Raw genomic sequence first — 144179 nt, forward strand, 5'->3', positions numbered from 1 at the left:
AAAAAAAAATGTGAGAAGGAAAAAGGAGGGTAGAAATAAGGGAATAAAATGTGTTTTCAGACAACGTGTAACATCAGTTAGATAACAACCATAAATAGTGTAACATAATAATAGATAACAACCATAAAGTAAAAACTTCCACAATAGGGGAAAAGAAATGTTAAACTAGTTTCCTAAGGATAAGAAAAGTGTACATGCATACCCCTTAACATGCAAAAAAACAATGCAATAGAGAGAAAAAAACCAAAGATCCGTACCTCTCGGCAGGGAACAACACAATATATCTGGCCGGGTCAAAACAGATCTGTGTTAGGTAAGTGGTATTTAAATATGACAAGAAAATTGACTAAACCAGTTTGGCCAAGTAATGCCTCTAATTGCAAACTTTGTGAAATACCATGAATCATTTGCAAAGTAGCAGCCACGTGGCACTGATTCTGTAATTGTAAACTTTGTAAAATACCATGAATCATACATCCACTATCCAAAGTATCAGCCATGTGGCACTGATTCTCCAAGAAAAATATGTACTCACTTGTTCAATATTCAGAACACGGCAAATATTATATATGCAATGCATATCAGAATACCATGTAATATGTTTATGTTATGGGAAATAATTGCAACATCAATTTTGACTCCCATGTTTGTTAGGTTCTCATAACCTTGGATCAATTCTTTTTTTAAGGGTTTTAATAGACGCAGGCAAGGTCTGTTGGACATATTAGTTAAAAATGGCTATTATCATTGAGTTGTTCATCATAGTGCTCACTCTCACTTTTTGAGCCCAGAAAAATAAATTATTTACCATCTACAACGATGCATATCAAGTAGTTGTGAACGCAATAATCACTCAAGAAGGCATTACAAAATGACAAGTTAGGAAAATATCTATGGAGGATGTTATACAAGATACCTTGCAAAGATCCCCAAGTACCCTTCAGTACGGAAACAAAATAGGCATACAGGCGAGATCCTTGATAACTTGAGATGTCTCTAATCCAAGGTAAAACACCTTATATGAATGACATGATAGTCTTTTTGGTGTTATACTAGAAGGGGAAAAACATATGATTACCAAAATAAAATGACTTATGGAAGAACATGCAAAAATCTACTGGTAATATTGAAGTTGCAAGTCAAAAAGGCAAAGGGAAATGAACCATTAGAATCACCAATGTCATTGTTAATTTCAATTGAGAAATGAGAGAATTCTATGGATCTTGACTTCTCTCCCAAGGACTCAATGACAATGCGATTTTTTTTTTGGGGTATCAATAATGCTAAAAAAAATCATAATATGCATTCTTTCACCTGTGATGCATAAAGATAAATATATTGCAGATATTATGACTATTAAATAATTGCCTATAGTAGTTATGGTGACTCCAAGCTCTCTCAGAATCATGCTTTCCAAAAAAATTAAACAAAACTGCATGATGGGAGAGGGATTGTTTAACATAGAAAGTTAAAATCCATTGGTTTTCCTTTGCGTCACTATCTGAATTATGATATCCAAAAGGATCAAACAAAACTGAATGAGGAGAGAGGGAGGGTAAAACACAAAACACAGTTGGTTTTCCTATGTGGGCTTTGAAGAGAGAGCAGGGCCTCCTCATATGTGCATTAACTCATGAGTCGGTGTGCCATCTTTTCTATTTGAAGAATCCATAATACCAAGAGTACAAAGAAACTTACTCTAGAATAAATTACGAATTGTGTGCGCTGACAAACTATGTAGTTGCAGTTCATACTACATTGTAACTTGTAAGTCATATTATTCGAGTCATTGGCTCTTTGTATGATTTGAAGCTACTTCTTTTAGTCAGATGGTATCCCCAATATACTGAATAAACTAATAAGTTCCCCATGCAAAGAACTTTTTTAAAATTTTAATGGATCCTCGAGGGAATTATCTTAGGTATGGACGCAACACAACTTTGATGATGTCGCCTTCACAAAGTTGAACCTACAGAGGAATGGAAAGTTATTCAACGCCTTATCCAATTCTCAACTACAAAGAGAAATTCTAGTAGGTGGGTAAAGAATAATTCTATTTGACTTCTAATTTCCTTTGGCCCAGGAGGACGAAGGCAATAATTAACTTTTACTGCTAGCATTCTACCAAGTGCCCTGCTAAACAACAAACTTGAACTGCTATCCTATGGAAGAGGTAGAAAAGATAGAAACTGCTCAAACTTACAGGTTATACCTTGTAACTTTTTACGTTGGGTCAAGCAGAAAAAAACACACATAACAACTGGCCCAACAATATCAAGTTTTTTTATTTTTTTAGTTGGAATTTGTCTTTTATTATCTTGCATATGCTATTTATATATACATTGTCTGCTAGCACATCGGCAATCAGTATTTGTGTTCATACTACAATTTCAGTTATGTCCCTCTCTCGACCAGAGGGGGGAATGGGTGAAGTCTCATGTAAGGGGCACTAATCAACCACCCCCAACGCTTCCAATTCTAAAGTCTAAATCTGAAGAGAAGAAACTAATAATTGATGACCAAACCCATCAATCATCCCATATCCAACAAACTAAATCGAAAAAGTGCATCATAACTCCAATTAACCTAAAAGAATTTATTTTTTTATAGATGTGAAAGCATTTCCTAGGAACCCATGGAATGATCATCCGACTTCACAAGAAACCCATATCCAACAAGGCAAATAAAAAAAAATCATAACTCCAACTGAGCTTTAGCACTTTTTTTATAGATGTTAAAGCATTTTCAAGGAACTCATTAAACCATTCATCCGACTTCACAACATATTACTCGAAAGGCAGTCTTCAAACTAAAATTTGGCATCAAGTCTTGGAATATAGGATTCACAATTGGCACTTTGGATTTTAAAATATAGGACTCGTAAATTTGGCTTTTGGTACTGGAAATGAAGATGTAATAGCTTCTCCAATGGTAGAGTGCATATCACTAGGGAAAAGAAAAGAAAAAAAAAAAAAGAGGATGATTAGGTTTGTTTTCACTGCACTCTAAAACTTACACTAGTCATCTGACCTCGTGCATCATCTTACCATAAACCACATCTAAGGAGATTATCTCTTACAAAAACACATCCCAGAACATAAACCACACTAGAAACTCATTCATGTCACCTATTTCCATTTTGGGACAACAACCTATAATGCAAGAAACAATTAATGTTTCTGTTGATCGTTTCTTGTAGGTTTCTGGCCTCTGAGAACAACCAATAGTAAACGCCCTAATTCAAACTTCTATTATTAAATTTTAAATCCCAACATCTCCATTTCTCTACACACGTAACCAAATCATGAGTGAAAATGGAGCAAACATTCCTTCATCCATTATATGAAGAGGACTACCGTACCCTTGGGAAAGGCTCAGGATTTGGTGTTGTGTGTTCATTCAAATCACTGACTTATATTGTGATAACAAGAAAACTACTTTGTTTCACCCACTAGGATGTGGAATTAATGCAATTCTGAAGATGATAGTGATGATGAATTGCCTTTGGAGGTGTTGCCTCCAAATGAAGAATATATTTCTCCTAGGTCTTGGTTAAAGAATTGAAGTTCGACAAAAAATTGCCTCACATAGATGAGCAACTTGGGAGGGCCAAGCAGACCATTGAGGACACGCTGAGATCTTAGGTTTTCAAAGCAAAACCGCAAGTTGTTGGGAAATGCTATATCAAATATAAGAATTGAAATTATCAAATAAAAGAAGTGAAATTATAAAAGAACAATATAAAGAGGCCTCAACTTTATGCAAAGTTGTATGCTAGCCAACATAGATCATCACAATCCTTTAAGATGGGGATAAAATGTATATTGTAGGGAAACAAAAGGATTCCTTGTCCAATAAAATGTGTTAACTGTCAAGTTAACAACAAGATTTGAGGACCTTTTTAAATAGTAGAGTGATCGATGAGCTAGCTTATAAGTTGCATTTACCAACCTATGTTAGGATGCATCAGAACTTTCCTGTTAGTTACATATACGAACACATAATCCAAATTCCAAAATATGATGCCAACTTTGATGGAAATTGAGGATGTATATTATGTCGCCTAACTTTAACTTGCAATGCATGACCATATCAGGAAACATCAATTTTTTGAGGTATTTTCAATGTTAGGCCAACTGTTGCAGATGTCAGAGAGGCTGAGCAAAGGATGCATGACCCGGTATGGACTACAAAAGGCACAAGAAGATTTAGAACCAAGAGATTGAGGATTACTTGTTTTAAATGGTGAAGCAAAACTGTGGAGGAAGCACCATGGGAATCTACTCTTTGTGTTCGAGAAGTTAGTTTCATGGAGCATGATGATATCTACAAGTTGGTAAGAGAAGTTAGAGAGCAGGAAATAAAAGGTAGAATGGTGATTTTGAGGAAAATGTTTAGGTAAAGCAGCAAAAAACAAGCAAAGCAACTGCCCCAACAATATCAATCTCTTCTTCTTTTTTTGTGTGAAGAGTACTACCCTGACCTTGGGAAAGGCTCAGGATTTTGTGTGGTGCGTGTTCATTCAAATAACAGATTGTTATTGTTATAACAAGCAAACTACTTTGTTTCACCCACTAGGATGTCGAATTATTGCAGTTCTCAAGATGACAGTGATCATGAATTTCCTTTGGAGGTGTTGCCTATGAATGTAGAAGAGCTTTATCCTAGGTCTTGGGTAAACAATTGAAGTTCAACAAAAAATTGCCTCACACAGATGAGCAAATTGAGAAGGGCAAGCAGACCATTGAGGACATGCTGAGATCTTAAGTTTTCAAAGAAAAATGCAAGTTGTTGGGAAATGTTATATCAAATATAAGAATTGAAGTTATCAAATAAAAGAATCGAAATTAGAAGCAAAACATTTTCATTGGTGAAACTCGCGTTTCATGTTTACAAGAATATATGCCATGGTAACACAAGGTACCTTGTGTTTTCAGAAAGCAAGGAGTCGAGTTGATGCTGTGAAATTTGAACTCCGATACTGTAAACTTGACATGTTCAAACAACACCAGGTAAGAAGACACCCCTGACAATATATTGACAGCTGAATGAAGTGATGGGTTGTGGGTAGAGGATGACCTGTCACCCATAACTCAGTCTAATTCAATCTTGTGCAGGCAGGTATGGTAGATAGTGCAATTCAATGCCGAAGGTATGGCGGATGGGCTATATTGACCTGTCGACCATGGCAATGGTCTTCTTCTTATCAACTAGTTGGGTCATAAATTTTTTGCAAGTTGCAGACGATTACACTTTAAGTGCTTCTTTCCCTCCTTTATTTAGTTTCATTTTTAGAACGATGCATGTTGGGATGACGTGTGATAGAGTTTCTGCAGGTGGCCAAGACTTTTCTTAGAAGGACGTATGTTGGGATGGTGTGCCATAAAATTTCTGTAGGAGGCCGAGACGTGCATGAAAAGTAAATGTGGAAGGGAAAGGAGTATGATGGGATGACAAAGGTGGCCCGTGGGCAAAAAATGTATTTTGGCAAATGGCAAGATGGAAGGGCAAACACATGTCACGATGGTATTGGTCAGAGGGGCGAAATCCAAGCATTTTCATTGGCTAAGGTGAACAATGTTTGCCCACCCCAAGGCAATAAAGAAAACACCTATCATCGTAACTATCGACATAAAAATTAATACTCCAAATAAAAAAATCAATAGAAATATATAAGCAAACTCCATTTTTCCTAAGAATCATTATTATTTAATATATTACCTTTATTTTTTTATTAACTATATATTTTAAAAAAATTACAATGTAATTTAAAAATAATAAAATTTTAATAAAGTCTTTATCAAAATAGTATAAATCGCAAAAGTCTAAAAACTAATAAAATTATTAAAAATCAAATTTTTAATATAAAATAAACATGAAAATTAATGCTTAAAACAGAAAAGTCAATACAAATATATAAGTAAAAGAACGCAACCAAATTCTTTTAGGAAAATCAAATATATTATAAAAAAGCATAAATCAATTTTTTTATAATATAATTATAATTAATAATTATAAAAACCTCATTCACAATTTTGACACTGAAACCGAAGGAAAATTAAGTAAAATAATGGACACAAAATTATCTCAAGTGTTGAGTGAGAACATGATCTAACCTTTATAAATTTGGTCAAATGAGATGTGACTTTATTTAATTATAAATCGACTAAGGTATGGTTAATAAGGTATGGTTATGATATTTTTCAACATCACTTGGAAAAAAATGATGTATAAAAAAAATCCCAAATGTGAGGGACCATCTAAATGGCCCCCTTGGATAATTATATCTTTTATTTTACCTTGGAGTGAGTGACTCTCTGATTGGGATTGCTTTTACAGTGTGAGGTGTAAGATGTGTCACACATGAACGTGAGTGTGAGCTGTAAAGATATGTCACATCAAGTATATTTATTGGCTTATTGTTAATGTTAAAATATGGTAACCTCAGTGGTAGGTTAATTGGTTAGAGTGGGTTTAGTTTGTTTTTATGGTTGATTTTTTAATGCGAGTGACTGGAGACTTTTATATTGATATAGATTTTCGGAAGGGTATTATCTATTTCAATGTTTTTGTTGAGAACTTCATCCATTATTAAGATTAAATATAAATATTTTTTTATATAAATAAGCTTTACTAAAATTTGTTTTATTGTTAAAATATAAATTTATTTTTTTATAAATAAAAGTTTAATTTAAGTTGTGGGGGAGGAATGTGATTTTTAATTAGGATTTAATTTTTAGGATTAGCATGTTAATGTTAAATTTTTAATGGGTATATTGTTGTAATGACTTCGAGCCTAGTTGTTATTAGCTTTGTGCCTTGAAGTTTATACAATTTATGTTGGTACTATTTTAGAAATGAGGGAAGTATTCGAGGTTTTTCCCACAAATATTTTTGACAACCTAATTAATTTTATGAAATCTTAATTAAATAAATATTTCTATAATAATAATAATAATAATATTTTACGGCTTGAGTCAAGTTGAAGATTAAATTAAGCTAATTAATTTTATGAAATCTTAATTAAAAAATATTTTTATAATAATAATAATAATTTAATTTTAAGGCTTGAATCAAGTTGAAGATTAAATTGGTGTATGAGAATCCTTTGGTGTATGAGAACCCTTTGATTGTGTGACAAAGGACCCCTCCACGCAACAATTTAATTACTAAAATTTATGAAGGTGTGCAGACCCTAACCCCTCTAGCTATGAACATGTAAGATTTTAAGAAAAAAACTTATATGGACTAAAATAAGATAGAAATTTGAAAAAAAAAATATTATTGAGTGTATATTTTTATTGATTTATTAAATTATAATAATATAAAACAATAAACTAGTATAAGAAGAGGTTAAGCAACATGGAAGATGAGAGGTTTCTGAAATTTGCTTCTAACTCTATCCAAGGCACCACCTTTGGCTTAAGTGGGGATAGCATAAGGATGCCTAACCTTAAATAGACCATTAGGGGATAAAGGAGGATATCACTTTGTAGAATAACGATACTATTAAAATTATTATCACATCAAAATTCAAGGAGAATTTGTGGGGTGATAAAGAGTTAGAGGAGAAAAGGAAAATAAGGTATTATAAGAAGGTGATCACCCCAAATCTTGAAAGTCCAAAATATCTTAGTGTCTTAGCTACAATAAAGAAGAAAACAAACATTGTTAAAATAAAAACAAATTCTCATGAACTCCATAGGGAAACTAAGCATTGATTAGTTCCCAAAATGCCATGAGATGAAAGAATTTGTTACCTTTGTGACATTAGGAGGGTTGAAGATGAAAAACACTCTCTTACATTGTCCAACTTATACTCACATGTATCTAAATTTCAAAATATTCCTCAAACCACTAACCTTCTTGACCTTTTAACTTAACAAAACTATGGTAACCTTGAAGTGCTTCTTTTTAGTGCTTTTCGAGCATAAAAATAAAATGTTAATTTTTTTTTTTTGTAATATCCTACCTTTTAGGTCCAATAGACCATCACATCTTAGTAGACGTTAATCATCATCTTCATCATCATATATTTAATTTAATTTTAGTTTTTGAAGCACAAAAAAAAAATAAAAAAAATCATTTATTTATTTTTTATGTTCAATAAATTCATAATTTTGTTGAATGTGTGTGCGTGTGAGAGAGAGAGATAGAGTATTTATAGGATAACACCCACAAGAGATTTGAATTGATGACCAAACACAAGGAGTGCCTTAACAATGCACCCAGTCACGTCAATCTAAAGCCATGTGGGCTTGATGCCAACCAAAAGGGGTGCCTTAACAATGCACCCATTCACCGTCAATCCAAAGCCTCGTGGTCTTGATGAATCTATATTATTATTATTAATATTATTAATCTAACTTTTAAATTCTATATTTAATTATTAATAAAATTGATGCATAAGATCCTCTTGTTTGTGGGATAAGAAACCTTCTTTGAAATAATTTTATTGTTAAATTTCATGAAGGTGTACATACCCTATCCTACTCTATCTTTGAACTTGTGACCTTGCAAAGAAACACATTTTATTAACCATTAGACTTACTAATACAAGAGTATATTCCCTTTACCATTTAGGTATCTATACTATACAATATATCACATAGGAATACAACACAATTGATAAGAAATAATTTTATTTTAACTTTCCAAAATTAACAACTTTTTAGTTAAAAGATAATTTAAAAAGGATTAAAAGGATTGTGATCCTCTCCATCTACATTTAAATCCCACTTGTAGTATGTATGCTCTTTCTCGCTTGATTGGTCTTGGTAGTGTACCAATAATCTCATCCTCACTTGATTGCTTGAGGGTGGGATGAGATGTTTTTTTGTAAAAAAATGTTTTTTTTTTTTTTGGTGAGATAAGCAACATCGACACCACCACTATTTTCAGTGAAAATTCATTAAAAAGTACAGTTCCATGATAATCAAGTTACTTTGTCCTTAAGGCTTTTGGCCTTTCTAAATCGGCCACGAACATTCTTTTTATTTTTAAGTGAATGAATCAAATAAAACTTTACATGTAAAATTTGGTTGGATTCTAACATGAATTGTAAAAAATGGAGTATTTTCAATGGTACTTATCAAGCTCGATGCTAGATTAAGCTCAATTTCTTATTTTGTGTCCTTTTTTATTTATTATTATTTTTTTTCATTTTTAAGTTGAAGTCCTTGATAATATAAAAAACATTACATGATGTTTGTATCTATATTTTTCTTTGGTCTACTACTAGGAAAACCAAACCATTGACAAAAAATTAGATCCTTTGTCCAATAAAGAGCTAAATACCATAAATAACAAAAACAAAGCAAGCCCAAGACCTACCAACCAAAGTTTTGATGGTGATATCTAAATATAAATTAACAACCTTTACAAGCCCATACAAACTAAAATACTAAACAAACATTCAAAGAATTAAGAAGAGGTGGAGGTGTCCACCTCGATGGGCACCAAGTTAGTTGGACAGTCTGAAGCAGGTCCCTTTCCATGTGTAATAACAATCTCAATCCATGCCATGTGACTTTCCATGTCCTTGAATTATAATTTGAGCTCGTCTAACATCAACAATATTTCGTTCCTTGCATCCTTTCTTTCTAATAGGACATTTCCCAGTAGTGATTTTAGTTACCAGTAGAGATCCACTGTAAGCAAATATTGGTTCTAGCACCCTCTTGTATGGTCTGTACCAAGCACTTCGTCAACCACAGTTGTTGTAACATCCATGTCAGAACGACAATCCCTCTTAATAATTATTTCCTTCTCCACTTCCCTCAATTCTCGTTTCACCTTTAGTGGAGTTTGCATGTGGAAGAGTCGAGCCAAAGACTGGGCTCGAGCTAAGGCTCGCAAGCCACTAGGTGAACCTCTCTCACTACCACCACAATGACATTAGGCTCTCTGCCTCATTATCTTCAATGCTTCATGAGGAAGAACCATAATCAATGGAGCTTGAACCCATACACAGAAGATCCAAGGTGGGGGAGAATATGTCAAGGAGGAGGGACTAGCTCCCCGCCAAGGCAATAATCGAGTAATAATTAGTGCTACCCACAAACCCCCTTACTTACATAGAGGGCTTTTCCTTAGCATAACACAGACCCCTGACTATTAATGTGAAACCATAGTGTAAAGTTTGAAGTGTCAGTTGAGTGGGAGGACTTAGGCTATGAGGGCCTAGCCCACATCCAAAAAAACCAACAAGCAAAGCACAACAAATCTAGCAAAACCACTCACATATAGAAAGGTAAGCTCTCTAGTCAAATTTAGAGAATTTCAGGGGCCAAAATTAAGCAGGCATGAAAAGATAGGTATTAACCTAGAAGAGAAAGGATAGGATGAACGCCATCATGGACTAAAGCCCAAGTACATCAGGAAGCATCCCATAACAGGTTTTCAACCCACCAAATCTATATTTGCATGCAGGAAGATGAATGTGGATTAAGTCCCATTAATATCCTAACAAGAGGTATCGCCCACATAGCCCACGTGGTATTCACATCATGGAGGGTGGGAAACATGTCTCCCTCGACCATATCTTGAGGTGATGACAAGCTCGTTCCCATTGCACCATCGTGCATTCCTGGTCATCCCATTTGGGGTTATCTTTTTTAAGCTTCTTCTCAAGGATATTTTTTATTTTATCTTTATTAACTTCTTTCTTAGACCAAATTTTGATAGATATGCTTCCTTTTATTTGATGTTATTTATGCACCCCCTTCCTGTCTTCTACATGTATTATTTTGTGAATTCTTTTCACCAAATTTATTTACTTGTGAATATTAATAATTTTAAATTAAATTAACCAATTAATACGTATACAAATATTAAGGAGTGACATGGGTAGTGATCATTCAACATTTTAAGGAAAAAATAGAAATAGACTTTGCTTGGTGATTGGGATTCATTACCAACAAAAAGTAGGGGTGAAAACATTTTATTAGGGTCTATGTGTGTCAAAATAAATAAGCATTGCAATTGTAACATACCCTCTTACCACTCCTAAACCACACAAAAGTTATAAGGATGTGGTCGCTATGATGGCATGACTTCCAAGATTCAGTTATGGAAATGGGTTCTAATTTTTTTTTTTTACTTTTTTTTTTTCAAACTCCTAAAAATCCAAAATTGACTTCGCCATTGTGTTCGTCTCGTCAAGACCTTTCCGGTGATATAAATTTTACCTCGATCTTACAATTGGTTTAAAAGTTATGGACATTCAAAGATCTGGATAATAATCTCTTGCATGCCACGTGAGCACCACGAGGGGTCCACGTGGTAGGACAAAAGATTACCAACCAGATATTTGAATGGCCATAACTTGTAATCCGGTGTTCGGTTTGAGGTAAAATTCATATCGTTGGAAAGGTCTCAACGAGGCGAATGCAATAGCGAAGCCAATTTTAGATTTTGAGGAATTTGAAAAAAGTTGAAAATTTTAGATCCCATTTCCATAATTGAACCTTGGAAGTTGGGTCATCATGGTTATTGCCTCCTTATACCTTTGGTGTGGTCTAGGGGTAAACCCAACTTCCAAGGTCTTATTATGGAGATGGGGTCTAAGGATGATAAGGAGGTATGTTACAACAATGATGATCGATATGGGGGATTCATCCATCATCATTAGAGTCCTATCAACTCAGTTATGCCAAGAAATATAGGCATGGGCAAACTCGTCTAGAAACCATTGAACATGATTAAATATTTCCAAAGCATCAAGTTCTTCCAAGTGCTCCAGTTATAAAAAAATATATGTGGCCCACCAAGCTACCATTGATGTACACATGGAAGAAGGAATTTGAAATATTGTGGAGATTTAACTATATACAAATTAATTCCATGACTTTAATCAAACGCAAATTGAGGCACCTAATTTTGTCCATGAGTGAACACATGTACAAGGGACAAGCATGGAGATTAAATCATAAGAAGCTAGAGGTCAACATATTTGCATGTATGTGAGTTATTCTCATTGTTAAAAGTTTGGCTTATTCACTCCAAAATACCTTTTAGTACTAGTTCAACATATATTCTACCTAGCTATGAGGATTGACCCATTTGATTTGGCGTAGTTCTTAGTGGCAGCTCTGCATATATTTACAATCTAATTAGGGTTTAGGTTATGGTTACAACTCTTTTTCTTGACACTATGTTAAGTTTTGTTTTGTGATTTTTAGGTGTTGAAATATAGTAGTTTGTTGCCATTACGTGATCTATGATTTGGTGGTGGTAAAAAAGAGGGGTTAAGAGGTGTGAACGAGAATTGGAAGAGGTTTGAAACATATCTATAGCCATGACACTAAAATGCAAACACTGGGAATACCGTTGATATGATAGGTCAATAATCAAGCAGAAGGAAAAAGAACAAGGTACAGTGGAAGTGAAGGTCTTCATGCATCCATAGTAGAAGTAATATAAGCCAAAGGAAATAATGCAATATTTGGGAATCAAGGCTGACATGATACTTGAATATCTAAGCATGCCTTTGAAAAGTGCTACTTCTTGCAGCAACCCCCCCCCCAGCCCTCCCAATGTTGTATGGCTAATGGCCTATCACCTTTATCTCCATTGAGGCCAAGAATTAAGTACACCCAATGGGATATCTTGATCTGAACTGGATGTACCCAGGGAAACAAAAAGATTCAAGCAAAATATGGTAGAATTTTCCCCTACGTGCACGTTTTTTTAGTTCATTTTTGCAAATTAAGTTATATATTGTTAAGTTATTTTACTTCTACAACAAGATGTAAGGCAATATACTTGTTGTATAAGAAACAATAGCTATAGAATAAGTCAAACCACAATTCTTAGAAGGAAATACACTCTAGTTTTGTGTGAAGGTTTCGACCAAATTTTGATAATTTTTTTATTACAAGGATATATTCTCTAACGACAATTTTTTTTCTAATATAGGTATAATTGTTTTTGTTATAAATATATACATATAATAGAGAGAGAGAGGTGATATTTTGATGTACAATAAGAAGAGTTGACTATCAAATTTATGTATACAATTAACTTGTAAATGTTGGATAACTTCATATCAATTGGTAAAGTTGTTGCTTTTACATGGGGATGTATATGTATGGAAGCTTAGTCCTATCCTCTTCATGGTAGCTAGTCTTTCCCCTATTGAGAGTACGACTATGACTAGGTACCTATTGTACAAGCACAAGACAACTAACCTCAAAAGACAATATGATTCCCAAGATAGCTTCAAACTCCACTCAAAGTCACTTACAACACAAGAGAGGATGGTAAAATGGTGTTTTCTTTACTAAATAATTGGAGAATAGAGAAAGAGGTTTACTTTGGTAAATATTGATACCATTAAAAATACTATCACATCTAAATATAACAAAAAATTGTGGTGTGACAAAGAAATAGAGGAAAGGAGAAAATTAATAAAGAGGTCATTAACTTGAATGTAGAAGATGAAATTTTTTGTTTTTTTTTTTTGTTTTTTTGTTTTTTTTTGTTTGTGTTTTGTTTGTTTGTTTTGTTTTTGTTTTTTTTGTTTTAACTAGTTTAACAAAGAAAATCAATATTGTTAAAATAAGAAAAAATTCTCACAAGCTCCATAGTGAAACATGATACTGAAGAATTCCTAAAATGCCACCGGATGAAAGAATTTGTCATTTTTGTGAAACTAAGAAGTTGGACGACACTAAACATTTTTTTTACTGTTTTATGTATGCTCATACTAAATGTGAATATCAAAATATTTATAACAATACAAACCTTCTTGCATTGTTAACTTATCAAATCTAGGGAGATTTAAGCAACCTTCTCTCTCATTATTTCAAGCATAAAAATGAAATTATAAAGTGAACACATTAATTCCTTAATGTTTTTCTTATCAATATATCAAAGTTGGTCTTTGTGAAAGGTGAAAATCATCATCATCATCATACTATTAAAATAAAGCTCAATAAGTTAGCTCAATTGATTATTGCATGCATATACTATATAAATACACAAACGTATTATTTATTATTTATGTTTGTGAAATACACATCCCTAAGTGATCCATTAGGCACTCACACTCGTTCCCAGGTCGATATGCAATATCAACTAAATTCTTTAAAAGATTGAGGTTTTGTTAAAATAAGGTTCAAGGTTGTTTACAACAATATATTCATGAAGAGTTCAATGTGTCACTTGCGGGAATTGAACCAAGGTGGAGAGGATAACACTCCTCACAACCATATAGAGTGGAACCAATTGACTCTTTCTCTAAATACAAAACCTTCAAATTTTATAATCAATAAACCCAATTAACTATATATATGTATGTATGTGTGGAGAGAGAGAGAGAGAGAGTGATTCTTAAATTAAAATAAATAGAATAGAACGTTACAAAATAAAATAAAATGGGTTACACATGCAACTACAACTGACTCTAGCTTAATTAACAAAGTAAAATGCATTGCAACCATAAGCTACATATATCCTAAAATTTATAAACATAAAATAAAGCTAGGAAAATCAAGAAAAGGGAGATCATGCTTTATCCTACTTGCCATTTTTCCATTTCTCTCTAAGAGAGAGAGAGAGAGAGAGAGAGGAATCCTTAATTTTATGATAAATAAAATAAAGCTTTATAAAAAAATTTGGGCTACATATGCAACTACAACTACAACTGATGATCCAAAACTCTTCAGCTACCAGAATTAACCAAGATATTTTACTTATGTGATGTTAGCAGAATTGCATATGAAAGAGTATGAAAAGCCACATGTGCATGCTTTAAAGAAGATGAAACATAATGACAACCATCAAATCAAAGAACATAAACACATTGATAACGGAGTTCAGCCAATGTGGGTTACGACTCTAGGACTAGTGTCAAGAGTGGGGAGGCCACTTCATTAAATGTTGCAAGATGATGATGAGTACATGGTACATTCTTTGTCATTACAAGGATAAATTCCCTCAACTAGAGTGGCATGTCTCTCCACGAGATGTTATCCTATAGAAACTCTCACTCATATGGGCCCTCCTTTAGCATGACAAGCTAATAAATTCTCACATGACATGGCAGATAAGTATCCTTAAACATGGTGGAATCAAGGATCTCAACAATAAAATCATCATCTCAGCAAATCAAAAGAAAAGCATGACATCACTACATCATATACCTCCACTTTCGGGGATGGCCAAAAAATGCAAAGCTCAACTGATGAAATGGACTGCACCATTGAATTCGTGGCACGAAATCATGTCAAACGACTATAAACTTGGCCCCTTTCTGACACTGTCAAAATCTGGACCCTCGGAAATCTTGAAGATTCTCCCAAAGATTCCTTCCTGGAGATGGCCTCAAAATCCACTGCTTGGATGAAAATTTTGAGCACACCACTGCGCTCCTTACAAAATTCTATGAAAAATGACTATAAAGTCAACAACGTTCTATCTCTGTCAAAATTAGCTTCAAAGGGAATCTTTTAGATTCCTTGAGATTCTACAAGGATTCCTCACTGCTGACTGCATGAAATTTTGCTATTGTAATAAGGAAATAGACCACACCATCGTGTTCCATGAAAAATTTTGGTTCTTTTGAGTATAAAGTTGATATGACTCTATCATTGTGAAAAATCATCCTCAAGGGAATCTTTCAGATTTCTCCAAGATTTTGCATGAGAATATTATGTGGAATATTCCCATGGAATATTCTCTCCTAAAAAAGAGTGCCCTTCCTTGGTGCAGTTATGCCTTGGCTCGTGGTTTCGCTCAGCACTCTGGTTCTCGGCCTTGATCTCTTGCCCGAATGACAAATTTTTGGGGTTCTTTATACAAATGTTCGACGGACTTACCAATGGTGCTTGCCTGGCACACTGGTTGGTGGGTTGGTTAGGAGGGCAGAGTTCCTGGGGTTAAACCCATGGGCCTCCCCCATTACAGTTCGTTGGTTGGCACGTTTTCAATTTTAAATACGGAGTGGTTTGTTATAACTGTTGCAGTGTGTGGTCATATGGTTTGTTGTTTGTATAACTGTTGCAGTTTGTTGGGTCGCCGCAATGAGCGAGCCGACCTCCCGACCGGCGTGACTTCAAACCCTGTCGGCCCATATATGGTGCCATTTTCGTATGGTCATTGGCCAATAAACATTTACTGTATATAATGCGTTGGTTTCGGTTGGTCGGCTTTAACCGTTTCTCAACCGACCCATATATATATATATATAAACACAAATTGATCAAATCTTTTCCTTCAGATTTTTTGGGTCACGACAAAACTAAAGAGGCGACAAATTCTCCCTTTCTAACTGTTGGATTCCATGCGCTGCCCCTTTGCCAACTGTTCCCTCGTTAGTCACTGCGACTTGGCCTAGTTTGACCAGAACTTTGACCAGCTATATCTTGAGCATACAAACTCAAATTTGAGTGTCGTTCAAGCCGTTGCAATCAGGACGACAAACACTATGATCTGGTCCTAGTTTCACTTCAATTCGATGAAATTTATTTTTGAGCTTTTCCAAAGCCACTTCTGAATTCTGATCGTTTTTGGAGCTACCTAGATCATTCCTCCCCACTAAGGAGCTTTTGGTCCTCCAAAAGCATGAACATAATCTGCAATTGTCTTGTTACATTGTTTGCACTACAAGTGTCCTGACAAGTCACCCTTCCTTCTCCTTCACCCTTATTATTCGAAGCCATAAGTGATGAGCCGACACCTGCATCCTTTGCAAACCTGTAGTATAATCTTTGAAAACTAACCTGTGGCACGAAATCATGTCAAACGACTATAAACCTGGCCGCTTTCTGACACTGTCAAAATCTGGACCCTCGGAAATCTTGAAGATTCTCCCAAAGATTCCTTCCTGGAGATGGCCTCAAAATCCACTGCTTGGATGAAAATTTTGAGCACACCACTGCGCTCCTTACAAAATTCTATGAAAAATGACTATAAAGTCAACAACGTTCTATCTCTGTCAAAATTAGCTTCAAAGGGAATCTTTTAGATTCCTTGAGATTCTACAAGGATTCCTCACTGCTGACTGCATAAAATTTTGCTATTGTAATAAGGAAATAGACCACACCATCGTGTTCCATGAAAAATTTTGGTTCTTTTGAGTATAAAGTTGATATGACTCTATCATTGTGAAAAATCATCCTCAAGGGAATCTTTCAGATTTCTCCAAGATTTTGCATGAGAATATTATGTGGAATATTCCCATGGAATATTCTCTCCTAAAAAAGAGTGCCCTTCCTTGGTGTAGTTCTGCCTTGGCTCGTGGTTTCGCTCAGCACTCTGGTTCTCGGCCTTGATCTCTTGCCCGAATGACAAATTTTTGGGGTTCTTTATACAAATGTTCGACGGACTTACCAATGGTGCTTGCCTGGCACACTGGTTGGTGGGTTGGTTAGGAGGGCAGAGTTCCTGGGGTAAAACCCATGGGCCTCCCCCATTACAGTTCGTTGGTTGGCACGTTTTCAATTTTAAATACGGAGTGGTTTGTTATAACTGTTGCAGTTTGTTGGGTCGCCGCAATGGGCGAGCCGACCTCCCGACCGGCGTGACTTCAAACCCTGTCGGCCCATCTATGGTGCCATTTTCGTATGGTCGTTGGCCAATAAACATTTACTGTATATAATGCGTTGGTTTCGGTTGGTCGGCTTTAACCGTTTCTCAACCGACCCATATATATATATATATATATATATATATATATATATATATATATATATATATATATATATATATATATATATATATATATATATACACAAATTGATCAAATCTTTTCCTTCAGATTTTTTGGGTCACGACAAAACTAAAGAGGCGACAAATTCTCCCTTTCTAACTGTTGGATTCCATGCGCTGCCCCTTTGCCAACTGTTCCCTCGTTAGTCACTGCGACTTGGCCTAGTTTGACCAGAACTTTGACCAGCTATATCTTGAGGATACGAACTCAAATTTGAGTGTCGTTCAAGCCGTTGCAATCAGGACGACAAACACTATGATCTGGTCCTAGTTTCACTTCAATTCGATGAAATTTATTTTTGAGCTTTTCCAAAGCCACTTCTGAATTCTGATCGTTTTTGGAGCTACCTAGATCATTCCTCCCCACTAAGGAGCTTTTGGTCCTCCAAAAGCATGAACATAATCTGCAATTGTCTTGTTACATTGTTTGCACTACAAGTGTCCTGACAAGTCACCCTTCCTTCTCCTTCACCCTTATTATTCGAAGCCATAAGTGATGAGCCGACACCTGCATCCTTTGCAAACTTGTAGTATAATCTTTGAAAACTAACCTGTGGCACGAAATCATGTCAAACGACTATAAACCTGGCCGCTTTCTGACACTGTCAAAATCTGGACCCTCGGAAATCTTGAAGATTCTCCCAAAGATTCCTTCCTGGAGATGGCCTCAAAATCCACTGCTTGGATGAAAATTTTGAGCACACCACTGCGCTCCTTACAAAATTCTATGAAAAATGACTATAAAGTCAACAACGTTCTATCTCTGTCAAAATTAGCTTCAAAGGGAATCTTTTAGATTCCTTGAGATTCTACAAGGATTCCTCACTGCTGACTGCATGAAATTTTGCTATTGTAATAAGGAAATAGACCACACCATCGTGTTCCATGAAAAATTTTGGTTCTTTTGAGTATAAAGTTGATATGACTCTATCATTGTGAAAAATCATCCTCAAGGGAATCTTTCAGATTTCTCCAAGATTTTGCATGAGAATATTATGTGGAATATTCCCATGGAATATTCTCTCCTAAAAAAGAGTGCCCTTCCTTGGTGCAGTTCTGCCTTGGCTCGTGGTTTCGCTCAACACTCTGGTTCTCGGCCTTGATCTCTTGCCCGAATGACAAATTTTTGGGGTTCTTTATACAAATGTTCGACGGACTTACCAATGGTGCTTGCCTGGCACACTGGTTGGTGGGTTGGTTAGGAGGGCAGAGTTCCTGGGGTAAAACCCATGGGCCTCCCCCATTACAGTTCGTTGGTTGGCACGTTTTCAATTTTAAATACGGAGTGGTTTGTTATAACTGTTGCAGTGTGTGGTCATATGGTTTGTTGTTTGTATAATTGTTGCAGTTTGTTGGGTCGCCGCAATGAGCGAGCCGACCTCCCGACCGGCGTGACTTCAAACCCTGTCGGCCCATATATGGTGCCATTTTCGTATGGTCATTGGCCAATAAACATTTACTGTATATAATGCGTTGGTTTCGGTTGGTCGGCTTTAACCGTTTCTCAACCGACCCATATATATATATATATAAACACAAATTGATCAAATCTTTTCCTTCAGATTTTTTGGGTCACGACAAAACTAAAGAGGCGACAAATTCTCCCTTTCTAACTGTTGGATTCCATGCGCTGCCCCTTTGCCAACTGTTCCCTCGTTAGTCACTGCGACTTGGCCTAGTTTGACCAGAACTTTGACCAGCTATATCTTGAGCATACGAACTCAAATTTGAGTGTCGTTCAAGCCGTTGCAATCAGGACGACAAACACTATGATCTGGTCCTAGTTTCACTTCAATTCGATGAAATTTATTTTTGAGCTTTTCCAAAGCCACTTCTGAATTCTGATCGTTTTTGGAGCTACCTAGATCATTCCTCCCCACTAAGGAGCTTTTGGTCCTCCAAAAGCATGAACATAATCTGCAATTTCTTGTTACATTGTTTGCACTACAAGTGTCTTGACAAGTCACCCTTCCTTCTCCTTCACCCTTATTATTCGAAGCCATAAGTGATGAGCCGACACCTGCATCCTTTGCAAACCTGTAGTATAATCTTTGAAAACTACATGCTCAATTACATGACCAATCTAACACAAGCATCCCCATACTTGCCAAGATTTTTTAACACACACTCTTTGTTCAAGTTTACATCATAATAGAAATCAATACCCCAATTATCAATAAAAGGCTAAAACATCATCGTTGTTTTCCTAAGCGATGGAAAACACATCATCACTTTTACAATTATATCGCAACACATGATTTGCAAAATGCGGTCATGAAAAGCTACTATATATAGTAAAACCATATCTCACTCATCAAAGTGAATGGGTCATCATCTTGGAGCTGATTCGCTTGTTGAACAACCTTCCCAAATGGTTCTCGTACGGGTGCTTTGTCCTTGAGACACTGCTATGGATGGAGCCTCCAACATGTGGCTCTTTAATTTCCACCTCTAATCCGTAAAATGCAGTGGATATTCCACTAGGCAGTTCGTCACAACAAATATGATAATATTATATAAAAAATCTAAGATTCTACACTATTATAGTTTTATTTAATTTCTAGATCTGTAAATTTCATTGTAATTACTGTATGCGTGTAAAAGTAAATCAAGAAGAAAAGTAAACAACGATAAAATAAGCTCACACACACGCAATACACAAGATATGCTCTCTGGGAAACCCTTTCGGGAGAAAACCCAACAGGAAGGTGAGGCTGCTTTGCTCTCTTTCTCTGTATGGAAATATGACTGCAGATACAAAGAAGTAATGTTTGTGGCCCATAGGCTGCTACAATGCACAAATACTCTTTGTGTTCTCTACCTCCTGCCTCTCCTGGCTATCTTTTCTCGACTATGAAACAAAATACTCTCGAAAGAATGGAATGTCTCTTCCTCCTAGTGGCCCGATTATAACACAACTCGATAGCATACTAGTGGTTAAGTTTGACTACATCAAATCTTAACTATAGTTACAAAATAGACTCTTCTAGAGTCTTTACATCACAAACATGTGGCTAGAACCTTTTCCATGAATAATGGGGGCTAACGCGACATCCTCCCAAACTAAAGGTGTGAAAACAGGAAGGTCAACTTCTGAGTGGCATAACTTTTGCATACGGACTTCGATTGACGTGATTCTTGCATCGTTGGAAATATCTTTGTGTGTATAATAGCATGAAGAGGTGATGCACTTAATAGGCAAATTTTTACCCCCAAAAGGCGTCATTTGATGCCTCAAAACGCTCCCGAAAGGTTTCATACCTCGTTTCGCCAAACTGGGTCTCGCCGGTAAAAAAAGTCTCGTGAGTTGATTCCACCACTTTTTCCACTCCAAATGCATTGAGATGGATGAAAAGCAGTGTAATGATCCAATTTGGATTAACCTTGGTTGAAATGATTGCAAAAAGTCTTCTTCCTCTAGACCTGCTTAACCTTATTCCTTCCCAAATGTGGAGAAGGAAGGCCTTTCACCCCTCATCCTCTTTATTGTTGTCATTCTCTTCCAACGCTCAACAACCACATGGTTATGCAAACCAAAAAAACTACATGGTTTTCTGTGCCACGATTCTTGCTCATCATTAACAATACGCTTGTAATTAAAATGAACTTTAGAACACTGAGACTATTTATACCTCTCAGGACTGTCTCTAGTGCAACCCTGGCGACGAGAGCTTGCCTTACTCTTCCTCTACAATGTGCACTATCATGGGAGGATTATGATTTTTTCCCATCATCCTCTTTCTCTGATGGCTTCGAAAATTCCTTGGAAGCTTCTGATACCTTTGAGTACTCTCCTTTAGTGTATCCCCAACTGAGAAATCAAGGTCTTTATATAACCTCCAATGGATGAGTCATTCCTTTGCCATTAACACCAAGTACTCGTCCTTTGTACCCCAACTTTCTAAGGAGTCTCATGTCGGTTCTTGAAATGGGTACCTCCAAATTTCTAACAAAAATAAAATTCATGTGAAAATGAAACTAAAGAATGATCAACATTGTTTACCTCAACTATCGATTCTGCAGCAGGCGATGATGGCTTCGCTAAGCCTTCATTGCACTTCAATTTTTTCAAGGCCTCTTCAATGGTTCATAGCTGAAGTTGCACTCTATGCTTCTCCTTTTTTTCTACTTGTATAAGTCTCCTCAATTCAACATTCTTTGCTTGAAGGCTCTGATTGATCTCCTCATTTCAATGATGAGAAGATGAAGATTGTTCACTCAAGGGGGTGGATGGAACATTGTTCTCTGCTCTTTCTTTCTCCTGTTATTTCTACCATGCGTGCCATCTTGAGGAGGTCCTTGTAGAGATATTTTTTGTTCTCCATTTCCCTTCTTGTTGCATGTTCAATCATTCACACTTGTAATTTGCATTAGCAAGAAGACCGCTCTGATACCAAACTTGATACGGATATCTTCAGCTACCAAAATTAACCAAGATCTTTTACTTTTGTGATGTTAGTAGAATTGCATATGAAAGAGTATGAAAAGCCACATGTGCATGCTTTAAAGAAGATGAAACATAATGACAACCATCCGATCAAAGAACACAAACACATTGATAACGAAGTTCACCCAATGTGGGTTACATCTACGGGCTCAGTGTCAAGAGTGGGGAGGTCGCTTCATTAAATGCTACAAGATAATGATGAGTACATGGTACATTATTTGTCATTACAAGGATAAATTCCCTCAACTAGAGTGACATGTCTCTCCATGAGACGTTCTCCTATAGGAACTCTCACTCATATGGGCCCTCCTTCAACATGACAAGCTAATAAATTCTTACATGATGTGGCAGACAAGTATCCTTACACATGATGGAATCAAGGATCTCAACAACAAAATCATCATCTCAGCAAATCAAAAGAAAAGCATGGCATCACTACATCATATACCTCCACTTTTGGGGATGGCCAGAAAATGAAAAGCTCAGCTGATGAAATGGACTGCACCATTGAATTCGTGGCGCGAAATCATGTCAAATGACTATAAACTTGGCCCCTTTCTGACACTGTCGAAATTTGGACCCTCGGAAATCTCGAAGATTCCCCCAAAAATTACTTCTTGGAGATGGCCGAAAAATCCATTACTCGGATGAAAATTATGAACGCACTACTGCGCTCATTGTGAAATTATGTGAAAAATGACTATAAAGTTGGCATCATTATGCCTTTGTCAAAAATCAACTTCCAAGGGAATCTTTTAGATTCCTTGAGATTTTGCAAAGATTCCTCACTGCTGACCACCTAAAATTCTATTACTCAGATGAGGGAAAAAACCATACCATCGCATTCCCTGCGAAATTCTAGTTCTTTTGAGTATAAAGTTGACATGATTGTGCATGAGAAAATTATGTGGAATATTCCCTGGAATATTCTCACCTCAAAAAGTGTGCCTTCCCTGGGCACAATTCTACCTCAACTCTTGGTTCCGCTCGGCGCTCTAATTGTCGGCCTCCGGTCTCTTGCTTGAATGACAAATTTTTTGGGTTTTTTATACAAATTTTCTGCAAACTTACCAATGGTGCTCGCCTGGCACACTGGTTGGCAGTTTGTTAGGAGGGCGGAGGTCCCAGGGTCAAACCCGTGGGCCTCCCATTATAGTTCGTTGGTTGGCAATTTTTCAATTTTAAATGCAAAGTGGTTTGTTATAATCGTTGCGGTGTGCAATCATATGGTTCATTGTTTATATAACTGTTATGGTTTGTTGGGCCGCTGTAATGGGCGGGTCGACTGGCCTCCCGTTTGACGCAGGTTCAAATCTCGCCGACCCATATATGGTGCCATTTTGGTATGGTCATTGGCCAATAAACATTTATTGTATATAATGTGTTGGGTTTGGTTGGCTGGGTTTGAGAACCGATCAACCGACCCTAATATATATATATATATATATATTATTTTTTAACACAAATTGGTAGAATTTTTTCCAACAGATTTTTCGGGTCACTGGCAAAATTAAAGAGGTGATAGATTCGACCTTTCTGACCATCAGATTTCGTGCGCCACCCCTTTGCCAAATTGTTTCCTCATTAGTGACTGCCACTTCGCCTAGTTTGACTAAAAAATTAATCGACTAAATCTTGAGCATACGAACTCGGATTTGAGTGGCATTCACATCGTTGGAATCAGGATGACGAACACTACGATATGTTCCTAGTTTCACTTCAAACCAATGACTTTGATTTTTGAGCTTCTCCAAAGCCACTTCTAAATTCTGAGCGTTTCTGAAGATACTTGGATCATTCCTCCCCACTAAGGAGCTTTTGGTCCTCCAAAAACATGAACATAATATGCAACTACTGTGTTATATTGTCTGCATTATAAGTGTCATGACATGTCACCCTTCCTTCTCCTTCACCCTTGTTTTTTAGAGCCATAAGTGATGAGCTGACACTTGCATCTTCTGCAAACATGTAGTACAATTTTTGCAAACTATATGCTTAATTACATGACCAATCTAACATAAGCATCCCCATACTTGCCAAGAGTTTATATCACACACTCTTTGGTCAAGTTTACATCATAATAGAAATCAAGACCCAAGTTATCAATAAAAGGCCAAAACATCATCGTTGATTTAATAAGCGATGAAAAACACATCATCACTTTTACAATTATGTCGCAACACATGATTTACAAAATGCGGCCATGACCAGCTACTGTATATAGTAAAACCATCTCTGACTCATCAAAGTGAATGGGTCATCATCCTGGAACTGATTCGCTTGTTGAAAAACCTTCCCAACTGGTTCTCGTACAATTGCTTTGTCCTTGAGACACTGCTCTGTATGGAGCCTCCAACACGTGGCTCTTTGATGTCCACCTCGGTTGCAATGATTGCAAAAAGCCTTCTTCCTCCATACCTACTCAATCTCCTTCCTTCCCTAATGTGGAGAAGGCCTTTCATGCCTCATCCTCTTTATTGCAGACATTCTCTTCCAACACTTAGCGGCCACATGGTTATGCAAACCACAAAAACTACATGGTTTTCTACGCCATGATTTATGCTCATCATTAACAATATGCTTGTAATTAAAATGAAATTTATAATATTGAGAATGTTTATACCTCTCTCGACTATCTTTGGTGCAACCCTCGCAATGAGAGCTTGCCTTAGCTCTTCCTCTGCAATGTGCACTGTCATGGGAAAATTATGATGTGTTCCCATCATCCTCTTTCTCTAATGGCTTCGAAAATTCCTTGGAAGCTTATGACACCTTTGAGCACTCTCCTTCAGTGTATCCCCAACCTGCAAATTGAGGTCTTTGTACAACCTCCAATGGCTGAGTCATTCCTTGGCCATTAACACCAAGTCCTCCTCCTTATACCCCAACTTGGTAAGGAGTCTCATTTCGATTCCTGAAATGGGTACCTCCATATTTTCAACAAAAATAATATCATGCAAAAATGAAACTAAAGAATGATCAACATTGTTTACCTCAGCTATTGATTATGCAACAGGTGATGATGGCTTCGCTAAGCCTTCGTTGCACTTCAATTTTTTCAAGGCCTCTTTTGTGGCTCGTAACTGAAGTTGCACTCTATGCTTCTCCTCTTTTTATTCTGATAGAAGTCTCCTCAATTCAACATTCTTTGCTTGAAGGCTCTAATTGATCTCCTCATTTGAATGATGAGAAGATGAGGAATAAGAAGATTGTTCACTCGAGGGGGTAGATGGAGCATCGTTCTTTGCTCTTTCTTTCTCCTATTCCTCTCTTGCCAACTTCTCCTCATAATTTGCATACATTATGTCTACCATGTGTTCCATCCTTAGGAGGTCCTCGTAGAGATCTATGTTGTTTTCCATTTCCCTTCTTATTGCACGTTCGATCATTCACACTCGCAATTCTCATCAGCAAGAAGATCGCTCTGATACCAAACTTGATCTGAATCTCTTCAGCTACTTGAATTAACCAAGATCTTTTACGTCTGTGATGTTAGCAGAATTGCATATGAAAGAGTATGAAAAGCCACATGTGCATGCTTTAAAGAAGATGAACCATAATGACAACCATCAAATCAAAGAACACAAACACATTGATAAGGGAGTTCACCCAATGTGGGTTACGTCTCCGGGCCCGATGTCAAGAGTGGGGAGGCCGCTTCATCAAAAGTTGTAAGATGATGATGAGTGCATGGTACATTATTTGTCATTACAAGGATAAATTCCCTCAACCAGAGTGGCATGTATCTCTACGAGATGTTCTCCTATAGGAACTCTTACTCATATGGTCCTTCCTTCAACATGACAAGCTAATAAATTCTCACATGACGTGGCAGATAAGTATCCTTAAACATGATAGAATCAAGGATCTCAACAACAAAATCATCATCTCAGCAAATCAAAAGAAAAACATGGCATCACTGCATCATATACCTCCACTTTTGGGGATGGCCGGAATATGCAAAGCTCAACTGACGAAATGGATTGCACCCTTGAATTTGTGACGTGAAATTGTGTCAAACGACTATAAACATGGCCCCTTTCTCACATTGTCAATATCTGGACCCTTGGGAATCTCGAAGATTCCTTCTTGGAGATGGCAAAAAAATTCGTTGCTTGGATGAAAATTATGAGCACACCACTGCGCTCCTTGCGAAATTTTGTGAAAAATGATTATAAAGTCGGCATCATTATGCCTCTGTCAAAAATCAATGTCCGAGGGAATATTTTAGATTTCTGGAGATTCTACAAAGATTCCTCACTATTGACCGCCTGAAATTATAATACTCAGATGAGGAAACGAACCACACCATTGCGTTCCCTGTGAAATTCTGGTTCTTTTTAATATAAAGTTGACATGATTATGTCATTTTGAAAAATCACCCTTCAGAGAATCTTTCAGATTCCACCAAGATTTTGCATGAGAATACTCTGTGGAATATTCCCCTGGAATATTCTCTCCTTAAAAAACATGTTCGACTTGGGCGCAGTTTTTCCTCGACTCTTGGTTCCACTTGGCCTTCGATCTCTTGCCCGAATGACAAAATTTTGGAGTTCTTTATACAAATTTTCGGTGGACTTACCAATAGTGCTCGCCTGACACATTGGTTGGCGAGTTGGTTACAAGGGCAGAGGTCCCGGGGTCAAACCCGCAGGCCTCCCTCGTTATGGTTCATTGGTTGACAAGTTTTCAATTTTAAATGTGGAGTGATTTGTTATAACTGTTACGGTGTGTGGTCATATGGTTTGTTGTTTGTATAATTGTTACACTTTGTTGGGCCGCAATAGTGGGTGGGCCGGACTCTCGGCCGGGTGCGGGTTCAAACCCCGCCGGCCCATATATGGTGTCATTTTGGTATGTTCGTTTCCCAATAAACATTTATTGTATATAATGCATTGGGTTCAGTTAGCCAGGTTTGACCGCTAGTCAACCGACCCTCATATATATATATATATATATAAACACAAATTGGTCGAATTTTTTCTGTTGGATTTTTAGGGTCACTGGCAAAATTAAAGGGGCGAAAAATTCGCCCTTTCTGACCACCAGATTCCGTGCGCTACCCCTTTGCCAAATTGTTGCCTCGTTAGTGATTGCCACTTGACCTAGTTCGACCAAAACTTTGACCGACTATATCTTGAGCATATGAACTCAGATTTGAGTGTCATTCACACCGTTGGAGTCAGGACAATGAACATAATGCTCACTACGATCTCATCCTTGTTTCACTTCAATCATTTTTGAGCTTTTCCAAAGCCACTTCTGAATTTTGAGTGCTTTTGGAGCCACTTGGATCAACTAACTCTAGCATAATTATCAAAGTAAGATGTATTGCAACCGTAGGCCACATATATCCTGAAATTTATAAACATAAACTAAATTTAAGGAAAATAATGAAGAGGTAGCTCATGCTTTATCCTACTTACCATTTCTTCATTTCACCTTTTGACATATGTTTAGCCTTCACCCTCAAAGTGGGCATGTGAAACATCAATGTTCATAAGTTTCGATTACCCTCTTCATGATCTTGAATATATGCAACAACTTTAGTACAATAAGAGTTAGAATCATGTCTACTTTTTTTTATTCCAAGGGACAAGCTCATCACCACTAAACAAGGAGAGTAAGTAAATGCCCTCATCCTGGTAGCATAATCATTTTTTTTTGTAATAACTAAAGGAGGGATAACAATAAAGCTTGAAGTGATAGCACTAGGGATTTTTCTAGGAGGTTTACTAGCTTCCATCCTATTAGATGCCTTATCCAAGTTATTTCATAAAGGAGGAGTCCAATGACCTCTCCATCATATGATGGACAACATCCAACAAAAAATGAATTAAAATACAACGTCTTAAAGCAACTTTTCAAAAAACTATATCTTCAATATATTATTATAACAAAAAAAAATGTAATCTCTCCTCGTATTAAAATAATGTTTATATACATTAAAATACAATCAAGATTCATACTCTCCACACAACATACAAAATTGTTTACACCTATGCAAACACCTCATAAAAGTTAAAAGTATTTGCTACATTTTTTTTTACTCAACCAAACCCCATAAGGCCACGTCTACACCAAAGAAGAATTGTGCATAGAATCTTCTGGAACTTATATTGTCTATGGAGTTGGCCAATCATCAAAAAAGTTGTGCATAAAAATCTCAAGAATCTCTATTATTAATTAACTAGGAATAATTTAAAAAGGAAGAACATTAAATTATCATTAGCTCCTTTAACTTTTACAAGTCTAGCCATTTCTTGGGCATAGGCTAACTAAAGTAATGTCCGTGTGGTTAAAATAAAATATCAACACAGGTTCTCTTCTATGCTTTAGAAAACTAACCAAACTATAGTTAATCTTGTGACTTTCATGAGCAAGATGCATGATGCTCATCAAAGTTGAATATCTTACAATTTTTTTATGATCTCAAGAGTGTAGAGGGTATTGGTTTAACCAAGTTTGACAATGTTGATTATTTTTAATTAAAATGGTTTAACATTAAATTTTCCTTTATAAATTATGATGCAAATAGTAAGAGTTTATTATAACTAATTTATATGGTTTATTATAACTAATTTATATTAGTTTTTTGTTTTTTTTTTGTTTTTTTTAGAATTTTCTATTTTTGTATTTACATGTTTATTATTTATCTCGGAGAAGAGTAGCATAAGATTTGGATCTAAGACTTCTCATTTCCACGACCAATACCACTTGAACTATCCCAAATAAATTAATTTTTAAAAATAGTATATTTTTAGATTTAATTTATTAATAAATAAATAAACATAAAAAAACTCATTTATTAATAAAAATAATATATATATATATATATATATATATATATATATATATATATATATATTTGATTTGATTTTTTTAATTAATAAATAAATAAACATGAAAAGATCTCATTTTAGAGAGATTTTTTTCGGCGAAAATCACAAGGAATATCATTTGTCGACGCGTTTCGAACCAACTAGTGTGGTTCATCGTCAGGACAAGTTGAAGAAACAGATCTAGCAAAGCAAGTTAAATAATCTGAGCAGAGCACCCAACAGCTAACTTGACCAACGACTAGTTTGACTCTAGGACCAGGGTCAAAATTATTTTATTAGTTATTTTATTATTTTATTCGCCAAAAAAAATCTCTCTAACTTGATATGGATCACAAAAGCCTGAACTCTATTAGATCTCATTTTATTAATAAAATTAATTATATATCAAAAATAAAATTCAAACATTATTTATTTGATGTTTTTAGTGTTAAGTTTATTTCAATTTTTAAAAGGAGTGAAAGTAAAATATGGTTAATTTTTTTATTAAAAGTTAAATCTTTTAAAGGAGTAAAAGTAAAATGTTGTCACTGTTCTCATTAAAAAGTTAAAAGTAAAATGTTGTTACTTTTTTCATTAAAAAGTTAAAGTCTTTTAAATGATATGTTTATTTTCCATGGACCACTTAGATTTATGTGTGTTAATGCTTGTACTTGTATATTTATTTGATGTTTTTAGTGTTAAGTTTATTTCAATTTTTAAAGAAGCTTTTTAAATGAGTAAAAGTAAAATATTGTTAATGTTTTTATTAAAAGTTAAATCTTTTAAACGAGTCAAAGTAAAATGTTGTTAATGTTTTTATTAAAAGTTAAATCTCTTAAATGAGTAAAAGTAAAATGTTGTCAATTTTATCATTAAAAAGTTAAAGTCTCCTAAATGATATTTTTATTTTCTATGGACCACTTAGATTTATGTTAGTGTTAATGCTTGTACTTGTATTTATAGATAAGGTTAAAGACAAATCCTAAATATAACTAGAACAAATAATTATCAATAAGCTTTATTGAAAAGATATTTTTGAAAGTTATAACTTTTATCAATTAGTAATATTTTATAATAAAAGTAAACATTTACAAATTAGTCTCTTTAATATCTTTTATTTGTAAAATGTGGATCTTATTTTTTAGATTCACAATAAGGTACATTTTTTTGGAGAGAGAATTTAAAAAATGCAAATTCATTTGAATTCACAATATGTCATTAGAGTTTTAAATTCATTTAGTAAGTTGACTATTATTTTTTAATGTACTTAATTTTCTTGTAATGAGCTATAGAGATACAATATACATTTTTTTGTGAGTTTGATAAGACTTTTTTATTCATTTGTTTTTAGAAAGCAGGTTACATCCATAAAAGACGTTTAGTGGCTTCAACTTGCCCATTGGGAAAATAGATTATATGCCATCTAAAACTGCAATAATTTAAGTCTGTCAAAGAAAGCCTTATATGACTAAATGTTTGGAAACCATCTATCACCTAAATAACTATAGTACTACTAGCTTGCATATACATAAAAAATCTAAACAAAATTAGGAGCTACCATGTCCAAACTAACAACTACTCATTAGAGGACTCCACAAGAGCTGGGTCCGTAGCACTAGAGCCTGCTAATTCAGACTGAGGAAGACACATAATGTGTTGCTCAATGTGACAAAGATGAACATTTTGCTGTTGGATTTGAAATTGGATAAGATGAAATTCTTCCTGAATTTCCTGAAAACCTGTATCAGATTTGACAAAGTTTGCAAGAGAGGTCATGACAACTTTGGCCACAATACTTTTCATCAGAGAGTAGAGATGGACAATTTGTTTATATTGGGTGGTGAGACCTCGAGTATGTCCCGGGTCAGGAACAAGGACGCAACAGTCTTCTATCTGCACTTTAACTTCTGTCCGTTGATTTAATTCTACTTCCCATGTCGAGATCATTTATTTAACCCGGGTTGGGGTGCTTGTGTTGTAAGCTTGGGCCGCTTCACTGAGAATTTGAGCATCAGTCTTATGACCACTTCTTCTTTGTTGCCAAGTAGAGGATGAACCCCTGCCGCCTCAGTTCCCCGACTAATGACTACAACCTCAACCCCCATTTCCGGACAAGTTAGCACCAAGGGATGGGTGAGCCATTTGAATTATCAACCAAAAAACCAAACCACAAACTGACAATCGAACAAAACGAGCCACAATCCAGAACCAGACCAACTGCTCGCGCGTAGGGTGATTACTAAAATTATGACAACCTGACACAATAACATGAAATACAAGCAAGAGGCAAACAACGTCAGGCTCAAGCCTTTCATACAAACTAAGGGTCAAATAGGACGACCATCTTCGACGCTCAAGATTGTATACCAGCACCCCGTGCTCAAGTAAGTCAATAGAAAGAGAAATTCTGAAATTAGTCTGTCGCCTCAAGAGAAAGGTTCCACAGACCGAATCCCCAAGCCCAATGACATTGAGGTCCACACCATTGATGTAATAGATAAAATGCAAGGAATTAAAGCTCATTCCCATGCTCAGGACCAAGAATCCCATGATATAAACAACATCAACGAACATACATTCCTCCAACATAAGACTACAAACCAGAAGTAGTCCATACCTTCACATTCGAGACAATAGAATGCCAAAGAAAACAAATACCAACATACAAACAACAAACATTATAGATGGCGAAACCACATAAACTTTCCCATTCTCTAGACAACGAGTTCCATTTGTCACAAGAGTCGAATGGCAGAGATTATCATTAAAATTCTGAGATACATTATAATAATGAGCAGGTCGCAGTCGAGGAGGGGAGAAAAGGAGAAGAACATACCCGATTGCAAACACCATGAACCATAGAGGACCAATCATGTCTCGAGAGGAGAACCACTTGACCTTCCTTGCAAACTAGAAATTGATAGCCAAGAACCTACGCTTACCTCCTGGAGCCAAACCCCAACACAAGACAAATGTATGCATGGGACGCTAATCCCTACCCGCCTAGATATTAAGAGCCCTGCGGCTCGTCTCATCACCATTAACACGACCCATGCGCGCAGCCATGCCACTTACCTAATCATGCATGCGAGGACAAAGGTCTAGTTGCCATCCAACCCTTTCAACGATCCTTTAACACATGACGACAATCCTAAGAAGGACAATTTATTGTCTCACACCCCGATCAAGGAAAGATAGAACACATTGAAATAAATGATTTATACTTTTTTTTTTAAATTACACTTAAAATTTGTCATATTATATATTTTTTTAACATATAGTACTTGAGATTAAACCCATTCCCCTTAATATATTATTATGTAAATGTGAATCTTATTTTTTAAATTAATAATAAATTATATTCTTTCTGCAAAATGCAAATTTACTTCCATTATTCTCAATATGCCATTCAAATTTTAAACTCATCCCATAAGTAGATTTTTATTCCTTAATATACTTAATTTCCTTATAATAAAATATAGAAATACAACATCTATGGAAATAAATCATCTATACCCTCCAAACTATATTTAGAATTTATTATATTATAAGTTTTTTTAACATATATTGGTTGATGTTATACTCATTCGAGTGAGTATATTAATTTTTTTAAATATACTTAATTACCCTGTAATAAGATATATATATATATATATATATATACAACATACAATAAAATAAACAGTTTGCATTCTTTCGTTTATATTTTCAGTTTGTCATATTATAAATACTTTAAACTTTGATTTGTAATTATTTTATATGCAATGTTTATAATAATAATAATAACAAGTGTTATTATTATATTGATATATAATTTGTTGCATATTATTTTTTTCGTTTTTCTTTACCTCTTAAGTTATAATTAATTAGAATATGAAAATTTTGATTATTTTAATTATAATTTAAATTAAAATATTAATTATTTGTTAAATTATATAATTATGTATTAAAAATTATTTTATAATATTAATTTAAAATCAAAATATTATTATTTAAAAAATATGGAAAATTTATTAATTTTAATGAATTCATTCCAAATTCTTATTTAAAAGACAACATTAACACAATCATTTATATCTTAAATATATTTACATTAAATTAGCTTTAATATATAGTAAAAATAGTGAATTAATCACATTAATATATAGTAGGAATAATAAATTGATCATTCATTATTATAAATCTAATATTTTTAATTATACATTGAAAATCAATAAATTAATCATTTATATCACTATGGAATTAATATAAATATATATTGGAAATCAATTAATTTAATTTATTATATGGGGATGGTGTTTATCAATATTTTTAATTCAATTTATTATGTGTTTATCAACATTTGAATTTAAATTATGATTATAACAAATATGTTTTACTATTTTTAATCCAATTCATTATGTCTTCACTGAGATAGTGTTTATCAACATTGAATTTAAATTATGATTATAATAAATATGTTTTACTATATTGTTAAACAATAACTTAATAAACATAAACACATTAATCATTCTAATAAATAAATTTATAATAAAATGTTATCACACTTTTTTACAATATTTATAAAATTTAACATACATATATATATTAAATAAATAAATAAATAAATTGCACAATATATATTTTTATACATCTTCTTCTTATTATTTAGTAAGTTGTTTTGAAAAATATTTTACAAATATTACATAAATATTACCATGTTATTAAACAATAACTTAATAAACATAAACACATCAATCTTTTTGGTAAATAAATTTATATTTACACTAAAATATTACAATGATTTTTAATAATATTTATAAAATTTAACATATTACAAGTTCTTTAACATATATTTTATATATCTTATTCTTCTTAACTTGAATCATATATTTACAACATCTCAATAATATCAAATTATTTTTGAATTACATATTTTTTTATATGTGATTTAAATGACACAAATACTGCAGTGGTATGATCCGGATTATCCACAGTTTTGTGTTCATTCTGTCGACGTTTCAAACCCCAAAGAGGGTCCATCATCAGGACTAAAATCTAACATGACACAAATACTAACAAAAATAAAATTTTGATACATAATTTAACCATCTATCAATCTCACTAATTTATAACATCTCTATAATATCAATATTTAAAATTATATTTTATATATAATTTTTTTTGTTTTAAATTAAATTATATATAGTAAATTTTTAATCTCGTAAACATTAAAATAATTTCTTTCTTTCTTCTTTTTTATATTTATTTTTATTTACGCAAACACCAACAAAAATAAAAAATAAAATTTTGATAACCAACTTAACCATCCATCAACCTCACCAATAAGCCATGACCCCATTGGCACCTTCCCCCTTACTCAAGTTTGCCAGATGCCCTTCACCACATTGCAGAAACCCCACCTCCCCCACTTACGAACAGCATTCATTAAAAAATAAATAAATTTGCACCCCTTCCACGGACGTCAAAGTCTCATTCCAACTCACTTTAATTTATTAATCATCACACAGCCCGCAGAAAAATATAGAAAATATTAAAATAACCAAGAAACCACGTTTTGTAGCGTCTTCTTTATCGGCGGCCACGCAGGAGGTTGTCAGCGGTGGGCCCACAGCCACGCGGCAGACATAGCACGTGGTCAAGTCAACATCAGCTGTCATAACCGACACGTGTCCCCTGCATCTTTTGCAAACCCTAACCTCCACCCAATACTCCACGCTCATACGTACGTACGCGGGGAGGGACCACGTATGTATGTGACGAGTACGAGACGGGGCGTATATACGGACACGTAGGTGGGTGTATAGGAGAACAGCACTGCAGTCTTGCCTCTCTGGATTTCTTCTGTGGCGATCAAGAAAACCAAGAAGGCGGGTCGGTAGCAGGCCGCGAATGGGCATCGGGAAATATAATTTTAAGAGGTGATTGGGTATTGTGACCTGGAGATTCCGCGTATTTGTCATTTGATGTAAAGTGCTCTCTCTCTTTCGTTCTGCAAACGTGGGCATTGCTTGCATTTGAGTGCCCAACTCCCCCAAATTTTAAGAAGATTTTTGATCTTAAAATTCTCTCGTATCCTACTGTCCCGCCCCCCCCTTTCTAAGCTACCCCTATAGGTTCCCTTATTTGGGCTTCTGTGCTGAGTGGTCTTGGGTTTTCATTTTCAGCGATTTCTGCATCTCTGCTGCTTAGTCATCTGCCTGGCTTACTCAGCGACCCACCTGAGCATTCTCAGACCCAGTCGTTCATTCATCCAAATCCATCAATTCCATCAGACACAGAGACGCCTTTGTTGCTTCATTTATTCGTTCACTGTATAGTTGATTCCCCTCACTCCAACTGCCTTGTGTGTGTCAAGCACTACCGGTTGGCTCCTAGGATTGTGGGTTCTGTCAAATTGTGAGTTCAAGGCGTAACCCATCAGGAGTTCTCTTCTGTCCAACCCCCCTAACTCTCCACTTCACAGATCTCATGAGACTTACCTTGTTCTAACGTTGCAGGGCAATAACCCTCTTTGTCTCTTGTTCTGTATATTTTGCTTTTTGACCACAGACCAGGTTCAACAAGCTTGTACAAAGGACGCACTGAAAATGAAGGATTTTTACTGCAGCTTATGTTAAGGTAAGTGCTGGATAAACTTCGGGTTTTGTTTTGTCAGTGTTGCGTTTCTTCAGTTAGGAGCTCCTAAAATTGTTTCTTGTTGCATTTTGGTAAATGGGTTGTTTGATTTTCCATAGTTATGGGTTTCAGATTTTTAGTTTCTTTTCGCATATCTGAAAACTGTGTAACAGAGAATTTTGTTAAGTTGTTCATGACGTCCAAAATTTTGATGTTATCAGTTCTCAGTCTCCCTTTCCAAACAGTATCTTGTATTTGTCACTATAACAAGTTCCCTGTACTTTTCGCTTAAACTGCAGCCTATAATCCGTGTCATTTCAAAGGGTTTCCCTTTTTGTTTATTCTTTCCCCTGGCAGCTAGTCTATAGTGGGCTTATATTTGTGATGTGCTTGAGATCAGTGCAAGAATGACTAGTGTTCCATGATATGGAAAGTTCTGAGATGCTCATTTACTTTCTCCTTGTGTTCGTTCCTTAAATTTCTCCTCCATGGGCTTTTGGTCAGTTGACAAACGTTTACTGCGTCGTCATTAAAGTCATAAAGGCGAACGCCATTGTACACTGATCTCGTGCTGGGAGTGAATCTTGCGTTACATCGGGTCCAAGGCTTTGGGGTTTATATCGTGTATGCAAACAGCATCTCTGCTAGGTTATATAATAGAAATCAAACCATGGTGAGAGCATGGGTGCATAATAAACATGGGGTTCTGTTTTGATACCTCAGATAGCCCGCTCAAAATCGGACAAAACAAAAAAAGAAAGAGAAAAGAAATAAAGATATCATCTTGGAATGCTGCTTTTCAAATATTTGACCAAACTTGTTAAATCTGCTGAATTGTTCATCCTAGAGACTGACTCAACAGGAAGTTTGTATGGTTACTCGAGCATGTTTGATATTTAGTTGCATCTTTTGAAAATCTTTAGGAAGAATTTTTGCTTGCTTCTTGCCCTACTTGTTTCTTGTCATGTTCTTGTTTATGCCTAATTTTATTGGTCCTTTCTTGGACTGGTTGCCCCTTTTAAAATTTATACGTATATGTTTCTGTGTAAGTACTGATATTGACTGTCTGGAAACTGTTTCAAAATACTATAAGAGAAACCTAGAATAGATCTTCATGTCTACCAAACAATTAAGTATTGGCATTACTATACTAGTAGCAACCACTTTGGTATCTGCTCACCGGGTTGTTGCAGTTCTAATTCTTTTTGTTTGTAGCTGAACTATCTACATATAGAGGGTAGAAATTGTTTTCTGAAGCATCAGAGTGTTTGATTAGAGAACGGCACAGTAAAGTGATGCCTGTAAGCATCTTTCCAAAGCTATCTATACCTGAGACCATATCATGTTTTTTTTGCAGCTGACCTTGTAATTTTGAAAGTTTGATGATTGACTTCTTATTATTTGTACATTCTTGGGATATATTCACAGGCTAGTGGTTGCCAATAGTTTTTGTTAGCAACCGCTGCTGCTCTTTGTATCCTTGTTGGTTTATGCTTTTGAATAGATGCTCACTGTAACATATTTTTCTACAATTTCGTGACATTGTCTGCTGTAGTTGTTATCTATTATCTGTTTGGAAATGGTTAGTGACTTTTTCCATAATATGATAAAGATTCTTGAGGTGAACTATGATTTGAATGCTATAATTTTTTTCCTATGGAATTACAGACGTATTGCTGTACATTAGTTTAATTTCTTTTGTAAATCTTTCTGTTTTTTTTGTTTTGTAGATCCGTGCATAAGAAAGTGAGTCATATTAGTATATAATAAACGTCATGCATTTGTGTGAAATTGCTAAATACATTGCATATAAAATTTGGACTTTGCATGATGCTGCAGTTGTTATGGTAAAATTTATTCTTGTAAAGATCATCTTTTTTTTTTTTGCTGGAGAAGCCAACGTGTCTCTATTAATCTTTTCAACTCTTTCAACAATTAGCTTACTTGAAAATGGCTTCTCAAGTATTCTTTTGTTCACCTATTATAGTTGGTAATATTTTGAATATAATGGCAAAAGTACTTAGTGATTACCAATTGATGTATAATGTAAGTGGTGTAAGAATTCGTAGAATCTAGAATTAAAACTACTTGGCTCTTTGTGATTGGTAGAAAAAGGGTATTCCAAAATTCTTCAAGACATCTATAATGGAAAAGTTTGATCTTTCTTGGCTATGTTTGTTCTTTAGCCACATGGCCATTCTCACGTTAGTGATTATTTGCTTGCCTCGAGTTAATTCATTTATATCTTAATGTTTTTTTCGTGAAAAGTATGTTTATAACATCAATGGTAGTTAGTTCATTTGGTTGTGATAAGTCTCTCCTTTTTTTCTAGTAAGAAGAGAAAATGTATGAAGACTATAGAAAATATTGGTTGTGATAAGTCTCTCCTTTTTTCCTAGTAAGAAGAGAAAATGTATGAAGGCTATACAAAATATTAACTTTGAAGAAAACATGATTTAATCCACTAATCCATAGTCTAGAACTTGAAAAGATGAGGCAAAGTTGTGTTTTTGACCTTGCTACCTTTTTTATGGCAAATTCTCTAGAGAGTCCTGGTCTTCCTTTGTCTCAGCTAGCTTTGGAAGTTGGGATTTTTAAATTGCATTGTCTGATAGAGGAAGTTCCCCCACCTCTCTTAACTTGATCTTTTTTGTTGGAGCTTCTTCACACAAACTTACAGTTAATTGGGGCTTTGTTGAATTTCTCCTTGATCACTTAGGCCTTGAGATTTATTGGGACAACATCAGAGGCATTGGAAACATCTTAATTAAATAATACTTAACATTGTAATGAATTTTGTTTGGTAATCATTCTTCCCACTCATCCTTTTCTATAACATGAGGGAAAGGTGTTATGACTATCCACTTAGACAAGGTCCATGTATAATGGAACATATGAGTGAAAATTGTTGTGACTATCTCCCTTTAAAAATATAGGAGTCAACACTTGTAGCAACTTTATGATACTAGTTGAATTAAAAAAATACTTGGAGCACAATCCATTCCTAAGTTAATGCTCTTCTAGTTAATTATTCTAGTACTATTATAACATTCTATACTATATAGTTCCAAATAATGTCACTATCATGTTAGTGTACTAGAATCCCAGTGATCAAAAATAAAATTCTATAGATTCTTGGACAACAAAAAGGCTCATGAAACCTTCTTAAATGAAGACGAGGAGAAATATATAACAATTAAGCAAAGAAATGAATAATGCATGCATGAATCAACCAAAAAATGTCATCCATTTGATGAAATATTGCGTGAGATGCCACAAATATTAGCGTTGCCACTGAATTCACTTGTATGCATACATTACATAGATGTGTGACATTCTATGACATTAGTCCAACAACATTTCATTCATTATTGCAACATAATTCTCTGAATGGAAATCAATTACAATGGTCTTTGTAAGCATGAAAATGTGTCAAGCTTCAATTAATAATCAAATTGTTGCAAAACATATTGATAGCTGCAACATTTTGGTTGCTTTGTCTTTGAGTCACAAAGTGCATTTATTCCCTATTTTGTATGCCTAACCAAAATATGCTACCCACAAATGTCATCTTAAGGTTTGTGTTTTTGCACTAAGATTAAAGTTGACATTAATGAATTCTCATTGAAGGAAATGCTTGACTTGAATTGATTATCATTCTATTTTAGGGATGGTTTATAGAGCTCCTAGGCTATCCAAATGGTCTCAAATACAAGATCAACAAAAAATTCACTATTGTTGGTAGAATCAAGAGGTTTTGCAACTTAGGAGGCTTTCACTATGGCTAGCCATGTGGTAATCCTTCAACGTTGTTGCACTTGATAAGCATTTTCCAAGGTTGATTACCTTAACCTCTTTCATTCCTTCTCATGTAGCTATGATGTTTAGGGAATATCTTTTATAGACAAATCATTCAACTATGCCTAATTCTGATATCCAATTTTCAGGATACCATTTTGTAGTATTCATTGATGAGAGTAATTGATACCTATCTTGGAATGACCTTATGATTGTTTATTGTTTATGTATGGAATAATGCTAATATTATCTTGAAGAATAGATTTCCCTAATGATTGGTGTGTTCAAGCCCTTCAACGAACTTTAATTGAATCGAGGTTTGTTTAGCACAAAGTAACCTTGTAGAATTTGTAGAATACCCTTCATGACATAGACTTGTCATTTGTCTTAATGGTTTTTATTTGTTCATCCAAGTTGAGACTTATGTCCCATTGGATAGTTTGCATTGAATATAAGCTTTGTTGGAACAACATTTTGAGACATTGCCTCCCTTGTGATGTTTTATCATCTCCTAAGCTTGAAAGACCATCTTGTATTGATTTGCAAAAAATAAGTGATTTTTTCTTGAATTGTGGTGCAACCATAATATGTTTTGATGGCAATAATTTGGGTTGTCAAGCAGTGGTCGCCAAAACCTTGCAAATTGCTTAGCAAGCTTGTCACTGAATTTTAGCTAATGAAATTAGGCTTGAATATGGGCTTTGTTAGATTTTTGACTTATACAAATTTGGCCACTTGTTTAAGATTTTCTTAAATTCTTCCTAAGCTTGAAGCTTTTCATTAAAAGGCATGACTTTGAGGTTTTTGTTAATTGCAACCACTACAATGGCCATTGCCTTTTGGTCATGCCTTCTAATAACCACCATTTGTTATAATCATTGAGAGAAGAAGTGGTTTTGACTACAACATCCTTTCAATAGACTTTTCAACTTGAGCTACCTCTTGGCAAAGAATTGTTGACAATTCAGTAGGGCAATGTATATATTAATTCTCTTAACTTGATCACTGTTTGTGTTAGCTTTTTACTTATGAGGTTTGATCTTCGTTAGTTCAATATGCAATACATCAAACAACTACCAAAACATTAAGAACAATGACACAGTATGTAGGCTCCACGCCAGGGCCCAAACCCCTCCTCTTGCAGGGAAAACCCGTAAAATCTCTTCTTATCTTTTAGATCTTTCAATTGACAAATACCATGGCCTAGACTCAGAGAAGTACCCTCCAAGATCAAGTCTTCCTCGATCTCTTGCTGCAATATCTTCAACCTCCCCAGTAAATCCGAAATCATGCCCCAACAACTTCTACAATTGCTGCTGCTTCACTAGAGGACTTCAATCTCACTCTTGCTTCTCTTCCCTTGACCTTGCTTGCCTTGATTTAAGTCTTAGGGCTAGTAAGAAACCCTAAGAAACCTTCACTTGCCTTCTTGCTCTTCCTGCTTCCAAAATCGAACTTCTAGACTTGTGCAGTGCATAAACCCTAACTTCGCATTCCTAGAAGAAAGTAGAGAGACCCAAACACTTCGACTTCTTCTTCGTACTTCCTTCTTCGTCCTTCTGTTGCTTCCTTCTTCGTATGAGAGATGATTGAGTGAATGATCCAAATGGAGGACAAGTTCCTCTTATATATAGGCTTCCTTCAAGGGTGGACATGTCTCTTCACTTAGGCCGACTTGACAGCGCATGTAGGCTGACTTGATCTTGGAGGTATTTTGACATTTTCAAGACAAAATAAATTTCCTTCTTCATATGAGAGATGATTGAGTGAATGATCCAAATGGAGGACACGTTCCTCTTATATATAGGCTTCCTTCAAGGGTGGACATGTCTCTTCACTTAGGCCGACTTGACAACTCATGTAGGCTGACTTGATCTTGGAGGTATTTTGACATTTTCAGGACAAAATAAATTTTCTTTTACAATAACAATGTGCCCATAGGCTCTTCCATATATGGCAATGCCTCTTATACCTAGGACAAACCTTAGAGCACTCAATGGGTGCTTGACCTATAAAATAAAAGAACTTGAGCATGAAATCCATGCTCTAATAATAATAATAACTTCTTTTTCATTTTATATATACAAGAATACATTTCTTCTAGCTTTATGGGTGATGATCCAATGCCTTTCACAGGATAGCTCTTGTTGTCTCCAAGTTCCACAGAGTAAGCGAATTTTCCTTTTGATAAGGTCTTCAATTGGTGAGAGTGACTAGTCACGTGCCTTGATGCACCACTATCAATTACCCAGATGTCTTTGTCTTGAAATGTTCCAGAGAGGGCAGAGTAGAGTCCTTTATCTTTTTCTATGATTGATTCCTTCTTTGAAGAGAATATAAGACTCCATACCTCTTTGATGCTTTTCTTGAGATGGCTTGCAATCCTTTTGATGACCTTCTTCATTGTAGAGGAGATCTTCATAATGCCCTTAGATAATAAAAGCTCTGATACCATGTTGAGAATTCAGTAGGGCAATGTATATATTAATTCTCTTAACTTGATAACTGCTTGTGTTAGCTTTTTACTTATCAGCTTTGACCTTTGTTAGTTCAATATGCAATACATCAAACAACTAGCAAAACAACAAGAACAATGACACAATATGTAGGCTCCAAGCTAGGCCCAAAACCCCTCCTCTTGAGGGGAAAACCCGTAAAATCTCTTCTTATCTTTTATATCTTTCAATTGACGAATACCATGACTTAGACTCAGACAAGTACCCTCCAAGATCAAGTCTTCCTCGACCTCTTGCTGCAATATCTTCAACATCCCCAGTAAATTCGAAATTTTGTCCCAGTAATTGCTGTTGCTTCACTAGGAGACTTCGATCTCCCTCTTGCTGCTCTTCCCTTGACCTTTCTTACCTTGATTTGAGTCTTATGGCTAGTAGGAAACCCTAAGAGACCTTTGCTTGCCTTCTTGCTCTTCCTGCTTCCAAAATCGAACTTCTAGACTGGTCCAGTGCATAAACCCTAACTTCGCATTCCCAGAAGAAAGTAGAGAGTCCCAAACACTTCGACTTCTTCTTCGTCCTTCTACTACTTCGTTCTTCGTAAGAGAGATGATTGAGTGAATGATCCAAATGGAGGACGAGTTCCTCTTATATATAGGCTTCCTTCAAGAGTGGACATGTCTCTTCACTTAGGCCGACTTGACAGCTCATGTAGGCCGACTTGATCAGGACAAAATAATTTTTCCTTTACAATTACAATGTGCCCATAGGATCTTCCATATATGACAATGACTCTTATAACTAGGACAAACCCTAGAAGCACTCAATGGGTGCTTGACCTATAAAATAAAAGAACTTGAGCATGAAAACCATGCTCTAATAATAATAATAATAATTTCTTTTTCATTTTATATATACAAGAATACATTTCATACTATTGAAGACCGAACCTAGTTCCTCTTATATAGAGGTTTCCTTCAAGAGTGGACATGTCTCTTCACTTAGGAGTTAGGACGACTTGACAGCTCATGTAGGCCGACTTGTTCAAGACAAAATAACTATTCTTTTACAATTACAATGTGCCCATAGGATCTTCCATATATGACAATGACTCTTATAACTAGGACAAACCCTAGAAGCACTCAATGGGTGCTTGACCTATAAAATAAAAGAACTTGAGCATGAAAACCATGCTCTAATAATAATAATAATAATAATAATTTCTTTTTCATTTTATATATACAAGAATACATTTCATACTATTGAAGACCGAACCTAGTTACACATTTTTCAACAAGAATCAGTTCCAAATGTGCTAAATCATACATGTTGGATTCTTCAAGTATCTTTTTTTTCATAGAAATGAGAAATTTATATTAAAAATCGACACTTGGTTGCGACAAATACCCAAGTAGTAAGTTACATGTCTGCTTACATAAAAAAAAATTACTAAAGAAGAAGAAAATGATAGTAGGACGACAGGTGTACATCTTGTAGAAGCAACCCAACAAAAGGAAAAATTTACATTGAGAAACCATTAAACAACAAGTTGAGTGTCCTCAGCTGGATCCTGATTAAGGTCAGGGAGGGGGATTACAACATATCTGCTATTAACACTGGATTCAGAGGTCTGATAGTTTTTGGCTGTGAGCTAATCCTGTAGGCCTTCAATATGTTGATGGAGAGCGTCCAACACCTCATCTTAGCTAGCCAATTTGCTCTTTAAATCTTGAAGATCCTTCAACAATCGAGTAATAGTTTTCCATAGGTCCTGGAGTTTCATGTTGGTCACGAGAATGTTCTATTGTAGAGACTTTTGAATATGACTGTTATTGTGACAATGGGGCCGAGTACAAGCAAAGGCTTTGCCGTTGTTGGAGTTCATTTCGGGTTGGCAAAGAGCGTATTTTGGTAGACTGGAGGACCCATAGAGTGTTAAATAACAATGGAAAATGACACACAGGGAGTAACACAAAGGGGGTAGGCAATTCCGGGGCAGGCCCAGCCAAGATCGCTCACTCAGGAGTGACCAATTCCAGCAGAGTGGGGGGGGGAGATTCAATGAGATAGAACGAAAAGTGAATTTTTCAGGAAACAAGGCGGTGCCTTCAAGTCCATGGGCAAAATGGTGTTGGCGATAGGGCAAGGAAATTTATAGAAGAGAAGAGTCTTCAGGTATCAAACATTAAGCTTGAGCATATAAAAATGACCTTAATGAAGTAGTTTTGTTGAGTGTTTCCTTAAGCACTCTTCCTTTTCTAGAAACATTGACTAGGGATGACACAGTTTGTGGGATTCCTTTATATTATGTATATTTGGTCCATAGATGCCAAAATTACTCTTCACATAGGATCAAGCTTCCCTTTCTTCCATAGTAGCACCACCTTATAGTTAGCAAGTCTTCTTTTTGTTCCCAAGAGCCCAACATGTTGAAGTTTCCATGGATGAATTGATGAGCTTTTGAGTGGTCATTTTTTGTCCAAAAATGATTTTTTACTCTCTTGGCAACATTGGTGGGTGCATAAATGCAACTCATTAGCCATCTAAGATGAATGTCTACATGAGGAATAATTTAAGGAGCCTCTACATGTGGTTTATGGCTAAGTCGACAACATTGTATTTATTGTGGGGTTAATAACATTGCCACCCCTTTTCTATCAATTGTGTTAGGAGAAAAAATCTATCTCAATAGAGAGACAACTTAGATCGAGCTCTGTAGTTTAAAAACACAAGTCTCTGGTTTCTTGCCAATGTAGGCTTTTGTTTATCATATTTTTATGATATTTGTTCCTCCAGAGAACTTATTTTCCCTTTTATAATCCTTTTTCCCTCCAACCAACTTGAGAACATTAGACTTCGTTATGTTTGCACAAGCAACGCTTGTAGAAGTTGTAGCCGATGGATCTTTATGTATAATTGTAAGCACAAGAGTCTATTGTAACTATTAACTTCGGGTCTTGAACCATCTTCAACTTTAATTACAGGTTGATCATGATGGGTCACACATATTCTAAGCTCATTGCTACATCCCTTATCTTGAGAGACAACTTAGATCGAGCTCTGTAGTTTAAAAACACAAGTCTTTGGTTTCTTGCCAATGTAGGCTTTTGCTTATCATATTTTTATAATATTTGTTCCTCTAGAGAACTTATTTTCCCTTTTATAATCCTTTTTCCCTCCAACCAACTTGAGAACATTAGACTTGGTTATGTTTGCACAAACAACGCTTGTAGAAGTTGTAGCCGATGGATCTTTATGTATAATTATAAGCACAAGAGTCTCTATTGTAACTATTAACTTCGGGTCTTGAACCACCTTCAACTTTAATTACAGGTTGATCATGATGGGCCACACATATTCTAAGCTTATTGCTACATCCCTTAGCTTGCAACTCTCTAGGGAGCTCAAGTGGAGGCAACTTAAACCTACAGGACAGGTTGGATTCGAACTTGAGCACTAGAGTATTGATCACATCTTCACATTGAGGGCCATTTTTGAGGAAGTCTGACATTGCTCTTTGAAAGTTTATAGTTTTTTTGTAGACTTTCGGAAAACTTTTGACTTTGCCCATAGACACAAAGACATTGGCATCTTAGAGACTCTTTTGTCAACCATCATGCATTTATATGAGTTAGTATTGGGTTGCCTATGCATAGCATAGGGGCTATCAAATTTTATCCCAAATACTATTGGGGTAAAATAGGGTTACCACTAGTACTCCACACTATTGAGGATCTACATTGATGACTTGGAGTCCTTGCATGAGCATATCCAGGACGATGATGGTTGCCTTCTTCACTAGGTCTTGATTTCTATCATGATGTTTGCGGGTGATGTGGTCTTGCTAGTTTCATCTGTGAATGGATTGTAAAGACAATTAGGTAACTTGGCCCTTTTTTGGGATCTTCATCAGTTGATGATCAACTTAGGTAAAACCAAGATCATGATCTTAAATGCATCCAAGAATATCCTGTCTGATCACCATTTCTTCCTCAAAGGAGAGTAGGTTGAGATCACCACCTCATATACTTATATGGGGGTACCATTCATAGAGCCTCGCTTCATTTTGTGGCATGTGCTTCAGTCCCGAATCAACAACCGCTATGGGTCCTTAGCCCTTCTTGAGAGCCAATATTTCCGACATCATTTCCATGACTTATTGGCTAAGATGTTACTCATGGACACTCTATTTCGACCCATGGTGCTATATGGCCCCTTCACCACATCATTTGATGAAAGTAGATAGTCACTCAACCCATCATTCTTGTAGAGTTTGGGGCTTGCCCCTTTTGATTTGAGACAATGTTTGGTCTCATCTCTCTTCTACCTTGTGTTTGGAGCTTTGTTGATACAATGAAGGGTTGTGAATCTGTGATCAATATCCATACTTGGCTTGTTGTTCATCAGAATCCATTGCAATAGTTAATCCTTTGGCTTGATGTTGGTGTTGGTACATCGTAGACGTAGATCTCCTTTCTTCAGTGGTTATTATGATGGACGAACATCCTCCATTTAGATATTCATTGTGTGCACCTGACCACCTCTTATAAATTAAACTAGAGATGAATAAAATCATTTGAGAGAATATCTACAGGTCACTTGTATAAATCCTTAGGGTGGGTTATGTTTGAAGATGGCTTTCTATGTTGAACACTTCATGGTGATGATGGATGGACTCATTGTTTAGCTTCATTACATGGTTCACCATTGTATACATGCCTTATAGATCCCCTTGGGACAATTTAGAGTTGGCTCTCATAGACTGCAGATCAAGATTTACCACTCGATTAACTGATCAAACATGATTTGCCAGTTGTGCTATCTTTTGAAAGATTGAGACCGAGCATCATTTCATCTTTTGTTGCCCCATTTATTATGAGATCCGTGAGAGATTCAAGGGGATCCATACCCTCTCCAGTTTCTTTTGGTAACGAGACCAAAGATGTCTAACCATTTACATTCTTCTTTCTAGTGCTCTTGTTAGTTAGGGACACCAAGAGATAGATTTAGAGCAACATTGCCCCAAACCCTAGATTGGCATGGACCCAAGGGACTGTTCTTGTTCCTAGAGACCTTAGAGATATCGCTGGACCATATCTCTCATTCAAGTTTATTTGGACACTAGTAACAGGGTGTTCCTCTTAGTAATAGTGCAACAAAGAGCCCAGATCTACCCCCCATTTCTCCCTCAGGGCGCCCTTTTATTTTGGGTTTTCTTCATTCAACCTAGAGTGTTAGGAGAGAGAGATTTAGTAGATGATGACCTAGTCCTTGGCCCCTTTTTATGGTCGCCCTCACATGGAGTCAAGGGTTTTCCATGTTTTTGCATATGGACATTATGTTTCCACTTTATTTTTTTTGTTCTTTATATAAGAGACCTTTTGTTACTTGTGCTTGTATCGACATCATTGTACTCAACAGTCCCATTGATCTACTTTTGTGGTCATTTGTTGGACATTAATATATTTTTGTTATCTTATCCATGTTTGTCTTATTTTTTCCTTCTTCCTGTTACATATGAATCGAATGTTGTGATTGATTTTGACTTCGACAAGGTAAAATGACTTAAGTTCATTTTAGGGAGTGGGAAGTGACCTCTAGTGATGGATTGCCTTGTGGGCTTGATTGGTGTCTTTGAATTAGATGATCCTTCTCCCATAGACCTTGTTGTTTGTTTCTCCTTTCTTATTCTTGTTTGCTCTACCTTCGCTTTTGCTTCTTGCTCACCTCTTACCCTTTTTTCTTCAGCCTCTCTTAGTTTCTTTTATGGTTCTTTTGCTTTGAAAGCTTCTTCTTTCTTTTGTGTTTCTTGTGGTTTCAAAGCCTCTTCTTTCCTTTTACGTTTGCTTTTGCTTTGGCCTTTTTTTGCTTTCTCTTATTCTTGTTTTTCTTTCGTCTTGCTCAACCTTAACTTTGTCTTCTTACATGTTCCTCTTGTCTTTGGCTCATTTATCTTTGCCACCCATTCTTATTGCTAGATTTTTGAGTAATGAGGCTCTCTCGTAAAGCTCTTCCTCCTACAACACTTCATTTGTGTAAGGCCATTTGTATTTGTGCTCTAAGTAGCGGCAAGATGCTACATCACGAGGGTCATGCCTTTAGAATTTTTCTAAGTTAAAATTGAAGATGACTGTTACTTCATCTGTTTCCCCAACAACTTGGAATTCTCTAAATTGTATGCACTTGTGCATAGTGGAAAGGGTGGTCATGGAGCTTTCTTATTTTGAGCAAGGATAACTCCCACTTTGTGCAAGTAGGTTTGATATGCCATCTCTTAAAGGACCAACTTATTTGGTGAGAACTTTCTATGAACTTGGCTAGTAGGTGAGGATGTTGGGTTCCAAATATTCTCATATAAGTTCCCTTTTTTGTTATGTATCGATCATTAATAGTACCAATCATTTGAATGGCCTTTTCATCATACACTGTGCAGGCTCACAAAAAATCAACCTATACAGAGTAACCATGAAATGCTTACATGTTGTCATATAGTAAATGCTATATTTATGCTCCCATAAACTTTGGTGATACACATGGATTGGTTTTTTTGCTGAGCTACCATTGCTATCTCATCCTTGGAAAGTTGTTAGTGAGATACACACTACATGTAGCTGGTAGGACGTGTAGAAAATCAAGGGAATTGGCTAGATTTAATGGAGAAAGTCGGGGGTATTGGCTTGACTTGGTTTTGGAAATGGCCTAACTTAAATGTAGTCCATAGAATAGAGACCCAATTGAAAATTATTCTAGCCTTGGTTGCACCCTCTTTCCTTGAAAGTCTATTGATTGATGTCATTGCTAGCTTGTGAGGTGTTCTTAGGTTTGCACATAAAGTCTATTGATCAAGGCCACTGTTAGCTTGTGAGGTGTTATAAGGTTTCCCCATGAAGTCTATTGATCAAGGTCACTACTAGCTTGTGAGGTGTTCTAAGGTTTTTTGTTGGGTATACACTTGTTCGTCATGATTGTAATCTCTTTTAGGAAACCATCGACTTTTCAGGAGGTGATGATGATTGAGGGTGACATGGAGAACCCATTCATTTGTAAGATCAACCTTTGGACCAAGAAACTTATAGCCTACATCTAGGCTCGTTGATTGGAATGATGCAATAGCTTTTCCCTTTGTGTTTTTGATCAATCTATTTTCAATGTCTATGTTGGTTATTAGCCATGATATGAACTTGCTGCAAGGCATCATAGCTAGTTTGGCTATGACTTTGTTTTGACCATATCTATTAATAGTTTGATATACCCCAACATCTAGATTCTCCTCTCCTTGTGGTAATTTAGGGTTTGTCTCGTCTCCGAACATTTGATATATCTCAACCCATAAATTGTCCCTATGATCTTCTCCTTCTTTGGTTCTAATGCTTCCTTTTTAGATTGATCTCATGAATTACCTCCTCCTATTTATGTGTTCTTCTATAAGCCATCTTTGAGTCATGTAACTCATCCATGTCAAAAATAATGCACTATAGCATGGTCAAGAAAAAACATCATTACATAATCCATGTCTATTTCCTTGTTGGCTTCTTCATCAAAACCTTGAGCATTTCTTTATATGAGGAATTACACAACTAAGCAAAGATTTGAAAATTTCCAAAGGTGCCACAATGGTTTCACCAATTAATTTAATGTGTTTTGTTGGGTGAGCTTGGTTTTTGGTCATGTGAAAGCAGCTTGGCGAAAACATGAGAGCAAAGGTGATACTATCTTCCCATATTGGGTATCAATCACAAGTGATAGAACTTACTACTGATTAGAGGTTTGTCACATCAATGTTGGTGTACATGTATCATTTTCCCTCTCATCCATCATTGTCACTTTCTTCGAGTGCACTTGTGCTTCATATGTAATACCATAGGCTCATAAACCTCCATTGGTAAATTCCACCTTTATCCTATGTAAATTCCTATTTTCTAGGAGCAAGAGTACTTCATTCCTTGATTCTAAGGGATCATACTTATTTTCTAGGGATACGTGCGACTTTGTGGAGGGGTTAGACCCTACTTTCTAGGAGTGAGAGCTTATGGCTTATGAGCTAATTGAGTAAACTTGGCTAGTACAAGCTAAGATAACTTCCTCATGAAAGTGTAGTTCACTTGCTAATTAGGGCATGCATTGTCTCTCAAGATTTGCATGTAGTTAAACTTAGCATAATTTCATGAGTAATTCTTATACATTGCATTCAATTGCATTTTATTGTAACCATATTCATTCATCCATATTTGTATGATTTCTTTCCACATGTTAATGGGAATCACTTTTCTCCATTAATTCTTCTTCTTTTCTGTTCTCTAAAATTTTAGTTGTATTGCTTCATAATTAGATTCTAGATCCCCTAGCAGTTTGATTAATTGAATCTCACATGGTATCATAGCTTGATTGAATCTAGGAGAGTAGTATAAGGTTTGCAAGTGGAACACAAATTTGGGTGCACCAGCTAGGATGGATCAACCTCAATAATATTCTCACATCATTCATCTACTATGAATGAAATTACAAGTGGTAATTCTCTTACAGAGTAAAGGCCTATGGAGGATCACAATGGGAATTGGGATTGAACCAAATTTATTGTTGAAAAGGCAAAATGGTTTAATTGAATGGATGAAGCATATGGATTTCTATGTGTCTCTATTTCTTTTGACCTCTTATTCCACATTGAATCTGCAAAAACACTCGATGAAGTTTGGACCACGTTGAAAGGACACTTCGGGAAGTAGGATCACGGGTAATGACATTCGTTGGAGAATGAGTTCATCAGTGTGAGCATAGGCAAGTTCAATGCTATTTAGGATTTTATTCACCAATGTTAAACCACTATTGCTTTAGCTCAAATTATGTGGCATAGACAAGAAGGAAGAGCAATACATACTCTCAATTCTATCTAAACTATGTTTTGAATACTCAATTCTTGTTTCTACCTTCCATGCAACAAAATCTGCACTATGAGCTACTTGGAAGATGTCTTCATTGGATGATTTTGGTGCCTCTCAACCATGAGAAAGATAAAATTGTTCAAATGGGTTCCTTGAAGATAACAAAGGTGGATGCCCTTGCTGCAAATGAGGGAAGCAAGATTAACAACAAACTTAAACAACAATTCAAGGGCAAGAAATATGAAGATCAGGAGGAGTGCAATACAAAATCTACACAAGAGTCCTCGAACTTTGAGAAGAAGAAGGTGGTATGTGCTTGTTGCAAGAAACCCAATCATGAAAAACATGCATGCATGAAGAAGTTGATTGATCGACTAACCCATCTTCTTGAGAGGCATAATAACAATATACTTGATAATGTCAAGAAGAAAGTTGAGAAATTTGAAAAGCCACACAATGTTAAATGCAAAGGCAAGGAAACAGGTCATGTACTTGTTCTTGTCTCTTCCTCATCATCTATATGGGTTCTTGATTTAGGAGCATCCAACCATATGGCTTCATGAGGGGCAATATTTACTTCTGTGGAGCTGTGCACCAGTCCTATCATTTTAATGGGATATATTACACTGATTTAGGTATGTGGGAAAGCAACCATTGATTTAGCTCATGTGCATTTTTAGAATGTACAACATGTACCTTACTTGTCTATCAACCATTTTGCCATATATCAGATCACTCATTCATGTATTGGAACGTGAGTGGTGTTTACACCTCATTCAATAGTCATTATAGATATGTCTAATGGAACAAAGGTTGTGGTTGGGAAAGTAGATCGCTAGTTTAGGTTGTATGTCTTTTCTAATTTTATGCCAAAATCTCCTTCTATTGTACTTCAAACACATTGTGTTGAAGTAAGCAAGTTGTGGCATGAAAGATTTAGTAACCTCAACTATCGCTATTTGCAACAGCATAGCAAGCAAGGCATGGGACAAGATTGCCAAGCAATGCATGTTTTGATGGTGTATGTCATGGATGCATTTGCAACGACTCAACAAGGAACGTACGACAATTAGTATTCAAATGGTGTATTTCAGGGATGCATGCTTGGCAACCATCCAAAAGAAAAATTTGAAAACGGAAAGCATGGAGATCCTCATCAGTTCTTAAGCTTGTTCATAGTGATATCACAAGTAAATTTCCTGACCCATCCATAAGCAAGGTTAATTATGTTTTGACCTTTGTTGATGACTAGTCAAGGTACACTTGGCTATACTTCCTTAGGCAAAAATTAAAGGTTTTTGAGTGTTTTAGAGACCTCAGAGCTCTCACGGAGTAGTCAAGAAAGGAAATCAAGCTTGCGTATAGATAGTGGGGGGGAGTATGTGAACGCAGATGTCTAACATCTATGTGTAGAGATAAGTAGTGTTGCTACATTCACTTCATCAAATCATTGCAAATATCTATGTATTTTTCAAATCCTTCATCTTGCATAAGTTCACAGAGTTATGAGCTCATTTGGGAGCAAAAAAGGTATTTGCTTCAGAGCACGTTGCTTAGTCTACTTTGCACTATCCTCTTTTGTTTTTTTGGCCAGGGAGGGGGGTCTTCCCACTAGGTTTTCCCTCTTTCCTCACTTTTTAGAGTTTTTTTGTGTCTTTTTGTACTAGGGTGCCTAACATGGCTTCATATTGTTAGGACCTAATTTTTTTCGTTGTAGTCTAACTCTTCTATGTTTTGAAGTTTTTTTGGGCATATTTTCCAGTCAATTTTGCCTTAAAACCAACAAATATTTGTTAGAATAACAAGTTTGAGTTGTGTAATTTGCACAATCTAGAAGCTCGAAGGGATTTTGAGGGTGTTTAATTCATTTATGTAGTCAAAAACACATTGTAAAGAACCAAAGATCATGATCTTGCCCACAATTATATAGTTGGATTTGGGCCAAAAAAGCCAAATTGTAGAATAGTTAGACAATGCCCAGTAAGTTAGGGTTTTTTTGGGGGGGGTTGTTGGCGTACATGCTTCATGTTCTCTCACATGCGTAATTATCTCTCGTAGAGTGCTCTTGAGCTTCATCATATGTAATACTATGGCTTGCGAAAACCATAGGCCCATAAACCACCATTAGTTAATTCCACTTTTCATCTTAAGTAAATTCCTCTTTTTTAGGAGCAAGAGTGCTTTATTCCTTGATTTTAGGAGATAATTTCCATCTTTTAGGAATAAGCACTTTCGAGGAGGGGTTAGACCCTCTCGGAGTAAAAATGCATGAGCCAGTCGGGTAAACTTGACTAGTAAAGGAAGTTAACTCCCTCATGAAAGTGCACTTCACTTTGCTAATTAGGGCATGCATGCTCTCTCATGCTTTTCATGTGGTTAAACTTGGCATAGGTGCATGAGTTATATTGCATTCAATTATTGTAATCATATTTGTTCATTCATCTTTGTATGATTTCTTTTCTACATGTTAATGAGAATTACTTTGCTCCATTGATTCTTCTTCTCATCTCTTCTTTAAATTTTTTAAATGTAATGCTTCTTAATTAGATTCTAGATCCTCTTGTGGGTTAATCAACCAAATCTCACTATTGGTTGGGTGGCTAATTGCATAGTTTCATGAGTGCAACATATTGGTGATGGGAAAAAAATGTTGGATTGATAAATCTTGGTGTTGGCGCAAAAAGAAAAAAAATGTAGACTAGATTTTAAGCTTTTGTGGAAGTTTTTTGTAGATTCATGATCCGGATTATCCACAGTTTTCAGTTCATTCATGATCCGGATTATCCGGATCATGAATCTACAAAATGTAGACTCCTAATCATGTAATGAAAATGACATGGATCTTTGGGTTTGAGGGTTGGAGTCCTAACTAAAGCATGGGTCTAGTAATACGTGTCTAGGGCATTCTTATTTGTTTAATTTGAGAGAACACCTCAAAATAGGTGAGGGCATGCTAGGCTGGTTGAATAAAAGGAGAAATCACCTAAGGATGGCAAAACCAATGCTAAAAATTAGGTTGGGCAAGTAACAAAAATTTCTCCGTGGTTAAACTGCAAGTTGGTGATGAGTGAGTGTTGTGCTTGGTGACGTGGAGCTTAGAGCCTTTCCTTCTCCTTTTCCTTGATACATGGCTAATCCTCTAATCGTGTGACAATGGAGATGAAAGTTAAAAATATTTGAGAAAAAATTATTTTTCCCTTTGCTTCCACCTTTGGTTATTTGCAATGAGTGAAATGTAGCCTTTTATAATCAATTTTATCTTTAGGTTAATTTGTACGTGCAACAATGATGTTTGACTATTTTTTTGTCTATTTTTTTTTTGAAACTTAATTGCTCGTTGCAAACGTTTCAATGCTACAATTTGTTGTAAGGGTTGAAAGCTTCCAAAACTTGTGTCTCTTTCACTATGGTGTACTCTTAATCCGTTTGTGCACTTTTGTTTGATTGAATTGTGGTGCACTTTCTAATATTTTATGTTGCTCCATGTCACAAAGGTTAAGATTTTCAAACCCCTAAGACTTCTATGATGTGTGATGCTTGTAAATTTGTCATGGTGCGCCATGTCATGGAGTTGGATATTTTCAAAAGTTGCAGCGTTGTGATGTGGCGCATTGCTATTGATTCGTCTTATGTGTGTTGTTGTGTGAGTTGAATCTTTTAGTCTTTCTTATGTGTCTTGTTGCGTGAGTTGAATCTTTCAGTTGTTATGATGTTTGCGACATGTCGCTTTCATTTACAACTTATCATGATAAGCCCTTTTCCTTGTTGCAACTTACTTGATATTGAAGTTTTACTTTCTTGTGAGGTTGAGATTTTTTGAAAGTTTAAGTAACATGCAAAATGCAACATTTGCAAATTCAATCCTTTTGCTCCCTATCATAAGGATTGGAGTTTTCAATCTTTCATTTACATGTGATCTGATGCACATTATCGAAAGTTCCAAACTTGTTTCTTTTGCTTTGTGGCTCTTATGGTCTTATTGCACCTTTATTGATACCCAAAGGTACATCATTGTGCAACATGTTGTGGTAACTTTGAATTTCAGAACTTGCAAACGTTGTGCCATAGGTTGATACAAAAAATCAAAAGATAGAGGCAGTTGATCAAATGACACAGGCTTAAAAGGTTCAAAGTCTAGGAGATTTTCACCTTGTCATAAGTATTAAAAAGTTAAAAGCTTCGATGATGCATGCCATATTACAAAGATGGAAGGTTGCCAAAAATTAGTGAATGTTGCTGGGACTAGCAAGTTCTAAGTTTAAGTGACATGAAAAGTGTCACAATGAGAGTAACTTTCGAGGAGGTGTGTCAAAGCTTGAAAACTTCAACAAAAGACTTGAGGTGAAGATAAAAGAGGGACTAGTAGATGGAAAATTAAGGCTTAGCAACACTCCACAAATTTCACAAGTCATAAGCTCAATGCCAAAAAGGCTTTAAACAACACAAGCTAAAGATCTAATGTGAAACAAGGAGCTTGTAGGTAAAATGTAGTTGTTTCAAGATGTAAGTGGACTTTAAGTGGCGATGGACGCTGATTCCAACTCAAGCTTGTTTCATTTTAGTCACAACCTCTACTAGCTACACATCTTGAAGCTTAAAAAAATTTAGGAAGGGTATACAAGTTTTTCTTATCTTTTTGTACCAAAGGCACAACTTGGGGGAGTTGTTTCTAGCTCAACACGTGCTCGATGTTATATTTGGGAGAGGCACTTAGATTTAGATCTCATATCCTTTGTCTCGACACTTCTTTTGGACACTACTTAGAGGATTACATCTTTCTTCTCGATGCTCCCAATGCATAGAGGCACAAAGAGGTGGATAGAGTGCAATACCATTTCGATGCTCAAATTTGTCAAACATTAGGGGTAAGGACAACCCTTGGCAATGAGGCCTAGAAGGGGTGGTTGTATGTGGTCTAGAGACAACTTACACATAACCAATAGGTGGCCACCTTTCACTAGCTTTTGGTAGAGGGTCAACTCTTCTAGATAGAGAGATATCCTCTAGGTTGAATCTAGTTCCTTTAGTTAGATTTCCATAGTGAGATTCTTTCCTTTGACCATGGATGGTAAGAGAGCTTCACATTTGACCTTGACCCTCTCTCCCTTTATCTAACAATAGACTCTCAGAGCATTGAGTCTCTTCTCCTTTTCCTTATACTCTAGAGTGTTATTTTTCTCTTTGGCATTGTGATAGTTGTGCCTATATCATATAGAGTAGCTTTAATTTTTTCTTGGATAGCAGTGGCCATTGTAATCCCACTTTATATCAGCGTGTATGTATTGAGCAATCCCATTGACTTATTTTTGGTCATTTGTTGGACATTAAAAAACTTATCTTATTGATTGATATAGGAATATAGGATCATAAACAATATCGAACTCAAAATATCGAAGACTTTGTTTGATGTTAGCTGAACCAACCTAGCTCATTCACATAAACATTATATAGTGTTTACCTTTTAAAAAATGCAAAGGCTCCTAAGTACTGATCACTCTTTGGGAGTAGTGATCAAGCTAGAGTTGGAACAAGGAATTAAAAAAGATATGAACATCTTGTTCTATGAAATTATTGGTGATTTGTATATCTACAAGTATGCAATTTTCTTTAACAAACTTGTATAGTGGGATGAGGTTGCTGGTCACTTTTACAAAACATACCATGGCACTTGATATATATATATATATATTATATATTATCATGCATAGGTCATATATAAGGTCATGCATAGGTCATGAACCCGATCTATGTATATTTAAAGATGGATGTAAGTGTATGGGCAAATTTGGAAGGGTTGAACACACAACCACTACCAGAGGCTCAAAATGACAAAATAGGCTAAGTTACGAAATTAATCAATTATGTTTTGTTTCAATTTTTGAAAATTTCCTCACTTTTCTTTTTCGAATTATATTTTTTAATATAAGTTATTGTCATTTCCTTTAAATTTTGCTGAATCTTCTAGTTGTATAAGATACCTATACTCACATGCTCATTACACCCACTTTCTTAAAACTTGTGCAACATAAAAGTTCTCTTCCATTAAAAGAAGATGACTAGGGTTTTGTGATATAGCCATGGGCCACATTTAAGGTCCTCTTAGTAGCAAGTTCCTTCAAGAAATTGGGATTGAATACTTATTGTACGTACCTTCTTGAAACATATGCCACATAGGAAACCCTTCAATTAACAAAAGGCAGTTGGGGTTTTGTGACCACAATTTTAAAAACTAGTCGGTTTGAATAGGCAACAACCAAATTGGGTAGTTAGCTCCCTGTCTACTTCAAATTGGAAGAAAAACTCACTTCATGGTTCAGTTGGGATGGATTAGGTACCAATTGAGCCAGTAAGCTCCCTGCTCACTTCAAACTGGTAGAAGAACCTGGTTCTTGGTTTGATTGGTACTAGTTAGGTGCTAAATTAATCAATTTGGTACCTAACCAATACTAGTTAACATGGACTAGTTGATTTCATAAAAAATTGGATCAATTAGATGAAGATCCACGATGGTACCTGTGGTTAGTGGTTTTGAGTGGTTTCTAAGGAAACTAGGGGATGTTTCAGTCTAAAAGAAACCCCTCTTAACCTATAAAAGCAACCCTCCCTTACCATTTGCCTCACACCTCTCATTTGGAGATTTTGTGAGCACCATTGTGAGCTTGGAGAGTTTTGAGCTTGATCTTGATTTTGATATTAATGCCATGAAGTTGAGGGGGTTGATCCCAATGCAGGTTTGGTAGTGGAACCAAAAGTTGAAGGAAGTGAAGCACCAAGCATGGCACATGGAAGCACTAATCATGCAACTCGACCAACTTGTTCTTCTGCTAGGCTAGTTTTGTTTCTACTACTACTATTGAGGTTGTAGAGGAGTTTGAGGAATCCTTTGGCGTTGAGCCAAATGATGTTTATGTAGCTCTTGGTGATGAATCAATGATCCCATGTTTAGTAGTGGCGATGGGTGATCATGTTGATTGGTGATTTGTAGTAGGCTAGTGGGCCAATAGCTTATAGCATTGTTTTTGGACTCTAGAGGCGACTTGGAGCATCATTGGTTATGTATTTGGTTGATGATATGCATTACACTCGGTGCCATTCTGATATATTCACCCTTACATGGTGTATAAATGAACAAACTTTGCATATTTTGTCTCCAATGGTTTGGAATGATGGTATCAAATCTTAAAAAAATATTTTTTCATTACAATTAACTATTTTATGCATTTTTTAAAAAACCGGTTCATTGAAATATGTGCGGTCATGTTTGATATGGTTCTAGTTCGAAAGCCTGTTTGATATGTGGATTGGTTTAAAACCTAGTTTCGATTTTTAAAACCATGTTTGACATATCCATAGGCCACATCTAAGGCCCTCCTAGCAACAAGTTCCCATAGGAAATTGGCAAAGGAACTATCCTTCTATGAGATCTCTAATTCCTTTCACCCTTCAATAATGTGTTTCCTAATTTTTCCTATTCAAGCACTATTGATAACTTTTAGGGGGATTCTCTGTAGGAAATATTTGTAAAGAGGTTAATGTCTATGCTATACTATTATTAGCAATTTCCCCAAGTGGTGCAAAGCAATGTTATCAATGTTATCCTTATGAACCCTAAAGAGAAATAGAATTTTGTTGTCACAATGTATACAAAATGTATATACATCGATTTGGATATTGAAATCACATAACATCATAACAATTCCAATGAATGGGTATATGCACATATGTAGATTTTGTTATTGAAATAATATACATGTGAGCATTATTTCTTTATAGTTTGGAATTCTTTAAAACTTTGAATTCCAATAAAAAATTAGAGGAAATGAAAATCGACACATTGTTAATCAAGTGAGCATTGGTTTATTGTTGAAGCTTTGTACAAATATTATTTGAGCTTGGCATTTTTGCTATAACTTTTCATTTTTTAATATTTTTTTCTAAGATGTTTCAAATTGTGAAATCTTGAGGAGACACAAATGAGATCTCTAGGTGCTTGAATTAGAAGTTTCAGACTGCGGTTCACTATAATTTCAGAGATATCCCCCTAAAAATTAGGGTTATTGAATAGTTATGAAATTAACTTCAAATAGGTTAGTTTGGAATTTTTGCTATAACTTATTTTTTGGGACTTCTCATAGTGTGAAATTTTAGAGTTCCAAGGAGACATACAAAAGTGCCTCGGGTAAAAATTTCATAATCATATTTGCCAAAATGGATACGTGGCATGTTGTACAAGTTTGTTATTGGGAAGAGGCCAAAAACAACAAATTTTGGGAGAAACAGGATCGATGAAGGCAAAAGTAACAAGCAGACTTGGTGAAGGCAAAAGCAGCTAAAAGACATGGTTAAGGCAAAAGTAGCGAGTAAACTTAGTGAAGTAGGTTGGTGCTTACGAATATTTGTAGCAAAGGGGATTGGTGTCTCGTGTAGGTTGGTGCCTATAAATTTTGCAACAAAGAGGATTGTTGTCTCATGTAGGTTGGTGCTTACAAATCTTGCAACAAGGGGATTTATGCCTTTTGTAGGTTGGTGCCTATAAAGTTTGTGACAATAGATTTGTGCCTACAAAGATCTTAGTTTTCATTTATATCTTGTGTTCTATATGTGAGATTGTTTAGTTATTATTCATGAATGCTTAAATAAGAAATTGTCTTATACTGATTCACCACTCCCCCGTCTCAGTGTAAGTGTGAATGCAACAATATGCATTAACTATTGTCAAACAAGAAATCAAACAATAGCGGGTGCTTTCATTGTCAAGATATGGACTTTGCACATGGAATGTTTTGTGGTATAACTAGAGGTTTCTTCTTTTTCAAGGAACAAAATCAAAATACCATTCACTACTTGTGGTGGATTTTGGATCCAAATATTTGGTCTTTTTTATTGTGCCATATTGCCCTTCCTATAATATCGTAACTATTTCCTTTCATTTTAGGATCCATCTAAGTTTAGTTTGAAGTAGGATTTGTCATAGATCCATAATTAGTCAGGGTATGATATAATATCTATCATTTCTACTTCAGATGTGTTTGAAACAAAATTTCGATCATCTCTTCTTAAATAGAAAATAACATTAAAATACATTGTCTACAACACAAGGTCCTTCATCATAGTTAGTCTTGTTGAAAAATGTAACTATGTTCGGTCTTCATAATGACATGTGGAAATATGATTTTATGTAATTGATGGAAAGAAGAAAAATAAAATTATTATTAATGCTTTTCTCATGGGTTTCATGAGCAAGGAAATTTATTTTTAGTGATGGCTCCCATTGTGAGCCTTTAGGATTTGTCATCTAGTCATACAAGTCAATTTGAGTCTATGTCATGTATGAAGGACCCTTCTTGGGCATATTATATTTGTATACGAGTCAATGAAAATGTCAAGTAAGCTCTCCTAGACCAAGCACAAGCATTAACCTCAAGTCAACTTCAAAGTGGAATTAATTATCTCCTCCAATAGACATGTCAGCTCACCCTCTTCAAGTCGACCTATTTAAGGAGGGAACAACTATAAATAGGGTTGCTCAACATCACTTTTGAGAGAGATTTTCAGTGGAATAGTGATATGAAATCGAAGTCCGAAAAAGTTAAAAGGATAAGCCTCCCAACTTGTGAAGTAAAGAAGAAAGAAGAGCGAGGTTCTTAGGGTATTTCTTTGGATTGTTTTAAGGGCAGAAAATCTCTATACGTGCTAGAAGTCTGTTGCAGCAATAAGGGAAGAGGAGAAGTCTGTTGCAGCAGTGAAGGACGAGGAGAAGTCTGTTACAACAGTGAAGGCCGAGGAGAAGTCTATTGCGGCAGTGGAAGCCGAGGAGAAGTGTAGTCCTCCTAGGGAACCAAAGTGGAAGAAGGCCGAAGGTCTAACGCAGAAGAAAGCCAAGGTCGAAGAAGAAGCTGCGAAGGAGGAAGGAGCAGAAGGTCGACTATTGTTGACTAATGATCTTGTGTCTTGGTCTTGGAGTGGCAGATAGGTCAAGGGTCTTGGTCGTGGTATTCGTTAATTGGAATCTCTATAAGAAGAATAATTTTTTTGGGTTTTCCTCTTACGTGGGAGAGGTTTTGGCCCTTGATGATAGCCTATATTCTGTGTCTCTTGTCTCTTTATGGTTTATGCATTACTAGCTGTTTGATGAAGAAGAACACTAATAACCTAAATAATAGAAGATCTTAATCTAAAGAAGTAAAAAGCACTCACAAGCAGTTACAAATAGAAGAGAAATCACTTAATTGCTATGCTCCAGATCTCTCAACAAGTCTAGGGTGTCGCAAGGATTGGAGGGTGTTTTTCACAACAATTATCATTATTGGAGCACACAACAACAAGGAACCTTCTAGTGACTAGGATGACCATTTTAAGTAGGTTTTAAAGTTTTTAGATGTATTTTTTGGCTTCTTAGGTCATTATAGTTTAGGGTCATCAAAATTGGTTGTTTTTTCAATCAATATAGGATGTGCATTTTCATTTTTTAACTAGATCAAGTTTGTGCATAGCATTTGTTTTTCCAAGTAGAGATTTTAAATTTTAGCTTTTGCGATCATTATGGCTTTGTCTTCTAACATTGGGGAAGCCCTTTGGAGAAACCAATTTATATAAGCAATTTAGACCCAAGTTCTCTATCATGGAAGAGGCTTGTTGTGGAAGAGAAAATGGTTATGCAAAGCAATGGAGGAATTATAAATGTTTATATAAAGATTGTAACAAAAAGTATTATGGTTCATCCTACCAAAATGGAAGTGCATTTTTGTGGTATTATTCAATATTGACATAGAGTTATCTCGTGGCTTAGATGTGAAAGGTTTGAGTATCCCGATAAATTGCTGTTTTTTAACTAAAAGAACAAGATGTTACAATATACTTACCTTGAACTGCTCTCCCCTTATCAATTTACCATTGTTGCATTATGATGCTCGTAGAAATTGGTTGGGTGGTTGCCTTGTTTCCTTGTAAAAACACAAATAAAAACAATAAAAAACGATTTTCTTTTACTTCCAAACAAGGAAAGGTCTCACCACCCTCACATTGCTTTCACTTCTGTGTATAACCCCGCTAAACTCCAAATTTTGTTGGTTTCACTTATAATATACTAGTTTTAGTACATTAGGGATGTTGGTTTTTTTGTTAACAACAATCCATCAAACATAGAAAAATGTAGACAAGAGAAAATTTCCACAATATTCCAAGTCCATGGTAGGTTGAAAAAAAATTCTTTCAGTTAAAACTTGGGAGTCAATCCTTTTCCATTTCTTCCATTGGAAAAGTTAGAATAGTAGTTAGATTTGAATTAGGGTACGTTGATTGCACATTCCCATGGTTAATGTTGATAGTTTTCTGTAGCACATAGAGGCAGAGGATCAAGTAGAGTTTTTGTTTTTTGGTTAGCTAGACCCATGGGGTTTTGAACCAATGACCTTCACATAAGGAGTGCCTTAACAATACACTATATCGTGTTGATTGTTATACACCCTGTAGATAGTACCAATTAGAGGTTAATTTAGCTTGTTCCATTTAATTATTTTTTGTCATGATAGTTTTGATTCTTTATTATTTCAATAATCATAACACCTCTTAGAGAAAACAACCATTTCTAGTGTATATATGCACAACTCTCATTTGAAGTTTATCATGTAATTCTCAAGGACACCCTTAAGTGTTTTGCTCTCTTTTTGATCATGGTTTCTTTCTCTTTCTACTACACTTGTACATGGTTATTCCTCTCTCTAGGGTTGTTGTGTCCATCTTGGTCGATTTCTCTTCAATCATGGGGCTTCCTTGGTGCTAGTTCACTGTATCTTTATTGTAGAATTAGGGTTTTGAATCTCTTGTGAATTTCAACATGTTGTTAGAGCAAGTTGGAACCTTACTCAATTCAATTGTTGATCTAAAGTTTTTGGGCTAGTGGCATAACCAAAGGGAAATAGAATTAGGGTTTTTGGATAGCCTCTCGTTAGTGTTTCCTAGTGTTCAAACCCTCCATTGAGGGCTCACTTTCATTTGATTTGAATATTTTTGGTTAGTGGCACCTGCAAGGATTCTTTGCAATTAGAAAATTAGGGCTTTGGAGCATTTTTTTCCCTAGGGTTTCAACACTCATTCAAGGCTTCCATATTTCTCCCATGGTTTAAACCCTCCTCAAAGTCTAGTGCATTTTTCTAGGGTTTAATCCTTTGTTCAAGGCTAGTGTAGTTTTTCTAGGGGTTTCTGTGATATTCTCCTTGAAGGCCAACACTATCTTATTTCATTTATATTGCAACAAGAGGTGGTGCATTGCAGTTTTTTTGTTGTTGTTGCTAATTCTCTCTTAGGCCTCTCAGGTTGAAATTTTAAAGATTTTGTAGAGATCTTATTTTTGCTGTTGTAGAACTTGGGCTCATCTTACAATGCACATATGGTTCCACACTTTGCATATGGACATACCTTTCATCACTAATTATCGACAACAACACAATGGAAATAAAATGAGCATTAGTAATATTGGTAAAGTTCTTTGTCACAATTTGCCAAGCTATTTACACTACTTATAAATGATTTGTTTATAGATTATTCTCATCTTGTTTTAATGGATCTCTCTCTTTCACATTATGATGTTCCATTTTAGATACACTACATTTTGAGGATCTAATTTGAATGAGAGCTTGTGCCAATCTTTGTACCTTTACTCTATCAACATATTTCAGTGGATCCTTCTCTTTCACATTATGTTGTTGGTCCATTATGGATGCACTATGCTTAGTAGATCCCTACTCTCGAACAATTCAAGCTAATTGTTGTACCTTTAATTGACCATCATGTTTCAATGGACCACTCTTTCACATTATGATGGTGGTGCATTTTCAAAACTACATTTGAGAACTCCATTTTCATGTATAACATCTGCGAATCTTTGTACCTTTAATAGATCACATGTTGTAGTGGATATCTCTTTCACATTATTATGTTGATCCATTGAAGATGCACTACATTTGGTAGTGCCATTTTTAGAGACAACTTGTGCTAATCTTTGTACTTACAATAAATGTTCTTGTCAACATCTTCACGAAACCTCTGCCAGAGGCCATCTTTCTTCACATGTGGAATTGTATTTATGTAGACGATATGGTGTTCAATAGGGCATTATATATAATTTATTTTTCATGTGGGCCTTGTTCAAAGTTAAGGAATCTTGTGATGTAATGTCTCGTCTCTAAGCCTCCTTGTTCAAATTGAGTAGTGATGTTGAACTTAGGGTTGTAATTTTCATTTTAGCCATGATTAACCTTTATATTGAGTTGGGAATCTTTTCACCTACTCTCATTTGTATTTTGGCCATGACCGACCTTGTATTGAGTTGGGGATCTATACACCCCCTTTCATTTATATTTTGGCCATGCTTGACTATTTTTTCCTTGCAACAAAGCTCCCCACCCTCTAGCTTGGAGGCAAGGGTAATATATTCTATAGGTTTCAAGGCCGCACAACAAACAAGGCTCAAAGTCATGAGTTCAACATGTCACTTGTGAGAATTGAACGTGGACACCTATACACTCATATTTTCAAGGTCATGTTTGACCTTATGTTGAGTTTGGTATCTATACATCCATTCTCATTTGTGCTTTAGCCTTGATTGAACCTATAATGAGATGCATATTTACTATTTATATACCTACTTGTTTATATTTCAATAATGATAGACCCTATATTGAGTTGCTTATCTATGCGCCCAATCATTTGTATTTCAACTAGGAACGACCTTATATTGAGGAGGGTATTTATGCATCCACACCTATTTGTCTTCATCACTTTCCTTCATGCCCCCAACTTAGCTTAAGGGGGATGCTGAAAATGGCATAAGCTTCACTTTTTGCCACAACTGACCGTATATTGAATTGGGTACCTATACACTCATTTTTATTTAGGTCACGATTGACCTTATATTGAGTTGGGTATCTATGCACCCACTCCTTTGTGTTTTAGCCACGATCAACCCTATAGTGAGGTGGGTATTTATGCACTCACTCTCATTTGTATTTCAATAATGATTGACCCTATATTGAGTTGCCTATCTATACAATTGCTCATATATATTTCAACTAGGATCAAGCTTATATTGAGGTGGGTATTTACTATTTATACATCACTCTTATTTGTCTTCGTCAGCTTTCTTCATGCACCCAACTTAGCTTAAGGGGGATGTAGAAAATGACATAAACTTCACTTTTGGCAACAAATGACCTTATATTGTAATCATTATTATGTTTCTAGGTTAGGCCAAGGTTGACCTGATACACATGGGCTCATAACCTCTCTTGGGGAAAACATCCTATATCTTGAGTAGTGTATATATAGCACAAGTCTCATTGTAATTTATTGTCATGTGATTCTTGTTCATCTTTTATTTGAGTGATTTTCCAGAGGATACACTCGAAGTGTTCGCTCTCTTTTGTTAATGAGTTTCTTCTCTTTCTGACACACCCGTACTTGGTTTGTTTTCTCTAGGGTTGCATCCCTCTTGGCTGATTTCTATTAAGAGTAGGGCCAACCTAATGTTTTATAAACTCTATTGTAGAGTTAGGGGTTGTGTTTGTTTCGTTCTATTCTGTCTTGTGAATCTCAACAAAAGTTGCTTTAACTCTATAAAGGTGATTAATTATATAGAAAAAATTCTCTATTATTTTTTATATTTAAATTTAATTGTAAATTTCTATATTTAATAGTTGGGATAGGGTTCCCTATGTTGAATTTCCATGATCTTGGGTCTAGGTTAGAGTCTTAAAATCACTGACGTTACCAAACCAAGAATCTCAACCAGAACTACTTTGCATAGTGGAAAATATAAAGCAGTAAATCACATATGCACAAGTATACACAATTTTTAACAAATATTGTACAATAATGTTTAACCCAATCTACGTTATATAAAATCAAATCTGAATAATGCAACAGTCTATTGTAAACAAGATACAATGACAAACTTCGCTGCAGCTTTTGTGTCGTATCTTGTCCTGCCGGTCCTTCGCTTCTCTACTGCTCACTAGCTGCCCCTTAGTCCTTCAAAGGACAACACATAGAGACTCCCAGAGGGCTGCCACCTAACACTGCTGCAAGTCACTTCTGCTGCATGTACACAGGCTCATCAATTCTGCTCTCTAGGTTGGCCAATTACCAAGCTCCAAACTACCAGGCTAGTAGTCACCTTTGTCCATCAAGGTGCTGCACTTCAGCACCAATTTTCACCCATCCTTCAGCTCCTCTTCGTCACTTCAAGATAGCTTGTCTAGGGTTACTTTGGGCTATCAACACGCTGCCCTCTACCAGACCAATGATGCCCAATACTACACTGCAAGATCTGCACCGATGAAGAATTTCGATAACTCAATCAAACCTCCAAATTGGCTCCCACAGGCTGCCCAACAATCTGATCCAAAACCAGTCACAAATTATTACCCAACACACATCACTAATGCTGCTCCAAATCTGTTTGTAATTTGCTGCCCTTGACTGTTCTGGTTAGGGCACTTTGGCACACTGTAACAGCCCTAAAATATCCACTCAACAGTCCTCAAAGACTGGCACACCTTCATGAGACACCTCCCCTAGCACACTGCTGTTCTGGGCATATTTGAGCCATCAATTCACCCTATGCAAGCCCTAACTGTAGTGCTATGGCCTGCAGCCTAGCACACAGTACTCCTGTAGCTTACGGCCAGCACCATACAAGTATCCTGTCCACAAAACAGTGCCCAAACAGATTTGTAATAGAGGTCTCCAACTTGGCCTACCCAGCAAGTAACCTCAGTCTCCTTCCAGCATCTCGGTGCCTTGTTTTAGCCCTTAAAACAGTCCTGAACTCCTCGCTGCCCTAGTCTCTTCTTGCTGCAGCTACCACAGAAGATTATCCTCCTTCAATGAGCTCTCCTCCTTGTGTGTGATGCACAAATGGATGCCTTTATTACCCTCATATCACCTTCTATCAATACCATAAAGAAGGGCTCCAAAACGTCACATTTTAGGGGCTGTCCAACTGTCATAAGCCTAACATAACTTTGGCCGACCTTGACACTTATGGTGTCAACCCCAAAATTAACTTTAAAAATTCATATCTCCATTTCTACAACTCAGAATTCAACGATTCTTAAAGTGTTGGATTCTCCTTTCTGCCCTCTATCATCTTATGCCATCACATGTAGAAATGTGTGCTCATGGAAATGCCCAAAACACGATTTGGTGCAAAACCCCAACCTTGGGTTCCAAGCCCACAAGTGACTCTTGTGCCACTTTGCCTTCCAATCCCCTAACCCTAGGGCTTGGAGTACCTCCCAAGCTACTGGAAAATCAACACCCTATGTTGGGGACCTCAATGTTTGTTGTGATGTTGTCCTTCCATCCTTTCAGGGAACATTGCAATTTGCAAAGTAACCAAAGGGACACTCCGCTTCAAGGCCTTTTAAGGTGGATAATACAATTGACAATGGCGATGTCAAAAAGACTATAGAAATATGTAGACAATAAATGCAAGGCAGGCTATCACTATCAGAGGGAAATTTTTAATTCTCATTCAATTTGACTTGAATGTTAATACATACAAGGGAAATAATTTTTTGCAGCAGAAACCTGTACAACCAGCTTATCAACTAAACATCACATAATCTATTAATGGCTTAGCATTAATTATGACACGATTCAAGTACCTCAAGTTACTGTTAGATTTTGGGCACTAGGCTCAGTGCACACACACACACACATACACATGTCTGGTAACAGCTTCCTATTAACTTTATACAGCTAATGAACCGAAACACACTGATGCCCCAAACCAGAAACAAAATTTGCACAGAGGGACTTATAAAACCAGCAATCAGATCATGCCCGGTAAACACAAAATTTCAGCCTCAAAAAGCAGAATTCTCATAAGTTCTTCAACAAGAATCTAGGGCTCCCATATAAGGGAAAATGACCCTTTTACAATGCTCAGTAAAATGCCAAATACAAGGGAAAACTTACACACAAAACGCTTGTCTTTACTGCCGAAACCTCTCTTAGTCTCCATGCCACAGTTTGCACACTGTTGGCTGCTCCTGTAGCTGTCCAATCACTGTAAGTCAAGGGAAAACTCAGCCCTCCAGGATGTCCAAACATTTCTGTAAATCAGCCCTTCTCTGTTGTTTGATCAAGGGAAAATTCAACCATTCTCTGCTGTCCAAACAGTGGCACTAGGCTGCAGCTATCCACAACTCTTCATGTGAACGATCTGCTCCATGTCTCAGTAGGCCTGCTAATCTTGGCCTTCATGACCCATACAAGCAGTCTGCCATACTTGGCCGACTCTCTTGGCATGGTCCTTCAAAACACTGCTGCTACCTGCAACAGTTTCTACAGCTTCCTTTCAGAGCTGTTACCTGCGCAAATCTCAGATCCCACTACCGTTTCCACAGACCAAGCTTTGATACCATGTTAGAATTTGGGCATTGGGCTTAGCGCACACCAGATAAGGTAACATCCTATTAACTCTACACAGTTAATGAACTGAAACACACTAATGTGCCTAACCAAAAACACATTTTGCACAATGGAACTTATAAAACCAACAATCACATCATGCACAGTAAACACAAAATTTCAGCCCCCAAAAGCAGAATTTTCATTAGTTCTTCAACAAGAATCTTGGGATCTTGTACAAGGGAAAACGACCCTTTTACAATGCTCAGTAAATGCCAAATACAAGGAAAAACTTACACAGGAAAACCCTTCTCTTTACTGCTGAAACCTTCGTGGTTTCCATGCCATATTCTGCGCACTGTACTTGCCACAGTCTGCTCATTGTTGGCTGCTCTTGTAGCTGTCCAACATTGGAAGTCAAGGGAAAACTCAACCCTCCAGGCTGTCCAAACATTGCTGTAACTCAATCCTTCTTTGCTGTCCAAACAATGACAAACTCAGCTCTTTTCTGCTGTCCAAACAGGGGCAAACTCAGCTCTTCTCTGCTGTCCAAACAGGGGCAAACTCTGCCCTTCTCTGCCGTCCAAACAAGTGAAAATTCAGCCGTTCGCTGCCTTTCAAAGCCTACTCAGCTTCTCCTTTTTGCTGTCACAGCTTCAACATACTCAACAACCTTACTTGGCCCGCCTAAGACAGATATCTACTCGGCTTTCTCCTCTGTGAGATGCTATCTTTCCAACTATAAGAATGAATCACTCACCCTTGTACTTTTCCAAAGAGTGCAATGCTATGGGATAGAACCATGGATTATCAGAATACCGTCGGTCTATGGGTGCAAAGCCCCATCACTTAGCCCACTTGGCCCATATGTGCAAATGCTCCTCTTGCTACCCAAAACATCAATAGTTACTTTATTACGTAAATTACAATGTAACTTCATTATATGACCATTGTGACATCCTAATTCTAACAACCTCCCTTAATGGTCATATTGGAAATGAAATTTTATCCAAGATTACAAATATATCTGGACTACACGTGGAAAATGTCTCCATTGTGCCTATCAAATGCATTCCAAAGTTTATATCTTGAAGTTGTTAGGAAATGCGAAATTCAAGATGATTACATGACATGTATCTGACATCGCTGATACATTTAAACACCTTATCCTCCTCCTTATCCACCACTGAGACTTTTATTGAATGAGTGCCATTTTTGGTTGAAAATTTAAGTCTATTATACCATAGAGGTAGAAGTCGATTTCAACTTCAAGAAGCTATCCTCTTCCATACCTAGGTACAAAAGTGACACAAAATCATGAACGAAGGCTTTGAAGCTTGCTGTAATCTATAAAGAGCCTTGCCCACACCTACAATATGTGTTTTCCATGGCTGATCCTCAAACTATTGTGACAGATTCAGCATTCATCTTCTACTTTTGTCTTACACTTTGTAAAAGCGTTTCTCTTGCTTAAAGATGGCATTATTGACAAACCACAAACTTCAACAGGTAGAAGCTTCAATGCTTTGCGTCCACATCAATAACTTCTATATGTCGTTTTGTAAGTGAGCATGCACTACATCTTACTTCTATTTTCTCTATGTCACATAGGCCATTATCCATCTCAAACCTACTTAGAATGAAATGACACAAAAAACACAAATGGCCATTTCTTTGTGCCAAATTTCATGAACATAAGAGTGCTTTCAAACATTTTTCATAACTTACAATGCTACTGCTATGATCACACTATCAAACTCTATTATTGTGGCATATGTTGAGATTGGTAGCTTGGGAGGTACTCCAAAACCTCGGGTTCAGGGTTTTGGAGGAATGGGCAACACAAAAATGCTTTGTGGGCTTAGAACCCAAGGTGGGGGTTTTGTACCCAAAGGTGTGGGGGCCAAAACCATGAGGAGATATGATGACTTGGCACATGGAGATGGAAGAACACTTGAAAGGAGCAAGGGGCAACTTAAAGCACCATGAGATCCCTTGTCAAAGTGAAGATATTAATTTTTATATGTTTTATGTGGGTTTTGCAAAGTTATTTCATGTAGGCTCAACATGAAGTAAGCCCCTAAGGGCTAGTTGTGCACACCCTAGCAAAACATATAAATAGAGGTTGAATGGAGGATCATTTCATTCGTTTGTGTGCAACAATTTATAAGATACACATCTGAAATAGGTCGTAGATCAGGAGCAGCTCAAGTGAAGGAGAGGAGGACGTGATTTAGTGCTTCTTGTCACTGTCTTGAAGGCTGAGTGGATCAGGAGCAGGGCCAAGTTGATTTGGACTAGTTCTGGGTTGTGTTTTGTGTGAAAAATTTTGTGGACATACCTCTGTTTGGGCCATAAACTTTCTTGAGGTGGACGACTTGTTTTGTAAGGGCTGAAAGGCCTAACCTTGGGCTAGAAATAGCCCTAGCAGCGAACGAAGGGAATACGAGCCAAGGAGGAAGGAAGCTGCAGTTGAAGTAAGGGTTTTCAGTGCAGGGAAAGGAGCTGCCGTGGACTAATATCAACCATAACCAGGCCATAATCTATAACAAAAGGTACAAACCTAGAACAGTGAGAAAGAGGTATGTTGTTGATGTGTATAAGTTTGATTTGTTGCTAGAGGATAAAGTTCTGGTTGGACAAATATTTGAAGGTCATCTTAAGGATGTAAGGAGGGCAACAAGTAGATGATCTTGGGAGCCCTAAGTTTAGACATTGAAGGACTAATGAGTTGCTAGGAGAGGCAGATTTAGAAGCCCTAAGTTAAGCACATTTGGTGAAGGACTACAAGGGCTACTAGAAGGACATATGTGTTGAGCCAAAGAAGCTGATCCTTGAAGTGAAGAAGGGCAACTAGAAGTGCTAGTTAACAAGTTCTAGATTGCGTGCAAGAGAAGAACATCTTCAATAGAAGTGGGCAACCCTCCATGCCCCAAGTTTGTCTTCATCGAGCAACACAAGAAGGCAATAGTGGGAAGAAAGTTCCTAAGAGTTGTGCCTTAAAGGACTAAGGAGCAGCTAGTGGGGAAGAAGTCCCAAAATGTGTTGACTTCGTGAAGGATTAAGGAGCAACTAGTGGGCAAGAAGTCCCAAAGTGTGTTGACTTCTTGAAGTACTAAAGGGCAACAAGTGGGTAGATGTGAAGACCCGATGTGTTGAGTCATTGATGGACGAATGATCAGCTAGAGGGAAGATTAGAGCCGTGTTTAGTGGCCTAAAGGACCTAGATAATTGATAGAGGCGGAGAGGTGTTGCTGCATATCAAGAGCCAAAAGACCGGGCAAATGTGTTTAGGGTACAGCCAAGGTAGCTGTGATGGTGCACTACATCAGCTAGACAATCAATGTATCTTGTTCAGGGCAGTTTGATTGTCATATTTGTTGACAACAAGTCCTAATTTGTATTCTTGTATCAATGGATGTATGAGGGCCATTATCCCTGGTACAGGAGCCCTAGATAATTGTATTACAATTTGTTAATATAACGAAATTGGGTTTGTCATAGCTGCTGACAACAAGCCCTAGTTTGTATTCTTGTATCAATGGATGTATGAGGGCCATTATCCCTAGTACAGGAGGCCTAGATAATTGTATTACAATTTGTTAATATAACGAAATTGGGTTGTTGAAAATTGTAAATAAAAAGTTGTCTATTTTGTGCACTAGTTGATTTATTGTTGTTTATTAAGTAGTTTGTTATGGCATTTGGACTGGTAATGTCATAGATTCTAAGATCCCAACCTAGATTCCAGTGTCATGGAAAATTAACATGGTATCAAAGCTACTTTGAAGGGCCTGTGAATTAGAGTGTGCACAGTGAAGCAACTCATAGGGAGCTGAGATTGTCTAGATCATGGAGTAGACGGTTCAATTGAAGACATGGAAATGTGGTCTTGATTGGCTTGGCAGTGAGATAGATTGGGAGTTTTGGTGGATTGGTAGGGAACCTAGTGAACAACAATTTATTGTAGGGTGGATCGCTGATCATGGACTTCCTTTGACTTGTCATGGATCATTGGGACAACTCGAGGATTGCTTTGGCATAGATGAGATTGCTTCATGTGATGGACATGATGTTGGCAGGCTAGCTTCTTCATTGGATCATGATGTTGCATATCCGAGATCGGAGGGATGTGCACGAGTTGTGTTTGACCCAGGAGGATGAGTGGTTACAAGACTGGGTTGCAGTGATGATGGATGGTGTTAGACCACAACTCAGACTGATCTTGTAGGACACGAGGTGAGTAACAGGTTGATTTAGTGGAGATCGTGTAGACTCAAAGGGAGTCTAGCTTTAGAGGGAGCAACCTATGGAAGTGTTGAGGTATTTAGGTTCAAATGAGATGAGGCAGAGACACTACCAAGATAACGTGGTTCATTCTACAGAGTATGCTGCAGTGATGAACTAGTGTCTTTGGTGATGATGATGGAGACTTCCTAGTGTTGGAAGTACCTCCCTCACTAAGAGGGAGTGTTGAGATTGGTAGTTTGGGAGGTACCCCAAACCCTAGGGTTCAAAGTTTTGGAGGAATGGGGACCACAAAAATGCTTTGTGGGCTTAAAATCCAAGGTGGGGGTTTTGTATCAAAAGGTGTGGAGCCAAAACCATGAGGAGATTTGATGACTTGGCACATGGAGATGGAAGAGCACCCTTAAAGGAGTAAGAGGCAACTTCAAGCACCATGAGATCCTTTGTCAAAGTGGAGATATTAATTTTTATATGTTTTATGTGGGTTTTGCAAAGGTATTTCATGTAGGCTCAACATGAAGTAAGCCCCCAAGGGCTAGTTGTGCACACCCTAACAAAACATATAAATAGAGGTTGAATGGAGGATCATTTCACTCATTCGTGTGCAACAATTCATAAGGTACACATTTGAAATGGGCTGTAGATCAGGAGCAGCTCAAGCGAAGGAGAGGAGGATGTGATTTAGTGCTTCTTGTGACGGTCTTGAGGGTTGAGTGGATCAGGAGCAGGGTTGATCTGATTTGGACTAGTTTTAGGCTATTTTTTGTGTGAAAGATTGTGTGGACAAACCTTTGGTTGGACCATAGTCTTTCTTGAGGTGAACAACTTGTTTTGTGAGAGATAAAAGGCCTAACTGTGGGCTGGAAATAGCCCTAGCAGCGAGCGAAGGGAAGAGGAGCCAAGGAGGAAGGGAGCTGCAGCTGGAGAAAGAGTTTTGGGAGCAGGAAAAGGAGCTAATGTGGACTAGTATCAACCCTAACCAGGCCGAAATCTATAGCATAAGGTACAAACTTAGAACATTGAGAAAGAGGTATATTGTTGATGTGTATAAGTTTGATTTGTTGCTAGAGGATAGAATCTAGGTTGGACAAAGATTTGAAGGTCATCTTAATGCTGTAAGGAGGGCAATAAGTAGATGATCTTGGGATCCCTTAGAAGAAGAAGAAGTTATTTTAACGTCCACGAGGCTAAAGATAGCTTATGGGACAGATTGCTTCTTTATATGGCTCTTGTATTCAACCCTTTTCCTGTGAAGTTTCACAATAAACACTCTGAGCTTCTTGACAAACCCCTCACTGAATAGATTATTCCAAGAGCCAGCTGCCAAAATATCTGCATAACTTTCCCTGCTGTCTTTGAAGGCCTCACATTCTAAAATGAAATGGTATTCTGTCTCCACTTTTTCGGAAGAGCAAAAAATACATACTCTTTCCTCCCACACTTCGTTTGGCCTTTTCTAGCGTCTTGTTTCACAATGGAGTCGATGAGAATTAGTCCTTAATTGAGCAATAAGAATTTTGGCTCTCTAAGAAATAGTGGCCCCTATGTAAGCTTTTTGTTGATGATTATGAGTGGGATTAAACTCTTGAATATAATATTTTTTCTTTCTCCCTAGCTCTTTCTCCCAAGTACGTTTGTGAAACTTATCCATAACAAAATCTTTTATCTCTTTACTGGTTGTGGGACACATGCTCAATCAAATACGCCATTTACTAAACCATTTGATATTTTGCCGCATCTAAGTCTTCTTTCTTTTGCTCAATATGTCATTAAACACAACCTTAGGCCATTTGCCCTCTTCCAAAATCTTTTATCTCTTTACTGGTTGTGGGACACATGCTCAATCAAATACGCCATTTACTAAACCATTTGATATTTTGCCGCATCTAAGTCTTCTTTCTTTTGCTCAATATGTCATTAAACACAACCTTAGGCCATTTTCCCTCTTCCATTTGCTCAATTTTTTAAAATACCTTATGACCCGCACCATAGCAATTGCTTCAATAGGAGCAACCGTTGTTTCACTTAACAAGATAGCACAAGGAACTGCACTTTTAATTTTGAATTTGTTTGTAATCAAACACTTCTAAATTTTCTCAATTTGTTTCCACTGCATGTCGGATGTACAGCTGGCCCACAGTTCACAATTGTAGAGAATCACTAGAATCACTAAAATCCCAAAAAGAGTTAGACTGGTTTTTCAGTTCCATAACTCTGCCTTTCCAGTTCGATAACTCTGCCTCACATAAAATGCTTTCCAACTCCCCCAAAGTTCTTTTCTTTCTACATCCATCCCAGCGTAGATTTCTGTTGAAGCCAATTCCGAGGTATTTGTAATCCGCAACTTCTTCCAGAATGCTGCGTTCAAAGTAGAACCTATGCTGGTTATGTTTCCTTTTGTTAGAGAAAACCACTACTTTCGCTCTGCTAATATTGACTTGCATCTCCACTCTTATACAAAAATGCTCAAGGAAGTGGTCTTGCAAACCAAGAGCAAATTTAGCAATCAGAATAAGGTCATTTGTGTACAAAAGAAGCCTTATAACAAACTTGCCCAAATGGATACTGTCACCCCCTTGCGAATTTAGCCACTCTTCAAGCTTGTCAATATATAAACCAAAGAGGGTAGGAGACAATGGGCAACCTTGTTTGACCCCGATATTGCTTCTAAAACTTTCAAAAATGCCTGCTGAAGTTCTAATTTTAACTTTCACCTCTTCATAAAACCTATGCACAGCTGCTCTCAAATGCCTGGGAACCCCAAGTTCCTCCATTCTGTGCCAAAGCTTATCCCTAGGAACCATGTCAAAGGCTTTTTTGAAATCAACAAAGCAACAAAAGACTTCTTCCTTTTTCTCCCAAACTTTTTCAATGATGTGCCTTAAAGTTATACCATGATCAATTGTGGAATGTTTAGGTCTAAAACTTGCTTGCCCTTTAGCACATTTATCTCTTTCTTCTGCCCATTTGTTGATTTTATTTTCTAACATGCTTCCAAATAACTTTGCAAACAAGGGGTTTATCATTATGGTCTTATAATTGGAGGGATTATTGACGTCACCACTCTTGAAAAGAGGTATTGCCAGACTAGTTGTCCAATCTGTGGGGAACCCTTGTTGTATGATGCTGTTGAAAATTTTTGTAATGTGAGGTGCAAGAATTTTTAAGCCCCACTTTAGATACTCTGCTTGGAGTTCAACTAAGTCTTTTGTTTTTCCAACACCCAACTTCTTGATACCCATCTCTACCTCTTGCACCGTGAAGAGTTTTGTATCAGTGTTGACCAAGGGAGGAGGGTCAACCTTGAGATCCTGCTCATAAAGTTGTCTTGCATAGTCAAACCATTTAGAAGCTATAATATTGTTTTCAGTTTGCATCTTTCTCGGTTGGAGCTCCTTCCAAAATAATTTGGGGTTATTTTTCCCAAGGAAGATTAGTTCTTCTCTCCTCGAAACCATGAAATCAACCTTTTTCTTTCTTAATATCTGCTTGTAAGCTTTGAGCTTTATGTTATCCTTGTTTGACTCTTTCCACATTCTCCTTGCCTTTTTGCATTCCTTGTCAAACCAAAGCATTAATCGAAAAGCAATTTGTTTTAGACTTCTTATTTTTTGCTCTTTTGCACTCTGCAAGTGCACTTTGAATTAAATGTGTTAATTCGTGACTATGAAGGTCATGAAATGGGATTTTCTCCTTCTCGAAGAGCCTCTCTAACGCTATTTTGAAGGTATTACAATTTTTTGGAGTCAAGAATTCTGCCCTTTGGGAGATTTTGTTGAACACTCTAGGTTTTTGACCCTAAATGCTTCTTTTTGGTCCAAGAGAAACTTAAATAAATTGGTTTGTGATCTGATTTTAAGTCCCAAAGCTGATCTCCAATCAAAACTTCCTCCATTTTCTCACACAAACTATGTGAGCAAATTACATAGTCTACTACACTTGCTCCATTGTAAGTATTGCAAGGGAAATCATAGGAGTTTTCCCATCTAGTCAAACCATTGCAAATGACTAAATCGAAAGCCCCACATAGAGTGAGCAATTGTTCAACAAAGAGATTGCAACCCTTGTCCTCTGAAATTCTTTCCCATTGATGATTACTCTCTTCTATAAGCTAGATAGGGTCGCAATCTTCTTTACAACAAAGAAAGCTAGCTTGCTCACTTGCAGTCCTAGCATTGAAATCACCCACTATAATGACTTACCTAGTTGTGAATATGTTGCAATATCGTCCTTGAAGGCTGCAAAGGGATCTTTGTGGTCAAGCCCTCTACTTTTGTAGATTTTGGAACTTGTGACGGAAAATATAGCATGTTGCAACTCTGATGTGATTTCCATTTTTTGATCTTTTTCTAGCTGAATGAAACAACCTTTTTTTTCTTTCGCTAATACCATGATACCCCTGTGTCCTTTGCCATTTCGTGCTGCCATGTTCCACACTGCCATCTTACAATACCCTTCAAACAAAGGTGTCTTGCACCCTTCATGCTAATTATGTCTCTATCTTCTGCAATAGGCCCTAATGCATTTTCAACAAACTAATCTTACGAAAACATGGGTATGACTTGATTGCTATTTGTTTTGACATGCAAGACTCACAGTTGAGTCTTTGTTTTTGCTTGCCCATATTGACCTTGCTTCCTGATTTCCTGCTAAAGAGTTTGTTGCCTCTTCTTTATTATCATCTTGTTGCGCTGTTTTGGAAGGAGGCCCAAATCGCGCTAACTCGCGCTAACACAACTTTACCCTTATAAATCCATGCTCTCTTGCCCTCATCTCTTGCTGCCCTAACCTTTGACATTTCCTCCCCCCCTTCCTCTTGTTGTCTTACAGTTAAATCATCTTCTAGAAAAAAGAGAGAACCCCTCAAGATGCTTCTTGCTTAGAATGATATATTTATCACACAAGCTAGGCATGATGACTTTTATGGGCTTGGCTCTCTCACTGTTAAACTTTCCTACCCTCCATGCTTGGCATATTTGTCCTTGCCATAACAGCTTGTCTTTCAAGAAGTCCCTTGCAAGGTCAAGAGTAGATTCATTTTTCCCATAGTCTTTCACCCCTTTAATAATTATGTTTGCTGCTCTATCTTGCCTTTCCTTGCTTTCTCTATCTTGCATGTTGCCAACTTGAATTTTTGCTTCTCCTTCCATATTAGTAGAACTGCTAATAACTTGAGCCAAGGTTTTTGAACTTTTGTGGAACCTCCTTTCCTTTCTTCTCTTGCTATCTCTTCATGGTTGTCTATTTGGGCAACCTCTTTCCCTTTATCTTGGGATGGTTTCGCATTCATCACCTTTGTACTCTCCACTACAAATTTCTTCATGTTTTGCACATTCGCCTTCATGTGTTGCCATTTTGTCTTCCCTATCAGGAGAGTTTTCTGTAGCGATGCCACTTTCTCCTTCAAAATTTTATTGCTTCCTTCTAAAGACTGGTTCTAAACTGTTATTACATGAATTGTATGATCTCTTTCTTGCTCTTTAGCTTCTAAACTTCCCACCTCTTTTTTTACACTTAACAATTCTTTCACGTAGAGATTAGATGATTAGGTGAGAGGTGTGGATGTGGGACTAGAAGGCAGAATCATCATTGACTTTTCTTTTGGGCTTGCAAAGGGGACTTGTTTGAATATTGCTTATTGCGAAGGGCCCGAGTACTTTCCTTTTGAGATTGTTTTTTCCTTGTCTGCTCCCATTTTAGACGGACTAGTCTTTGTTTTAAAATGCCTCGATACTATTTGGCATTGACCCATATCCACTTCCCAACTTTGGTTGATGAGGCAATTTTCACTTGTCCTAGATCATTTGTTTCCACAGGTTCTGCAATTTCTTGTCTCGTTGTCATGTTTGAATGCATGTATATGTTAAGTTCCAACCCCTTCACTGCTGTAGTGCCGAACTCCTAATTCCTCCACCCAGCTTCGGACCGTGCCTCCCTCAAACCCAAACCCAAACCCTCATCTGGGAAAACCCTTATTGTTAGAATGTTGTTCTTCTTTTCAAACATTTTCAAACATCGTGCCTCATGTAGCTGCTTTGGATTCGAAGGCTTTTGGGTTCTGTTTACAGCGACATACGCGATCGAGATTATCGACGATTAAGCCTTCTACCACCCTTCCTCTTTTGTCCGCCTTGGTCGTCGTGTTAATGGTTGCCTAGATCAATTGTAAATCACATTGAGAAGAAACAGAGTTCAACCTGTTCTGGAAAGCTCGAGCGTGAAAATTGTTAGATCATGAAGTAATCAAGTTATAAGAGGTTACGATTGCATTGCATTGCGATCTTGGTAAAGGACAACAAGACTCCTCCCCTCGAATGCTTGGAGCTCAGTTGTCTGCCCCTACTGTTGCTTGGGAATGGGTGGATCAATGGAGCAGTTTGCTGGCGGAGGCGTTATCGTTGGTGGCCTGGAAAGGTTTTCTATGGATGGGGTGTTTAAACCATAGTCCATCATTCAACGATTGTTATAACCATAGCCATCCTGGTATTTTGATCCACGGATGTTTCCTCGCTTTGAACATTGCGAGGAAAAATAGCAAAAGCCATTTGTAAGGAATTTCATGCTTTTAGTGCGTACATTGAAGGACTAATGAGTTGCTCGGAGAGGCAAAATTAGAACCCCTAAGTGAAGCATCTTGTGAAGGACTACAAAGGCTACTAGAAGGGTAATGTGTTGAGCCAAAGAAGTTGATCCTTGAAATGAAGAAGGGAAACTAGAAGTGCTAGTTGACAAGCCCTGGATTGTTTGTAAGAGGACATCTTCAGTAGAAGCGGGCAACCCTCCATGCCCTAAGTTTGTTTTCATTGGGCAGCACATGAAGGCAATACTGGGAAGAAAGTCCCTAAGAGTTGTCCTTGAAGGACTAAGGAGCAGGCTAGTGGGTAGGAAGTCCCAAAGTGTGTTGACTTGAAGGACTAAGGAGCAACAAGTGGGCAGATGTGAAGACCCGAGGTGTTGATTCATTGATGTATGAATGATCAACTAGAGGGCTGATTGGAGCCGTGTTTAGTGACCTAAAAGACCTGGATCATTGATAGAGGCAAAGAGGTGATGCTACAGATCAGGAGCCAAACGACCGAGCAGTTGTGTTCAAGGTATGACGAAGGCAGCTGTGATGGTGCACTACATCAACTAGATAGTCAATGTATCTTGTTCAGGGTGGTTTGGTTGTCATAGTTGTTGACAACGAGCCCTAGTTTGTAATCTTGTATAAGTGGATGTATGAGGGCCATTATCCCTAGTACGGGAGTCCTAGACAATTGTATTACAATTTGTTAATATAATGAAGTTGGGTTGTTGAAAATTGTAAAAAGTTGTCTATTTTGTGCACTAGTTGATTTACTGCTGTTTATATTTCCCTGTGCAAAGTAGTTTGTTGTGGCATTTGGATTGGTAGTGTCAGAGATTCCAAGATTCTAACCTAGACTCTAGTGCTGTGGAAAATCAACAACATACAATTACGTAACTATCTAATACACCAAATTTAATAATTTTTTTTTGCTTTGAAAAAATCTTTAGATGTCGAGATAAGAAAATAAACCTTGTATGGGAAGACAAATAATTTCAATTCTAGAGTACACAAAATTAGAGTTACAATTATTCAGGGATATGATTGCTCTTTCTACCTCCTTGAAATTCATGAAACTAATTTACTCTTGTATGTATTTTTGTTGGCTCTCTATGCAGCTTAACAAGTTGTAACAGTTTTGCCTTATGTCACTCACTTTTTGTATGTGTATTTTCTAGTGGCACCTCTTTTGTACTATTCATGTGTGCAACCTTAGTCAACTTACCTTTATGTGCTTCGTGCATGCAGCATGATTCATTATCATGATGTCACCTCTATGTCTTTGTTGCTACACAACATACTAGTGCACTTGTGAGCCTTACCCTCAGTGCTTTTGCAATTTTGGTCCTCCATGATTTGTGATTTGCGCATGGTTGAAGTCTATGTGGATTTTGTGGACTAGGATGTTAACTTGTAGACACTAATTTCGTGCCTCTCATTTTTCACCTTATGGTATGGTATGTGACTTAACTTTTAAGTACCTTAAGTCTCTTTCTTTTGTATAGTACAACATATCTATATTATATGATGGTTATAATATGCTAATTTTATCATGAAAAAGGTTTGTTTGGGTCTCTTGAAACAATATTTTGACGTATAGATTGTGAGGAGGTCAATCAATTTGTGGCTTGTTGTATCTCTGCAAATATGCCACTTTTAGTTTGGTGCAATTTCCTTATTATAGGAGATGGCCAGGGACATTAATGAAGTGCCAAAAGGAAATGAGCATTGGATATAAAAATATTTTCAACATTTTGGCTCCATAACAAAATAAAATAATTTTATTTGTGTCCAATGAATGGCCATGAATGTCGGTCAATGGGACTAAAAAGAGTATCATCCGTGTAATACAAAGTGGGAGTTGTGGTGGCAGCTCCTAAATTTAAGTAATCGAAGCTACATAGAGCTAAGAAACTAGTCCAAGAGAGGACACGAATGGAGATATGAAAAATAAATATGATGAATGTGGGTCATTGGGCACCACGAGTTATATTGGAGAATAGGTAAAGTCACTTAATTATGAATTAGTATGATTTATTTATTATGTCACACTGGTTGATTTAGCAACTTTATATATACAAGTAGTTGGTTTTTCACTAAGACTATAAGTTGCTCGTATTACTCTGCATGAATGCCACACATGTGGTTCAGACATTGAACAGTTAGATTCACTAATTGTCTCCAGCAACGAATATGTTGAGAAATCTAGGGGCAACTAGAATAGATGATTTCTCTTACTTTGGTAACTGCTTGTGATGTATTTTTTACTTAACTTGATTAACTTCTTTTTTCACTTATTATTATTATGTATTTATTATCAAATAACTACCAAACCATAAAGAACAATGAGACAAGAGGCCACAAGATATAGGCTATCAGCCAAGGCCAAAACCTCTCTTTTTGAGAGGAAAACCCGCAAGAACTCTTCTCTTCTTATAGAACTTCAAATGACAAATTCCAAAACCTATGACCCTTGACCAAGACCCCTCCAAGACCAAGTCAAAACTCCTCTTTGAAGAACTTACTTCTCATGGAGTCAATCCAAGTCAAACTTGCCTTATGACAACAACAACTTCTCCCTTGACCAAGATTTCAGACCTGCAACTGACTGCAATTTTCGGCCCTTGCTGCAGAAACCCTAGGTGGCACGTGTGAGGGAATTATGGTGACTTTAGCTTCTTTTCTTCTTCGCTAGGGCAGCCTTCTCTTCCTTGATTACTCGGCTTGCAAAATTGACTTCTTGTCACACAAAATTTGGCTTCTTCTACAATTCGTCCTTACTTCCATAAAGTGATGCCCTAGATCTCGCATGTGTGAGGAGATGTAGCCCAAAACAGAACATAAATTTCGTTTTTCTTTTGCTTGTTTCTCTTCCTTTTCCTTGCTCTTCTCTAGGTCTTCCTATCTTGTTGATTGAAATTCTTGTGTGCTTCATGGATGTCTTTTGAATGAGGCCGAGTGCTTCTATTTATAGTCTTCTATGGTGGTCGAATAGCCCTCTGTCTAGAAGCCAACTTGTTCTTCTTGGTAGGCCAACTTGTCATCTATTGAAGGCTGACTTGTTGTAGCACCATGACAAGGTCTTGGAGGGTCTTTGAATCAAGTTTTTGACTTAATAAATTTTCTTTACAATATACATGAAAATGACTCAATTGACTTGTAGACTTAATGACAAGCCCTAGAAGCACTCATTGGGTGCTTGACCTAAAGATAAATTTTCCTTGAGCATGAAATCCATGCTCCAAGAATAACAATAATAAATTTATATTTCTCTTTACATCAAATACATAAAAGCATGATTACATGTCATTATGAAGATCGAACCTAGTTACATATTTCAACAGAATAAACATTACATTTCTAATACGGATGGATGGAAGCATGCAAGGAACATGTCATTGACAATTTTGGATAGATGGAAGGATGCAAGGAATGAGCCAATGACTAATGTCATTGTGGTGTGCCCACAAGGAGTTATTGTTTTGATTGCTATAGATTTCACTAGGGAGATGAAAGATGTTGAATTTATTGCCACTATCATCACTGCTACAATCAAATAAGTGGGGCCAGCTAACATTTTTCAGTTCATCATGGATAACCAAAGGGTTTGCAAAGAATTACATTTAATTATGGAGGCTAAATATAATCACATATTCTGGGCTGCATCTGTTGTGTGCTGTCTTAACGTAATGTTCAAAAGGACGGGGAAAATTTGTTGGGTAAGAAGAGTCTATAATGAGTGAGAGAAACAGCGAAGTTCATTTGAAACCATCACATATTCCAAGTCATGAACTGATAATTCAAGAAATTGCAGTCCTTGAAGTTGCATACAAATTCCTAGTAAAATTATTATTATGGATTTGGAAGAGGCTTATTGTCTAGCAGGCCCATGGAAGTGAAATCAGCCTTCGCTTGCACAGTGATCGGTGATATTTAGGCTTGTGTGGAGGCAATCCCAAAAGTGACAGAGCCCAACAACTAAGAGGTTGATTCTTGTAGATGATTGGTAGGCTAGGGTGGAATATTTTCTGTTTTTTTTGAGCTAATGTGATCCATCATTCTGGATGTTGAGACACGTGAGGGATATTTCAAATGAAAAAAAAGCAGGACCTGGAGTAAAGATTCTATAATCAAATTTACGAAAGAGTCACCAAATAGAGGAATGAGATGATGATTCCATCATATTTATTGATGTTTGCTCAAATCCTTTGTACTTTTTTGGCATTTACTGGAAGAAAAGCACCAATCAAGATAAGGAAGTTGTAGTTGGATATATGACCTCCTGAAAGTGTACAAATCCTAAGAGCATTGGAGGTCGGCTAGGAATCTTCTCCATTTGTATTTTCTACCTGATGCGGTGGGGGTGCGGTTGGGTGGTGTTATAATGTGGAGGTGAAGTTGAGCACAAGAAGACAGGGCCAATTAAATTGTGGTACTATTATACTGGCACTGTGGATTGTCTTCAAAATTTAACAATCACGTAGGATTCTAGTTCTGATCAGTTCAAAGGAATTGGGTAATAATGATTTCTGGCAGTTGTTGAAATGTCAAAGGAATTATGCTGCTGTCACGCAGGTTGCTAGTTTATGATCAGTTCGAAGGCATTGGAGTACTGATGATCGTGCATTTGTTGAAGTGTCATAGATTGGTAGCAAATTTGAAACAAGGCCTCAGGTGATTGTATCTGTCCATTACAATCTTTCTTCTTTGTCATCTAGAAAACTGGGTTACAGGATGTAGAATGTGGACTCAGAGTTACCAGGCTTGGACATGTCCTTGAAGGCAATATCTCACATTCCATTTGGTAGAAGGGGTAAAATGACACATTCCTGCAACAATGCAGATTTTGGATCACGGTTTAAGTTTGCTTCACTGTCCAATTTTCCTGCCCCTGTAATAACAATATAATCATGAAGATGAAAACATGAATCTATTTTATGATATGTACAGTGATTGATGACTTTTCAAATGAGCAGACACTCATTTTGTATTGTGCTCTAGTGTTTACCTAGATGGCTCAATATGAACAAAAATGCAAGCTCTTGAGTTGCATTATGTATAACTTGTATGTATTTCTATTTATTCTGTATCTAGCCATGCTGATACATTTAAAAAAAACAAATGTGATGTATCCATCAATATCCTGGTAAATTTGTCTCCTTTGCTACCTGGACTGCTGGTATATGGATCAAAGGAGCTGCTTGAGCCATTATATTATGTCCTTTAATGGCAGACTTTGCTCATCTAAAGTATCAAAATTCCAAGTGGTAGACTAATTGCTGAAGCAGGGGACAATCCCTATATCATGCAGACCAAAGTTGTCACATACATACCCGAACTCCAACGAGCACCCACGTCATACTCTAGAACCTATTCTAACTTAATGACAAACTTGGAGAAAAGTTGTAGGATGTCCTTGTGATAATAGAAACTATCTTTCGGAAGTCACCAAATAACCAGAAGAAATGGATGTATTGAATGTGAACACTGAAACATGATAGCACAAGTGTCAAACATAAAAAACTTGGTATTTTAAATACTTCTTGTGAACTCAAAATGTGAACACTGAAACATGATAGCACAAGTGTCAAACATAAAAAACTTGGTATTTTAAATACTTCTTGTGAACTCAAAATGTTCAATGGAAATCATATTTTCCCATTGATTCTGCCTTTTATTGTTGCTTCAGCAATAAGCTATTCTGCTAGTTGATTACCTTTTGCTAAAATATCTAATGGAAATACAACTTTGGACTTTTTCCAGCTGGTATGATATGGCGGGCTTCCAGTGAAAACACAAGCATATTTTGTTCTTCTTGGTTATCCTGACTCAAAGTTGGATTCAGGTTTATTTTATATAAACAATGGGAACTGGGGAAGAAGCAACGCCAACTAAGCCTGCTGCCAAACCATCTTCCTCCTCCCAGGTGTGCCTCCCAGGTGCCATTATCTGGAGGGATCATTTATCCATCCTCTACGCTGCTAGAAAGTTGGGGTCTCATGCTGTTCTTTTTGTATTTGCAGGAGACACCGACAACACCTGTTTATCCAGATTGGGCAGCTGCTTTCCAGGTTTGCAATTGTTTATCCTTACGAACTGTATCTGGCTGATAGAAAATAGAAGCATTACACAAGTCATCTAAGCTGTGCCTGTTTTTCAGGCATATTATGGTCCAGGTGCTACCCCACCTCCTCCTGCCTTTTTTGCTTCAACAGTGGGATCTGCACCAACTCCACATCCATACATGTGGGGTGGACAGGTAGTTAAATTTGGTAGTTAGATATATATTTTCCCAGTAAGCATTGAATGTAATGTGTTGAAAATTAATTTGATTGTATCTTGTTTTTCAGCCGTTGATGCCACCTTATGGGACTCCACTACCATATCCTGCAATGTATCCACATGGAGGAATCTATGCACATCCTTCCATGCCTCCGGTAATTTCCCCTTCTGAATTTACTTTTCCCCACTTGTCCTTCAGTTTTTTTCTTTTATATATGCTACCTACATTGAAATGCAGGAACTGAAGTTACATCTTTCTGTCATATTTTGGGTTGTGCAAAAATTCAGAGTCTGAGTTTGTGTACACAGCCACTCTTTCCCAATCCAATTATCCTCTGATACCCATCATTGGTTATCTGTATATACAGTGGTCATATTCTTAGTTTTATAGGCACAGTTGTGTGGAATTTATGGCATCATTTCAAAAATTGCTGTCACTACAGGGTGCACTTCCGTATGGCCACTATGGAATGCCATCACCTGGCAATGCTGAAGTTACAACGGTAACTACATTACCTGTTCTAGACAGTGAGTATTTTATGAGTTGTCTAGACTATGCCGCTAATGACTTATCCACCTGTTGAAGAGTTTGAACTAAAATCCTTTTTCTGAATGAATACAGACTTTAGCACTTCCAAATGCTGAAGCAGAAGCCAAGTCCTCGGAAGGCAAAGAGCGGAATACAATGAAGAGATCAAAAGGAAGTTTAGGAAGCCTTGGAATGATTACTGGCAAAGGAGGAGAAGGTGGCAAGGCAACATCGGGATCTGCAAATGAGGCCATGTCACAAAGGTATGGATTTTTGCCATCTGTGTTTATAAGGCTGTGATCTACTATACAATATTTTGGAGAATCTGGACAAACAGAGTGTAGAGACTTTTGTAGGAACAAAGGCATGATTCATTATTTGCTATTTTTGTTTTAATATTTATCTAATTTGACTATTGGTCACAGTGGGGACAGTGGCAGTGACGGTTCAAGCGAAGGAAGCGAGGAAGATAACACTCAAACTGTTAGGCCAAGCCCTTTTCTTTCCCTTTTTAATATTTGCCAAGATTTCTCTGATTTTGGGATGGGTATCTGTCCCTGGTTAAGCATACCAACACAGTTTTCCCTGTGAGATTTATTTTAACTGATTTTATTATGCTTTCTGAACGTTTTCCAGGAGTCACAAGTGGCGAGAAAGAGAAGTTTTGATCAAATGATAGTAGATGGTATACCTATTTTTTAAATTATAAATATTTTTTACTTTCCATTTTTGGGCCCTTATTTGAATGGATTATTGGATCTCAAAAGGAACAAAGTATTATTTATTTTATTGGCAATTGCAGGAGCCAATGCTCAGAGTACCAATATTCAATCATATAATACTCAGGCTGGAGAACCCTATGTGACTTCTGGTGGGCATGCAATGGGTAATCCCATTAGTCAAGCTGTTGCTGCAGTTCCACTGGGCTCAGTGACAGGAAAACCAGCAACCAGTGGGCCTATCACTAATTTGAATATTGGTATGGACTACTGGAATGCCACTCCACCTGGAGCTATAACAACTGTAAAAGGAAGGGGTAGTACAGCTGGTATTTCAACAGCAATAGTTCCAGCAACTGCTCAACTTATGCCGTCTGGTCGTGATGGTGTTCCTCCCGAGCTATGGATCCAGGTTTATATCTAACGATGTGGTCCACCTATTTGAAAAATGTCGTGACATAAGTTAATTTCTGTAGCAATATTTGTATGCCTAAGTAAGACGATTTACAGGATGAGAGGGAGCTGAAACGACAGAGGCGAAAGCAATCTAATAGGGAGTCAGCTAGACGTTCAAGGTTGCGGAAACAGGTACGATGAGCAATGATTGCCCATTTATGATGTATCTTCAGTCAAAGGGATTTTCTGCTTTGATGCGTGTAAAGCCTTTTTGTTATTTGAAGATTGGAGCACTTATTAGAAGGGCCCTATTTTGCTTTCAGACTTTCAGACACAATAAACTTGATTGACCATGTTAACATATGTGGAGCAGGCTGAGTGTGAAGAATTGGCAACAAAAGTTGAGACCTTGACTGTAGAAAACATGGCACTTAGAAATGAACTAAACCGAATGGCAGAGGAATGCAAAAAACTAACCGCAGAGAATGCTTCCATAATGGTATTATATATATACTTCGCTGTTTCATTCAGCTTTAATTAATTTTCTACACGATGATCCCAAGAATGATGTTGTATCCATTGCAGCAACAACGTTTGTGTTGACATAACTATTCTGTGTTACAGGAGCAACTGAAGTCGCATGGGGAAGATATGACGACGATTACTGAAGAAAATGGTTCAACTAAGATATCATTGCAGTCGGTAAAACCTGAAGGCAATGGCCATTTTCATGATATATCTAGGGGAATCAATTCGAATTCTACTGAAAGAAATGAACAAAGGCAGAGTGAGACCTGTGATTCAAACGGGAAGGTTCATACGTTACTAGATGCGAATGCTCGTTCTGATACAGGTTAAAATATGCCTCTAATGTGTTTTGATTTAAGTTAGTTGGCAGATGGAAGTTCGGGAGTCCATACCGTTTTGCTTGTTTTGGGCTATCTCCAAACTTTTCATGCACTAATATAGTGACCGATGCTTGTTAATCTAGAAATTTAATTAGCCTGGATTATGACCAAGACCATTTCTGTAAAAAAAAAATAACCCACGATAAACATTAGAAGAGGTGGGTTCAGCCATAACTACGATCATATCATTATTTGGTACAGCTAACCTGCTATGAGTAGTTTCTTACTCGGGTCATGTAATTCTTCTCAATGGCCCAATTCAGTTCTAGTTTCTCCGTTACGAGACAACAGGGTGTCAAAATCATGAACAAAGATGGCGTTTTTCATTATTTTGTCCTCGGAACAATCTGTGTGCAAAGATATAACTTTTGTTATTTGATACTCCGCAAAGGATAACTTTGTTATTATTAAATAATCCTCGATGTATTGTCATATGCAAAACATATTCGCCTCAGTTGTTTGGAATGGTGAGTTTTGCAGCTGTAGATTAAAGTAGCAATGTTGGACATTGGGTTGGAGCATCATATGCATTTGATTTTGCATTTGGGATAAACTTTATTGGCAGGATCTAAGAAACTTGTCACATGCTATAATAGCTGCATGGTGCATGAAAGGTTTCTCTGTAGTTTGGATTATTGTCCATGTAGCATTCTTGAACTCGTTTGTGCTACTATAATGGGCTGGATAATATCCGTGTGAAATGTGCAAATAAAATCAATTAGCTATCTTTGATGTTTGTGTCAATTATATGAACAAGATTATTATTGCCAGAGGCATTCTGTCCAATATGGTAAGGTTGTTTAGTGTTGGAATTATTCTCATTCTTGTTTGATTGTTGATACTGGGCCTGATCTTACCCGAGCTAGCTTTGCTCAGATAAGGTTTCCAACTAGTAAGGCTTTTGAGGTCCTTACCTGAGAAGGGTTGACTGTTAGGGTCCAACTCTTAGCCGACCCTCGAAGGATCTGGTCCCTAGAGGCTGGTCTTCCTTGCCACTTGGTTGGTCCAGGTCTAAGATGATGGTGTGGATGTGACATAGACAAAAGCTGATTCTTAATTAGAATTATAGGAGTTACAGTGAAAGAAGTCCTCCAGTCTCTGTGATTTTAGAATCACTTGATTGGATATGGAGGCCGCCTATCGTGGTGACTTGTTTCTGTGTTGTATTCTAGTTGAATCGCGAGTGAAATTAGTCATGTACATTGCATAAAAGATCTAACATATTTAGACCTTGTTGGATAGATGATTACATGCATTTCTTCCTCCTTTCGAGTTTCCTTTTGTATGGTATTTGCTTTGTGCGGAGTAGAACCCCTTTTCAAATAATGCGTAAAAGTTTGTATGGGATTTGCTGTGTTCCAGTACCGAACTAGACTACTCCAAATTACACGTCTGTAGACTACAGGGAAAGTCCGTTGACAATGAGCGAAGGCTACTCATGTTGAGGTCTTGAAATTTGATGTTCTGACAGAGGAACTTGATGCCATGATGAAATAGTCTTACTAGGTCAGGGAAGTTTTTAATCATGGGGCCAGATCGTGTGCTCCACAGTGCCTAATTTGCATTCTCCAGTGCACTAGTATGTAGACTACAGGGAAAAGGTCATCTATATATTGGGCTAGCCCCTAATTTTGAGGTCTTGAAATTGACAGAAAAACTTGATACCACGAGGATTATGGTACTAGTGAGGTGAACCATTTTTGTTAGATTGAAACTTGGGGGTTAAATTCCTATTTGTTTTAGGAAGATGAAAAGCGGATGCAGCACACGAAAACATTCTTACGAGGACTACTTTGGTAGAGTTCTCTGTCAATACTGAAAAGTACAGTAGGCCTTTAGTAGCATCGTGCTTCCTTTGGTTTTCAAAGGGGAAGTGATGTTTATATACCATCGGAATTTTTGGGATTTTACCGCATCAAGTTTGGAGTGTTCCGACACTTTGGGTACTACTATTACCATTCATCAGTGAGAGAGAGTCCACTGAAGACGGTAATGGGGTCCTTCCTCTGTGCAGGAATTGTGAAGTTGTTGCAAAGATTTTATTGCAATTCTTGTAGGAGTCAAAAGCCAGGGAGATGAAGAATTTACTGAGAAGATGTCAATGAGTCGCTCGCTTTGTGCAGGATTTGAGAAGTAGGTGCAAATGTTTGAGGAAGTCATTAGAGGACTGGAAAAAAGAGGTCAACCAGTAGGGCAGAGTCGCCATTACTATACCTAAAACTTGTCCCCATTGTTGAAGGTGACAACATAAAATATTGGAAATATTGAGTTGGGCATAAACCATTGAGTATGATTTGAATCTCAGTTTTTTGAGGGCACAAAATCCCTTGGTGCAGAATTGAGAATTTGGTGCAGGGGTTTGGCAAGAGAAGCAAGTAGAATAGAGGCATGGCAACTCCTATCTCATAACCTAAGTGGAAAGCGACAAACTAAAATTCTAGAAAAGTTGAGTAATGGTTTAACCTAAGTTTGAATCACACTCAGTAGTTCTTTGCACTACTTATTGGGGTATTCTTTTGTACGGTAAAATCCCGGGATTCAAATTGAATTCTATATTTGGTATATACCATGTCTTGGTGGGTCTGCACTGGCCACTTACACCTCACTCTGTCTTGGCAGGTGAACAAATGCAAACAAAAGATCACTAGAAAGAATTGAAAGGATCTATGACATTGGTTCGTAACGACAACATGCTGGGTTTAGATATTATTGCCCTATGTGAGATTTTCTCTGCCATAGAATCATCACCTAGGTCGTACATCTGGGTTCATCTGAACTCATTTGAGGTGCCTTGAACCAAGGCCTCTGCAGTAATGCAAGCTTGAATGCCTCTTTGATGGTTGTTAGACCAAACTCCCGTGGACAAACAGATGGATACTGGAGATATTCATATTGAGAATGTGTTTGTCTATGCCGTCAAATGGCAACTTAGAAGGGCGTGCTTGTGACAATACAATGAAAGGAATGATTAAGCAAGCAACCAAACTTCTGTTGAAAGTTTAGATGCTTCACAATTTGAGAAATTGAATAAATCTGATGATAAAGTTTGGTTTCTTGATTGTTTAATGGATCTCATTGCAATTTTTTATAATTTTTTTTACATTAATAACAAATTGAATATAAATGGTACCATGAAAATCAAGCTATGAATTGGAAAACAAGCAATTAAAATTTAGTGTTAGGTCTACATTCTTCTATTAGACAGATCTGTAATAAACGAACAAATTCAAATGCTTCTATTACACGGATTTATAATGAAAGAACAAATTATATTCTTTTGAGCCCAACCTAAGTCAATGTGCAACTTTTCTGCAGTGTTCACAACTGATGGCCATTATTAAATTCTGATAAGAAAATATGCAAATTCTTCACTTTTCCATCAAAGCATATTCAGAATTTACTTAGTTAAAAATTAAATAAACTACATCCTCAAAGCATATTTTAAAAAATTAAAGACAGCCAAAATTAAATTTGTGAAAATACCGAAGCTACAAAATTGAAGGATAGTTTGCAGATTGACAACGAGATATATTTGAATATTGAGGAATACACAACAAATAATACACACATCTCAAATTTATATTTATACGACACGACATAACAAAATACACACATATCAAATTTATCAGACGCACATAACATAACAAATTTACAATAGTTTGCAAATTTACAACAAGATGCACATAACATAACAAATTTACAATAGTTTGCAAATTTACAACAAGATATATTTGAGTATTGAGGAATACACACAACAAAACAAAATACACACATATCAAATTTATCAGACACACATAACATAACAAATTTACAATAGTTTGCAAATTTACAACAAGATATATTTGAGTATTGAGAAATACACACAACAAATACTACAGAACAAATTTATAAGAGACAAAATAACAAATTTACAAGCATACAAATACTTATGTTGTTATCAAATCACATTCTAAATTACGTAGTTAACAATATATTTGCTATGAAATCACTTTTTAAATTACATGGTTAAAAATACATTTGAAGACTAAAAGATGTTGAAATGACAAAAGTGGAGGAATACAAATAACAAATAATACACACAACAAATTTATAAGAGACACATAACATAACAAATTTACAAGCATACAAATACTTATTTTGTTATGGATGCCCAAGCAGGCTCGACCATTATAAGAGACACATAACATAACAAATTTACAAGCACACAAATACTTATTTTGTTTTGAAATCACATTCTAAATTACATGGTTAAAAATACATTTGAAGGCTGAATCTTAAAGATGTTGAAATGACAAAAATTGAAGGCAGAATTTGGAACATTATCATAAAGATAATTAACATAGGCACAGAGCAAGACTACAAAGGAATGTCTAATATGTGAGTACTTAGAAGCCCATACATAAGAATTAGAATTTTGAAATTATATACATTTTTCATTTTGATATCAAATCACAACCAAAATTATATAATTAAAACTAAAATTTTGTAGAAGTTATGTACATTCTCCACTTTGATATCAAATCACATTCAAAATTATATAGTTAAAAATAATAAAACTCAAAATTAATTTTCACTTTTTATGTGTAGATGGTACTTTGATTTTTTTTTGTATGTGTCAAGAAAGAATGTAGTAGAGCGCGTGAAAATTATACATTTTTATTGCACTGTAATTGGTATGAAGATGTACAGATGTAAATCCTCATTCCTTTATAGGGTAGTTTTGATGAAGATACATTTCCTTCAACTCTATTCCCATTCAATCACATTGATTTAGAGAATGAATTGAAATATTTAGGTTTCATTATAAAAGCCAAATGATTATTAGAAAAAGGGTTTGCATTGATTGCTCCTCGTATGGGATGGGAAGTGAGATGATAGGTTGAGGTTGGCATGGCAATCGTCCTACTATGATGGCAAAAGGTCTCATTATAAAAGCAAATGATTATTAGAAAAAAGGTTGGCTTTGATTGCCCCTGGTATGGGGTGGGAAGCGAGGTGATAGGTGGAGGTCGACATGATAACCGTCCCCACCCCCACAAGATGATTAAAAGCCACAAGGTGGCAACGACTCTCCATGCTTGGATTATAATTTCATTATGATGACAACCCCTCTAGGCTAAGCATCGTCCAAAGCGAATTATGGAAGATCAACGCTTGTAGACATCCATGATTTTCTCCAAGCTATATGACTTTTTGGGAGTTTAGCTCTAAAGCGTATTGGTATTCAGAGCGGTCAACATCTTTAATGCAACCTTTAGACCCCTCTATCTCAATTTCTATTTTAGTTTGTTGTTTCCTTCTTTAGTTGCATCGAGTATAGGTGTGTGTTGAGTGCTCTATTTGGATTTCCCCTTTCCCTCTAATTTTGCCTTTTTGTCTCCCTCTCATCCTCAAACAATTTTAACAACTTGTTGCCTTGCCTCTTGAGCATTTGTTGTTTTGTTTTAGGGGTCCTCTTTATTTTCTCTGGAGCTAATTATTGCTACCTTTGTGTCCTTGCCACTCCTGCTATTAGCCACTCGCACTATGGTCTCTATCATTGATTTTGGAGGTCGACCATGTAGTGTTTGTGAGCAAGGTGACAACACAAGGTTAGGTACTATGAAGCTAGAGGAGCATCTAGTGCTTATCAGAGAGCAAAATCCTTTCCCAAGAACTACCACAATTAAATGCCATAAAAAATTCAAGTTGAGTTCATTGGGGCAAAGTGTGACACTGAGATAGATCGAGGATGTCTACTCGACAATGATATCATAGAGGAAGTTGTAGTCTAGATACCAAATATAGGTCACACCTAGGGAATGAAACTAATATCTGCACAATATTGATTTATACTGTCACATGAAGACATTATTGGGTAAAGTTTTATTGGACAGGAATGAGGCAAAGGAGAAAATTCTTCTCATGCTAGATGAGTTGCAATTGTACATGACTTTGGATTGATGCGTGAAGAGGATAGAAGATCATATTGGCCTCACATATGACCTAGACATTGCTCCTGGTGGTGGCAAGATGTCAATCGAGGTGGATCCCTTAGATTTATCTCAGCAAGCATGAACAATCATCGTTTCTTTGGTTTTTTCTCTGGGTTCTTTTTCTTATCATGATATTTTAGATACTTGGTTAGACAACCCGGGCCTTAAGATCATTCATTCAACTCTTTTTGCTCTCTTTTTTGAACACCATGTATGGATGCTGAAGAATTTATGGCTTTGCTTATGGTCTGGTTTCCCTAGTGGTAGACTAGGGAAAACCAAGATTATATGTTATGGATTGCTTTAATTAATCAATAGAAACTTTAACCTTACAAAAATAAAGGTTGGCATTTGATTGATTGCAAAAGTAGAAAAGAGGATTAACATTTGGGGCTATTAGTGGTTGTTTGAAGGGGGGGGGGGGGGGGGGCATAGTAATTTCTGTTGTAGAAGCTATCCTTGTATATTGGATGTCACTACTTTGGATTCCAAAAGTAGTTTTGTACATTATAAGGAGGTTGAGTTTCAGGTTTCTTTGGTTAAGAAGTAAAGGAAAGAGGAGGATTCCTTTGGTTGTTCCAACATAATTATTGTGGTGGGGGGATGAGGTGTGAGTACTAAAAAAAATTTATGGCAATAAAAGGTGTTTGAAGGCTTATTTGGGGCAGAGTTTTATGGTGACACATCATTCATAAATACATCTAGCTTTGACTCTATGGAGGATTGGATCAAAAGGTGTTTGAAGGCTTATTTGGGGCAAAGTTTTATGGTGACACATCATTCATAAATACATCTTGCTTTGACTCTATGGAGGATTGGATCAAAAGTCTTGTTACAAATTATGATAATGTTTAATAGGATGTGGAGAGTGGTGGTTTTTGCATTTTGAGTAATAGTTACTTAGCTTGTATGGAAAGTAGGTTTAGGAAATAAGGTAAGAGTGGGGGAGGACCCTTGGGTTGGTTGTGGGGTGGTTTATAAATTACTTATATGATTAAAAGATTGATGGATAGAGGGTTTATTAGTCTTGATCAAATAATTATCCTAACATGACTTCAATATGGAGTTAAGAATGTAAGAATATTAATGTGCTTGGCTTTGAAGGGTGGGATGGACTGACATGGGAATTTTCTGATCTCGAAGCTTAAAGTCAACCATGTGAGTAAAAAAGATGAGAACATTTTGAACGTTTCATTAACCCAAAAAAGTATGTATACATTGACTACAGATTATAGGGTTTTACATAGTAAATAAGTGTGAGGGAATTAGGTTTGGTGGTGGCGAAATAATTGTGGTAGTTCAATGAACTTCAAAAGCTCATACTTTTACATGGTCACTATTCAATAATAAAGTTCTTATCTGGGATAATATATAGAAAGGGAACCAACATCGTATTGGAAGGTGCCCAGTGTGCATGGTAAGTGAAGAATCAAATATACATCTTATTATGTGATATTATTATTCTATTGTACAAGGTATGTGGAGAATCACATATACATCTTATTATGTCACATTCTTATTCTATTCAACACGAGGAGGAAGTTGAGTTCTTAATTGGATTAAGGAATATGTGGAATGGTACTACAATTGATGAAGCATTGAGAATTTGGTGTGAGAATCAAAATGTTAAAAGATATGGGGCCCTTCCTATGATAACAACTTAGGAAATATGGCTATAGAAAACACTGTTGATCTTGTTCAAGATGAAGGAATTCCTCCTTTTCAGTGCACTTCATATGGAATGGGTCTTATGAATGATTTTAATCAATTGAAAAAGGAGAAGCTTATTAAGCTGCCGGTTATCTAGTGCTTGGGCATTTTTTGATGGTGCTTTTCAAGAAGATTCAAAGGTATGTGGTGCTGGGGGATTATTTATTTGAAGGTTGATCACTTTTTGAGGTTTAAGGCAGGCTCGGGCAGGGTAAGAAAATCATGTGGAATTAATGGTACTTAACTCACTCTTTCACCAATAGTTGAAAAATGTTTCAAAAAGATAAAATATTTGGGGGTTTATGTATTTGATTAAAGAAATGAGAATTAGAAAGAAATAACCTTGACCCAAAGAATGAAATACAAATAATACATTAACATAGTTATATAGATTTTTTCAAAAGCTATATTATTATATATACATTTTGTTAGCATAATTTGACTTATTGTTTTATAAAATTCAATGGAACTGATTTTTTTTGTTTGTTTAAAATTTATAAGGAATTGGATATACATAATATAAAAAAATCATCATATTAAAAATAAATGTTGGACCATAAAAAACATCCTTCTAGTGCACAAGCTATAATAAAAGGACAAATTTGGAGTGTTTTAATGGAGCCCAACCAAGAGTATGGGGCTTTGGATTGACAGTGAATGAGTGCACAATTAAGACACTCCTTGCAACAGGGCATTGGTTTAAATTTGTAGAGTACACAAAAAATTGATAGACACAATCAAGGTTTTTTGAGTCCCTTAATCAATATTAATTTTTTGTAGTAAGCTTATCTTCCAGATTAATCACATCATTATTATTTGGTCAACGTTTCTGATCCCTGATGCATCCTTGCTATTTATTCATTAATATCTTTGGATTTTTTCACTTTTGTCTTGAGGATGAACCACATTAGCTGGTTCGAAACGTCGACCAAATAACACTGATGTGATTAATCCGGAAGACAAGCTTATTACATTATGGATCACAAAAGCTTAAGATCTAACATTAATTTTTTGTGTTCAAATATACTTTGATTATAAGCCATCTTATCTTCATACCAAGTCACACTATTAAGGCACTCCTTGCAAAAGGTCATTGGTTTGAATTTGTAGAGTACACAAAAAGTTGATAGACACAATCAAGGTTTTTTGAGTCCCTTAATCAGTGTTAATTTTTTGTGTTCAAATATAATTAGTTTATAAGCCGTGTTATTTTCATACCAAGTCAATGCGTTGACTTGACTCTTCTTCTATAACTCTGATTATATTCGCTTTGACATGTGAGGTCATTCTAAACTTCAAAATTAAAAAATGGGGACAAACTCTAATATAGCATATTATGGTTTTGAAAACAAATTTAAAAGATAAAAATAAGATTAATGATGTTTGTATTTACTTTTTAAATTATATTAGTGAAAATAATACCAAGTTAATGTTAACTATTAATTCTATCATTACTAAAAAAAATTAAAACAACTCAAATATTTTTATGTTTATTTTTCTATAATATGACTTCTTTATTGTCAATTTTTTTTAACCTTTTAAATATTTGAGAACTGTGATATAATATATTATGGTTCTAAAAATAAATTTAAAACTAAAATAAAAGGTAAAAGGTAAAAATATGATTAATGATGTTTGTGCTTAATTTTTAAATTAAATTTACTAAAAAGAAACAATAAATTTTATTATTACTAAAAAATTAACTTAAATATTTTCATTTACAATTTTCTACTTCTCCCTCATCAAATCTTTTTTTATCCCTATGGCATGGTTTCATTGCTTTGTTTTCCTCTAGTTAATAATATTCATCATAACAAATCTCTCTAAAGAAACAAATCTTTCTGAAAAAAATATTACAATATTATGATGAAAAGCCATTAACATTTAAACAAAGATATTACACTAATATTTGGAATTTGTGAATTCATTAATTTCATTAAAAAAATCATAATTATAACAAATCTTTTTATCCTTTTAAAAATGTGAGATAATCCCTATGGCATGGTTTCATTGCCTTGTTTTCCTCTTGTTAATAATATTCACCATAACAAATCTCTCTAAAGAAACAAATCTCTCCAAAGAAAATATTACAATATTATGATGAAAGGCCATTAACATTTAAACAAAGAATTTACAATAATATTTGGAATTTGTGAATTCATTAATTTCATTAAAAAATCACAATTATAACAAATTAATTTTAAAAGTCAAATATATATATATATATATTAAATTGAAATTATAAGTAAAAATACATTTACACTAATTTTATTAAAAAAATTATATTTATAAATTGCTCATTTGTAGTGCCCTGCTCTAGTTCACTGACAGTGATATGACATTAAAATTTATTTAGCCCTAAGGCCCACACATTATTCTTTGAGGACCTCAGGTTGAGGATCCGGGCACATGACTCTATTATTAGTGGTTGAGATATTAGTAGTTGTGATGTTTATGTATGTTCTCCATTGATATTATGATGAAGATAGCATTAATGGTTATGTATGTTATCTATTTGTATTATGATGATTGTAGCATTAATGGTTATGCATGTTCTCTATTGAATTTATGATGATGATGGCAGTAAAGGATATGTATGCTCTTTATTGATATGATGATGATGATAACTTTGATGGATAGGTATGTTTTCTATTGATGTTACGATGTTGATAGTTTTGATGGATATGTATGTTTCCATTGATGTTATGATGATGATATCCATGATGAATGTGTCCCCTATGTTACCTACTTGCATTAGTTCTGGTTCACAATGAACAATGATGCGAATGACTAGGTGATGTTAATGATGCTATTATGACAATGAATAACACTGAGAAACCTTGTCACTGATGATTATTGAGTATGGCAAGAAACCACCAGAGGCACTCGCATATGATGAGTTGACGACAACTGGTTTGATGAAAATTATATTATTTTATCTTTGAAATTCAAAGTCAATTTTGAAACCTGCTATATATGTTTATCTATATTCTGATGAGATGTTAGTGGTTGCAGGCACATATTAGTTGCTTGGCTGAATGACTCACATATGGGTGATGGGGTTGTACAAATTGGATGGAACTGCATGGGAGGGGTGGGACAGTGTCCCTGATCTCACCCACTAGCACTCTCGCCGTGACTTGGGTTGGAAAGGTTGAAACACCTTCGCCTTGAAGATCACGATGTCATGAGGGCAGGTCCCAAAGTTGGGTCTCTCATGAGGATTTTACCGGGGGGTGCACATCAAGGCAGATTCCTTGATCCCCGACACCATTAGTCTCACTATAACTAGCAACATAAGAGATGATAGTGGTTTCTGTCGTTGCACCTATACTTTCCCCTCATAGCCACTGAATGCTTGAAGGGCAAGTGGCGTGGCACCCTTGGAACTTCAAGGGAATTTCTTGAAGGGCACGACCAACTTGGCACCCTTGGCATCACAAATAAACGATTAGGCGTGGCACCCTTGGAACTTCAAGGGAAGTTCTTGAAGGGCATGACCAAACTTGGCACTCTTGGAATCAATAAAAATAAATAAATTAATAAATATAATCAAGATATGAAAACCATGTAAATTCACATCAAATGGTAAATGATGAGTAGAACCGAGGCAATTAAATCAAGAATAAAACTTGGGTTAAGGGAATCATAGGAAGAAATAAAATATTTTACCTTAAAAACTCTACCCTTCCCATGTTGGAAAATTTTAGGTAGATAATGTAATTTAATCAGGTAAAAAGGGGAAAGAGGGACATAAATGTAAGGATAATTATTAATCTTAAAATAGGTAAACCTAATTAAGAGAAGAAGATGGTGAATTAAAATATGATTAATAAATTAAATTTTAGAGAACTTTAGAGAACCTCCATGTGGCAACAACCAACAAAAGAATATCCATCTAAGAGATAACTTGAGTTAAATTAGGGAGTAAATAGGGATCAAATCTTGATTTATCAATTGACTTTAGTAATGAACACAAATTAAGGAGTGTGACACATGGGTGGGTGAATAATCAAACTATTTGATTATTAAAAATAATTAATTATGCATGACATGCCAAGTGTCACCTATGAGGACTCCTACAAAAGAAGAGGCAAGCCATGGGAGAAGGGACTTTTACCCTATTGTTGGATGGATGAGACTATGTTAGAGTAGTGACTACGAACTATAGTGAGTTTGGTGAGGTAGAGGACTTTAGAGAGGGGACTCTTGAGCCAAGGAGTGCTCTCCTATACCCGCTATTACATTTCTCCATTGTACAACCCCATTGCAGCTCAAGGGTCTGCGGGGAAGAAGAGTACCCAAGGAGCAGGTTGGGAGGTCAACCGGTGGGTCACTGCATTCGAATCAAGCACGTCATCATTCACACTCGGAGGTGACCGACAACAAAGAAAGACAAGTAGTGGCAAATCAAGTTTGAATCTCATCTTCTGGTGAACGATACCTATGTGTTACAATATTCTTTTGTATGACTTCTTTATGGCTTTAGTTAAATATATGTAGATTAGATGATATGTTCAATGAAATGAAATTCAGAGGTGTGTTAGATAGTGCTTAATAAATTTGAATTCGCAATGCTATTTTTTTATGGTTGTATTTTTAGTGTTAAAAAAAAAAATATAAGGTTGGTCCCTACACTTTGACTTTAGTAATGAACACAAATTAAGGAGTAAAAAGGGGGATCAAGAGATAACTAGGAGAAGAAATAGAAGTCTTGTTGAGGTGAGGAAAATATTAGTTTTAAATTAAAATTTAAATAAATAATTTTGGAGACCCTTGATGAGAGAGTGACACATGGGTGGGTGAATAATCGAACTATCTAATTATCAAAAATAATTAATTATGCATGACATGCCAAGTGTCACCTATGAGGACTCCTAAAAAAGAAGGGGCAAGCCATGGGAGAAGGGACTTTTACCCTATTGTTGGATGGATGAGACTATGTCAGAGTAGTGACTACGAACTATAGTGAGTTTGGTGAGGTAGAGGACTTTAGAGAGGGGACTCTTGAGCCAAGAAGTTCTCTCCTCTACCAGCTATTACATTCCTCCATTGTACAATCCCATTACAGCTCGGGGGTCCGCGGGGAAGAAGAGTACCCAAGGAGTATGCTGGGAGGTCAACCGGTGGGCCATTGCATTCGAATCAAGCACGTCGTCATTCACACTCGGAGGTGACCGACAACAAAGGAAGACAAGTAGCGACAAATCAAGTTTGAATCTCGTCTTCTGGTGAACGATACCTATGTGTTACAATATTATTTTGTATGACTTCTTTATGGCTTTAGTTAAATATATGTAAATTAGATGATATGCTTAATGTAATGAAATTCAGGGATGTGTTAGATAGTGCTTAATAAATTTGAATTGCCAATGCTATTTTCTTATGGTTGTATTTTTAGTATCTAAAAAGAGAAATATAGGGTTGGTCCCTACACTTGGTATCAGAGTAGGTTCAACCTCTATGACCTATGGACCCTTATTTTTGGCTTCCTTCTAAAATTGTTTTTTAATTTCCCTCCTCTTGCATACTCTAATTATTTTAAGCTCAAAAGCCCCCTTTTGGACTTTTACTTAATGCGCACACTCCTTCCAACAACAATTTGGTCAAGTTTTAAGCCCCTTCACTATTGCTGTAATTTATGATAGCTCAACTTAGATGGCCCCTGTATAAAGAATAATATTTAATATACACTCTGACCTTGCCACAACCACTGAAAATATAATAAACAGAAGTCCAAACTTATAGATCAGACTCTGCCAAGTGAAGAACAACTTCACAGATAATTTCTTTGTCTTGGGGAAACCTCTCGTAGTACTTCTGGTTTTGTAATAAAACATTCTTGTAGCATGCCCTATATACAGTATCTGCAGTGCATTCATTATCAACGGGTGAAAGGCCTCCTGTTAAAAGGGCATGTTTGAGACCCTTTGGGGCAAAGCTTAGATATGTAACAGCACAGAAACCACCAAAGCTCTGTCCAAGAACTGTCCAAGGTTCTTCATTTGGTACTATACGAACTCGAATAAACTCTACATCATTTATTGTATTATCTGCATGAAAATGTTGCAAATAATCTGCCTGCTGCAATGAGGAGAACTGAGAAAGTGAAGACACTGTTAAAGGAGTTGACAAGCCTGTTCCACGCTGGTCTAACAGAATCATACGGTATTCTTCACAAGCTTTCTTCAGCCATCCACGAGCTTCTTGTGGGCGTGGACTCTCAAAGCCTGGTCCTCCTTGTAAGTAAAGAAGGTATGGAAGTGATTTTTCTGAGCAAAGCACAATCTATGATCAGTTCATAAATCTATGAAGACAACGGACAAGAAACTGAAAGAACGCTGCCAACTAGTGGCAACGGTTGCTGACTGCAACGATCCACAGTTAAGATATGGTCTCAGATAAATGCAACTCTTCTCATGGAAATCCTCGCGATCTTTTTATAGAAATCCCTGTTAAACAGGTAGAAAAACGACTTTTCTCATCTGTCATTGAAACACCAAGTAAATTGGCTTTACCTTCCAGATTGTCAGTTTTCCGCGAATCCAACCAAACTCTTTGTTCTTAATTAATTCGTAAATACTCTCAGTGCATCCATTTTTCTTGGGATAGCCCAAATCTTCGACAATAGGTAGATTCAATATTGTTTTCGCTTTTGGACAATATATCTTTTTAGCTTGCGTCGGTCTAAATTTCTATGTAACTGAGATAAGGTATTTGATAAAATGTTTAGAGGATGTTCAACCTCCAAAGACTTCTGTCGTGCGTGTTAACCTATCAAATTCGATAGCGAGAGTCGTAACCTGTCAAAATTGACAGCGAGAAAGTGGTTTTCAATAGTTCTGGTTCATCTTGTATTCTTCGTTTTAGTGCAAATGATGTGTACTCTGTCATTTTCAGGAATTCATTAACAAACTGTGAAATCTTGTGGAAATAATTGAGAGTCAATATAGATATACTTTGGCAGAATCAATAATTGCTGCGTGGAAAAGAATCAAACGTGTATTAATCAAGAGAGCGAAGGATTTGGAGGCAACAGAGTCTAAATTATTGAAGTTTGCGTCTAATTTCAATGCGGGCACTCCGGTAGAATCAGGAAAAAAATAAAAATAAAAATAAATCAGATGGATTTGTTGGTACCCAAGATTCCCATATATTGCCCCACCAACAGAATCTCTTGCCATCTCAATTAATTCTCAGTTGTGACGCACGATTGGTCGGGTTGTTTGGGTTCGCCATCAAATAAATCTTCGAGCTGTCGCTGGTCACCATAACAAACCCAAATTTTTGAGTGAAATTTACTCCTCTACTTTTGCAACAACATATCTTCAGCCATACTTTTCCTTTTTATTTGCCCTCCAGTGGTTGAAATACAATATCAGGTCATTGAAATACAATAGCAGCACTTCAGCCATACTTTTTCTTTTTATTTTCCCTCCAGTGGTTGAAATACAATATCAGGTCGTTGAAATACAATAGCAGCAACATGTGCGTGTCTTTTCGAATGGTTGAGGGAAAAAGAAATTTAAATGCCCCTGCTGAGAGCCATCTTATAAACACGAGGATTGTGAGCTAAATTTCTTTTTCTTTTTTTGTCTTTTTTTTTTTTCAAAAGGTGGAAAAACTTATCAAACTCAGTTTTGTCAAACCAACAGTGAGGACAGCCATCTCTGGCTGCTATCCGCGAATGTTAGTTTAACACATCACTGTTATCAAGGAAAACCACGCCACCTGAAATAACCGGCTGGTGGTCCATAACTCTTGTCTTTAATTAAATTCGACGAACTATAAAATCCCAAAATTACTGCGTTTCACTTTTTCCATTTTTCTATTATTATTTAAAAATATAGAAAAGTTTTTTTTTTTTTTTTAGGGGTATTTTTGACAGTATTGTGTGTATTTTTCCGATTCGTTTGAAAGATTTTGTTTGTTTATTTTGTTGACAAGAATTTAAGATGCCTATACTCACTTAGATCGAATGAGAAGTAACTTTTCAAAACTCTGGAATTTTGATGTCGAATATTTGCAATTATTCAGGTGTTATTACCAGTATATGATAAAAATTACGACCTTATTAAATAATGAATCTTGACTATTTCACTATATTACCAATGTACATTATATTTTAGCAAGTTTTAGGGAAAATCTAATGATCTCATGTCTTCGTAATCTATTTAAGTGCGAGCCTGTCTATGTGCAAAGGGTTCAAAATTTCTGTCAGAGAATACGATAGTTGCATTATTGTTTTAAGTTTTATTGTCTGGATGTTGAAACAAATTCGATTTGTTTTAGGGAAAATCTAATGATCTCATGTCTTCGTAATCTATTTAAGTGCGAGCCTGTCTATGTGCAAAGGGTTCAAAATTTCTGTCAGAGAATACGATAGTTGCATTATTGTTTTAAGTTTTATTGTCTGGATGTTGAAACAAATTCGATTTATGTGTTAATTGAGGCAGTTTTTCAAAACTAATAATTTTTCTGGAAACGATAGGACTTGCATGTTTTGTTGCTAATGCTATCGAATTTTCACTATTTTTCAATTCTTTAGTTCTATTTGCTTCTTCACATGTTGAATTGTGTTAAAATTGATGCATATGAAAACTGTTAATTTAACGTGTTTTCTCTTAATTATTTAATGTGAATTGTGTTAAAATTGATGCATATGAAAACTATTAATTTAAGGTGTTTTCTCTTAATTATTTAATCTGTTGGTTTATTTTCAGCAATATTACTACATTGAACTTTTGATAGCCCTATATCTTCAACTATTTACTTATCTTTTATTTCATTTTTAACGTGAGAAAAAAATGAAGTTATACTTGAGAAAGAAAGAAGTGAAATGACTATTTAATTTAGTTATTATATTGGTAGAAAGATGTAGTTAAAATTATTAAAAATGTAAAATTTATTTATACTATAAATACTATTTTTGATAAGAAATTAAATTATTTTGTAATATTGAATTGTTTAAGAAATAATACTTGAATTAAGTTGTGTTAATGAAATAACTCAAATTATTTTACATTATTTCCTTTAATGCTTTCAATAATTTTATTTGTATCTTGTAATAATTACTATAAAGGTAATTGTTATATTAAATTTCTCTAAGTAGGATTTAAAGATAACAAACAGTTCTCATGAATATGGTTGAATTTGAATGTTGATTTTTTTTTTTTTCATAAATAATGGTGGGCAATAACTATGGGTAAATATGCTTCTTTAAATGTAAATAATATCTCAAATAGCTCTTGCACTGTTCTAGTCATTTACGCTTCTTGGTTGTGCTAGTTTAACATTGTGAGAACCATTACATTATTTTCATTATTTAATTATTTTTCCATATAAATAATGAAATTTATTATTATATATGATTTTTTTGCTGAAGCAAGAGTTGGTCCTTCTTTTTCATTAAGTAAGAAAATAATTTACATAAAGTACAAACGTCCACAAAGATCTGTGGACCCCTGAAAAATTAAGATCTAACTGCCAAAGGCAAAAACGCTCAACCTTACATCTCGAAAACTAAACCCTTGTAATACCCAAAAATTCAAGCAAAAGACAAAGAAACGCGCCAAAATCACCAGACAAGCCTCTGTTAATCTTGACCGTCCAATCTCCTCCCTACATCCAACGGCTGAGGATGATATCGCACAGCACAGTCGTTCGGTGGTTAACGACCCGGCCCCACCAAACTGCACGATCATTCCCGACCGTTGATCTGCCCCACGAGATCCGACAGTTGGGAATGATATCGCGCAGTGCTAAAGCACCGAACAATAGCGTGCGATGAGGGCGGTATTTGATCCGGCCCTCCTGCCACGTGTAATTAGCTGAGTGGAATCGCACCAAAATAGCGAATACCACATCCTGCTTGAGAGCTGTGCGATCACCCGAAAACTGCCAGGGGAGCGGTTTTGCGTCCCGAAAAGGTGAATCTAGGGAATTCCGGCCGCCGGAAAGATTGGAATCCCTCGCAATGAAATCTTTCCGCCTTAACCTGAAACAATGAATTGTGCCGGTCCTTCCCCCTGTTTGACCAACTGAAAAACTGAGCTCACCTAGCCACTGACATACACGATGAATCTTAGCCGTTGATCCACCGTGCTTGATCCGACGGCCGAGGATCATATCGCGCGGATCAATAGTGCTGCTAGTTAACGTGCGATGAGGGCGGTAAACTAAACCACTCTTCGGCCACGTGTAAGACAATGAATGGGATCGCTCCCAAATCTTAGGAACTGCTTTCCTCCCGAGAGGCCCCGATACATTGAAAACCATTCTGCGGGCGGATTAGCGTCTTTGTAAAGAAAATCAAGAATATTCCAGCCGCCACCAGAGCCCAGATTTCGACCACTCACGCCTTCAACTTTGCACCCAATTGTGAGCCCATGTGAGGTAAAACCCCAACCCTTCGGCCAACTACTCGGGCAGTAGAAACTGCCGAGCAACCCATGAAAGAACAAAAATAGGAAAAACTTGTAACTCATAACAAAACCAAATTAACAGGATAGAGCCGCCCTGGTATTGTTATGATACACCTTCATGTCATCGTCGGCTTGACAGTTGCACTGTTCCTTGAGACCATCCTGAGGCAACCCTTGCCAACCCATCACGACCTTGTTATTGGTACACTTCACTCCTTGATTAGCCAGTAGATCTGCTAGTTTGTTGGCCTTCCTACGCACATGATTAAAACTTACCGTGCGTAGGCCTCTAAGGTGGAGTTGGATCCTTTGAAAGACTTGGATCAGCCTCTAGTGTTTTGAAACCTTCTCCGGCTCCAAGCCCCAACCAATTCTTTTGACTGTGTTGATGATTAACCCAGAGTCAGCTTCAATAATCACATTTTGCCGATTATCCGGTACCAAGAGTTCTAAGCACTGCTCCATAGCCATGGGTTCTGCTATGTTATTTGTGGCTCTGCCCAGATGGCTATGGAAAATGGAAAGAATATTACCTGTTTCATCCCTTAACACCCATCTGAAGCCCGTCGTACTCGGGTTGCCTTTTGAGGCCCCATCTATGTTATATTTCAGAAAGCCCATAGGGGGAGGATGCCAGAATTCCTGCTCAGTATCCATTGACTTAACCTTTCTACTCAGGCCCTGTGGAACAAGCCTCTGCATGCCCAACTGTCTTAGAATCCTCATATCAGCATCTGTAGGTGGATTCTTAGGGGGATTTCACACAATGGTACCAACCGTTTCCTTGAGTTGAGCCAAGGTCTGTTCAAAAAGACATTGGAAGGGTCTTTTTTCATTTTGGAAAATTCTCTTATTCCTTTCTTTCCAGACATTCCAAATAATGAAGCTGGGCGTAAGAGCCCAAGCTGAGCTAAGAATTTCATGATCTGAAAAATTTCGCCTCCAATTGGTTAGGGTGTTGATGATACTCCCTTTATCCCTGTCTGTCTTTTGGAAGATGTTGGCGAAAGAATCCCACAAATTAGAGGTGAATAAAAAATTATTGAGGAGGTGTTCCATGGTTTCCTCTTGGGCCTCACAGAGCTGACATCTGGAAGGCCCCAGAACACCCCTTTTTCTTATGTTATCCCATGTCAGGATTTTCTTATGATAAACTAGCCACATGAAGAGTTTAATCTTCATCCAGCCTTGATCCCTCCACAAATTCTACCAAATTCTATTTGGAGCAAGCGAATCCATCTCAAGGAGTTTGTGTTTTTCCTCCTTAAGATTAAAGGTTCCCTCATTGTTGTTACCCCACCTCAACTGGTCATGCCCCCCTGTCATTAGAATCTTCTTTTGTTCCAACATCTGCATAAGAGCCTCTGCTTTAGCTTTTAAGGGGCTATCTTCCCTGTAAACCATTTTCCTCCAATTTCTCCATTTGCCTGCATTATTGGTTTGGTCCCAAAAATCTTTTACCTTTGATAATCCTTTGATGTCTGTCTCTCTCTTGAGGTCCACAAATTCCTCTTTTAGCAGTATTGGTTCTTGTTGCCACTTATCTTCCCAAAATAGTGCCAGGTCCCCCTCTCTGATTTCCCAGAAGCTATTCTTTTGTACTAAGCCTCTATTCTCCCAGGCCTTATTCCAGATGTATGAGCCCTTTATATTTCCAGACATCCTTATATGGTCGTTAATTTTCCAAGAGCTAACATATTTTTCTGTCTAGATACTAGCCCACTGAGCCATTGGTTCTTTGACCCATCTCCACCATAATTTAGCCCCTAAAGCCCTGCTTAGAACCTCTGGATCATCCAATCCTAGACCTCCATGATTTTTGGGTTTGCAAATCTTTTCCCAAGCAACCAAAGCCCATTTCCTTTTTTTCTCCCCCTTACCCCAGAGGAAGTCTCTTTGAATGGTTCTGAATTGTTGTAAGACTCCTTTTGGTGCTGGGAGTGCTGATAGCATGAAAACTGGTATAGATTGGAGAACAGCCTTTGTAAGCACCAACCTGCCAACCAAGTTTAAGGATCTGATGGTCCAATTCTTGATTTTATCCTGCATCTTATTAATCACCGGCTCCCATATGCTCTTATGTAGAGGTTTAGTAGTTAGAGGGACTCCCAAATATTTTGAAGGTAGAGAATCCCTTTGAAAGCCTAGAATCCTGGAGATATTCCTTTGAATAGAAATATTGGTATTAAAGAAAAAGATCTTAGATTTGGAAAGATTAACCTCCATACCTGTGGCCATGGCAAAGTCACTTAGAAGTTGTTTGTATGCCAAAGCTTCTTTGACTGTAGGGATTCCCTGCAGCATGGTATCATCCACAAATTGTTGATGAGTCAAGTTCTGTCCATTCTTAGAAAGTTGCAGACCCTTGATTTTTCCTTCTTCTTTTGCATGCTTAATCGATCTACCAAGTCCTTCCATCATGAGTATAAAGAGAAAGGGAGAGAGAGGATCTCCCTGCCTGAGGCCTCTTGAGGTAATAAAAATCTCGGAGGGAGAACCATTTACCAAAATTGAAAAGCTGGAAGAAGTTACCAGTGCCATGACCCATCTAACCCAGTTATGATCAAACCCAAAAGCAATAAGGACCCTACTTATATAGGTCCAGTTCAACTTATCAAAGGCTTTGGCTAGGTCCAGCTGCATGCTCATTCCAACCTTCTTGTTGCTAGTTAGGGAGTGCACCACCTCCTGTGCTTGAATGATATTATTGAGAATTTGTTTGCCTTCAACATAACCAGATTGTTCCCCAGCCACAAGAGTGGGGAGAAGAGGTTTGAGTCTATTGGCCACAACCTTGGATATGATCTTGTAAACCACATTTCACAATGCTATAGGTCTAAACTTATCCAGTGTTAGGGCGATGTCCTGTTTAGGGATCAGAGAGATGAAGGAGGTGTTGAGTGCCTTCAGAATAGTTCTATTCCTCCTGGAATCTTCTATTACATTCAAAATATCCTATTTTACAATATTCCAGCAAGCTTTAAAGAAATCCACATTAAAACCATCAGGGCCCGGCGCTTTACCATTCTGCATTTCCTTGAGGACTTCACTGATTTCCTCTTCAGTTATTGGCCTATTGAGGTTGAAATTATCCTCTCTGGACACTAGTATTGGTATATGTCTTGTTAGTTCCTTGATGAAAGGCTCTCTGTTTGGATTGGTTTCCTTTACAATCCCACGAAAGTGCTGAACTAACACAGCATCAATTTCTTCGTGGGTGCTGAGCAGTTGCCCTCCCTTATCCTTGATCGAAGAGATTCTATTATGAGCTCTGTTTGCCAAGGTTGATCTGTGGAAAAATCTGGTGTTTCGTTCTCCTTTTAACCATTGCACTCTAGATTTTTGTCTCAATATATCTCTTCTTGTTTACAAAGGTTCTCCCAATCTTGCTGGAGTATGGTGGCTTTGTCATTGCTGACTTTATCAAAGCCATCTTTGATAAGGGATTGGTTGAGAATCTGCAATTTGTTTTCTATAGCTTTTTTTCCTTAAAAAATATTGCCAAATTCATTCTTGTTCCAATCTTTTAGCCTAAGCTTGATATGTTTTAGTCTTTTGTGAAGAAGAAACATACTTGTACCTTGAATATGTAAATCTTCAGACCACCAACTTGCAATATTGCTGATGAAATCTGGATGGGTGAGCCATATATTCTCAAATCTAAAAGGTCTATTCCTGGGAGTACCAATGCCTTTGATCTCCAGTTGAATTGGCCAGTGATCAGATCCTCCATAGGGGAGAATCCTTGCTTCCATTCCTTTATCATTGAGTATAAGGTCCTTAGAGATGATAAATCTGTCTAACTTTGAGGCAACAAGGGACCCTCCGCCTCTTCTATTGTTCCAAGTAAAGAGACCATTACTTGAAACAATGTCAACCAGCTTCATAGTATCCATAAAAGAATGAAAAGCTAAGGAATCTTTGTTTAGAGATCTGGTGCCCCCTTTTTTCTCCGATAGTGATTTGATCATGTTGAAGTCCCCACCCATAATCCATGGTATCTCTGCATATCTTTCTCTGAGCTCCATAAGAGAATCTAGAAACCTGAGTTTGTCATCCATTCTCTGAGGGCCATAAACATTCATGACCAGATAGGTCTCTCGATCCCCCACAAGTTGAATAACCACTGATAAGTAATTTCTAGAAGCTTCAGCATCTATGATACCAATCTTTAGGGGATTCCAAAGAGTAAGAATGCCACCTACTGTGTTTTCTGCCTTGACTTCTAGGAACTAAAATCGATTGAGCCATTTGCTGTAAAGTTCTTTTATTCTCTGAATGGAACATTTAGTTTCGTGGATAAAAATAATATCTGGAGCTTCTTGTTTCATTCTGTTACTAAGTAATCTTTGCTTCCTTTTACTACCTAGACCCTTGATGTTCCAAGAGGTGAACTTCATCATTAAAGATTTGTGAAAGAGTAACTGGTTAGGTCTTTCATCTTACCTGAATCTATCATTAGCTTACCACATTCCATCAGCAGTTCATTCTACTTTTTTCTGCCTCTTTTCTTTCCTGGACCTCTAAGTGCTAACCCTGGGATGTTTTTTAAAGATTTCACACCTTCGTTACCATGTTTTGCTATGTTACCTTGCCTGTCCACCCCTTTAGCCTGGGTTTTCCATAGGTACAATTGCTGTACTCTAGAGAACTCTTCTTGAGGTAACGAGTCTAACCCTCTCGTGGTTCCCTGTTTTAAGAACCCTTCCAAATCTAGATGCTCTCTATCCGGAATCTCCTGCAGTTCGTGGTCCTCCATTTCCATCTCGCTCTGGGTCATTTCCTGGTCCATATCCAGTTCTACATCACTCATCATAGCCTCTTTCTGTGTATTATTATTCTTTGTTTGGTCTTTGTCTTCCTCTGTCTCCTTCTCCTCTGGACCTCCCTCCATTCCCTGATCTCCTTTTTTCATCTCCTCTTCCTCCTCGAGAACTTGGAACCTGTTTGGCTTAACTTGAGGCCCTTCTGCTTGATGTTGCTTAAGTCCCCTTTTGCCTCCTTTTCCTCTATGGCTCACTTTTTGAAAGCTTTCCATATCTTTCATTGTGGAAGCTTTGCTCTTATTCTCTATTTTACTGAGAGGGCAATCCCTGAAAAGGTGTCCATGCTCATGGCATCTGTGACATCTAAAGGGAATATGTTCATAATCTACTGTTTGCACCCATTCTTCATCAAAAACTTCTAATATCACCTCATCTGGTAGAGCTCCGGAGAGATCCATTTCTACACAGATTCGTGCAAAGGAAGTGTATTTTCCTTTTCTAGTGGCTTCAGAAGCTTTGACAAAACGTCCTAATTTATTACCTATGGCTGTTAATGATTCTGCTTGCCAATAATCAAGAGGAAGGGAGTAAAGTCTTACCCAAACCAGAACTGATGTGAAAGTCTCCCGCTTCGGGACAAAATTCATCATCCACGGCCTCATATAGAGGCCAACAGCTGCGTAGAAGTAGGGCCCTCCTTCAAACACTTTATCTTTATCCTCAATATTTGTGAAGACCACAGTAAAGAATCCTTTTGACCCAAGATGTAGGTCGATGCTCCCTTTTGGTTTCCAATGGTATTTAATCCATGTCTGTAAAGCCTTTTCAGTGGGCCATACTCCCATGAATTTACAAATGATAGCATAAGTCCGCATGTGGTCCCTGTGTGCCTGCAGAGCAGGATCATTTAGAACTACTCTGGGAGTGACCTCAGTTTTGGGTTTACAAGGTCCTTTTTGTGCCTTGGTTTTTGCTCCCTTTTCCTTGTCTTTTTCCCCCTTTTCTTTTGTGCATTTATTCTCCCGATCTTTGACTCCCTCTTGCTCTTCTTCCCTACTTTCTGTTCCTTCTTCAGCAAGACCTCTGACCTCTTCCATTGGCTTCTTACCTCGGCTGGCAACATCGTGCTTGTAGGAGGGAGTGGAGCTCCCTCCTCCCTACCCTTCCATGGAGTTCAACGCCTGCTACAAACTTTCAACCCTAGCTATTCGTCCCGCGCCCGATGTCCCCCCAATTCAGTTATTATATATGATTTCATTATTAATACTTGTTCTTAGAGATCTTATATACCAAAGTATAACATTGTGTCATATCATACACTTTTAGCTATATAAGCACTTATATATTATATCATTAATGTAAGCCCAGATTAATTATTGCTTCGAATTGGTATCCCTATCATACATGCATGTAATATAATAATTACCCTATTCTAGTGGTATGCTATATAACACAATATTTACCTATGCTTAGTATTAATATTAGGGTTTTTGGTACTTCCATTATTAAAATCATAAAACATTAGAAACTTACTCTCTCTCTCTTTTTACTAATGACAATCTCAGTTTATGTTATGATAATGCTACCAACCACCTCTACCATTTACATGACATAATGTAGTATAAGCCTACTATGCTAAGTATATTGAATGTATTCTTTTGATTAAATCTTATAGGAATACTTGAAATTGATAGGTGAATTATATAATCAAGAACCTATAAATGCATAAATTGTTCCTTTGGAAGTATATTACCAAGCTCCAAAGAAAGAACAAGAAATTCATTTGGACTAAAAAATGTGAAGATATATTCCAAAGGTTAAAGGTGTTATTAACGACAACACCAATTTTGAAGGTGTCGGATATGGAATAAGAATTTTTTGGTTTGCACTGATGCCTCCAAGGAAGGGCTGGGTTGTGTGTTGATGCAAGAAGGAAGAGTAATAGATTATGCATTAAGGAAACTTAGAAACCACGAAGAAAATTACGCAACTCATGATCTAGAAATGGCAACAATTATTTATGCACTAAAGATTTGGAGACACTACCCTCTAGGTAGGAAGTTTGATCTTAGGACTGGCCATGTTGGGCTACAACGCATATTCCCTCAAGACTACTTAAATGCAAGACAAAGACGATGGTTTGAGCTAATTAGTAAATATGATTTTGATATCACTTACATAAAATGAACGATAAATAGGGTGGTTTATGCTTTAAGTAGGAGGCCTCAGATATTTTCAGTGATTCCCTTAAAGACAAATTTGAGGGAGAAACTGCTTGATTTACAATTTAAAGACACCTAGTATCAGTAGGTTAACAAAAGTTTGAGGGAGGATGAAATGAGGGTCCCAAAATATGAAGAATGATCCCTTGATAATGATGGGCTACTACAATTTTGGGGAAGGATATATGTACCACTGAGTGAAGATATACGCCAGTTAATCTTGAATGAAGCACATCACGCAGTATACGTGGCACACCATGGTGTTAAGAAGATGAGTGCGGACTTGAAACCACTCTTCTTTTGGAAAGGGATGAAGAAGGACATCGTGAACTGGGTAGCAAGATGCTTAGAGTGTTAATGAGTAAAAGCTGAACATAGACATCCAACATGGTTATTCAAACCCCATGAGATACCAAAATATAAATGGGAAGTTACATCAATGGACTTCATTGTGGGACTACCAATGACCTAAAGAAGACATGATTCCATATTTGTAGTGGTGGACACATTGACCAAGAGCGCCAATTTCATACCAGTTAAGACTACATATAAGGCACTAGAAATAGCCAGAGTTTTTATTGATGAGATTATGAGATTGCATGGAGTGCCTAGGAAGATCACATTTGATAGGGGTGCAGTGTTTACAGGAAGGTTCTGGACTAGTTTCCAAGAAGCCTTGGGAACCTAGTTGAACTTAAGCACTACTTATCACCCTAAGACAGATGGGCAGACAGAGAGGACTAATCAAATCCTCGAAGACATGCTTCAAATGTATGTGATGGACCAACAAAAGAGATGGGAGGAGTTTTACCCCTCGTGGAATTTGCTTACAATAATAGTTATCAAAGTTCCATCAAGATGGCGCCATTTGAGTTCTTATACGGAAGACCTTACAGAACACCTCTCAGTTGGGACCGACTAGAGGACCGAGTATTAATAGGACCAGAAGTGGTGCAAGAGATGGAAGAAAAAATGACTATGATTAGGGGGGGATAAAAGAAGCACAAGATCGAAAAAAGAGCTATGTTGATGCTCATCGGGTAGATCGAAGTTATGAAGTGGGAGATAGGGTGTTCCTGAGAGTAAGGCCCCAAAGATCTCTATAAGATTTGGAAAGGGAGAAAAATTGTCTCCACATTTTGTGGGACCTTTTGAAATCTTAGAAAGGAAAGGGCCGGTGGCATATAGGCTTGCCTTACCTCCATCTTTATCCTGTATGCATGATGTGTTTCATATTTCTGTTTTGCGCCATTATATTTTAGATCCTTCACATGTTATTGACTTTGGTCATTTGTAGGTTTCAGACGAGGGAACAGTAATGGCCGAACCAGTTTGCATACTGGACCAATGAACTTTGGATCTTAGATGACGGTTAGTGGACTAGGTTAAGTTCTGTTAAACACACATGGACAGCAAACAATGTGAAAGATAAATCAGTGAGTACATTTTATTATTAACATCAGATATACATTTATAGTACAATGTTGTGACTCTTGGGTTTCAGATCCCAAGGTCTCTTGGACTGCTTAGTCTTTTCGGCTTCCACACTAACCCTTTAGGATTAGGTGTCCAACATTCCCCCCCTTAATCCGAAGGGTTATGTATGAGTCCAAGAAGAGAGCTGTAATACAAAATGTGCAAAAATGCATGGCAGCACTAGGCTGAATGTGCTCTATGAAATGTTGGTAAAAAATGGCGGTGGTTTAAGGATGACCACCAACACTGGAACGCTTAGTGCAGTTCCCGGAACTCTTCCAAAACTGGCAAGAAACTGAAGTTTTCTGCTAGAGGAAGTGATCCTATTGTTTCAAAGAGGGAAATCTTCAACCATAAAAGGGAGGTCTCACCCCGTATAAAAGGTAAAACTTCAACCTGAAAAGGGAAGTCTCAACCTGTGATGGTTTACGGATAACCAACAACTCTGGAATGCTTAATGCAATTCCTGGAACTCTTCCAAAACTGGCAAGAAGCTGGAGTCTTCTGCTAGAGGAAGTGTTCTCAATCTGTTCACGGGCATCTTTGTCTCTGGCTGCAACTCTGAAACTGGTGTGGTAGGTTGTGGCTCAGGCTCGCTTGATGTGACTTTGAAGCTTGTAGATGACCATCATTTCCCCCCCTGTCAGATACAAGGTGAGAAGATGGAGAAAAATCAACTGCAAGACTGTTCAATACTCTGGAACAAGTTCTGACATGTGTTTGGAATATCTTCTTGGCTGTTGATGCCCATTGCCAAGAAGCGATCCATCCAAGATGAATCTTTGTTCTTGCAGGACGTTTGTTTCTGAAGCATCTGTGTGAAGAATGGCTGGTTTTATGACAGTGCTCACATGGATGAAGATCAAAACAGTGATCTTTCATATGGCCAACTCGATCACAGTGTTGGCATTTCATGATCTGTTGTTTTTGTTGTTGTTGTTGTTGCTGTAGAAGAGGGGCAGAGTCTGGAACGACTGAAGCTGAACTGTCATGAGAAGCAGGTGAACTGTCATCAATGAATCCAGAACTCTGAAACTGAATGGGCTTGGCATAGTCTGGAATATGAAAGGACAAGTCCTTGTCATATCCAAGACCAGTTCTGTGCTTGTTGTGGACAAGCTGTTCCCAAGGTCTGATGATGGGCTTGGGAAGTGCAGACTGAGTTTCTGCATCTGCATGTACAACTGCTGCTTTATTGGGTACTGAATCTGAATGAACTTGAACAATATTGACTTGCTGTTTATGGGAGTCTGCTTCATTGTTCTGAACAGAAACAGGTTCAGAATGATGACTCAACTGTTGTAATTCTTCCTGCTGTAGCTTTGTCTCAAGCTGCAAAAACTCAATATTTTCCTGTGCATTACGTAGGCAGCTCTGAATGTCACAGAGAGTGTCTTTGTTGATGTTGACTATGTTTTCGGCACTAGAATGTATTAGTGTGTTCAATAACTCTAGTACTCCATAAAGTCTTCCCATTTTATCAACAAATCAAACTCTGTTAAATACACTTATTTTAACCCCCTTTTTTTTTAAAGATATTAGAAGTGGCTCCTCTTTCGATTTGCACCAAGTTTTGGCTGAATGGTAAAATCATGCAACTTTTGGAATAAGATGATAACTTCTATATACTTTAATACTCCATTAGGCAGAATAATTTATCTTCAAGGCTATCTCAATCCAAATTCACAAGAAATATCAAAGATATATGTGAACAAATTATTTTCATCTTCATGGCATTTTCGCAATTATTGTCTTTCCTGTCAAAGGTACGATATGAAAATCAAAATCAAATTGCTGAAACTGCAAGCACTGATATATCTTGTCCCTCCAAGTTACAAAATCAAAATATTGAAACTGTAGTCACTTCAGTTGAAACTAAATCTGAACATGCAGCCGTGTATGCTGAAAAGTCGGAAACAGTTGATGAAACTACAAAAGAAGTTGGAAATGATCCTGAAAACACTTCAGAGGCCCATATGCTTGAGGAGTGCAGCCAAATACAATTGTTGATAAGGAAATACAGACCTCAGAATTATTCAAGAAACTGAGATCGGGCATAGATTCGATGATCTACTCCGTTTTGGTCACAACAGTTTTCCCAACTTTTCAAAGTCTAAATTACATTAGAAGGTCATAAGCCACAGACCTTGTCTTTCTCAATTATGAAAAGTGGGGCAATTGTAGAGAGCGTTGGAGAGTAAAGAAGAGTCCTTGGTAACATATAAGCTAACCGAATCTTACTCCACAATGGAGCTGTCAGTGTAGTTTAGGAGGATGATTCTCCACAGAGCCCAACGAATATACCAGCCAGCAGACTCAATCAAATCACAAAGAGATGCAGAAGAAATTTAAACTGTAATAAGTCACAAAGACTACCTACTCTGGTTTAGCGTGCCCATTTCCAAGGTAAAAAATTTCTTAGGCTATACCAGAATATGGAGGACCAACTACTTATGTGGGCTGGAATTATATGCCACCCAATATACAATTTCCTTGGAGCTCCTCTTAGAGAACCCTTGAATCATATCGGTTTTGGAATTCGCCGGTGCCAAGGAGGATTAGTTCGCTTATAGATATGCCCACTTACCAAAGCGAGAAGAGAAGGCTGGAAGAGGCATCCACATCCTATAGCAAAACGTTAGCATACGTAAGGATTAATATTACAAGGATTTCAATATCAAAGAAACAAACGGAAAAACTCAGATGGCCGCTTCGCAGAACTCTGAATTTTGCAGCTCCTCTGCCATGCCTTTCACCTGTGTTGGAAGTTCATTGCCTCGATGTCAAATGCAAAGAAAGCATAGAATCCGAGCAAGGCTCCAGCTACAACACCAAAGAAATCACGCCGTAGCCAAAGTAATCCTCCATGAACTTACTCAGTGGTTTCGTTCCTTCACCCAATTCTTTCGGATTTTGCAGCTCCTGTGCCTTGTCTTTTACCTGTGTTGGAAGTTAAATACCTTGATGCCTAAAGCAAAGATAAACGCAAAGAAAACTGAGAATCCGACTAGGGCTCCAGCTACTGCACCCAGGAAATCATGCCTGTAACCGAAGTAATATTCCACTGTCCACGGACTAGTTGAGCACCATGTCTAAACACCGACGATAGAGCAAGAATTGTTCCACGCCAAACAGCCAGAGACTCCGATGAAGCTGGGACTGATAGTGCGTGCAGGTGGAAGATGGAACAATAAACTAAAGAACCGTCAGATTTAACCACATCACAGGTGAAGGCATCTGCGTGACGTTATATGGCTCGATAATGAGAAACCCTTTTTGGTCTACTCCAGCAATTGCAAATTTCTTTCTGATAACATTCCTTCTATTCGTATTGTGGAGCGAAATGGTGAATTTCTATGAAGATGACGATCCAGAAGGCGAGGCCCCCGTCGTCAAAACTCAGGCCGAACTCACGCTCCAAAATCTGCTTCAGAAACAGCTTTCAACAGCTCACAGGTTGGGAGCGAGTTGAATTTGAGGAGGTCACACAGAACATGTATTGTATAGGACATGCATCTTCTGGGGTAGATACTCTTGCTCAGTTCCGTGAAAATGAACTTCGAAAGGAGGAAAACGATTATGAACAGCCGCTGGCAAAAATCAAGCACCACCACAAAAATTTCTTAAGGATATGAACAAGCAAAAGAGCTATGGGCCACACCCAGCCTTTTTTTTTCAGTCCAAGGTTGGCGGAAAGAGTTCTTGCAAAAATGAGAATTCAGAAAAATGGACTCAACGGCACCCAGAAAAAATGAAAATCCGTCAGGGTTTGAGACAATAAGGCAAATTTAGAATCCTTCCGGTCCGACCTGATGAATATTGTAATGACAACACTCAGTTCCAAAATCCTTGCACAAGACAAACAACATTTTGCATCATTGGCTGTTGATGCAGTAATGCGGCAGAGGTAGCGCTGGAAAAGGCAGCGCGTTATGGTCAGAGGTGAGCAGCGACTGTGGAGGGTCAGGTCGAATAGCTCTGAGCAGGTAAGGGGCGTTACAAACGCTCAATGCACCGCAGACCCACCAAATTCAATCATTAATGCAAGAGTAACGATTTTCACAAACTCAACAATGCACAGTTAGGAATTTGAATTGTCAGGACAGCCCTTTTCAAAACGTTTATAAACAGTAAAGAGCGCAGGCATAATTTAAAGGACAGAGGGCGCAAGTAACGCAGAAGAGAGAGAGCGCAGGTATGATTTCAAGGGTCAGGCAGAGAGGCTTAAAATAGCCATGAGTCAGCAGATTTCTGGCAAACAATTAATGGAGCTTTATAGGTAATGGGCAGTACTGGAAGGTCTGCACAAATGACATATACATAGAGACCACAAAACAAGTGGCTCAAATATGAGCAGGGCCAGAATTCGCCCGCTCTGATACCATGTTAAACTCACATGGACAGCAAAGACTAGGAAAGATAAATCAGTGAGTACATTTTTTTATTAACAGGAGATGTACATTTATAATACAATGTTGTGACTCTTGGGTTTCAGATCCCAAGGTCTCTTGGACTGCTTAGTCTTTTCGGCTTCCACACTAACCCTTTAGGATTAGGTGTCCAACAAGTTCCAGTGGGACAATTGTAGTCCTAGTTCAACTACTTGGGAGGACACCGAGGAGATGCGTCACCGTTTTCCTTACCTATTCCAAGGACTTCGAGACAAAGATTAAGAGGGGGTGTATGTAGTGCCTCGCTCTAGTTCACTGAAAGTGATATGACATTACAATTTATTTAGCCCTAAGGCCTGCACATTATTCTTTAAGGACCTCAGGTTGAGGATCCGGGCACATGACTCTATTATTAGTGGTTGAGATATTAGTAGTTGTGATATTTATGTATGTTCTCCATTGATATTATGATGAAGATATCATTAATGGTTATGTATGTTATTTATTCGTATTATGATGATTGTAGCATTAATGGTTATGCATGTTCTCTATTGAATTTATGATGATGATGGCAGTAAAGGATATGTATGCTTTTTATTGATATCATGATGATGATAACTTTGATGGATAGGTATGTTTTCTATTTATGTTATGATGTTGATAGCTTTGATGGATATGTATGTTTCCATTGATGTTATGATGATGATATCCATGATGGATGTGTCCCCTATGTTACGTACTTGCATTAGTTCTGGTTCACAATGAACAATGATGTGAACGACTAGGTGATGTTAATGATGCTATTATGACAATGAATAACACTGAGAAACCTTGTTACTAATGATTATTGAGTATGGCATGAAACCACCAGAGGCACTCGCATATGACGAGTTGAAGACAATTGGTTTGATGAAAATTATATTATTTTATCTTTGAAATTCAAAGTCAATTTTGAAACTTGCTATATATGTTTATCTATATTTTGATGAGATGTTAGTGGTTGCAGGCACAGGTTAGTTGCTTGGCTGAATGACTCACATATGGGTGATGGGGTTGTAAAAATTGGATGGAACTGCATGGGAGGGGTGGGACAGTGTCCCTGATCTCACCCACTAGCACTCCCGCTGTGACTTGGGTTGGAAAGGTTGAAACAGCTTTGCCTTGAAGATCACAATGTCATGAGGGCAAGTCCCAAAGTTGGGTCTCTCATGAGGATTTTACCGGGGGGCGCACATCAAGGTGGATTCCTTGATCCTCGACACCATTAGTCTCACTATAGCTAGCAACATAAGAGATGATAGTGGTCTCCATCGTTGCACCTATACTTTCCCCTCGTAGCCACTGAATGCTTGAAGGGCAAGTGGTGTGGCACCCTTGGAACTTCAAGGGAATTTCTTGAAGGGAACGACTAACTTGGCACCCTTGGCATCACAAATAAACGATTAGGCGTGGCACCCTTGGAACTTCAAGGGAAGTTCTTGAAGGGCACGACCAAACTTGGCGCTCTTGGAATCAATAAAAATAAATAAATTAATAAATATAATCAAGATATGAAAACCATGTAAATTCACATCAAATGGTAAATGATGAGTAGAACCGAGGAAATTAAATCAAGAATAAAACTTGGGTTAAGGGAATCATAGGAAGAAATAAAATATTTTACCTTTAAAACTCTACCCTTCCCATGTTGGAAAATTTTAGGTAGATAATGTAATTTAATCAGGTAAAAAGGGAAAAGAGGGACATAAATGTAAGGAGAATTATTAATCTTAAAATAGGTAAACCTAATTAAGAGAAGAGGATGGTGAATTAAAATAGGATTAATAAATTAAATTTTAGAGAAATTTAGAGAACCTCCATGTGGCAACAACCAACAAAAGAATATTCATCTAAGAGATAACTTGAGTTAAATTAGGGAGTAGATAGGGGATCAAATCTTGAATTATCAATTGACTTTAGTAATGAACACAAATTAAGGAGTAAAAAGGGGGATCAAGAGACAACTAGGAGAAGAAATAGGAATCTTGTTGAGGTGAGGAAAATATTAATTTTAAATTAAAATTTAAGTAAATAATTTTGGAGACCCTTGATGAGAGAGTGACACATGGGTGGGTGAATAATCAAACTATTTAATTATCAAAAATAATTAATTATGCATGACATGCCAAGTGTCACCTATGAGGACTCCTATAAAAGAAGGGGCAAGCCATGGGAGAAGGGACTTTTACCCTATTGTTGGATGGATGAGACTATGTCAGAGTAGTGACTACGAACTATAGTGAGTTTGGTGAGGTAGAGGAATTTAGAGAGGGGACTCTTGAGCCAAGGAGTGCTCTCCTCTACCAGCTATTACATTCCTCCATTGTACAACCCCATTGCAGCTCGGGGGTCCGCGGGGAAGAAGAGTACCCAAGGAGTAGGCTGGGAGGTCAACCGGTGGGTCACTGCATTCGGATCAAGCACGTCGTCATTCACACTCGGAGGTGACCGACAACAAAGGAAGACAAGTAGCGGAAAATCAAGTTTGAATCTCGTCTTCTGGTGAACGGTACCTATGTGTTACAATATTCTTTTGTATGACTTCTTTATGGCTTTAGTTAAATATATGTAAATTAGATGATATGTTCAATGAAATGAAATTCAGGGATGTGTTAGATAGTGCTTAATAAATTTGAATTGCCAATGCTATTTTCTTATGGTTGTATTTTTAATATTTAAAAGAAAAATATAGGGTTGGTCCCTACATCATTGTACCCGAGAGGCACTTTACAGTCGAATATAGGAGAGGTGTGTAGAGGTTGGGTGTAAATATATGGGAGGTGTGTAGAGGTTGGGTGTAAATATATGGTAGGTGTGTAGAGGTTAGGTGTAATGTAAGAAATATAGTATATCAACTTTTTTTTTAAATGTTAACTCAATATGTTGAATCTATATTTATTTACATGTTATTTCTATCCATTTTTTATGTAAAGACTTGCTTAAATTATGGTGGGAATTTACGTGAATATGAGCTATTTTCAAGAATTTTATTTTTGGATTAAAAAATAACTATGCAAATATCTGAAAATCATGCATGAATATTGGAACCATATCAATAAATTATGGCGTAAAATATGTGATGTAGTTATCCACATGGCATTATATTACACAAAGACTACAATGAAACCTCCAAGTTATGGTCTAATCAAATGTTTGAATAATAGTTTTTTTATAATAATTTTGAAAAATAAATATTTTTTTTGGGGGAGGCAGGGAGCAGGAGGGGTAATTTATTGCCTTGATGAAAAAATAGAGATAAAATATGCATGGGGATTGGGAATTTCCACCAATAACCAGGAAAAATCACTTGCTCTATGGTTAGGACTAAAGCTAGCCATAAATAGAGGTATACAATAGTTAATTGTATTGGGAGACTCAATGTTAAGCATTCAAAAATTACATAAAGACAAGGAGGGCTAAGTGAACATGATTGACTTCCCTTGCATCTAAGGATTAGAGAGCAAATTAAAAAGTTTGATACCATTGTTTTCTATCACATGAGAAGAGAAAACAATAAAATTGCTGATGAGCAGGCAAACATTGGGGCTTGCCTTGAACAAGGTGATCTACTACTCAATCAAGGAGATAAATCATATCATCATATTCCATGATATTTGAAATCTTTAATAAAGATATGATAGGAATCATCAAGCATTGGAGAACGCGAAGGAATGCTAGGGACCTGAGGTATGTCTGGGTATTCATTAATTGCACGATAACAAATTTAGAGAAATCAAAGAAGTGACGACTCTCGAGAGTAGAATTAATGAAAGTTAGCCCGTCCAGATGTAAAATGGTGAAGGCACATGACATTACAAAGTACATATGTAGATATTCCCCATGCGATCTCACCTTGAAATATAAAATCCCTCATGTTGACTATTTATTCCTCAGCAGGCAGAGTAAATGCATTAAGATTTATAGTTGGAATATGGAAAGGTTGCAGTGCAGAAACAACATCACATTGCGAATGAGCAACAAGGGCATTCAATGTTTAGTAATGAAAACAAAGTTTGGTATGAGTAATAAGCATGGCTATAAATGACAAGCAACTGAATAGGAGCTGCTTCGAGTCAGTATAAATTTGTTTGAAGTCAAGAATGACATCCCTAGGTGAGGCAAGTGCAGAGAGGCCGGGAAAAACTCAGGAGGCAGAGTCAATGGAAGAGAAACTTTCCAGATTGGAAGATATTGGGGCTCAACTAATGGAGGAAGTGCTAACTCACTTTTTGCTGCTGATGTGAGAGGATGAAATAATGCACGAGGACGTGGAGAGGCTTCAAATTACAGTGGTGAATGTTTCAATGAAGATTGACACACTCTTTGCAAAGGTGGATGAAATTGAGGTAACAGTGGAAGCGACCATTGTTGGGGTTCTTAAGGAAGTCTTTGGCTTACAAGACCCTCTTTCACTAGCATAGAAAATCCATGCGAGCTTTAGGAGTTGGCGACGGTAGAGGTTTCGGTGCAGGTAGAGGCAGAAAATGGAAACACGATGACAAATGGAGAATTTCCAAGAATGTAGATTTCATTCAGCCTTATTTTTTATCAATGCTATTTAAATCTGTACTCTATAATGGCCTATATTAGAGACTATATAAGATAAACTTGGTTAGAAGTATAATAGGATATAGGCAAGGTAGCAGAAAGATCCATTTTGATCAATTTTGGTTTTCAGCAGTTGATGAACAATTTGTGAATGTAAGAGTTTTGGCCCATTTTCCAGTTTGATAATATAAAGCTACCCATTTCCTTTATATATATATGTATATATATTTTTTTTCTTTCAAAATTAAACATTATAAGTTGCATTGGTCAATGCTAAACTAATAATGGTCAATGGGTAGATGGATTGCTAGAGTCCTCTTGGTAGGGACTAATAATGATTTTGTAACCATATTTAAAGTTAATTACTAAGCACATAAAAAACTTAATACTTACATTATAACAAGATTCTTAACCATCTATATTCACCCCCTCTTTACCATGGATACTATTAACTTGTAAATAGGCTTTGTTACAATACCATGGGACAATACCATGGCTTATCAATACCACATGCCCAAACACCATAAGTCATTTCACAATCAATATATTTTACAAATATTTTATTTTAATTGAATTTTATAACATTTTTTAATTAAATATAAAAGAGAAAAGTTTATACTTTTGAAATATTTCTAAACCCTCTACCCTCACCACTACTAAAAATGTTCTATGGATATGCCATAGAAATTAAATCAAGGTTTTAATAAAATGAAAAATGAGAATACTTTTATATATAGTGATGTGGAATTTATATAATATCAGCCTAGATCCATCTTAACTATGAATCTACTAAGCATTGTGAGGGACCAAATCTCTTTTCACTCCAAAAGAGCTTTTCACCTCAATAGATTTGATCCATCTAGGTGCTTGGTAGATCCAGAGTTAAGATAGATCTAGGCTGGTTAAAAATATATTCAAAACTATCTCCATAAAATAACAGAATAATTCAACTTGCAAAGTCATTCAAAACTAATACCATAAGCCTATAAATACATTATTATTTTAAAACATGAATATGCATATCATAGATGTTAATAAATTAACTCTCAAAATCGAATAGGATTGTAAGTGCTAGGAATTAATTGGTCTTTTTACTAAACTGATGTGTCAAAAGATGGTGATGGTTGCCTTTACACCACATGCTGCTACTTTGGTTTCTTTTCACTCATGATTTAATTTTTTTTTTGGTCTCCTCACCTTAAATATGTGCTAAAGGATGGTGATGGTTGGATTTACACCACATGCTGGTATTCTTGTTGCTTTTCATTGACGATTTGATTTTTTTGGTCTCCTCACCTCAAAGCTTATAATAATAGATTGATTTTTTTTTTATCTATTGTCCATGGTTTCCGACAATGGATGTTATCTAGGAAACACCAAGTTAATGATATTCAACTCATCAAAGGATGCTCTATCAAATTAGCACTACCACTTCCAAAGGAAGAGACCAAGTTCACTTCAATATACACATATTTGGGCATTAAATTCATAGAGCCTTATTTGATCATGTGACATGCCCTCAAACATAAACTTAATAAGGGATATGGCTCCCTTACCCTCAAGAGATAGTGATTCCATAATCACTTCCGAGATATCTTGTCCAAGATGCAACTCTTGGACATAATCAACAGGGCCATGGTCCTATTTGATTTGAGGATTTGGGGAACCAAATTTTCTTTATGCTTATTGGGATACGTTAGAAAGAGTCCAAGTCTTCCTTCTTAGGGACATAATAGATGCAAGTGCACTATCCCAAGGCCATTTTTCAAAGGAGAGTTTGGTGTCTAAACTCTTTGCCTTAAGGCCAACTTTTAACTGGGCTCGTTCCTTCACAAAGTAAGGATTTTTGAGGACTCGATCTCATGGTAGGCATGGATCCCTATTTAACACATTGTTCCTCGAAGGGAATTGCTTCCATTACCCCTTATGCTATACTCAATTTGGTTTTATATGGCCTATTAGTTACTTAAGTTGGTGGCCATCTCTCGAGACTAGTTCCTCCCTTTGAGATACTCCCTAAACATTCCAAGTCACCTTCTATCATCTAAGAAGAGCCTAATTTACATTATCAAAGAAGAAATTTATAGATGATGTATCTAGGTTACCTAGATTATGCCTTTGGGGGGTGTCAACCAGAGGATGGCCTTTTATTTTGAGCAATTTATTCAACTGAGAGATGGCTGTCTTGATGGATTTTGGTGCATATGTAGACACTAAATGCATGCCCTTAGTTTATCCCTTTGTGAATGTTGAGTGGGCTCCCATCAACTCATGATTGAGACAATAACTAGTGCCAATGCCCTTATAGGGTTTGTTAATTATGCCACTTACAAGTGCAACAAACAAAGATGAATTTCATTTTATGATGCTCCATTTACTACAAGATCTTAGGAAAATACCAATACCTCTTTTGGGAATATGAGAGATCCAATTTTACATTTTTTTCTCTACCTTAATAAACTACATAATTTCCTATTCATAAGTGAAGCTTTTAAAATAGAGATCCTAGTGTTTACATGCCTTCTCCTAATGGGAGGCCATCAAGAGGGTCATCTTATACATATTGATTCTCCCATATGCTTGAGACAACAAACAATAGACAAAGTTTCACAAGACTTCAATTTCTAGAATGGTGTAACCTTGCATTACCTCTCTGTAGTGACCTACCTACAATTACAAACAAAATGTGAATATTAGCGTGCATACGGGCATTCATATGATGGCTATATATGCATGAACCACATGCATTGCACTATTATAAATCAATTATCGAAGTAAATTCCTAACTCACCATAATGTAATGAATATAACAAGTGGGGCCTTTGATATATATATATATATATATATAAAATAATAAAATACAAATTAAATTTATTTTAATTATAATAAAAATAAAGTAAAATTATTAAAAATTTATAAATAAAATAATTAACTTATTTACAAAACATTATATTAACTAAGCAAAAGAAAACTATTATATAAAACCTAATTAATCAAAATAAATAAACGTGGCAAGCTCAATTCCATGAGTCACGTTATATATATATATATGAACACAGGAAAACAAAGAGACGAGAGTGATAAAAAGACATTGTAGGTGGCAAAAAATGAAGAGGAGACGATGTTGGAAATACTGAGAGGGGGGTGAATCAAATTTTTATTTTCGATTGTTATTTTTTACTAGTTAAGATCACTTATAATTAGAACACAAAATGAACAATGATAAAATAATAATTTTATTAATCAATGACGAGGACTCCAATCCTCTTTACAATAAATCTAATACAATAATGTGTAGGGATCCAACCCTAGATGAAGACACCAATCCTCAATCTCCTAGCCTCCAACCTGTAGTTTGCCAAGCACTGAATTGGACTTCCCAAGGATCCAACCTTTTCACTTTGAGGCACCAACCTCCAGGGCTCCAACCTTATCTCTAGTACAAGCTCCAACCTAGTCTTCTTAAGGACTCCTATCCTCTAGGGCTCCAACCCACTGCTTCAATATGTACTTTGCCAAGCACCAACCTGGACTTCACAAGGCTCCAACCTCTAGGGCTCCAACCCTTAGCTGCAATTCATTAAGATAAGTTTGATGATTCTTTATGGCTCCCAATATCTTCTGCAATGAGCCCTATCTATCTTCAGCAATACCTCCTCCAAATCACTTCATCAATGACAACCTTGTTTTCTTAGAAGGTGTCACCACCGCTCTTCATGTCACCCAAATAGATATCTCTAAAGTCACCTCATGATTTCTTCAACACATCATAGTCTCCAATAATATCTCCAAGGCCTTCAAGATGTCTTCAATAGGCAGCCCAAGTTCTGAACCTGCTCTAAGCCTCTTCAAGAACTCTCCAAGGAAGTCTTCACAATGATTCAACAACAAGATATTCCTAAATGCTGTTACTGTAATATGAGTTTCTCAAACTGTTTACTGGTTCGGGGTCTACACAAGTCCGAGCTCCCAACAAACCCAAGTTTGAAGATTATATCTCCGCTCTGAAATCACAGGCCCAATTTTTCCCAAGTCGATCACTCTTCGTAGGTCTAATCCCTCCATAGATAGTCCAAATATTATTTCACCCTTTTTATCACTAAGCCTCCTCCGGTAGTCTTAAGAGATCACAATACTTTTATATTAAGATCTAGGCTCCACCAGGACTGCACTACCCACGAATCCATGCTCCACCGAAACTGAAATGTCCCACATATCTGGGCTTTAACAAAACTGAAATGTTCCTCGATCCAAGCCACAAGTCTTCTTCAGATCTGATTTTCGAGCTCTAGAATAGATATCCCGAAACAATTTAATTCTTCAATTCTTTCTTGGTGTTCCTTGTTCACAAGTTGTGAACTGTAATGTGTCTCTGTAATAGATCTTCACCAAATCGATAAGTTGAAATGGTTTAGATTTTCATTTATAGGAGTTTCGCCCATAAACGAAGATACACGTTCATTAGAGGAGAGATCGACTGGTGCATGTGGTGGTACATTGAAAAATATATTAAATAACTGTTGAAAGGGGTCTTTGTTAATAATCGACCAAATATAACATAGTTTCATTATTACAGAAACCATATTATAATAGCAATATAGGAGGGGCCATAGCTTTTAATCAAATGAATAACACGAAACCATATTATAATGGATGCCGGGAGGTCCCACATGTCACATAATCACTTTACTCTCATACATCAACACCATATGGATATCAACGATTTGTATCAGAAGATTTAACATGACATGACTTGCAATACTTGTAATATAGAAAAGTTCCGATGAGGCAGATGCGATATTATATTAGACACGTTATGATAAAGCCAATTGGGTCTGCGACCATATCGAAAATCGACAATCGAAGGGTCTTATCGGAGGTGCCATATCGCATTGGAGATCGGAGCTTCATATCACACATCAGAGATCAGAGGTCCATATCGCACATCAGAGATCGAAGGTCCATATCGTATATCAGAGATCAGAGATCAGAGCTTGGGTCTTATTGGAGATTGAAGATTGAAGTTTTGAGTGGTGACGCAGAATTAAAAAACGCCGATATGATATTTCTCCAGTTTGGTTTTATTATATGCGTTGTGATTATTCTAATAATGGATTATTAAGAATTCCAAAGTCTATTACTCCGATAACACTACTTTTTCCTTTTGGCTCTTTCTCTTGGGAATATGCTGTATTCTCTTGGATCTGCTCCTCCTTCGCTTTTCTTGGCTCCTGCTCTTGGCTTCTGATGGCTTTCCTTTGGCTCCCTATGGCTTCTCTTTGGTACTGCTCCTCTTGATCCTTAGGACTGCTCCTTGGGTCCAATGTTTCTTGGGATTCTGTCTGCATATATATATATATTCAGTGCTTATGCTATATTCAATCCATATGTCCATCAATGACAACACTGATATCTCAACAAACGAGAAGATAATCGGCAGGGGCGGTGGAGAGCTGAGAGAATGAAATTGAGATTATAAAAGGAGATTTTACAAAGGAAATGGGGGAGGATATTTTTATAAAGAATTGGTTTTTCTTACAAAAGTCATTAAAGAGGGAATTGCGATTTAATTATTCTTCAAATTTTGGGCACGGGGGCTAGAGTACCTCTTATTTGAAATATTTTGGAGCTAGGTACTGATACTATGCTCAGTTTGGAAGGGAGGTTTCGATCGTTTTGGTAACAAGGGAGCGAGAGCGAGAGCCAGAACAGATCAGAAACATCTTCAACCACAAAAATCTAGGTAGGTACTCAATCACAAAATTTATAAATTCTGATTGAGAAATTACACAGTGAGTAGTATACTCTGAGCATTAATTCTGGCTATATTCTGTTAAATCCATAATTTAGGGCTTCATAATTGGTATCATAGGTTTCATATCATTAAAATTTGTCTATTTTAGAATTAGGTGTTTTATACTCTTGACCCCTCCCATAGGGTCAAACAACTTCCTCAACATTTATGAGGAGCTATCGACTTAAGTTAAATGATGCAAACCACTGACTTAACAAACAAACCAACTCTCAGTGTCCCTAGAGTTAAACTCCCCCTCATCAAAAGCACAATATCTCATGTTTTCTCAAGTAGTTAGGCATGTTTCACACATTTCTTCCATATAACCTTCGCGGTTAGGAGAATTGGGTTTCCTTGCTTTTGGGCCACCTAGGATCATACAAGTAGGGCTTGTCAAGGTTTTCCTTGGATAATATCATTCACTAGTGCATTGGCCCCTTCATAATTATTGTCAGCTTTAACAAAGATTCCGCATTGTAATCCCCTCATTCATTTTTGAGAGCCAAGGCTATACCCTCCAAAGCTTGACTTCCTCTTTCCTGTATCTTATCATTATGATTTTACTATACTTGCTTCTTTTATATCCTCTTTTAACTAGACATTTAAGTTTTACCTTGGATTTTACACTCCTAACCTCATTTTACATTGAATTTATTCTTTTAATCTCATTAAGTTATTTTTATGATTATTTATTAAATATTATTGAATTATTATTATTATCATTATTTTTTTTTACTCTACACGTTTCTTCATTTTGTCTAAAAAGAACCACACTAACCACCATAGATCCATCTTAACTCGGATTATCAAGTACAAAAAGGTATTTAATTTCTTGAGGTGTAAATCTCTTTTAGTGTACAAACTTAAGAAAGGTTTGCATGTCAAGAGATTTAATCCCTCTAGGGACTTGATAGATATAGGATTAAGATGGATCTGTGTGTGTGTGTGTGTGTCAATTCCATGGTGAGCATGGAAGAAATATTTTATTTATGGTCTATATTATCCACTTTAAAATTCTTTTTTTGTTATTAGTATATTGTTAAATACATCTCCCTTGTATCATGAAGTAGAAAGTATATATCCAAGGAATAACTCCATATTAAGAATTGAATAAATTATACATCTCTCTATATAAAATAACATTATTTAAAGTGAACATTAAAATATTTTATTTATAGTAAAATTTAATATATATTCAAACATTCAAATATTTTATTTAAAGTCGATATTGAAATATGAGAGGTGAAAATATAAGAGATTTTCACATTGAATTATGTGACCTCTTTACATAAAATTATGTTAATATGGACATTGAAATATTTTTATTGCTCTGAGAGGCCTCTACAATCCAATATGGAAGAGATGTTTTCATGTCTTGTTATGTTATGTAAACATTTTGCCTCGGTCAGATTACACAAAAATAAATAAAAAAATAAAATAATAATAATAATAATAATAATTATTATTATTATTAATTAAAACATTTTGACTTTGTTAAATTACATAAAAATAAATAAATATTTTTTTCCTATAAAAATAGATGTACTTTTCATTAAGTAAATTAAAAAGATACATTAAGTATATGTTGTGATCAACATTCAAGTATAGCTATCATAGAGAGACAAAAAATACTTGTCTAAAAATGCTCAAAAATCATCAACCATATGTTCTGCTATCTGAAATCATAAGCTAGTAACTGACTATTCATACCTATTGATAAACATCTGAGCTTCACTTTTTTTAAACATAACAAAACTATCCATTGAAGGACCTGTTGAAGCCCCGAAAATCGGGTCTACAACAAGGGGGATACCCACTCGGTCCGGACCTTGGTTAGCAGCTCCTTTTCCGTTTGGTATAGTGGGTCCGACTGGGGATATGGGACAGTTTCCCAATTTATGTGTGTGTGCGTGACAGACTAATATTTCTGTTTCTAACAGTTTCTAAATGGAATACTTTTACTCTAACTCTAATCTAATAATATAGAAATTGTAGTCTAATAAGCAGAAATATCTAATTCTACACTAACCCGGGGTGTAATCTTTCTTTTATGCGATCTAAAATGATTTCAAATAACAACTGGTAATAAAGATCATTCAGCTATTATGAGAAAATAATTCAATAAAGATGAACCACTTCGTATAAAAAGTTAGACGAAACAATTGTGAGAAACATATCGCATAATAAGCTATTCATACATTAAGCATAAATAAATAGCTATCACTGTACAAAAGTGCCAAATGATAACTCAGGCATTCATACATCAATATATAAATAACTGAACATGAAAATAACTTTAACACAAAGGCAGAAATAGTTAAGAGATAGAAGTACCATTTATAACTAGTCCTACTCATGAGTTTCAAGTGATAATGATTTATCTCTTCTTGATCTAACACCCACTAAGAGTACAAAAGTGCAACATTAGTAGCAGATATCAAATGAAAATATCAATAAATCCTGTTCCATTCATTCATCAAAACCTCCTCAGAGGGTACAGAAGTGCATGTTCTGGGGATAAGTTTTTGATAAATTTCAGGACCCTTCTCTAAATGCATGAGAAGGGTTTAAATACTACTAACTAAATCTAAAAATAACTTATTACAAAAATTTAGGATGCGGTTTAAATGACCGTCCTCATTTCAGGAAAATAAAACAAAATTAAAACTAAAATTGAATCTAAAATTAAACTACTTCTGTATTTGGTCCTTGAAATCGCATTCATGCAGCATCTGTTTGAGAAGAGTCAGCTGGCCAACTTCCGATTTTAGCTGAGCTGAGAAAACAGAATCGACTAGAGTTGACGCCATCTTTTCGGCCGAATTGATGATACACTTGATAGTCATCCACTGGCTATGTGGTTTTATCAAGTATGCCGAGTAATAATCCCAGTTTAACTTGGTTCACCCTTGATTGCCTCTGCCTTTTCTTGAGCCTTCTGTTTCCAATCTGTCTCTACCGTTGCTTTCTTGCAATTTTCAGGGCTTGCAGATTATACATGCCTTCCCATGTAGCAATTCCTGCATCTCTGTTACAAGCCGTGTTTGTATACAAAGGCGCCATTTCTTTCTCTTCCGAGCTCGGAGCTTTGCTTTTCTTTCCCATTTTATCCTGCGTATTGCTTTGTATTGTTTTCTGTTCTCCGTTCCTGCAATTCACAAGTGAAGTGAAAATGAATGACAAGGAAGGGTGATGGGAAAGTTTTAAATGCTGAAGACGCATAAAGTATACCACCTTACGTGAGATGATTTTTCGATAAGCACGAACCCATATTCCATTAATAACTGGCAACTAACTCATTTATTAGCATTAAAGCGCATAACCAGGTGTCAGTTTATGGAAAATACTTTTTTGAACCACGCGCCTGAAAGATCTGCGATGAAGCGATTTTGCGATTTGCTTCGCAATATCGCAGATCGCAACATCGCAGAATCATAACATCGCTGAGTTGATTGCTCGTGACATCGCATTATCGCATTGTCGCTGATATCACAAAATCGTAATATCGCGTTGTTGCTCATTGTATTGCCGCTTTATCGCAAAACTGCAATATCGCAATATCGCGTTATCGCAGGAACATAATATATGACAATCTTTGTTAACCTGTTTTCTGCGAAATGCGATTTGCGATCGGCATCATCGCATATCGGCAAATTGGAGTGTTTCAATGTAAGTTGTGCTTGATGTATGCGATGCGATGCTTGTTTATTATCGCATATCGCAATCTCGCAATGTTGGAATTCGGCTTGTAGGGTGGTATCCTGTCATCTTTTTGCGATGCGATATTTCCTAAGGAAAGATTTTGTCTTACCTTATCATAAAACTTAGATTTTTTAGATTTTGCAAGGGGGTTTCCTAGGCTTATGATGGTAAGTTTTATTCGAAAATGAAATTTAAGCACTACTTTGATTTTTTAAAATTTTAAATAAGGGTCCCCACTTATTTATTATTAGGAATAACACTAAATAAGAAGGGGGGTTGTTGCTGGCCACAACAATTGGCGATTCACTTGGAAGAACCAGTTATCTCTGCTGTTATTTTGAATTTTCAAAACTTCCAAAACAGAAAATTTTCCAGAAAATTAAACTTTACTATAGAAAGACTAAGTACATTATGCTTTTACCTGTCAATGATATTTCATTTCTTCTTTTTCCCAACTTTGATTATTTACTCCCTCAAGCCAGTCCTTGTATGTACATCAGTCATTACTTGGTTTATAAAGATAAAAACAATTTTTTCTCTGTAAATCAGTTTTAAATATGCTCATTTGTCGTAGGTAGAGCCTCTACTGCCAGCAAGCGTTTAGAGCTTCGACAAGGTTACCTATTATCCAGCAATGATCTTGTATCCTACTTAGAGAAATTTACAATTCTTCAAAGAAAAATCCATTTCCACACTTTTTTATTTCATTTTCTTTTTTATTCTTAAAGAACAATGTCTTGGTTTGGTAGCAAATTCATGACACAGTCATTCACTGATTTATAACTTCGCTGAACAAGCTGGCTCGTGATGAGACCCCTTGTCTTTTGATTTTAACAATCTTGAGTCATTTCCCTGTTGTGGTATGCAGTTTTTTGGCAAAGTCAGCAAGCTATAACATCTATGATCATGATAAGTCGGCTCGTGATGAGACCTCTTACTCTTTAAGTTAAAGTGTATCTTTGGATCATTCTCTGAATATTGTAATTTCCTAGGTGGGGAGGAAGTCTTTGTTTCCTTAAGACAAATCTGGACGACAATGATAGAGTTTTTTGGAAAGAGCCTTTCTACAGAGAATCTTCATTTTGTTATTGATACCTTTCATTGGACTGAAATAAAACAATTTCTAACTAAAGGTGGTTTTTCATCAAAATTTATAAAGTTGAAACTAACATCATTTCTAGGCATATAATCTTTAACTGTATCTTTCAATAGTAATGATTAATTTTTTAGAAAGAGTTCTATTTTTACAAGTGAAAAAACAAAATTTAAAAGAGAATTTGTGTCTTTTTCGTGAATCTCAAATGTAACCATTTAAAACTGGTTTTATTATGGAAAGAAAAACAACTACTCTACAAAAATAGAAGAATGATCTTCTATGGAAAATATTTTTTAAGTATCTGACCATTAACAGGTAAAGAATCTCTTCTCCCTGTTAAATCCTGTAACATGAAAGTAGACGGACCTATGACTTCTATGATTTGAAAAGGACCTAGCCACATTCTTTGAAATTTTGTATGTTTCCCTTTTTCCTCATGAGCCTTGTCCCATTTTAAAACTAGATCTCCTATCTGAAATTTTTTTCTTCTGGATATCATATTGGAATCAAAAGAGGCTTTCACTAATGCTTGATGATGAGCATGAGTTATCTTAGCCCGTTCTCGTTGTTCTTCTAACTTAATTAATTCGAGCTGCCTAGGTTGTAAAGAAGAAGCTGGTGCTTCATCAATATATTGAACCAAGGCTAAAGAGGGAATTGCCAGATGTGTTGGAAGAACCACTTCTTTCCCATAAACTAAATTAAAGGGAGAAGTGCCGATAGAGGCTTTCTGCATTATTCGATCTGGCTTTCTGCGTTATTCGATCTGCCCATAAAGCATATATTAAAGACTTATGCCAATTTTTATGATTTTGGTCAATGGTTCGCTTAATGATTCTAATTAAGTTCTTATTTGTAGATTCAGCTAAACCATTCCCTTGTGGGTAATAATTGGCAAAATATTTAAGTTTGAAACCCCTTTTAAGTGCAAATTCAGTCATTGCATTACCAGAAAAATATGATGCATTATCAAACATTAAAGCGGAAGGCAACCCAAACCTGGTGATTATGAACTGATCTATGAATTCGATGATATTTTCAGCATTAGCCGTCTTGAGTGGAACTGCTTCTACCCATTTAGTAAAGTAATCTGTTGCTGTAAGGATGTATCTATGCTATTTAGAAGAGTGAGGAATGATCTCACCTATTATGTCTAATCCCCACTGATCAAAAGGCTATTCAATGTTAACTGGTTGCAGTGGCAAGGATGGTTTCTTTTGTTTCTCAACAGCGGTTTGACAGACTTGACATTTCCTTACGTAATTATGAGCATCTTTGAATAATGTGGGCCAGTAATAGCCTACGCGTAAAATTTTGTGAGCAGTTGCATCTCCGGCGTAGTGTATGCCTGCTGGCCCATCGTGGAGTTCCTGCAAGACCTTTTCAGCTTCAGATTTCTCAAGACATCTAAGGAGAATAGAATCATAATTTATTCTAAAAAGAACATCATTCACGAGTTGATATTGTTTGGCTTTTAACCTTAGGGCTCTTTTCTTGGTATGATCAAGGTTTGAAGGAGCATATCCATTCTTTAGATAATAAATAATATCAGCGTATAATGACTCAACATCGTTTAGGCTTACCTCATACACTTGTACCTCTGCAGATGGATTTTCGGACATTAGCGATGCTCCTGCCAGCATTTTGCAAAAGCCTTGACCTTTTACAATACTTGCTGGTTTGATTTCTACATCATATTCTTGTAAGGCAGTAACCCAATTGGCCCTTTTCTCACCCACATCCTTCTGTACTAGAAGATTTCTTACCGCTGGAAACGATACTATGATTTTGGTATGTGTTTTGAGTAAAAAAGATCTGAAATATTTAATTGCTTTGAAAACAGCATAAGCTTGTTTCTCCACATTTGAATAATTCAACTCAGCTCCTTGTAAATTGGAACTGAAAAAAGCAATTGGGGCTTCCGCCTTTTCTTGATTTGCTTGAGCGAGTATCGCAGCATATGACCTATCTGAGGCAAATGTATACAAGATAAAAAGATCGGAAAAATTGGGGGTTGCTAAAGATGGAGCATTGATAATTGCTTGTTTTATCAGATTAAATGCTTCATGTTCGTCTTGGCCCCATTTAAAGTTTGCGTTCTTTTTAATCATGGCTTGTAAAGGAGACACGATTCTTGAAAAATCTGGAACGAATCTCTTTACAAAGTTAATCTGGCCAAGGAAAGATTGCATGGCTTTCTTGTTGTGAGGTAGGGGTACTGTGGAAATTTCCTTGATTCTGTCAGGATCAATGTGAATTCCAGATTTTGACACTATGAATCCTAGAAGCTTTCCTTCACTTAATGCGAAAAAGGATTTTTTTGGGTTAAGTGAAATCCCATACCTTAAACAACATTGGAAGATTTGTTTTAAATCCCTGAGATGGTTGTTTCGTTTCTTGGAATAAACAGTTATATCATCCAAATAGACTACCACTAATTTATTAACTAACCCCTTGAATGCGATGTCCATGGCTCTCTGAAATGTGGCACCCGCGTTAATCAATCCAAATGGCATTTTTTGATATGCCTACGTGCCCCACTTAGTTCTGAATGTAGTCTTTAATTGATCGTCGGGATGTACCAACACTTGATTATATCCTGAGAATCCATCCAAGAATGACATTAATTTTGAGCCCGCAACCGCCTGCAGTATTTGTTCCATGGGGGGCAAAGGAAAATTATCCTTTTGGCAGGCCTTGTTAAGGTTTCGAAAGTCAATGCAGATTCTAATATCTCCATTTTTCTTTCTAACAGGTACCATATTGGAGACCCATTTAGAATGTCTAACGGGAAAGATTATTTTGGCTTTCAATAACTTATTGAGTTCAGTTTTGATCTGGTTTTCTAAATTGGGATGGATCTTTCTCAACTTTTGTTGGACAGGTTTTTCATTATCGATCATTGGGATAGTATGTTGGATGATGGAGGTGTCGTATGTTTTGAGTTCATCGTAATTCCAAGAAAAGACACTTTTGTATTGTTTCAAGAGACGAATATACGCTAATTTTTCTTTAGGGGCTAGGCCAAGGCCTAGGTTGATATTCTGTGGTTTGACATCAGTTCTTAGATTTACTAATTCATAGTTCAAAGTTGAACTTTGGAGCTTTGAATTGGTAGATCTTTTGAATCGGTTTTTTAAATCATAAAGGTCTTCTAATTTGACTACTGATTTAGGTATAGCATTGTTAGTACTATCTTGTTGCAATCGTTGGTCATGTTGGTCTTCGTTAATTATTTGATTGGTGTAGGATCCTTTAGATGTGAGGAAACTCACGATATCAGGATCGTCGTTGAAAATCCTCCAATTGGTAATGTTATCAGGAATAGATGGTCTAAAAATTAACTCAATTGAAAATCGGTCAGGGCTAAAATCTTATGAAGGAATGAGCTTGGAAGCTACATTGGCTAAGAGGTCTACGCTAGCATTCTGGAGTCTGGGAATTGATGAAATATTAAATGTTATAAAGTGTTAAGTCAAATCTTGAACTAACGATTGGTAATGCTTTAAATGACCTGATAAACAGTGTATAGTATTACGTACCTGTCTGATTACAATTTCAGAATCTCCGAAAACTTGCAGGTATTTGACGTTTAGTCCGATTGCTTTGTATAATCCTTGGATTAAAGCCTCGTATTCTACGGTATTGTTGGTGCACTCAAATTCAAGTCTGCGAGTTAGCATAGTTTTATCTCCCTCTGGACTTATTAACACGCATCCTACTCCTGCTCCTTCGTTAGACTTAGAGCCATCAAAAAATAGTTTCCAAAACAAAGATTTATTTACAAGACTATCTATCAAATTAATGCATTTAGAATTATCTGTTTGAGAGAAATTTTCTACTTGAGATAAAACAGAATGTTCTAAGTAAGGTGAAGTATGAGCATTAAAATTTCCTAGGAAAGAATCTACTGAATAGTTGCCTATGATGTTAGAATTATATGCTACTGGTTCATTTTCTCCCTCAAATTTCGTTACTATGTATTTCTGATGTTTTTCCCGCTCAACTTTTATTTGGTTTGGTTTACCATTGTAAGGGAGCCACATATGTGACCAATCAGTTGAAAAGTATCTGTGAAGTTTTTCTGACCAATCTCTGCTAAGAATTAAGCCATAAAATTCCGGAATATCAGCAACTAAAATGTCGATAACTTGACATACCTTTGGGTTGGACGACAACCTTATAGTAACCTGATTTAATTTGCCAATCACTTCGACTTGCGATCGATCTAGCTGAACTATGCACACAGTGGATTTCTGTGACTGAACGTTCAATTTTGCACACATTGACCTTGGTAAAATATTCGATGAAGCTCTAGATTCTACTAAGCAATTATCCATGTTTTTATTGAAAAATTCATAAGTAAGGAGAAATGGGGGAGTATGAGATCTCGATTTTCCTCCAATTAAGGCAATATCATTTGGATCAACCTTATTCATCGCATTAGTTGGAGGTCTTCCCATGTCATGGGAAGCTTGAGGGATTACAACGGCTGGTAAAGGTGCAACTGGTACACCATGTAATTCTTTCAAAAGTACTTTCTGTTGGTGTTTTAACTTGCTCAATTCAAAAAGAGTAATATTGGCCCTAGTCTTTTTCATGTCTTCTATGATATTATACTCCATTTCATCCGAAACAAATAGCGTTTTAGATGGAGTTGATGTGTTTGTTTGGACTGGGCTGGTTTGAGTCGCTTTAGGTGATGTTTTCTTTGCTGCAACTTTATCCTTAGTCATCGAGCTTGCGCACTTTGGCTTAGGTGTGGGTTGAGGAGGATCAAGTTGATTTCTGCTGCGAGTACTAACTGGGAATGCCTCTTGATCCTCTTCATCTGGGAGGATGAAATCCCACATACCTTGTAACTCTACAACTTCTTCTTCATCGATATGTTCTTCAGTAGTGTTTTCCTCTTCTTCTTCTTCTGATTCAACATTTGTAATTGCGTTAGGGGGTTTGGAATCGATTGAAGGATTTCTTTTAAAAGGCCTGTATGGCTTTTTAGAAGAAGTTTCTGCCACTTGTTTCTTAATGTCGACCATTTCGTTAGACATGGTCTTCAAAACTTTTTATATTCCTTCTAAATCGAATGGATCTTTCGATTGTTTTTTCTTGGGATCTTCTTTGAAAGAAACCTTCTTAGATTTTCGTTCTTCTATCGCATTTTTCTTTTCTAGGGCCATAATACGTTTCTCTACTGCTATTGCTTCTTTCATATTTTCAACTAAGGTTTTTTTGTTAGCCCTATCAACAAAGATTGCTAAGTTTGATGGTAAAGCGGTAATGTACCATTCACTTCGCACTTCTTCGCTAGGTTGAGAAGCAGTAGGAATTTTGTTTAAGATTTCATTGAAACGTAAATTGAAATCTTTGATAGGTTCTCTTGACTCGGCCTTAAGGTTAGACAAGTCATTGATCAGTGTCGCTGTAGACCTGTCATCACCAAATTTGGTCAGGAATTGTTCTTGGAAGATGTCCCAACTAGTAATAGATTCGGATGGTAATGAGAAATACCATGATTCGGCTGTTCCTTGCAGAGTATAAGGAAAAATTCGAACAACAACATCTTCATTAACAACTCCATTGAGATTTATGGATAGCATAAAGTTATTTATATGTTCTTCCGCTAGCATACCTGCCTCAGGATTAAACTTAGGCAGCCATTTTTTAGGATGGGCCGGTAACTGACTCAAGGGTGCAGGCATTAAGACTGCCCCTGGATTATTCCATGGAGTTTGGGCCATCGCTGAACTACTAACAGAGGAAAGAGCAGAAGATGATCCCTGCGGTTAAGAAGATGAAGATATTACAACTCCAAATGGTTGAGAAGGAGTTGTGGAAGTTCCAGTAGGTTGATGGACAATGATCTGAAGTGGAGGAGTGGATGGTTGACCTCGCGGTGAAGAGGTTGAGATGGATGGTGAGGATGAAAGAGTATCACTATCGAAACCTTTAGGAGACTTCCTTGCTCTCTTCCTAGTAGGTAGAGGTAATTCGGTTGGCTGAACACCAAACTTTTCGCTCTTTAACCTGGTAAGAGGATGAGCAGGATTATATTGCGAAGTCACGCTGCCTTGAGATTTATCAGATTTTTGAGGAGATATTGAAAATCGCTGAAGTTTGTGAATCAAAGATTCAACTTTAGGAGGTTCAATAGTAGATTGTTCTGAAATGTCAGGGTTTGTGGCAGCGACTGTTGCTCCAGCGACTTCTAATTCTGGATTTAAAGATTCTAAATGAAATGGAGAAGTCGGAGGAGATGGTGAGGGAGATTTACTCTCAGAATGGTATTTAGATTTAGATTTGCTTGCCATTCACAGTTCGAGGCCCTCCTTCTAGCGCCAAATATGTTGAAGCCCCGAAAATCGGGTCTACAACAAGGGGGATACCCACCCGGTCCGGACCTTGGTTAGCAGCTCCTTTTCTGTTTGGTATAGTGGGTCCGACTGGGGATATGGGACCAGTTTCCCAATTTGTGTGTGTGTGTATGACACACTGATATTTCTGTTTCTAACAGTTTCTAAATGGAATACTTTTACTCTAACTCTAATCTAATAATATAGAAATTGTAGTCTAATAAGCAGAAATATCTAATTCTACACTAACCCGGGGTGTAATCTTTCTTTTCTGCCATCTAAAATGATTTCAAATAACAACTGGTAATAAAGATCATTCAGCTGTTATGAGAAAAGAATTCAATAAATATGAACCACTTCGTATAAAAAGTTAGACGAAACAGTTGTGAGAAACATATCGCATAATAAGCTATTCATACATTAAGCATAAATAAATATCTATCACCGTACAAAAGTGCCAAATGATAACTCAGGCATTCATACATCAATATATAAATAACTGAACATGAAAATCAATTTAACACAAAGGCAGAAATAGTTAAGAGATAGAAGTACCATTTATAACTAGTCCTACTCATGAGTTTCAAGCGATAACGATTTACCTCTTCTTGATCTAACATCCACTAAGAGTACAAAAGTGCAACATCAGTAGCAGATATCAAATGCAAATATCAATAAATCCTGTTCCATTCATTCATCAAAACCTCCTCAGAGGGTACAAAAGTGCATGTTCTGGGGATAAGTTTTTGATAAATTTCAGGACCCTTCTCTAAATGCATGAGAAGGGTTTAAATACTACTAACTAGATCTAAAAATAACTTATTACAAAAATTTAGGATGCGGTTTAAATGACCGTCCTCATTTCAGGAAAATAAAACAAAATTAAAACTAAAATTGAATCTAAAATTAAACTACTTTTGTATTTGGTTCTTGAAATCGCATGCATGTAGCATCCATTTGAGAAGAGTCGGCTGGCCGACTTCCGATTTTAGCTGAGCTGAGAAAACAGAATCGACCAGAGCTGGCACCATCTTTTTGGCCGAATTGATGATACACTTGATAGTCATCCACTGGCTATGTGGTTTTACCAAGTATGCCCAGTAATAATCCCAGTTTAACTTGGTTAACCCTTGGATTGCCTCTGCCTTTTCTTGAGCCTTCTGCTTCCAATCTGTCTCTACCATTGCTTTCTTGCAATTTTCGGGGCTTGCAGGTGACTGGGCAATTAGCAGCTTTCCTTTTCGAGAAATTTTTCTCAGCGATGCGCTAATCGCGCATCGGAAACTGCCTTCGTTTCTTGGTCCGGGCTTCCTTGATGCATTTTTTGCCTTTTGCGCTTTTTCCTTTTGGCAGATATAAAGTTCCAATTTTGTGAAAATAATGATTCCGTAAGCTCTTGACCCTGAGTTTTAAACTGTCTATTTCTGATATCAACGCTGTCCAGTATCCACTTAACCATGTCCGTGTATGGGAGAATTTTGGGCCTTGCTGCTATCCGGTGCAAGAATGAGCAAGCTAGCTCTGTGATGGATGCCTCAGAAGAACTATGTGAGCCTGCAGTAGCAGTAACTTCCATTACTCTGGGATTCTCCTCTTCAAGCAGATTATACATGCCTTCCCACGTAGCAATTCCTGCATCTCTGTTACAGGCCGTGTCTGTATACAAAGGCGCCATTTCTTTCTCTTCCGAGCTTGGAGCTTTGCTTTTCTTTCCCATTTTATCCTACGTATTGCTTTGTATTGTTTTCTGTTCTCCGTTCCTGTAATTCACAAGTGAAGTGAAAATGAATGACAAGGAAGGGTGATGGGAAAGTTTTAAATGCTGAAGACGCATAAAGTATACCACCTTACGTGATATGATTTTTCGATAAGCACGAACCCATATTCCATTAATAACTGGCAACTAACTCATTTATTAGCATTAAAGTGCATAACCAGGTGTCAGTTTATGGAAAATACTTTTCTGAACCACGTGCCCGAAAGATCTGCAATTTTGTGATTTGCTTCGCAATATCGCAGATCGCAACATCGTAGAATCATAACATCACTGAGTTGATTGCTCATGACATCGCATTATCGCATTGTCGCTGATATTGCAAAATCGCAATATCACATTGTCGCTCATTGTATTGCCGCTTTATCGCAAAACTGCAATATCGCAATATCGCAATATCGCGTTATCACAAGAACATAATATATGACAATCTTTGTTAACCTGTTTTCTGCGAAATGCGATTTGTGATCGGCGTCATCGCATATCGACAAATTGGAGTGTTTCAATGTAAGTTGTGCTTGATGTATGCGATGCGATGCTTGTTTATTATCACATATCGCGATCTCGCAATGTTGGAATTTGGCTTGTAGGGTGGTATCCTGTCATCTTTTTGCGATGCGATATTTCCTAAGGAAAGATTTTGTCTTACCTTATCATAAAACTTAGATTTTTTAGATTTTGCAAGGGGGTTTCCTAGGCTTATGATGGTAAGTTTTATTCGAAAAGGAAATTTAAGCACTAATTTGATTTTTTAAAATTTTAAATAAGGGTCCCCACTTATTTAGTATTAGGAATAACACTAAATAAGAAGGGGGGTTGTTGCTGGCCACAACAGGACCCAAGAGTTTCCCATACAAAATTTGATATCATCATGAACCATATTCCCGTCTTTGTATCAACTGATAAAAGAAACCAAGCGAGAATTTGGAAAACACTAACATGTATATGAAAAGTTAACCCCCCTCTAGGAAGGGAGGATGTAGATATTCCCATGCGTTGCCATCTAGCAAATCTTTTACTACCCACAAACAAGGAGCTTGTCCCACACCCCCTTTAGAGATGGCTTTTTGCACAAAGCTCCTCTCCATGTAGATATGATGACAAACAATGAAGTCGAAGGATGATTTTAAATGTAATACCTCTTCAAGCAATGGAAGAAGAGCATAAGAATGAAAACTTTGAACATCATTAAACCAATTAACCACTAGCAAAGAATCCCCAAAAATCTGAAGCCCGCGGCAACACTTTTCAACTGCAAATCAAAGTAATAATTTCAACGAGAGTAGTTCTGCAAAGTTATTGGTTCCTTGTCCTAAACCAATCTTGTGCTTGAACACATGATCTTCATGCATATAAAAGAATATTCCCCCTCCACAAGTGTTGTTCCCATCCGACGCTCCATCAAAATATGCCCAAGGGAACGAGTGATCAATTTCCTAGGCTATAATAATACGAGGATTTGATTCCTTCTCTAAACTAGAAATAGACAAGTAAATGGCCAGTGTGGCTGCTGCCAACATATTTGGTGAAGAAACTATGTCCTAGAATGTTGCTTTGTTCCTCATGATCCATACTCCCCAACAAATCAAGGGGGCTAAGTTTCAGAGAGTTTTGTTAGGGACATTGTCCCACCAAATTTTCCATGCGTGCTTAAAGTCTTCACCTTTCCATTCAAGAAAATCACTCAAACCACTCCTTCACTCCAACCATACCGCCTTTCGAAAGGGACATTCCAAGAGGAGGTGGTCTACAATCTCTTCATTGTTTTTACATACTATGCACCAACTCGACCCTTCCTTTCTCCTTTTTCCGAGATCTTCCAATGTTGGTGTCTTATTCTCCAAAAGACACCATAGAAAGACTTTTTCCTTATTAGGACATTTCAGTCTCCAAAGATTTTCCCATCACCAGATTATATTCTTGTTCCTGGAGGCAGACAATAGGTGAACATAACCTGCCTTTGGAGTATAAACCCCCGAGGTTGAGTGTATCCAAAAAAGAGTGTCCTCTTGGTCACAAATCCTAAAATCCGATCTATCCTAGGCTTTGATGAATTCTTTCTACAGTGGTTTGCGACACTCTATCTACTGAGGTTGCTCAACGACCATATATCCTT

At 36.7% G+C, this 144179-nt stretch overlaps 1 protein-coding gene across 3 annotated transcripts; it reads left to right on the plus strand.

Moving 5' to 3' along the window:
* Positions 1-34860: 34860 nt before the first annotated feature.
* On the plus strand, positions 34861-88194 carry LOC149224974 (bZIP transcription factor 16-like). Of its 3 annotated transcripts, none has more exons than XM_089386373.1 (13): positions 34861-35601; positions 84723-84885; positions 84983-85030; positions 85120-85218; positions 85310-85396; positions 85685-85744; positions 85864-86033; positions 86196-86253; positions 86407-86455; positions 86573-86901; positions 87000-87077; positions 87259-87384; positions 87510-88194. In XM_089386373.1, the coding sequence occupies exons 2-13, from the start codon at positions 84823-84825 to the stop codon at positions 87741-87743; spliced, it is 1401 nt and encodes a 466-aa protein (XP_089242499.1). In that variant the 5' UTR covers positions 34861-35601; positions 84723-84822; the 3' UTR covers positions 87744-88194. The 3 variants fall into 3 exon arrangements, with proteins under 3 accessions (XP_089242499.1, XP_089242500.1, XP_089242501.1); XM_089386374.1 differs by having other exon boundaries at positions 84805-84885; XM_089386375.1 differs by lacking the exons at positions 34861-35601; positions 84723-84885; positions 84983-85030; positions 85120-85218 and having other exon boundaries at positions 85379-85396; positions 85610-85744.
* Positions 88195-144179: the final 55985 nt, after the last annotated feature.

This window comes from Pinus tabuliformis, chromosome Q (genome assembly GCF_031772625.1).
Source record: "Pinus tabuliformis cultivar Carrire ecotype Pingquan chromosome Q, CPIR1, whole genome shotgun sequence".
NCBI lineage: Eukaryota > Viridiplantae > Streptophyta > Pinopsida > Pinales > Pinaceae > Pinus > Pinus tabuliformis.

Coding starts and splice junctions, on each gene's coding strand:
- LOC149224974 (XM_089386373.1), top strand. CDS start 84,823: ATGGGAACTGGGGAAGAAGCAACGCCAACTAAGCCTGCTGCCAAACCA. Junction 85,745..85,863: donor GCAATGCTGAAGTTACAACG/GTAACTACATTA, acceptor GAATGAATACAG/ACTTTAGCACTTCCAAATGC. Junction 87,385..87,509: donor CAGAGAATGCTTCCATAATG/GTATTATATATA, acceptor TCTGTGTTACAG/GAGCAACTGAAGTCGCATGG.